We start from the raw sequence: 144,179 nt of genomic DNA on the forward strand, positions 1-144,179 counted from the left end.
TGCTGCCTTAGCTGCATATATGTTTTAGAGCTTACTGTGATCTTTGTCTGTCCCCTCCCCTTCCCTAATTATTTGAGTCCTTCTACACGGTGGATTGAAAAAAGAGATAGTCGTGGTCATTCCAAGTTCCCTGTACTAAAACCAGTGACTGAATCAACCATTTCCTTGCTATTTAAATTTTTTAGTTGAAAATGAATGAATGAATTCACCGATTCTATAGATTTTCCCCCCATTGCTCTGTGTGTTCATTTTATTTATCCTAAAGTGTCTGAATGACATATAAAATACTGGTGGTAAAGGGAAGTGGCAAAAATCAAGATCTCCAGGAAGCCATACTTTCTGCAGGAGCATCTGTAAAGAGATGTCCTCTGATGGATGGCACCAGACAGGCACAGGTGATACCATACGAACAATAAAGTGTCTGTGGCAGGAAGTGTCTGGGACGTTATGGGTGGAGAAACTGGGCCCATGGAGCAGCTCGTTCATGACTGTGTGTGCAATGCCATAGGGTCACGGCAGGGCCAAAAGATGGGGCCACAGATGGACTCAAGGGAGCTTTTGGCAACTTTGCTCCCTCTTGTTCCCCTAGAACATTTAGAAGAATCCTCTGGAGTTCGGAAGACCTCAGAAGGACTTGCCCGAGGCCATTAGTCCAGAGGGAAGCTCAACTCTTCTGGATTCTAATGAGGACCCTGTGATGAGGACACTGTGCTCAGAAGGACTCCAGGCCCCTGGGAGGACAGTGCCAGGCAGTGGGCAGTGCTGCACAACCTCTAGTCTCCTTGATCTTCCTTCCTAAGCTAAAATATGCCCTCCAAGATGTTCCTCCAGGTTTTCCATGCACGCAACCTATGTCAAAAGTTCCTCAACTGTGCTTTCTTGAGGATCTCCCTCAGGAATATACATAAGTTTGCTAAAGATGGCTGGGCTGTGTGTGTAAGCTCCCAGAGCATTAGACCCCAGAGACCCCATACTCCCTTCTTCCTTCCCTCCCTCTCTCTGACTGTTTTGCAACCAGTACTTGTGTGTGTGTTCAAAAAAATGTAGCCATGAGCCACCTCCCTACCCTGGTCAGATGCCACCGCCAACGGATGCATGAAGGAGGGGACATAGGCCAGGCTTATTGGTAATCAGTCGCTGTTTATTCCAATCTCAGTCTCGCCATTTATTCCATTCTTCCCACACGCCTATTTCAGTCTCACTGTTTGCCCCATTCCAATTTCTCCCTGCCCCTCATTTCCTGTCTCCTCCTTCCCTCCATGCCCACTCCCAGTGCTTTAGTTATAAGAGAACAATCACCAAGCGTTGGGGCTAGCAATTACACATAGGTGAGAAAGCACAATCAACATATGAAAGTCCTTCCTTTGTTGGGGAGGGGAAAGCTCTCCTAGTACAGAATCTCACCCTGCAAGATATTTGCTAGCCAAAGGTCAGAATTCCATCTAAGGGCATGTTTCTCTTTTTCTTAGTCCATAACCACTTAAGCAGTCATCTTAAATCTACTTCCTAATAATCTTTCTAGTGATTTTGTATGGATACAGTCAGAGACATATTAAGCCTATAGGTTGGCTCTCCTGGAGACATCTCGCTATTGATCCCAGACTACAGTCAGCAGGCCAGGTTAGTCATTTCTAACCCCAGCAGGGTCCTTGTTCAGTCATTTCTCTTTGGGCCATGACAGAATTTGTCCATGACCGTATTCTTAACTTACAAGCTTTATGGTGCTTGGCCAGTCTTGTTTTGATGCATGGTAGTTCAGAGCTTGCCCTGAGATCATCCAAGTTCCTTCACCAGGACTCTCCTTTGGAGTTGCTAGGAACTTAGGGAAACTGAGGCTTAAGTCAAGTAAATATGATAGATACCCAGGAGTAAATTTTATTCAGAGTCAATTAACTCCCAAGCAACAAAAGCATAGCATTAACTGTCTACCTGTGTCTATACAAAAAGGACATTTCTCTAAAGTAAACTATTCAAAGGACATAAGGGAAAGAGAAAAGCAATATTTCACTTGCATATACAAAATCCAGAGTCCTAGAAGAACCTGACACAGGGTCTAATTTGGGAATATAAATCATTAACAGATAGGGAAAGCAGAGCACAAAGGTTAAAGATAAACACAGAGGAATGGAAGAGCATCGGGAGCACTATGATGGGTGTAATTCAATAAACCTAAGCTCCCTGCAGCAAGGGAGAAAGGACAGAGGAGAAAGGATGAGTCAATTTTATCCTACACTGGTGGACTCCTTCCCAATTGAACTTCCACTGCCAGTAAAACCCTCTATCCTATTATTTTAAAAAAGATTTATATGGAGGTGTTACGATTCATAGTAACATTGTTTTATTGTAAATTGGTGGTTTCCCATGCATGTAATTCCAATACCACAGCCACCACCAGGGTACCCTCCTCCCTCCCCGAAGAAGCCCACTGTCTCATTGCTCCACCCCGTCAAAGCCTTTAACAATTTAGTTCTTTCTCTTCCGTCTTCCTCCTACCCTCTCCCCAAAATTTAGGTGCCCCAGAGTTGTAAACACTAAAACAGACAAGCCCAAGGCTGGTAGTTTGAAGGGCATCACAGCCTCTGGGAGAAGCTCCCCACTACGGCCTCGGTTGGCCTCTCTGTGGCCACAGCAGAAACTGAAGAACAGTTATGAGCACCAAACGACACCAGGCCCCTGGCTGGACAGTACCAGCCAGTGGATATTGCACAGTAGAACCTATTTGGACATTTTGCTCCCTGGTTCTTCATCACCACACACTAAAATGTAGATATTGCCAGTGATGTAGATTTTCTATATCTGTGATGAATATTCTTTATATGTTCCTCATTTGTTCATAAATATATGTTTGAATTTCTTGAAAAATGACAAGACCATGTCTAAGCTCTTGTGTTCCTCTAGCTGCCAGCCATATAACCCAGACCTGCCAGTGTCCTGTGAGATTCTCAGCTGCACTGGTGACTTCCTTCCCAACTGATCTCGATTCGTTGTCAATAAGAGCTTCTTTGATGGTCCATTGATTCTGTGTATTTCTGAGGACTCCTGTACTTCCATTTGAAGACACATTAAAAGGATTGATTGGCCCCAAATCAAGACTGCACCATTGTATGACAAGAGCCAATAAGGGTTCTTCAATAAATAAATCCCCATGAATATCATCTTCCTGCATCTTTCAGACATCCTTGATGACCTACAGGTTGCCATTATTGGCAAAAGAGAGCCATTTAAAATTATTTGTTGGGACTGTTGAGATATGAGGAGTAAAACATGGATTATGTGACATGTGATTTATTCCGAGTGGGTGTGATGTGGAGGTGAGGATTCAGGGAACCCCTGTGGCTACCTGGGACAGTGAAAGGAGGATCTGGGAAGATGGAGGAAGAAACATATGCCTTTCTGGCATCTGGATTAGTTTGAGCTGGTGATTTGGGGAAAGGCCAGCGCAGAGAAGCTTTGAAAGCTGAACTGGCCCTTTCAAAGAGAAATACCAGTAAAGTCCACATGGAGAGGACAGCCAAATCCCAAGGAATGCTTAAAGAACAGCCAAAGAGTCTTCTACACTTTTGGAAGAGTCCTGTGGTGTGAGGAGTGGGAAATAGGGAGTGCTTGGGACACATCTGGGATGATTCGTGATTCTGTGTTCATTAGTAAGCCCTGGGAGGCAAAAGGTGCCAGGATCAAATCAGGTGAGCAGACTATGAGGCAAAGGCCTTACCTTCTGCACTATCCCTCTGATTAGAGATCGTTTCTGGTGTGTTGGCCTCTGTTTATATATAAAGTGGCCTTTGGGTTCACTAGAATGTCAACCTGAGTTTTAGGGAATGAAGGAAATCCCACAACTTCAGATGAATAAAGTGCTTTCTTCGTCCCTAGAAATGAATCAAGGAACATTGTCCTTGTTCCAGGTCTAGAAGTGGGCCATTTTGAAAGAGAAATAGAAGAGAAGAAAATGAAGTTAGAAGGTCCACTTAGTGATGAAAGGTCACTTAATAATGAAATAGGAAGCCTCAGTTTACCCATACCACCTGCTGGGAGTCCCATCTTTTTTTGGCTGGCCCATTCTACAATTTTATGTCAATAAAGAAACAGGAAATTAGTCAATGATGCAGAAAAGAATGGAAGCAATGTTAGGACAGATGCAGACTAAATGTCTCGGGTCAGAGACTAAATTCATTTGCTGATATCCATATGCGGTCTTCTTTGGAAACAGGGCCTTTAGAATAACCGAGGAGATGACTGCAGTAAGATCCTGGTCAGCACCAGGTTCATTTGATCTCACAGGAAGGAATTCAGGCAAGAGCCAGAGAAATAAAGACCAGAAAAGGGTTTGTTGAAGAACATACTCTTAAGAGCTAGAGTGCTGTCTCCTTGAAGAGGGAGTAACACTACAGCTATAGTGGTGGATCAATAGGGTAAATCACTGAGGGGTGCAATACTTATGATTTTCAGTGAAGAAGGAGGTCTCTGGGCTGGGAGTTTCCTGTAGTCACCAAACACCCAGATTCTATGCACAGTCGTGTCTGAGAGTTGCCATGACCATGGAAAACTCGTGGAGCAAGTGAGCGTCATTATTATGATGATGAGAACATGATGATGCTGGGAATCATTCATCAGTCACTTGGGTCCCTATCTAGGATTTTCTTAGCTCCAGCTGGTCTTAGATGCCAAAGAGCTTCAATCTTCCTTGTCTTGACTTCTGAGTTAACATCTATGACATATTAACTCTCTGAACAAAAAAATAACAATGGTCCTTTTGTGCAAGCACAGAAGAGGTATAATTTTAAAAGAGTGCTGGTTTCTTATACTGAGAAAGAGACTGCCTCTCGCCTTCTAACTTGGGTTCTTTGACATCCTTCCAAGTGCAATTGCCCTTGCTCAAGGACATACCAGGTCCCCTACTGCAGTGCTTCCCAACATTTCTCTGTGACCCCTTTCCAATCTTGATTACTTCCTGTATTCCCCCTGTCCTATTAGTTGGCCATAGGCTCATGCTGTGTGCTCTCCCACTATTTATGTGATTTTTCACCTCCAGGATTTGTATCTCCCTCCCCCTTCTCCTGGAGTAAACTTCTTGAAACAAGGCAGACCATAAACTTCTAGCAAATCATCAGTATTAGGGTAGGATGAAGCAGATTCTCTTGACAGACCCTCGTGAGGTCCAATTCTACTAATATCTACATGTTGAACTTGCAGATCACAGAACCAGGGGACAATGCATTTCCATGTTTTTTTTGTTCCCAAAATGCCATTGGTGATGCTTGATTGTAGCAATTCTTACGAATAAAAACCCAGAGAAAAGTACAAATAAAAAAAAAATTTTGAAGCATGCAATCTAAATTCAAATCATTTAGCTTTTTGGGGGGTGGGATGGGCAGGGGTACAAAATGATGTTTTTTGGGGATTGTGCCAACAATTAAATATGTTATTTGGGGGTTGAAAATAAGAATACTGATAAAAATGGTCGATTTGGGTCCCCAAAAGAAGATATAAAGACAAGACATGAGAGGAACTAGCCGACAAATTCTCAGCTTTCACTGTTTTTTTTTTTCTGAAATAGAAAATAAATGAGCAAAAGCAAAATTAAATGTTGGCTTATTCACAAGTAGATCCAATCTGTGAAAGGGTAAAACTGTCAGGGCCCCTAAATATACCTCCAAAAAAGAGACTTTCCCTGGAGCTGGAGAAAACTGCGTGGCAGAGGAAACACACTTGGTGCCCATGGCTGAAGCAGGATGGGCAGTGGGCACAGGAAGGTTGTGACTTAGGAGCAGAGAGGAACCCCTGCAGCCTAGGACCCCAGGAAATACAATGCCACTCCAGTGCCCCAGGCCCAGACAGGAGCAAATCAGACAGTAATTAGTGCAAGGTACTGGTCCAGCTCCGAGCAAATGGCCACAGGGCATCTCTAAGGTTGAGTGAAGGTTCACGAGGGAGCGGGCAGGCAATAAGTTGGAAAATTGAGTTGGGGCCGGAGATGTGGGCAGAAGGAGATCTGGGAAGACCAGATGGAAATGGTTTGGGGCACTCGGGGAGGTGCTTCACAGGTGGGGAGTGGTGAAAACGGGGGCTGCTTCCCTCTCGCTCCCCCCATGTGGTCTCCTCTTGCTGAAATCCGTTACTCACATTGTCCTTAGCTAACCCCAGGCCAAGAGCCAGAACGGGAAAGTTCCTTTCTATTGGGATTGTCACTGTGCCCCAGAACTCATTCCAAGGGATGATGAGGGCTTGTGGAGGCTGAAGATTATGGTCCCCATGGAACGAGGCATTACTTAGTGCTCACATCAAGCCCATCCCTGGCTAAACTCCAAACGTAACCTACTTTTGGGGACTGAGACCCCAAATTAATTAGAAGATCTGACATACCTGAATCACTTTGTTTGTTTTTAGGTCCATGCCTGGCAGTGCTTAGGGCTTACTCCTGGGTCTGTGCTCAGGGCTCACTCCCAGTGGTGCTCAGGGAACCCTATGTGGTGTTGGGACTGAACCTGGGTCTGAGGAACTCCAGGCAAACATTTTATCTGCTATCTTTCCATCCCCATATCTGAATGAATTTTTACATTTCTCCCAAAATTTCCAATTGCAACCTGGTACATGTTGGTACAATCTGTCAGAGGTCACAGCTCCTGTGATTTGGAGAACAGTGGTCCAAGGACCAGTGCCAATCTGATAGTGCTGGTGCAGAGAGCATGCATGCCTGGAAAGGAAGACATATCCAGGAAGCAAAAAGACTGCAGATGTTTCTTCTTGAACCCGCCTGGTTGGCATTGGAGCTGCTCATGTCAGCAAGGAGAGGGGAGGGAGGCAGTGCTGTCTCAGCACACCATGTCCAGGGTGCCAGGGAAGATGTATAACAGGAACTATTCCATAAGCTCAGTTGTTTGCATCATTTCTGCATTCACTAGTGTTCTGTAAATAAAGAATAGAGTATTCCCTGCAGTGTTTGGGGGAAACCAGGGAAGAACCAGCTCCTTATGGAAGAACAGAACCTACATTTGACCTGCCCGCGGCTCTCAGGATCAGAGACCAGAAAGGTGACTTTATTAATATTTTTCTGCTATGCTTTTTCACAACTCCTTGAGTAAAAACAGTTCCCAGGACTTGTCCAGTAGTCATGTTCTCAACACATCACCTAGCATGCACTGTTTTAAGGAGAATCATGGCATCCATCTCATTCTTAGGCATCACATGATTTAGGATCAATCCCTGAAACCACAAAATTTAAAAAAAAAATCCAACACCTAACAAGCCCAGGGACTGTTACAGAACAAAAATGTTTATTATTGTGTTTTCCATTTATGGTTAGTACTTTTGATTTAAGTCTGAGAATTCTGCTTAGTTCTAGATCCCTAATGTTTTAATGGTTTCTCTTATTTTTATTTCTGAGTTTTATTGCTTTCTCTATTTCAAAGAATGAAACATAAATTTTTGTAATTTTTGCATTGCTTTTGGCTGTGCTCAGGGGATACTGCAGAGCTGGGGATGGACCCTGGGCTCTATCTCTTTGAGCCATCTCCCTTCTCCTGACTTTTGAAATTTCAAAGGTCTTCTTCTTCCTGGTCTCTTTTCCAATGAATCTCCAAAAAGTTCATCTTTCCCCCCCGATACCCTTCACCTATTTCCACCCCCAGTAGCACTTAATGCATGACTTCCGTGAGTCCAAATTTCCGTGGCAAGATTCCGTGGTTCCATGGTAAGTTAAGACTCAAATTCAGAGGAACTCTGCTGAGACTACTAAAGTATGAATTTCAGAAATGAAAGAACTTCTTTTTTTCCAATTATATATTGGTTCTGATGTCATAGGGCAAAGATTGCTGAATAAGCTAAACAGGATCTATTCAAATTATGTAAAGGCAGAGATAATTAATGACCTTTCCTGTTATCTTCCAGCTTACATGGAAAGCTATTTTAATACTCACTAGCAACCCCAATGTGAAAATTTGAATAAATATTACTTGTATAGAGAAATAGGAGATAAAAGATGAGAACACAGGAGTCTTAAAGGAACTATATTTTTTCCATTAATAATATTGAGAAAAGTGGGCCAAACTGAGAAGTCTAACCAAAAAACTTGCATTAAGTGTATTTGTAGAAAATGGTCACAGAGCAGTGTGGGTTGGAAACATATTTTGACAGGAAATATTTTGTAATACAGTGAGAATGATCAGGGCATGAAACAGAATATGTAGAATATTTAGTTTTAAGATATGTAATCTGAGAGAAACATATATAAGTATCTAGATTATATTTGTATACTTATTTATTTTGATATTCGGGTCATATCCAATGGTGCTCAGGGGTTACTCCTGGCTCTATTCCCAGGGATCACTCCTAGCGGGGCTCAGCAGACCACATGGATGTCAGAGACCAACCAAGGTCAGGTATGTGCAAGGCAAGAGCCCTACCCACTGTACTATCTCTCCAGCCTTTGGGTTAGACTTAAAAACAGAGGTCGAATAAAAACATAAGCTTATGTTTGGTGTTTTGATTATTGCTTTGTTTTTAATTTCCAACCCAATTAAAATGCATTGCCAGCGTCAGAAACAAAGATGGCAGGAGAGACCACATTAGTATCCCATTCACACATCAAAGTTTAAAAAACAAATAAACAAGCCACCTAAAAATGGTAATAATATAGAACTATACAGACCAGAAAGGAAAAGACAGAAAACCCACACAATATGCCTATGTTTAGTAAAATTAGAAGGCAGGGAACTAAATGCTTCAAAGGGGGTGTAAACAAACAAGCAATTCAGCAAATTGGCAGCTCTTCCACTGCAAAAATCCCCAGCAAGCAAGAGACATCAAATCCAGTCAATAAAAGAAGAAAGAGAGACTGAGTGAGCAAAAGCACCCGAGAATGAGAAATTCGCATTAATCAGACAGCTGATTTCAGAGACAAGATGGACTCACAGAAGCCATGTCTTAAGTGCTACTGGGGGGTGGAAAGTAGGTGAAGGATATGGGGAAGAGGCGGGGGGAAGGTGAATTCTTTGGAGATTCATTGGAGAAGAGACCAAGAAAGAAAAGACCTTTGAAATTTCAAAAGCCAGGAGGTGGGAGATGGTTCAAAGGGATGGAACCCAGATGCCATTCCCAACTCTGCACTGTCGCCTGAGCACAACCAGAAGCCACGCAAAAACTGAGCTGCTCAAAACCACACACACACACACACACACACACACACACACACACACACACTTTCTGAAAGACAAATAAAAGGTAAAAGGTAAATTTCAAAGAACTCAAAGCCTCCCCTCTCTCTGCAGACCAAGATGAACTCAGCTTACCCAGGTTGTTCAAATTTTGCCTGTTTCTAGTCAAGGTCAGGTAATGGAGATCTCAGCCTGGAATTTTCTGCCTGATAGATGTGTCTGATAAATCTGAAACTTTCCAATGTCCTTGTGTGGCTGGACAGTGCTAATAAATACACTTCATGGACTGTGCTTATTTTTTCCCCAAAGAGGTTGGATTCTATGAGACTGTACTCCTATCATGTCACTGCTCCAGATCATATGTGTGAGCCCAGAGGATGATGGTGATGACAACTGCATACAATCCTTTCAACACAGACACGAATAGCAGATTTACAAGGAGCACTGACCAGGTCCCTGTAGGTGGGACATGGAAAAATGCCACAGTAAAGGCAGATGGAGGTAAAAAATGTCGATCTGTAAATACTCTCGACTTCTAACATCAGCACAATGGCTGGCTCCGTGACAAAGAGTAGCCATTGTCTAAAGACTGCAAGAAGAACATGAATGTGCGGGAGGGTGAGTGGTGGGTGTGGGGGAGAGGTTTGGTTTCCAGTGGCTGGTTGTCTTTGCAGAATAATAATCACACAGAAGATAATGGTGAAGGAGTAAGGGTAAGAGCAAACAGCAGGAAGGACAGAAGAAAGGTAAGCACTGAGCATGAGCGGAATCCTTCACTTGGCAGACCTCAGATGCAGCTTGTTTGAGAATCCACATGGCAGGTATGTTTGTGTAGAGTCTGGTAGATCTCGAAGAAGATGAATCCTATCCAGGATTTTACCATAGATTTGCCTTTTGGGGGGTTATGTAGGATTTTGAGACATACTTGGGAAGCACAGGTTTAAGGTCTCAGGGGTTTCATGCCTTTCTCTAATATTACTGGCTGAATGACCTTGGGCAATAAATTGGATGTTCCTGGAGAAATAACAGTGTACTTGTCTCCAAAAGTCATTAATGAGGATTAATGGGGTAACACCTATAAAGTTTTATAGCAGTGCCTGTATGTATCGTACACCCAATAAACCTTAACTACTTATCACCATCATCACCATCATCATCTCCATTATTTTTACAACAGAAGCGATCCTAGCAGAAAGCATCATGCATCCTGCCATCCAATTCGGGACCCTCTCTATGGATCTTCATTGGGAACAAATTCTTAATAAGTGTAATTTTTCTCTGCTCATATCTTGTCGATAGCCCCGTTCTTATAACCTGCTCTTTTGACTAAGTTATCTTGCCGCCATGAGGCAGAACTCCTCACAAAGAGGTGCTCCTGCCATTTTTGATGTTCATGGTGCTTTTTAATATTTAATATTTTTAATATTGTTGCTTTTTGTTCAGGGAGTAAGAGGTAAGAGCAAACAGCAGGAAGGACAGAAAAAATCCAGACGCATTTTTTTGTTTTTGTTTTTAATTTTTTTATTTTATTGAATCACCGTGAGATATAGTTACAAGCTTTTATGTTTGAGTTACAATCATACAATGATCAAACACCCCTCCCTCCACCAGTGCACATTCCCCACCACCAATCTCCCCAGTATACACCCCATTTCCTACCCTCATTGGCAGGCCTCCATGACAGACAATTTCCCCCATATTCTCTCTTTACTTTTGGGCATTATGGTTTGCAATACAGATACTAAAAGGTTATCATGTTTGGTCCTTTATCTACTTTCAGCACACATCTCCCATCCTGACCTATCCCTCCAACCATCATTTTCTTAGTGATCCATTTTCTATTCCAGCTGCCTTCTCCCCCCTGCTCATGAGGCAGGCTTCCAACTTTGGAGCAATCCTCCTGGCCCTTGTGTCTACATCCTTGTGTGTCAATCTCATGTTATGTTATTTTATACTCCACAAATTAGTGCAGTCCTTCTATGTTTGTCCCTCTCTTTTTGACTCAGTTCACTTAGCATGATACTCTCCATATCGATCCACTTATAAGCAAATTTCATGGCTTCATCTCTCCTAACAGCTGCACAGTATTCCATTGTGTAGTTGTACCAAAGTTTCTTTAACTAGTTGTCTGTTCTTGGGCACTCGGGTTATTTCCAGATTTGGGCTATTGTGAACAGTGCTGCAATAAACATATAGGTGCAGATATCATCTCTACTGTACTTTGTTTGCACCCTCTGGATATATTTCCAGAAGTGGTATTGCAGAGTCAAAAAGAAGCTCAATTTATAGTTTTTGAAGGAATGTCCATATTGTTTTCCCAAAAGGCTGGACCAGTCGACATTCTCACCAACTGTCAAAGAGCGTCACTTTTTCCCAACATCCACATCAGCACTGGTTGCTTTTGTTCTTTTGAATGTGCCAGTCTCTGTGGTGTGAGATCGTTTCTCATTGCTGTTTTGATTTGCATCTCCCTGATGATTAGCAATGTGAAGCATTTTTATATCTTTTTCATGTGCATTGTTGATCTCCATCACCCACTGAGTGGACTGGGACAGTTTGGAGAATGAAAAGGAAGAGACAGAAATTCTGAGAGACCCTTCTAGGGCTGGACTGACATTAATGTGCCATAAATCATAACGTATGATTTAAGCACAGAACAGAAGGACCCAGCCCAACCTGTTACCTGGATAAGAGGGGTCCAGAAACAATCACAACTGAGCAGATAGATGTCTACACAGAGAATGTGCTAAACTCAGAGGATCCCAGAATCTGGGAGTTGCTCAAACCATTGGGTTCCCGGCCCATAGGATGTCGCACTGCACTGTAGCACTGTCCTCCCATTGTTCATTGATTTGCTCGAGTGGACCCAGTGACGTCTCCATTATAAGACTTGTTGTTACTGTTTTTGGCATATCAAATACGTCATGGGTAGCTTGCCAGGCTTTGCCATGCAGGAAGATACTCTTGGTAGCTTGCCGGGCTCTCTGAGAGGGGCGGAGAAATTGAACCTGGGTCACCTGCATGCAAGGCAAATGCCCTACCCGCTGTGCTGTCACCCACAGGATGAATGGTGGGAAAGCACCCAGTCAGGAAACTCCATCCTTATGTCTTTCATCTCTTATTCTCACCACATTCTGTGACTGCCAGAAATACTCCTGTAGAAAGTGCTCTGTGGCCCTGCTCTGAGCTGCAGTTTCAGTTGATTGCCTAGCTTCAGTCTATCTACTTGTAAATAACTAAAGCTTGCTTTTTCACCTAAAGATGGTTTTGGTGTGATTGATTCAGCAAGCTCTGTTCTAACACTTCCATGAGATATCCTCACCACCATCTGTTACCATAATTGACTACCATGGTTTATTGGCATTGTCAAATGTTTTCTTTCTTATTATGGGATTGATCTGGAAGCCCGGCATTCCAAGTGTGGTGGCCACACTAAACTGTGTGAAGATTCCATGATTTGTCTGTACACTGTTTGGTGGATGTTCCTTTTATAAAACATGGCTGTTAGGGATGGGGTTCTCTCCAAGGCCTCCAGGACTGAGCATGATCCAGGATGGATCTAAAGCATGTTCAGGTGAGAATGTCAAAAATGACATATATACTCTGAGTATTAACTTGAGTGAAAACTTTTACAGTGGGTTTGGGGTAGAGCGCTTGTCTCTTAATTCATATCTAAGTCTTTTGAATGATTAATCTCTCTTCTGAGGTTGATTCAGGGGTTCCTCCTAGATCTACACTCAAGAATCACTCGTGGTGGTGGTTGAGAAAACGTCATAAGGGGTGCTCTGGAGTGCAGGGATTAAACCTAGGTCAGCTGAGTGCAAGGCAAATGCCCTATTCGCTGTACTATCTCTACACCCTCTGAGGTAGATCTTAATCTAAGATCTTAAGAAATAATCTTGGTAGGGGGTATGGTGCCACCAGCAGGTCAATCTGTACCTGTGAGGTGAGTACATCAGCAGCCTCATGGTGACTTCAGACTTCCAGATACCCCAAAATTGCTTCTGTGCCTTTGGTCAGACCCCAAAAACGTGGGCAAAGTTTACCAAGAAAGTACATGGCCAAAAGTTAGGTATGTGGAAGACACACCCACAAGCCACCTCCAGCTCAGCTATATAATTGGAGGCATGGCCTCTCTGGTTCCTGATCGAATGCTTAATGGCCATGATCCCAAAGACTAAGAAACAAATTTAGAAATCCAATGGCTTTTGGCAGAAATGCATCTGGACCACACAGTAGGTTACTGGTGCTGGACCACCCCAAGTAGGAATAGGTTTTGTGCCTTGGCCTGTTCCCCCTGCAGTCCAGTGGCCATCATCCTCCAGAGGCCACTGGACAGACAGGTTTGGGCCTGCAGTGACGAGACACGTGGGGCCTCACGAAATGGGGGTGGAGCCGGCCCTTTCCTCCCCATCCCAACCAGAGTCCGAGTTGCCACCCATGAACGCCTCTCTGGCTCCTGATCACGCCGCTTAATGGCCGTGATCCCAGAGACTCAGAAACAAATCTCAGAACCCAGCGGCTTTTGGCAGAAATGCGTCAGGTCCCTGCAGTAGGTTACTGGCAAAGGGCCACCTCAGGTGGGAATAGGTTTTGTGCCTTGGTCTGTTTCCCCTGGAGGCTTGGTGGCTCCAGAGGCCACTGGACAGTCAGATTTGGGCCCTCAGTGATGAGACATGCTGGGCCTCATGGGATGGGGGTGGAACCAGCCCTTTCCTTCCCATCCCAACGGGACCCTGAGTTGCCGCACACAATGGCCTCTCTGGCTCCTGATCAAGCTGCTTAACGGCCATGGTCCCAGAGTCTCAGAAACAAATCTCGGAACCCAGCAGGTTTTGGCAAGAAATACCTCCAGATTTAATTGTTAAAATTTCAGAATTTCAAAATTGCGCAGCCACTACTGCAGCCACGTGACATCATACGTTATTCAAAACCAGCAATAGAAAACAAATTGTCTACTGTTGCCTTTTCGGCAGATCTCAGTGTTGGGGTAAAATCATAAATAATAATGGTGGGTCTGGTGTCAAAATATTGAATGTAATCAAAGTAGAGAGAGAGTAATTTGGAAATCATCTGCCCCACAGGTATGGGGAGGGTGTGGGATTAGGGTATATTGGGGTTTTGGGAGGTGGAGAATGGGCACTGGTGAAGGTGTGGGTGTTTCATTGTATGACTGAGACTTAAACCTGAAAGCTTTGTAACTGTTCTCACTGTTCAATAAATAAAATTATAAAAAAAAAAAAAGAAAGAAAGAAAGAAAAAGAAATCATCTTGGTAGTCTCTAGATTAACCCTTCCTGGTACTGCACTATGGATGGAGACTAAAGCTTAGTGCATTGAGGTATTAGAGCTACTGATGGAGACCAGAGGTTGGTGGGTTCAGATTGTCTCTACATTTGACGTGTACAGTTATTTTTTCCTTTTCTTAGGTATATGAGGCAAATCAATATTCTCAGAGTATCTTTTGACAAGGCTGCAATTCGAAGTGCCTGTCTGGTGATCTGGGTGGAAGTGTGTGTTGTGAGAGCTATCAATCTCCTTACCTGACAGCTTCCCCTTGCAGAGACAGGGTTTTCATTGAGAGTCTCGTCAACTCCGTTCATTGCTGTATTCCCACAATTTCAGTGGTTCTGGCCAAAGGCAGTTCCAGAGAATTTTGAATTGTGAAGGAAAAAATAAGATCTATACATGGAAGTCATAAAAGCAAGAATAATAACTACAAATTCCCAGAAATACACTTTCAGAAACCTTAGCATTAACATATACACACATATACATAGAATATTAAGGGATTCCAATAGAATAACTGAAAAATCCTGATATAAGCAGAACATGGTTCTAAATCCAACTTGATTTATAGTTGTTAATAGAAACCAATAAATGTGCCAGGGAAAGAATGTGCTGAGAAAGCAGTTCAGGCCTCCCCTACCCCCTCAAGGTATCTCATTTGATTGTGCTATTTTCAGAAGGGAATTCTGCTTACAGCAGGACTCATATGAACCCCGACAGAAAGCATCTCGGATATGTGTAGAACCTCATCTCCTTTCCATCACCTTCCAGCTATTGACAACCTTATCTTCCCCATGAAGGTTATTATCTATCAGAGAATTCCTCACTCTGTCTCCTGCCATGACCTAGGGGAGGAGATCTGGAGCAATTTTCCCATGAAAAAGTGTTCAAGGGCTTTTGGGTGCTCAGACTTAATCTCATTGTCATTGACTAGATGCCAAGAGAACTGTCCACTGGGAGCACATTAGCAGCAACTGATCACTTGGGGAACATTTAGAAAACATTCATAGTTTCTGCTCCCCACCTGGGAGAGAAATTGTGTTTGCGTGCTCACGGATTGAGTTAAGGTCCATGCATCAACAGCTGAAAGAAAATAAATGCAGGTTGGAGGGACAGGACAGGAAGTGAAGTATTGTCCTTATGAGCAGCCAGCCCTAGTTCAATCCTCCATCTCACTTATAGGCACCCCTTGGGGTCACTCCTGAGCACAGGCCAGAAATAATAGTCTTTTTGTACCACTGTGTGTGGCCCAATAATGTTCCCCAATAATAAAAAAACTCCAATAATAGATAATAATAATAATAATAAAACAGGTAGGAATTTTACTCTCATATCAAGACAGGGAATTCTGGAAGTGGGGAAGAAAGACATAGAAAAAAAGTTTTCACTTGTACCTTTCTAATTCCTAGCCTTTGGAACAATCTAGCTCATAACCCTGATCATTTATTGAGGATTTAAAAATAATTAAGGATAGATCCCTTGAAATTACTACTTCACAGAACTGCAGTCAGTAAGATGAGTTATACCGCAATATCCTGAAAGAATTGTGTGGTACAGAAATCCCAGCCATGCTAAGCAAACACTAAGAATTTTCGTGTTTATTTAGTGTAAGAATTTGGGACAGGTGACTCTCTGTTAATGCCCTTTTGAGATCAGGGAAGTTATTTTTACTACTTGTCTGAAAACAGATGTCTTCAGACAATATTCTGACATTCTCTTGCTCTTATGTCTCAAATATGGCTCAAAGGGCTAACACACATGCTCTGCATGTGAGAACCCCAGGTTTAATTCCAAAATTAGAAGAGTTAAATCTATCTCCCATTTAAAAAAAATAGGTGATATGCAGAGGACAGAGTTAATGAACCAGCTGTTCATGACCACATGGGGGAAGTTATGGAAAATGACAAGGGATGAGGAGACCAACCCTAGCGTGAACCCCAAAGCCCTGTTATACACAGAATCTGCTGGAAAGTGGGCCAGCTGAGCCCTGGAAAACAGGAACACACTATAAGAGAGACTACCTGCCAGAAATATGCTCCCTGAAGAGAATCATGGCCACAGACACCCGGGGAACTGGTGGAGAAAATGGTACATTTCCAACAGGTCCCCAAGAATCTCAGGGACAAGAGTATCCATGGAAACACTACCTAAAAATCAGACAGGTACAGACACATGGACGGGAGCTATGGGAGAACAAAGGCAGCTCCAATAGCTCACCCCTTTTCTTGTCTTTGAAAAACAATGACTATGATCAATTTACAAGGCTACTGGACTTAATAGATAGTAGTTAATACTTCTTACATTGACAACAGTTTTACTTTTTGGTTGGGGGCCTGGAGCAGTGATGCTTAGGAGCAACTTTGAAGATGGGGCTCAGCGATTGTTCCTGGTGGTGCTCTGGAGATCACCAGACAGTTCTGAGGCTTGAATCCAGGACTCCAGCATGCAAAGCATCGTTCTCCAGTCTCTGGCCCCTGATAACTACTGACATGCATCATATTATAGCGGAGCGATAGCACAACGGGTAGGGCATCTGCCTTGCATGCAGCCAATATGGCCGACCCAAGTTCGATTCCTCTGCCCCTCTCGGAGAGCCCGGCAAACTACCGAGAGTATCTCGCCCGCATGGCAGAGCCTGGCAAGCTCCCCGTGATGTATTCGATATGCCAGACACAGTAACAACAAAGTCTCCAATGGAGACGTTACTGGGCCCGCTCGAGCAAATCGATGATTTATAACCATATTTAAAGCAAATACAGATGAGGTGATGTAAGAGTAAACATGTAAACCCAGACCATTAGGTGCTTAGCATGAAGGAGATGGTAGAAAAATATATGTAATACTATTGAGATATATTGAGACCACCGTCTCCTTCGTGCAAAATTCTACTTCACAGAGCGGGGAGAAAGGGCTGCAAAGTTCAAAAAGAGAACTCCCAGAATGACCACCAACTGGGAACTCTTTGGTACTATTGCGGCAATATGGGACGATGCCATTGTTGACAACATTGACGAGGAATACGATCGACTGGCTCAGGACCTCCATGAATGTGCGAGGAACACCAAGAGAGAGATAGCCACAAAAAATCGCCTATCTTCGAAAACTCTTGAGCTAATTCACCAGCGTGGTTTGGCGCATGCCTCAGGCAACCGTAAGCTAATGTCCGAGCTCGCAAAGCAGTGCAGAGATGCGATCAAGGAAGACCTCAAAGAGAGAAGAGCAGAAGTACTGGTAGATGCGGCAGAAGCCGGGAAAAGTATTCATAACGCCCGCCTGTCCTTCGCCAACTATAAGACCAAGATGACTGCCCTCCGACGTCCTGATGGATCCATCACATCCTCCAGAACAGCAATGGAGAAGATTATCCATGACTTCTACTCAAATCTCTTCGATAGCCATGTCCACTTGCCGACATACCAAATTCCACAGGATGGATATGTCGTTCCCAACGTTCTCCCTTCCGAAATCCGACATGCCATTTCATCGGTAAAGAAACAAACAGCACCCGGCCCAGACAAGGTCAGACCTGAACACCTGAAGAACCTGCCGTCAGTACTCATCAATACACTGGCTCGCTCTTCACTCACCACCTGTCTGAATGCAAGGTTCCGTCCCAATGGAAAACCAGCAGGACCGTACTACTGTTCAAGAAGGGAGACATCCATGACATTGGCAACTATCGCCCGATCTGCCTATTGTCTGTCATCTACAAGTTGTTCACTCGAGTCATCCTATATAGGATTGGCAGAACACTAGATGAAGGACAACCATGCGAGCAAGCAGGGTTCCGCAAAGGATTCAGCACCATCGACCATATCCACACGATAACCAAGCTCATTGAGGTTTCTCGGGAGTTCAAGATGCCGCTCTATTTAACGTTCATTGATTTAAAGAAGGCCTTTGATTCTGTTGAGACGGAAGCGGTCATTGAAGCCCTAGCCAATCAGGGCATTCAAGCCCAATACATCAGGATCCTCCGTGAGCTGTATTGCGGATTCACTACCAGGATCTCACCATTCTACAAAGAAGTGATCGTTGATGTCAAGAGAGGGGTGTGGCAGGGTGATACCATTTCACCGAAACTCTTCAGTGCCACCCTCGAGAATATCATGCGACGACTGGAATGGGAAGGAATGGGAGTGAAGATAGATGGTCGGCAACTACACCACCTTCGCTTTGCTGATGACATTGTTTTAATAACACCAAACATCAGCCAAGCGGCACAAATGCTGGCCCACTTTGACCGTGAGTGTGGAAAGGTAGGACTACAGCTGAATCTTACGAAGACAATGTTTTTGAGAAACAGCCTTGTTCCTGATGCCCCATTCGCTCTGAACGGAACGACCATCTCCGAATGCAACAACTATGTGTACCTAGGTCGAGAGGTCAACATGACAAATGACCTGGCACTCGAGCTGCGCAGGAGGAAGAGAGCGGCTTGGAACGCCTTCAAGAACGTCGAAGAAATAGCTAAGAGGACGAAGAATCTCCGGCTCCTGGCACATCTCTTTGATTCCACTGTTCTTCCTGCATTAACATATGCCTCAGAGACCTGGGCCCTACGCAAACAAGATGAGAACACTATTCAGGTCTCCCAAAGAAGAATAGAAAGAGCTATGCTTGGAATATCACGTTTCACTCAAATGAGAGAAAAAATCCGGAGTTCCGACATCCGTCGACGATCAAGAATCAGGGACACTGTCTCATTTGCCAAGGTGTCGAAAATCAGATGGGCTGGTCACGTAATGAGATTTAAAGACGACCGCTGGACTAGAGCTGTTACCGGATTCCACGGGATGTCAAAAGACCGCATGGCCGTCCACCTACCAGATGGTCAGACTTCTTTGTCAAGATCATGAACGATCGGTTTGAGGCCCTTCATGTTCCCGGAGCGAACAGATGCCATTGGGCTACACTAGCACGCGACAGGGACAAATGGAGATGTTACTGGCGCCCGCTCGAGCAAATCGACGACTAATGGGAAGTTAAGTGATTAAGTGAAGTGACTATTGAGATATATAATGGTTTTATATTAGACACTAATATTGTGGTGGTTACTGAAACCTATATCACTGATCGTAATATTGGATGCTAACTTTAACGTAACTGTAGCTGAACATAAAATCTGTTATTCCCCTATGATGCATTTATTCAAGAATATTAATTCATGCCAAGCATAGTTTATATTTTTATGAAATTTCCAGGGAAATCATTCACAGTACAAACATATCTGTAAATTTAGTACAAAAATGCTTCTCCTCATGGAGCTACTGGTGTGTTTGTTTTTAGATGTTTTAATAAATGAAATGTATGTTGCAAGAAATCTAATGGAGCTTTCTATCACCACTGTCTTGAGCAGCAAACACCCAGCTCTTCTGAATCTGTGTGAAATAGTTCCTTTAGAGTAGCATTCTGAACTCCATCTGTGGCCTGGTTAGCACAGGTTCCAGCACCTTCACCTAAACCGGAAGCACAGTGGGTAGGACATGAACTTCCTGTACTGCACAAGGTTCCAGTGGCAAGTGGGACTCCATGGTGAGCAGTGCCAGTGTCCCCAGACATAAGGATCCCTGCCCCATCCCCATCACTGGAACCTCCAAAATGTCCCAGCCCAGGAAAGCACGCATGAGAGCCACAGTGCCTGCTGGGTTCTACCTGGACACCACAGGTGCCTTTCCTGGTGGTTTACAGACAAGTTAAAAATATACTTTGTATTCTCAGAGAAACCCAAAATAACTGGCCTACTTCTAATCCTTAAAATAAATAAAAGCAAGAGACGTGACAATGACTGGCTGTCGAATGAAAATCCAGCCTACTGTCTAATAACTTGCTGAAGTCAGCTGTGCCTTTGTGGATATAATAATGATGTGAGAAAGTGACCCTTCTTCTAGCCAAATGGACTAAGTAGCAACTCATCAACCTTGACCATTTTCTTGCTGTATTTCCCATTTAATTGCCCACTAAGGTTTTGTTGAGTCTCCAGAAGTCTGACTCTGGCTCTCCCAGAAAACTTTTGATTTTACTTTTCGAAATGTTTTGTAGTTTGTTCTTCCCTTTCCATCCCCCAGGCACCTCAGTGATGTGCATGGTCCTTGAACTTTTGCAGAGCTTCACCAGCCTCAGCTCTGCCTGGATCTTATAAAAGCTACGTTCTATATTCTACTTTCAAGATCCAGTTAGCGCAATGACATAATTAGAGCAGGCCAGGGCAATGTTCTATGGATCATTAACATAATCAAGGTCTTGCCGAATAATCTATTGAAAGAGAACAAGAGAGCAGCTAATGCCCAGGGTTAAGACCAAAAGGTGTAATGCTATCCTTGTCCCCCAAAGCAAGCTGAATAAGACAATTATCTCTGCTGATAAGATTTAGAAAGAAAATATCAGGTCAATAGCTATGTAGCAGGTGCCAGAGCAAAGTTAATTTGTTCTGGTTAAAAAATTTCCTGAGCACCTCATTTCTAAGGCACTCAGAGGAGGGTGGGTGAGCCCAGCACCAGCTCTAGTAGAGCCCTGGCAACTGAAAACCTCCAGAATTCAATTGCTGCCATGCTTACAGCCAATCTCCACTGGCTCTAGATGAGCCCCTCATGCATGAGAATGATTCTGCTGTGACCAAAATCTCCAGCGTACCTTGGAGTTGGGGATGAGCGACGTCCCCCCATTTCCTGTCCTTCTAGGGGCCTGGCAGTCATGCCCAGGAACTTCCTTCAGTGCCTTATAAGCTCATTAACAGTCATGATCCAGAGATTCACACATAAATCTCAGAAGAGAGCCACAAGCTGCAGAGATGCTTCCAAACCCCAAAATCATCTCAAGTCTTATAACCCAATTTACAATTTTAGAATCCCTGGAGCATGTGGCCACATTTGCGGCAGCTCAGGATTTTATACTCTACTCCCCTTACACAGAGGCTTAATGGCTCCAGGGTGAGATACAACAATCTTCACACATTTTCCTTAGGAAACTTTTTTTTTGGATCATTGGATCATTTTTAATGCATTATTCATAACTAGCAATACAAAATAAATTATCTAGGACCTGCTTTGGGGACAGGCTTGAGTAGTGGTGGGACAATTTGAAATAATGGTGGTGGGAAGGTGTAATGGTGATGGAATTAGTGTTGTAATATTGAATGTAATAAATTATTGTGGGGCTAGAGCAATAGCACAGCGGGTAGGACGTTTGCCTTGCACAAGGCCGACCTGGGTTTGATTCCCAGCATCCCATATGGTGCCCTGAGTATTACCAGGGGTGATTCCTGAGTGCAGAGCCAGGAGTAACCCCTGAGCATTAGCCGGGTGTGATCCAAAAAGCAAAATAAATAAATAAATAGTTTAAAAATAAATAAATAATTGTGAACAACTTTATAAAAATAAAATAAAACTGGGGAAAAATTAAAAGGTGTCCTATTGAATTGGAAAAAAATTTTTTTTAAAGTTTACTGAGAAATACCACTATCTGATTAAGTGTTTGCATTAACATACGCCTCAGAGACCTGGGCCTTACGAAAAGAGGATGAGAATGTTATTTGGGTCTCCCAAAGAGGAATCGAAAGAGCTATGCTTGGAGTATCACGTTTCATTCAAATGAGAGAAAGAATCTAGAGTTCCGACCTACATCGATGGTCAAGAATCAGGGACGCTGTCTCGTTTGCCAAGGTGTCAAAAATCAGATGGGCTGAGCACGTAATGGGATTTGGAGACGACCGCTGAATTAGAGCCATTACCTACTGGATTCTATGGGACGTCAAAAGACCGCATGGCCACCCACCTATGAGGTGGTCAGACTTCTTCATCAAGGCCATGAACGATCGGTTTGAAGCTCTTCACGTTCTCTGAACGAGCAGACTCCATTGGGCTATACTAGCATGCGACAGGGATGAATGGAGACATTACTGGTGCCCGCTCGAGCAAATTGATGAGTAACGGGTTGTCAAGTGTTGTCAAGTGTCAATAGTTAATTTGTTCTGGTTAAAAAATTTCCTGAGCCCGCTCGGATTAACTGTTTTTGACCATTCTCTAAGATCTTTCCCATATGGAGCTGGGAGTGTTTTTAATTTATTTAATTAGTTTTGGCATGGGCTAGAGCGATAGCCCAGTGGCTAGGACATTTGCCTTGCATGCCACTGACCTGACCGACCCAGGTTCGATTTCTCCGCCCCTCTCAGAGAGCACAACAAGCTACCGAGAGTATCTCTCCCGCACAGCAAAGCCTGGAAAGCTACCCGTGATGTATTCGACATGCCAAACACAGTAACAAGTGTCACAATGGAGATGTTACTGGGCCCACTAGAGCAAATCAATGAAAAATGGGAGGACAGTGACAGTGACAGTTTTGGCATGGGAGTCACACCCTGTGGTGCTCAGGGCTTATTCTTGGCTCTGTGCTCAGGGATCACTCCTTATGAAATTTGGAGGATCAAACAGGAATTGAGTGCAAGCCAAGCTTCTTGCCCTCCATTCTATCTCTGCAGCTTCTTTACATTTGTTTTGAACATCATGTTTTGTAGAACTAATACTGGTGTGGTTTCAGACATAAAATTTGCAACACCACCCCCTCTACTTGAGAATATACTTTCTCTACCATTGTCCCAATTCACATCTCCCCTGGAAACCAGTTCCCAGTGTCTGCTTCCTCTGTGCATCTCTCATTCCATACCATCCTTCTTTCTATCCTATACATGAAAGAAGCATTCGGGGAGTGTCTGCCCCTCTCCTTCTAGTTTTGCACCACACCCTCCTATACCCAAGGCCCACTCCCGATGGTGCTCAGGGGACCACATGTGGTGCTGAGGATTTGAATCAAGGGTCAGGATAGGCTTCTGCTCAGCTTTTGGTGGGTTATAGGGAGGGGCCTACATGCCATCAAACAGGGCGACAAATATTTAGTAAACATGTGGGTAGAAACAGGGAAGTTTCCATGAATCACTAGGAGAGAATGTGTGTTCTCCTTTGCCAGGGAGAGAAGGTAACCATACTGGAACAGAGACCCCTGTTCATTGCTAAAAACCAAACACACACGCTCAGCTGCTCTGCTGGGAGGAAACAGCCCATGCCAGAGCTGGCCTTAGAGCAGGGCTGCAGTTTGATGAAAAGGTGAAATTTCTGGCGCAGGTTTGTATTTGTGGAAAGAATATAGATTCATCTTCAGAGGTTGTGCAGATCCTGGATACTGTCACTCCATACTATTCCCTGAGCCTTTTCGGTGTGTGTGTGTGTGTGTGTGTGTGTGTGTGTGTGTGTGTGTGTGTAGGGGGGAGAGGGGGGTCGGTGGGGGGAGCTAGGGCTATTCCAGTCACTGGGGTTCCAGAAAAGTGGTTATCTGTGTTCATTATTCTGGCACCTTCTATTTTAAGATTTTTAAAAACTAAGCATGGGATGCTTTCTATTCTCAATGAACTCTGGTTGAACCTGACAGATGTTTGAGGTTTTCATTTTCTCCTGAAGCAATGCTTAATGGAGATTTTGTTACCAGGGTAATCACCACCCCATCCACTCTCTATTAATCTAGGCTCTCTAAATGTTGACTGTGGATACATAAATGTGGCTTAAGTATTCATTTTTCCATGTACCTACCAGCCTGGGTTTCCATCCCACCGTTTCTTAATAGCAACCCCCTCATTAAAAAGAAAAAAGAAAAATCTTCAATTACCCTTGCAGTTAATAGAATACCAGGGAAAAAAGAAGTGCTACTTGTTCTTTGGACAGCACCAGCAGGAAGGCATTACTCTTGCTAAATACTTCAGGATGCCCGGCTGCAGTCATATAGACCTGCCTTGGTCTACTTCCTGTTGAGGAAAATTCACAGACCATTGTGAATCTGTTTCTTCTCAGTGTAGACGAATGATATTATCTCATACCTGCTTGGAGCGATAGCACAGTGGCTAGGACTTTTGCCTTGCATGCCACTGACCTGGCTGACCCAGGTTCAATTCGACCGCCCTTCTCGGAGAGCCCAGCAAGCTACCAAGAGTATCTTGCCCACACCGCAAAGCTTGGCAAGCTACTCGTGACGTATTTGATATGCCAAACACAGTAATAAGCGTCATAATGGAGGTGTTACTGGGCCCGGTCGAGCAAATTGATGAACAACGGGAAGAGAGTGACAGTGACAGTGACCTGCTCATCAGGAGGATTAGTGAATGATGGGTCTTGACTTCTGTCTTGAATATCAGCTAGATTCCTAACTGCTAGTTTCTAAGCTCCTGACCTTCTGTAGGGTAGGGGACATGGCAGATAATGACTTGCTCCTCAAGTGAGCACAGGCAAGAGGGGCTCTAGGTGGGAAGGGGCCCTTCTTAGACAGCCCCCACCCACCCCCCTGCATGACCTTCAGTCTAGGTGGAACCCAAGAAAACAATCATGGTTTTCATCAACCCCTGGATCTCAGCCTCAAGGCTCTGGGACGTGAGGTAAGAAGCCATCAATTTCTAATTTCCCATTCAAAGCGAGGCCTCTGTGTCTCATCTGAAAACCAAGTCCAACTGAGAGTTCTTTCAGGGCCTGTGAGGCTGTAGCCTGACCTAGACTCAGAGGAATGATTCTATTCAGTACCGCCACCCGCAGGCAAGTCTTCGTGAGCTTGCTGAAGCCTCTGGTTGGAAGTTCCTGGAAAAACAATTGTTTTTCCAGATCCCAGGACCCTCCTGTACTAGTTCTCCCACATACAAAAATATATTTGGAGTTATGCCACAAGTCACCATGTTAGAGATATACCAAGAAACCTAGGTAGGAGGTTTCAGTGGACCCAGCTTAACTGTCTCCGTCATGTTAGGTGACAGCATCTGGAACAGAGGTGGCCAACAGTGACCTAACTTCTGAAGAGCAGAAAGAAAAATTGAGCCAGATGTGAGCAGGATATCACCATTGTCATGGTACTTTGGAAGTTCTATACCAGACGGACATAAATGCACTGATGCTGAAACTGCACGACATCCCGGAGCTCAGCTCACTTGTTCCAGCTTCTCTGCTTCTGATCTGTCCCTCTCTGTGGCAGTGATGTGATTCTGCTCGTGTTTCCCTTCAGCTGAGGAGTTATGCTGGCCTCTCTGGAGTTTGTGCAGGTTAGGGGTGGGATTTCAGCACCCCAGAGTACCTGAGCACATTACCAGAAATTCTTTTCTCATGGCCAGACACCTCATTGGGTGATCTGTGATCTACATAGGATGCTCCAGGTCCAGTATCTGCTCTCGGTTCTCCTTACATAATGGTTAGTAAATGACTCAATCTCTCCACGTTCGTGTTAACAAACAAATCACAGGGGCTGAAGAGAAAGTGCAAAGGTTAAGGTGCTTGCCAGTATAGTGTGCATTTGCAGCTGTGATCCTAGTTTGAAACCCAGCCCAAATGGGCACTGGTGGAGGGATAGGTATTTGATCATGGTATGACCGAAATCCAAGCACAAAAATTTGTAAATCTACAACTGTACCTCATGGTGTTTCACTAATAAAAAATAAAAAAAAATAAATAAATAGAAAAAGAAACCCAGCCCAATGTATAATGTGTCCTAAGCACTGCCAGGCCATAAAATCTGACCTTAGAGCCAGGCATGACCCTTGAACAACACTGGGGATGCAACCCCTCCTCCCCCAGAAAAAAATACCAGCAAGAGCGTATATTTCTCAGACTTGATGTGAAGGGCTTGGGGCAGAGTCTGGAAGATTTGTTTAGAAAACAACAGCTACTCCATTAAGAGTGACCTCCATGGGCCACACCTGGCAGTGCTCTGGGACTATTAATAGCTCAGAGATCATCCCCTGTGGAACTCAGAGAACCATATGTGTGCTAGGATCAAACCTGGTTTAGCCACATGCAAGACAAGTGCCTTAAACCTTGGACAATCTCTCCAGTCCTATTTAAATATGTTTGTTTTGTTGGTGCACAGGGGCTGATCCAGACTCCTGGCACTGTTGGGGAACTATTATGTGGTACCTGGGGTTTAACCAGAGTTGGAAATGTGCAAGGCCAACCCCTGGCCCTGGGGATGGTCCCTGGGCTCCAGTGATAGCTCTTTTGTGTTACAAGCTTCCTCCATTAGGACTGAGAATTCAGGCAGCAAGATCCCCTATGAAACCTTAACATTCTCCAAAGGGAGGACAGAGTCAGAAAGCCTTCTGTGATGATGTGCCAGGCTCATGCGTGCCCTCTGCTCCCGGGAAGACACTTCATACTGACACAGCTCGCCCTTGAGAACAACACCTGATGGTACTTGCCACTGATTCTTCCCAGGTGTTAGAGCACAACAGTCACGTGTGGAGTCCTGGGTCAGAGGGAAAGAGGGGAAATCCAGTTGTGTGACCTCATGGAGGCTGCCTCTCTCATCTGAGACAGCTCTGAGCCAAAAGCTGAAAGTGCTCTCTTTCAAGAACAGGTAAGATTTTTCTTCTTTTTCCTATTTCTACCAGGAATTTCTCCAGAGAGATGAAAAGGGAGCTTACAAGAAGCGTTTCTTTCCATTTTCTATTTTTATTCTATGTTTTGAGAGTTCAGCCATGGATCTTCTTCCCCCTCATCCTGAGCACCCTCTTCTGAAGGAACATTCTTATCACTTCTGTGTTTGGAGCTGGTCCTTGGGAGGTGAGGATTCTCACAGCCCCACTTCTAATCTGGGCTCCACTTCCTCGCCTTTTGACTGTCTACCTCTGCCTTAACTTCCCACCATCTTCTTGGGACAGTTGGCTCTTTCTTCAGATCAATAAATTACATTGAATTATAGCTGTTTTTCCTTTGCAGAAAAATGAGCACTTGTAACACAGATTCCCCACAGACTCTCTCCTGAGCACACAATTTTCTTCGTGTTTTTCATTTTGTTTTTGTTTGTTTTTGTGTCACACCTGACTCTGCAGGGTTGACTCCTGGCTCTGTGCTTTGGGATCACTCCTGGTGGGCTAGGGAGACAATATGGGGTTCCAGGACTGAACAAGATCTGCAGTGTGCAAGGCAAGCCCTGTAGTCACTGCACTCTCTCTCTCCAGCCCCTATTGTTTCTATTTCAACTGCATTTTATTGGGGGTGGGGCATCTTCCATGTGGTACTTCAGGAGGCTTGGGGTCCCAGTGACCTTTCCTGTCTGAATCAGTTGCTGAATGTGAGGGATGAAAGGTGTGGTATTTCTCAGGCCCTTAGATGGTAGGGATCACTTGAGCCACAGCTACTGATGTTCAGTCACTGGGAATCACTGGGTGCTCAGGAGATGGTGCAGTGCAGAAAATCAGGGTCTACCACATGCAAGAGGTGTTTGATCTTGAGGCACCATCTGCTAGGAAAACAGGTTAACTGGTTTTTAAGAATTTATGGGTTGGGATTCTTGAAGGTAGTGTGGGGTCAAGTCTTCTTGTCAGCCTCTTGGGTCACATCTATGCCTGATTTCAAAAGCACCATTAACCATTAACCATTGATAGAATATCTTTATGGATGGGGCAGGGACCTTTTCAAATAATCCCAACTGGATTGGACTCACAAGGGACACGATATTGGTTTGCTGGTGGCATGTTTTGTTATTGCTATGACTGTAGAGACTAAATACGTCCACTAACATCTGTGAGGGGAGTAGGAACAAAGATCTCTTTACTTGTTTAATAAGCCAGAGAAGAGGATCTGACTTATTCCTCTGATTCTGCACCTTCAGCATATGAATATCAAGAGCAATCAGCATTAGCATTTTCTTACATGGACATGAAAAACTCTTGCATGCAAGTTGCAAAGAACAAAGGCAAGAGTCCATACATGTTCGTTGTTATTTTATTCTGCAAATAGTAAGAATTGTGGTTTTGTGCCCTATGTGCTGAAGTGCCTTGGAAAGAGATCCTATGGAATCCTTGAAATATAAATTCCAGGGGGCTGGAGAGATAGCACAGCAGGTAGGGTGTTTGCCTTGCACGCGGCCAACCTGAGTTCGATTCCCAGCATCCCATATGGTCCCCTGAGCACTGCCAGGAGTAACTCCTGAGTGCAGAGCCAGGAGTAACACCTGTGCATCGCCAGGTGTGACCCAAAAAGCAAAAAATAAATAAATAAATAAATATAAATTCCATCCCAAGAGGTATTGAATAAAACATTTCAGAGGGTTCGGAACTTGTATTTTTTTTTTTACTGTATGTGTTGTGAGGAGAATTGTGATTGAATGATTTTTTTCTCCTTCTAATTTTGAAATACTAGAAGCATAATACATTCTGAGAACATTTACTTCTCTTTATGTTCATAATCAAAGCCTCCTCAAAGAAATGTCAGAGGAACAAGAGGGTTTTATTAAGCTTATCTATGGGAAAGAAAGTGTCATTGCATCCCCATTGGATGGCACGATGACTGAAAACATAGCTTACAGCTCTTATCCTCCCTACTCTCCCCAATATAAGCACAAAGTGAGAAACATTTCATTAAAATGAAAAAATGATCCAGTCCTAAACACTCTTCCTTTTTAATTAGAAATACCAGAACATACCAATTATATATAAAATACTTTCAAATGGATGATTCTTAAGTAATGACATTCAATTTTGTATCTATTACCATAGATGATATTACCATAATCCAAGCTAAACTTGTATTCAACAGTACAAGACTACTAGCCACATCTCACTATTTTAAAGCTATTAGGGACTAACATTTAAAATTCAGTTCCCCCAGAGGTGCAATATATATTTGAAGAACTCAGTAGCCCAGTGGAATAGAAAATATAGACCATCCCAAGCACCATGAAAGATTCTTTTCGCTAGGAATTAAATGATTGCTTTAGGCAAAATATTTTTCACCACTCATCTGACAGAGGGTAAATGTCCAAGATGTAAAAAGCACTTGCAAAAGTTAACAAGATACAAGCCCATCCAAAAGTGGGGAGAAGAGATGAACAGAAATTTTTTTTTCTTTTTTTTTTCTTTTTTTCTTTTTAATTTATTTTTATTTATTTATTTTTTTACAGTTGTAGATTTACAATTTTTTTGTGCTTGGGTTTCAATTATACAATGATCAGATACCCATCCCTCCACCAGTGCCTGTTTTTCACCACCATGGATAATATCCCTCCCACCCCCATCCCCCCATCCCCCCCTGCCTCTATGGCAGGGCAATCCCCTGTGTTCTCTCTCTCCGTTTGGGTGTTGTGGTCTGCAAAAGAGGCATTGAGTGGCAAACATGTTCAGTCCATAGTCTACTTTCGACATGCATCTCCCCTCCTGGGAGGATCCTCCAAACATCCTTTATTTGGTGCTCCCTTCTCTATCTGAACTGCCCTTTCCTCTAGGATACCCGGCTGGCCTCTAAGTTATGGGGTAATCCTCCTGGTGCTGATCTCAGCTATTCTTGGGTATTAATCTCATACTTTGTTACTTTATATCCCCCAGATGAATGCAATCTTTCTATGTCTATCCCTCTCTTTCTGACTCATTTCGCTTAGCATGATACTTTCCATATTGTACCACTTTTATGTAAATTTCATGACTTCATCTTTTCTAACAGCTACATAGTACTCCATTGTGTAGATGTACCAAAGTTTCTTTAACCAGTCATCTGTTCTTGGGCATTCAGGTTTCTTCCAGTTTCTGGCTATTGTAAAGAGTGCTGCAATGAACAAACAAGTGCAGATGTCACTTCGACTATACATTTTTGCCTCTCTGGGATATATTCCCAGGAGTGGTATTGCTGGGTCAAATGGGAGCTCAATTTCTAATTTTTTGAGAATCGTCCATACTGTTTTCCAGAAGGGCTGAACCAGTGGACATTCCCACCAACAGTGAAGGAGTGTCCCTTTCTCGCCACATCCACGCCAGCATCGGTTGCTTTTGTTCTTTTGGATGTGGGCCAGTCTCTGAGGTGTGAGATGGTATCTCATTGTGGTTTTGATCTGCATCTCTCTGATGATTAATGATGTAGAGCATTTTCTCATGTGCTTTTTTGCCATTCGGATTTCTTCTTTGAGAAAGTTTCTGTTCATTTCATTGCCCCATTTTTGGCTGGGGTTGGATGTTTTCTTCTTGTGGTGAACAGAAATTTTCTTGAAGAACATATAGAGATGGCCGACAGGTATAAGGAAAATTTGCTCTGTCACCCTTCTCATCAGGGAAGCACAAATCAAAACAACAATGATAATATTGTTCCATGCCAGTGAGACTGATACTTATTAAAAAGAACAAAGTGAACAAGTGTTGGTCCAAATATGAGGAAAAAGAAGTCCTCATTCCCTGCTTGAGGGAGTGTCCACCAGTTCAAATGTTTTGAAAAGCAGTATGAACACTTCTCAAAAAATAAAACTAAGACTTGAGCTTCTGTGTGATCCAGTAATTTCACTTCTTGCATCTACCTGTAAGGGCTCAAAAACTCTATTAAATGATGACATTTCTGTTCCTATGCTCTTTGCAGCACTATTTACAACTGCCAAAATATGGAAACAATATAGAGTTCTACAGACAGACGGCTAGATAAAGAAACCACCCAAGGTAGTGTCACTCAGATCAAAGATGAAATCACACAATTGCTGCTCCGTGGCTGAACCTGGGGAGTATATTGCTGAGTAAAGTTAGTCCCAGAAGGAGGAGACACAGAAACACACATGGTCATAGGCAACAGAACATGAGCATTGACCTGCAGAACTCAGCTCACTGTGGTAAGAGGTGGTAAGAGGGGGGACAAGAGAGGATGTAGCAATTGAGTGCTGAGGACACATCGGTGGAGAGGGTGGGATTAGAACATTGTGTTCTTTAATTCCTGTCAACAATATTGCAAATCCTGGCACCTAAAACTTATTTTTAAAAGTGGATTTTATCATTGTACTTCTTGGGAAATGGCTCTACAGTGCTTAGTACTTTTCTCTGTTGCACATCCCTTCTTTGCAAACGCTGAGAGCATCTTGTGGGGTTTAAGCCTGACTCCTGATCTACATAAAGCCGGTAATTACCCACTACTCACAGTGTTTTGCATACAACCATGTGGATGTTTAAATATGAAGATTTGCATGTGTGGTGCTGGGGGATCAAACCAGGTTCGGCCCCCTTGGTCCCTGTCATATGTACCTGACCCTCACAATAAAAAATTAGAAAAAGAAAGCAAAAAAAGAGCTGATGCCCAGTGCTGAACATGTGAGTATGTGCACCTGTATCCATGAATGGTGAAATGAAAATAAATCAAAGTCCTGTGGGGGTCCAGAACAAGCTTCTCCCCAGAAAGTCGTTGCCTCTGCATCTGGCTTCCCTTTGTGTAGATCTCACAGCTGTCCAGGCAAGGGTTCTGTGCTAGTATAGGTGGGGAGGTAGTGCTCCAAGGGTCTATGATTTATACAGGGGTTCTCCTGGACTAAGTGAGACCATAGAGAGACCCCAAAATCAAAATTCCTACTGACACTGGACATGAGGCCAGTTCAGATAAGTCTCCAGAGTCCAAACTTGGGAGCTCATGCTTTGTGCTGGTCAACCATGGAAATGTTCTCTTTCTCACTCTCTCATCTATCCATCTATCTCTATCTCTCTCTCCCCCCTCTCTCCCTTTCTCCCCCTTTCTATATCTATCTATCTGTCTGTCTGTCTGTCTGTCTGTCTCTCTCCTCTCTCTGTCTCTTTCTCCTCTCTTTCCCCTCTGCCTCTCTTCTCTCAGTCTCTCTCTGCCCCTTTCTCTCTGTATCTATCTATTCTATCCCCCCATCTCTCCTTCTCTCTGTGTCCCTCTCTCCTTTCTCTCCACTGTCTCTCTCTCCTCTCTCTCCTCCCTCTGTCTCTCTGTCTCTGTCTCTGTTTCTGTCTCTCTCTTTTCTCTCTCTGTTGTAAAGATGGGAATGATAGATGCATGACTACAAAACATGCCCATACAGTGGCACCAGCCATGATGAATGCCTATTGTCCCTGGTCTACAACCAGGACCATTTCATGCAGTCACAGAGATTTGAACAACCCATGTTGCTTTGTGAGGATTCGAAACTAGGTTCCTTGGTCCTGGCTTGCAGATGTGGGTTGGATTTCTATGCTAAGGGCCACTGGACTTCTTTCTTTGAGGACTCTCTTGCAATTGGGGTTTCTCCCCAGCTTCCAGTATAATAACTCTGCCTCTGTGTTCCCTGAAGGACACGTCAGACTTTCAAGTCCCTCTATAGGGAACTAGTGACCTGCTCTCCACCCAGAGACAGAGCATCACTTGCACCCAGATTCATGGCCTCTGAGGTGAATATTCTGCCCGCCTCTGACTACTCTGTATTATTTTGGATGAACAAAGTATTTTTTATGGAAAAAAACACTACCTAAAAGGAAAAGTACCTGCTTCATCCCAATGAAGGGATGTATTGCCCCCAGTGAATGAGATTTTTCTCACCGTGCTTTTGCTTTGCCCAGAACTTGGCCACCTGGAATAGAAAGAGTACAGGATCCTGAGTGCGCTGCACTGGGACCCAAGTCTCTGGCAGTCTCAGCACTTCCCCAGACTCCTCTGTCTGCTGGTGGAGCTTCTGTTTCGGCTGACAGGCTCCCTCCGTGGAGCAAAACAACTTTTTGAACTGTGCCCATGTGGGAGCAAACATTCTCCAGCCATCATCAAAGAAGAAGAGTGGCCAGGGAGGAAGGACAATGGCAGCTAGGGCGTCACCTGCTGAGACCAGCATTTCCCAACCAACCCAGTGCCCCTGGCCTCTCCCTCCAGGAGGACTTGTTCCCCTTTCCTTGATTTCCACCAGTTTCCTGGGACTAGGCCTTCAGTTTCTCTGGCTTTATCCTGAGAACCCTCTACTGACTTTGTCCATGTCCCTAAAGCACATGGAGATATGTGGATTTAAGGAGCTCTTTTCCACATATCACCATCTCCCTGAAGACCTTGACCGAAACTCCCCCAAATAGCTGGGTGGATGTGGCATGGAGTGAGGATGCTCAGGCTCTACAACAGGGGTTCCTCCAGATAACCCAATTAAGGGGAATGCAGTTTGAATGGAGGCAAAGTCTAAGGCAACCTCTTTTCTGGCTTTATGTTCAGTTCACAGTATCCCTGCGGACAGGCCAAATAACCATCCTACAGGGGGATTAATGTCTGTTACTAGGTCACCTTACACAGAAAAGAGACATTGCAGTGTCCCTTGGATCTTGGCATGGGCTGTCCTGGGTGGTCTGGCCAAAGGACAGCCCCGTGTTCGAAAATGTTATGAATTATAGAGGTAGGTGGGAGTGTCTGGTTCTAAGGAGAGAGGATGAAGGGAGAAAGACAGGCAGCTCAGAGTGAGACCGATCCAATTTTAAAAGCTGTATGCTAGGGGCTAGGGAGATAGACCCCGGCTGGTCATGGGGAGGTGGGGGGTGAGGGGGAGGGGCAGACAGTGGCTGGTCTTGCAAGCAGAGCCTGGAGTGAGCTCTGAACACTGCTGGGTGTGGTGGCCCAAATCAACAAACAAAAACCTGAAATCTAGATTCTCTCTCACTCCAGAGGACCCCTGCTCACACCTTCTTTTTTGGGATTTGAACCTCCCAAACTCTAAGCTAATATATTTACATTGTTTAAGCCACTTACTTATAATTTGTCCAAATAGTGACAGTAAGAGATAAGAAATGTTTTAATGTTTTCTCCAGCTATCTGGCTACCTATCAATAGCATGAATAGAAATAACTTATATTGAATGTTTGCTCTTCATTTATTGCAGAGTGGAATGATCATATATTCTGTCTTGATTTGGGTGAATTTTGTTTTGGATTGTCTTGTTAGGCAGGAGATAAGGTTTCCCTCTTCCAACCCTTTTTTGGACAAGGATCCTATTTATTTAGTGACCTGGGATCCCTTGAGAATCTCCTAATCACATCAGCACCCACATCATCATCTCTGAAAGTCCCTCCTTGTTTCTCAGAACCAGTTCTGAGAGCTCCCATTAACCCAGTGATGAAGGGTGGGTAAGTCCAAAAGAGTGTTTTTTTTTCTCCTTTTGTTGGGATAGGGACTCTTCCTGGAAAACTGTTTTGCTATTTTACTTCTCAGTAAAAATATTGTAAAACTTTCATAGATGTACATACCCTGCTTGATCCTTCTTCTAGGTGTGATTCCTTTTCAAATGTGTCAGTTAGAGTAAAATCTTTCCAAGCTTGCCTCAAGGGCTGGGGAAGAGGACAGTTGGGATAGAGAAAAGACCATTATGACAATGATGGCTGATGCCCAAAAGGAGGGGGAGAGGTAGGGGAGATAGACATAGAAAGTGTGTGTGGGGGGGGGGGAGAGAAAAGAAAAGTGCTGGGGTGGGGGGTGGCAGGAGAGAAACTGGGAATATTGGTGGTGGGAAATGTATACACTGGTGGAGGGATAGATGTTGGAACACTGTATGACTGAAACTCAATCATGAAAGCTATGTAACTGTATCTCAGTGATTCAATTAAATATATTTTTTTCCAGAGGGGCTGGGAGAGAGTGTTAGGGTGCATTACAGCCCTGTCTCCTGCCAAAGTGTGGCGTCTAGTGCCATGTGAACTCCAAACATCAGCAGATTCAGCCCTGAGGACTCCTGGCACCACCAGTTATGGCCCAAGATGTCTCCAAATACCCCCGGGGTCAGTTGTAGAGTAGCAGGAGCTTCTGAGGGACTCTGGGAAGCTTGCCTTGTGGGTTCTCACATTGAACCACAAGCCCAGTTGACCACAGGGGTGAGGCTTTAAGCTCTCCTGAGCACCCCTTGGGAGGCCCCCAAATCAGACAAAGTAAAATAAAACCTGCTCAGAATAGAAAATGTAAATTAAAATGCACGTCTGGAAAAGCAGAACTTGAGTGCCATCGGCCCCAGAAATTTCCCAGCTCTCATTCCAACCTTGCCCCGAGTCCCCAGTCTGCCCCCAAAGACTCAGAGTTATTCTCCACCTCTTCATTAGCTCATCTTCAACACACACAAGTAGAGATGACTCCGTGGCATGACAATGATGTGTTCTTTCCTTTGTTTTGTTTTGTTTGTTTTGTTGATGGTGGTGGTTCTCAGGACTGGCTCCTGGTGAGGCTCTGGGGACCATATGGGGTACTGGAGATTGAACCTGGGTTACTTGCTCTACTGTTTCTTGCTTGCTCTACTGTTTCTCCAGTCCGATAATGATGAATTTTAGGAGAAAAAAATGTAGGAACCACACATTGAATTTAACAAATTAACATGACCCATTGTTGTGTTTCCCAAGATATCTCAGGGCTACTGTCCTATTTCTTAAAGTTGTCCTGAGGGAACTGAGAGTTGAAAGTAGGTAAAGGGATATACCTGATAACCTTTCAGTATCTGTATTGGAAAACATAAGGCCCCAAAAGTGTGTGTGTGTGTGTGTGTGTGTGTGTGTGTGTGTGAGAGAGAGAGAGAGAGAGAGAGAGAGAGAGAGAGAGAGAGAGAGAGAGAGAGAATAAAAGTACCCACCATAGAGCAGAGGGATGCTGGGGCATGGGAGGGAAACTGGGGATATTGGTGGTGGAGAATGTGCACTGCTGAAGGGTCAGGTGTTGGAACATTAAGTAAAGTAAAGTAAAGGCCGTCCTGTTGACCATCGATTTGCTCGAGCGGGCCCAGTAACGTCTCCGTTGGAGACTTTGTTGTTACTGTGTTTGGTATATCAAATATGTCACGGGGAGCTTGCCAGGCCCTGTCGTGCGGGTGAGATACTCTCGGTAGCTTGCCGGGCTCTCCGAGAGGGGTGGAGGAATCGAACTCGGGTCGGCCATGTTGGCTGCGTGCAAGGCAAACGCCCTACCGCTGTGCTATCGCTCCAGCCTGCACTGAAACCCAATCATGAACAAGTTAGTAACTCTGTAAGTCACCACGATTTAATAGACAAATTAAATTAATTAATTAAATTTGTCTTCAGAAGCTGAGAAGACATAAAGCGGTTTTAGTGATGATGTGTCCAAGGTCTGACACATGAGAGCCCACTGTTAGGAGACAGTGGCACTACCGCAGCTTCCATTTGCTTCCAAGGAAGCAAAACCATAATTCGCAGAAGATTTTGCTCTCCTTAGTGAAAAATCACAGAGAAATGATCTTGGCATGGGCAACCATTTCAAGATACTCGACTACATTCTTCCTGGAAAACCAACATCGTGGCTTGAAAATGCTACAAGTTGGCCTAGTGGTCTGCTTCTGCGCCATTTGTGGCCCCTGAATTCTTTCCAGGAGGAGAAATGGTCCTTATGTTGGAAAGAGGCTTCCAAACACCTTGAAAGTCATCCACAACCCACTCTACTTGCTTTGGTACAAGAACAGGGATGGGAATGTTTTCTTCCCACCCTAGAGAAATGTAAACGGAGCAAGGAGAACATGGGGGAGTGGTAGGCTGAGCTTACCATGTTGGCTTCTAGGACCTGTTGATGTTGCTTTGATACATTTCAAAATAACATGGAAGAGTGTCCTTGAAACATTATTCATCCCAAATGAATATTTAGTGGTTTAAATCTGGTGCAAACAGGTTGGTTATGGTTGAAGCGTCCCCTTCTGTTAAAACAGAGATGATTCTAGCATAAAACACAAAATTCCTAACATGGAAATTTAATAGGCAAAGTTATTTATGGACTTGAAATTACAGGAGAAAACAATATGAATCCTGGTAGTATAAAGAAAAAAGATACTTATATTCAAATCCAGGATAGGGAGAGGGGGGAAGCCTTATTTTTTGATATCCCTTATCTCTGTTTCTTGTTCATGTTGGTGTTTAATTTAGTCTCTGAACAAGGAGAGAATAATCCTATGGCATATTATTAAAATACAGAGCTAATGTATTTATTTATTCACCAAATTATAATTGGAGAAGATATTAAGATAGTCTCCATTATTTTTGCTGACACCAAAATAGGTGCATTGGGGCTGGAGCAATAGCACAGCGGGTAGGGCGTTTGCCTTGCACGCGGCCATCTCGGTTCGATTCCCAGCATCCCATATGGTCTTCTGAGCACCGCCAGGGTTAATTCCTGAGTGCAGAGCCAGGAGTAACCCCTCGGCATCGCCGGGGGTGACCAAAAAAGAAAAAAAATAGGTGAATTATTGAACCAATAAATAGATTGTTGTTTTCTATAAGCACAATTTATACTCAAACCTATAGCTCATTCTGCTTCATATGCCCATCCATATAACTGGCCACAGTTAATGGAGACTGTGATGAACATATTTACAAGTAGGGAATGGCATCATGAACATAGAAAATAGGCATATAATGAAGATATTTCTGGGAAGCTATCCAGTAGAAAGAGTTGAAAATTAAGAAATTCATTTCACTCAGCTGAAATTCAATATATATAAGTTGTTCTCTCTTATCCTATCATCTGGTTAAGTTGATGGCATTTCGCAAAAATTATTTCATCTAAGTCTTGGTTAATTTTTCTTCTAAGAACAGTAACATCTCACTAGACCTCTTACTAAAAGAAATTGGCTTTGTGGGGGCGGGAGAGATAGTATAGCAGGTAAGTCACCTAGAACTCAAACCCCTCAGGTTTGATTCTCCAGCACCCCATTTGGTCCATGGAACCCGACCAGGAGTAATCCCAGAGCACAGAGCCAGGAGTAAGTCCTGAGAACCTCCAAGTATGGCCCCAAAAAAATAAGAACAAATTAACTGTGGTTATCCCCAAAAAGACAATGATGAGAAACAGCATGTCACAAAAACCAAGGTCCTGGCAGTAAGAACAGGGGTCTCTCTCAACTTGTTTGGGCTGTGATAATAGAACGTCCAAGGATGTAGCTGATAAGCCACAGAAATCAATGCCTCGCAGTCCGGAGGAATTCCAGAAGAACCTTGGATTCTAGGCTCTCCATGGGAAATCAAAGATCAAAAGGACCCGAAAGACATGATAGCTAAAACGTTCTTATTTCTCAGCTCATACCCGTCTGGGTCCCCCCAAGGAAGTGGAGCCAGGGAGCTCTCTGGATCTCCTTGATAAAGACACTCATTCAGATGCATGAACTTCAAGATCTCAGCTCCTTCCAAGACCTTTCTTCCCAGAGCAGCCATGATGGGGATGAGATTTTAGCAAATATGTCAGGAGGGGGGGATGCTGGGTGAGAGCTGAGTCCTCCCTAGGTGGTGCTATTGTCTGGGGTCTGGGCATCCTCTCAAGGAGCTTGATAGATTTGTGAGCGGTAAAGACTTCACAGAAGAATCATCTGGGAAGCCCCACTGCAGGGAGGAAGCAGACAGATGGGCCCTGGAGCTAGGTGGAAATTTCAAGGCAGAAAGAAAGCAAGACTCAAAGGTGACGCCATCTCCTACTTGGGCCTCCAACTCCAATTGCAGCCATGAAGGAGACTCTTTTCCTTGTGTTGGATGCTTGCAGAGTTCTTCCCCGGCTGTTGAATGTTGGGCTCCAGCCATTCGAGGTCCATAGTCATATGCTAGGGTCCCCATGCATTGATGTAAAATCAGGATTCAAAGACTCAGAGATTGGCTTTTGATTCTGAAAATGGGGAAAGAAATGAGAATAAGAGCTGCTGTCAGCACAGTCTTCCGTTTCTAGCCCAGTGATATTTCTTTTATCACAGGGTGTGAGCACATCAGACTCTTACTGCTTGTCAACCCACTTAAGGTTGGCCTCTGGTTAGTGGATTGAGGGCCATGAAGCATTTTGACTCTAAAAGCACTGGGGACGAAATGCAATCCACACATCTAGAAACACTTTGCTCTTCTGCCCTAAATAATACCTAATCTCTCTGAGCTGTTTGTGAAATGTCTCTGGGTATATGTTTAGAAAGTAAATATAATTTCCAGGTCTTAGAAATCATTTCAGAAGAGTCAGGTTTTGGTCCTACAGATTATAACAGGGGCTAAGTGAAAGCTCTTGGTTCAGATTACTTACACTCTGAACCAAGAATTTGGTCTGCCAAATTTCATCAGGCACCAGGTAATCTGCGTTTAGTCGTTACTTAAATCTCTCTGTAGAAAAAAAAAGTTCTCTGCTAAAAAGGAGCTAATGTCAATTATAAGTGAAAGTTCATAGATATTTAATACATTGGAATTGAGATGATATAGTTTATATATGTCTTGTTATTTGTACTTTATTAATATTTGTTAGCCTTTTCTACACAAAAGGGGTACTTATCAATGTCTTCTAAGAGAATAAATGAGCAATGCACCGATAAAATGGTAATATTACCATAATTTAAAGAAAATCTGGAGCTGGAGAGAGAGTTCAGCAGTCAAGAGCACATGCCTTACTTGCACAGGGATCTGAGTTTGACTCCAGCACTGAATGCCCCCTTAAGTTTACCCTAGAAGCAGTGTGGGAGAACTCTAAGCAGGCTTCATTGCCAGACAGAGCTCTGAACTGCCCAGTTAAGTTCTACGCCAGGTCACTGTTTGGGAACCCCCTTCCCCAACAGAAATTTAAGGGATATGTTTCATGCCAGCTGATAACCCAAGGAAATGAATGTTCATCCAATGAAGAGCGTAGCATGACTCAATCATGGAAAAATAAAGACAAGTGCCCCAGGGGAAGGGAAGGTGGGTGATGGGGGAGGTGGACATGACGTCAGGGCATCAGCAAGTGTGAGCACCTGTTTAGCAGTTCACTCCTGCAAATATGTGTGAGAGAGACTGTGAGGTCAGGGCACACACAGTACAGAAATAGTGCTGAAAACACAACTGTGAGTCTCCAAGTACTAGCGTCTGAGTCATCTTCTTTCCACACCTTTGAAAAATATGATTTTTCCCCTTTCTACTTAGTACAAATAATAAGTACCAGAGTATAAAAAGAGTTAAAACAAAATGAAACAGATGGGGCCTTTATCAGTGAGAAGAGGGGAGAAGAGGGCTGAGGTATTACTTAAATTGGATAAGTACCTCTAAAAACTCTGCAAAGAGATAATTTCATAGTAAATGGGAATGATGCCTTTCTTTTTTTCCCTTCAGATAAAGGTCTTTAATCCACTTTTTGTATTTCTACACCTGAGGCGAGGCTTTGGAGAAACAAGAATATTTATATTTCAATTCAAGCTCTATTATTTCTTGCAAGATTACTTTACTCTTTTAAAAATAAATCTCTCTGGGCCTCACAAAAAAAAAAAAACTATAATAAAGAGTTATTTACCACAATCAAGAGAATTGTTTGAGGATAAACAGAAGAACCCAGAAATACACCAGCCCTTTCTAGAATGAAAATAAAAAGTAGATTACATTTTAAGTATTATCCAAAATCATAAAATGATAAAGACCCAGTAATACAACAGTGTAGTGAGTATAAAGGGTGGCACAATGAGTGGGACAATGAGTTCAATGAAGAGTAAGATGAGTGTAGTGAAAATAATGAGTATAGTGAGTACAATGAAAATAGTGAGTTAGATGAATGGTGCAATGAGTATAGTGAGTACAGTGAATATAGTGAAAACAATGAATATAATGAGTACATTGAGTGGTGCAATGAGTATAGTGAGTTCAATAGTAGTACAATGAGTATAGTGATAACTATGAGTGGTGCAATGAGTATAGTGAGTATGATGAGTACAGTGAGTACACTGAGTGGTACAATGAGTATAGTGAGTACAAGAATGGCATAATAAGTGGTACAAAGAGTGTGATCAGTGATGCAGTGAGGAGTACAATGAGTATACTAAAGGTTTCAATGATTGTACAATGAGTGCACAAAGAGGCATGGAATGAGGGAGACAATGAGTGCAACCAGTGATACAATGAAAAGTATAATGGTGGTACGATGAGTATAATGAGAGGTAGAGTGAGCACTGAGCACAAAGCAATAAGGGGATCTGAGTCTCCTTGCTTTGGTGAGGTGCTGCATTTGATGCCCAGCACCAATCGACAAAGGAAAAACGTGAAGCTTTTCTAAACTTTTGCAATGACCTCAGAATTGCTCACTGTAACCTGAAGACATTAGGCACTTTTCTTTTTTTTTAAATTCATGGTATTAAGTTTTCTTGCTCTTTCTGGAATGAAATTTTATATTTTAAATAGCACAGTGGGTAGGGTGTTTGCCTTGCACCTGGCTGACCCGAGGTTCGATTCCTCCTCCCCTCTCGGAGAGCACAGCAAAGCCTGGCAAGCTACCCATGACGTATGCGATATGCCAAAAACAATAACAACAAGTCTTGAAATTTGTTGTGAGACGTTACTGGTGCCCGCTCGAGCAAATGGATGAACAACGGGAGGCTTGTGCTACAGTGCTACACAAAAGGGTGGAGATAGTGAGGAATGCAACAGTGCAATGAGTACAATGAGGGGTAAAGTACAAGTAAAATTATCGTAGCAAATTAAGAAAAACTGTAACTATGCACGTGTCTTTACATAACTAGAAATAAAGGTAAGATATACACCAAACTGGCAGAAAAGGTTTTTATTTTAAAAAGCAGAAGTTACATTGCAATGAAATCATCACAGTAAAGTTAGTTAATTCCCATCACTTCACAGCTCCACAATTTTTTCTTGTAGTGAGAAATTCAAAGATCTACCCTAAGCAAAGTTAGTACGCTATACCAACAGTAATGTGAGCACATTATATTTCCAGAATTTAATGATTTTATAAGAGCAAACGTATATACCCTTTTACACCTTTCTGCCCACTCCCAAGTCCGGGTCTTGGAAATCATCAGCTTGTTCTTATTTTTAAGAGCTCTTTTTGAGACTTCACATTTAAGTATGATCATATGCTATTTGTTCTTTACTCTGACTTAGCATAATCCCCTCCAGCTCCACTCATTACCTTTAAAAGGCAATTAATATTAATTTGTTAAGTTAATATTGATTTCTAAATATTAACTTTTACCTCTAGAAAAAAGCCCAAACTCCATCTCTAGGTATCAAACATCACCTTTCTGAATCTGGGCTACCTTCACACCTGTAACCCCAGGCTTTATTATATAGGGACCGGAGCAGCAGTACAGCAGGTAAGGTGCTTGTCTTGCCCGCAGCTGACATGGGGTTCTATCCCTGGCATCCCATATGGTCTCTGAGCCCACCAGAAGTGATTCTTGAGTATAGATACAGGAGTAAGGTCTGAGCACCACCAGATGTGGCCCAAAGCAAAACAAATGAACAAAAATATGGACTTTATTTCATTCACTTTATTTCTGACCTAGTCTCCATTGGGATTTATGGGGGGAAGGGGAATAATGGAAAAAATAAAGGAGAGATAATTAGACGAACCTTCCCTGTTCTTGCTTTCTTTTGCTCCTTGTCAAGCTGGCAGGCCTCAGTGGCTTTCTGCTAATATAAAGTCCGAAACAGGACCTTCTGAGAGGGTCCCTTGACTTCCCACTCCTCCCCAAGACCACTGTGAAGCCACTTTCTGGTAGGTCAGAGTTCCTATACTGAGTTTCTTCCATTGCCTCTGCATTTCACTTCCCACATACATCAGACTGAGAGCTCTTCAAAGGCAGGGCTCAACTGTGCATTTGGCATCTCCACAGACTCAATATGCTTTGCACAGTTGCACATATGCTTCAGAAGCAGCGAATTATTAGAGTTTGTAGTTAAAGCATAGTCTGTGACAAATGAAGGACTGAAGGGCAGTTGCAGGAAGCTGAAAGTTCAGCGCAAAGGGTTCCTGGGATACTCACCCATTTACTCTAGGTGGGCCCACATGGGAGGGAGGCCAAAGAACAAGATATAGATACAACAAATTCGCACCATCTAGGCACCTATATGACCCGTCCAAAGAACGTTGTTTACTGTAGCACTTAGTTCCATCATCAGAATACGGGAACAACCCAAATGTCCAACAATGGGTGAATGAATAAAGTACCTTTCTCTATGGACACACAGAATACGAAGCAACTGTGAGAAAAGATGAATATTATAGTTCGCTGTAACTTGGATGGAACTGGAGGGTATCATGTTAAGTGAAGTAAGTGAGAGGGAAGTACAGAATAATCTCACTGACCCATAGTATATAGAGAAACAAAAAAGGGGACTAGACAGTAGTAAATGATAACAAAATTATCATTGGATATTGCCTGGATCACAATACCAAGCAAGGGGCAGGGTTGGGAATGTGGGGATCAGATGAGAATGAAGAGGAATACCGGAGGAACAGAAAGGCATTGGCAGAGGGTCTCAGGCATTTGGGTGGTAGTAAGGAGTGGTAACCATGTACATCAAAACCGAATATTAAAGCTATTGTAAATATTTAATATATTATAAATTTATATGACCTAAACTATAATAAAATAAAAAACAAAACTTGTGGTAAGTTTGAGGTTTTAAAAATTCAGAGTATATCTTTAATAAAGTCTTTTAGGGAACCAGACATTTGACATTGTGTAATTCTGAAACTAATTTGATTTAGAAGGTACACTTGGTAATGGTATCTATCAGTCCTGAGAGATTATAGAATTAATAAAATAATGTGTACTTCAACAGAGCTAATAGATAGAACACCTTCAATGCCCAGTATAACCACTGATTTTATTTTATCTTTTCGTTATCAAAGGGAATTCTCAGGTTTGCCAGGTAAACAAATTCAACACTTCCTCAGCAGTTTCATGGGCAAGTTGGTATGAACCAATACACAGAGCAAAGCATGCTAAAACTGTGGTTGTTTTTAATTATTTTTGTCTAACATTTCTGGCATGACTGTGACTCTTTCCCCAGTGATTCCTATAGGAAAAACAATTTATAGTGCAATAAAATGAAGTACTAGTAAGGGAAATTTTCAATGTGCCATTATTTCAGCTGCCAAATGGTGCAGAACAAAACTCAACTTTGCCATCTTTTAAAGATAATCAGCGACATCTTCAAACAGTCTGAACATTTTGTGCTGAAAAGGTGCCAGTCATGTTCCACAAATAACTGATCCTTGCTTCAGCTGTGGCCCAATGGCCATTTTTAACCTGGTAAATATTTCTGATGGTGTTCGCCTTTCCTAACCTTTGTTCTGTGCTAGTTGAATTTTGCCCATTTTTACCACCTAATTACTTTCCAATCAGTGCTATCATAGTAACTTGGAAGAAATAAATAGGCATTAAATAAATGTCAACTTTGATCAGGAACTGCAATTAACTTGACAGATCATGAAGAATAGGTTTGTGAGACTATGGATTGGCATGTGTTAACATAAAAATACATGGCATCTCTATATTTCCTTCCTTATCACTGGTCTTAGTAACTTTACCACTACAGTAGACATCAGGGAATCATGAAAATATTTGATGAAGCCATCACACTTCTTCTGGCTTCAAATGAGTTCATTGCAGAGGCAAGTCTCTTGTTTGGTCTGTATTCGCCTCTTAATCAGTGTTTTATCTGACTTTATGTCAATGCTTATTGAGAGCTGAATCAAATAAATTTCTCCTCTTTTGGTGATCCAAGAAAACATTGTTTAGAATGAAATTAAAAAATAACTGAAACTAGAGTCCGTTGAAGGAAAACAATACCTGTTATTTGTCAAATGATTTAAATTTAGATATTGATATCTGAAAATATGAAAATGTTATCCATTCCAAAAGGGTAAATGTTTCTTTCTTTTCTTTTTTTTTTTTTTTTTTGCTTTTTGAGTCACACCCAGTGATGCACAGGGGTTACTCCCAGCTTTGCACTCAGGAATTACTCCTGGCAGTGCTCAGGGGACCATATGGGATGCTGGGAATCGAACCAGGGTCGCTGCATGCAAGGCAAACATCCTACCCGCTGTGCTATCACTTCAGCCCCAGAGTAAATGTTTCTTGAGTACCAGCTGTAAGTCAAACATTGTGTGGTATGATAGAAATGGATAATATTGACATGATCCCCATCCTTGCAGTTAGATTGAATTTACAAACCCAATTCACCAATGATTCTATGAAAGGGAAGATAAGGAGTGTATGAGGATATTTAAATCCAAGTTAGGGAACACTGGCCAAGATAGGTTCCCCAAGAAAGTAAGAGTGGTTAATGCCAACTCTTTAATTTAGGTTTCCTCAATAAAGAGACTACACTGACAAAGGTAATACGCTCAAGTGTGAGTCCTTTTAGGAAGTGATAGAATTCAGACTCATGAAGGGGAGGGTACAGGTATTGAAAGACAAGAGATGCAGCCAGCTATGCAGGCAGTCATTTTGAAGCAATGCCAAAGAGTTAAGACTTTATCCTCAGGACAATTTTAAAATATACGTGGGGATTTTATGGAAGAAAATTGGATGACATACTCATGTTTTATACGATATCTCCTTAAATATGTGGGATGCAAACTGTAAAGGAATAAAACTGGTCACAATGCTGTTAATAGAAATGAAGTTCTGGTCTTGGGTAATGTTTGTAGAGCTACCAACAATGTAGAATGTTAAAGAGGTCCTTTGGGTAAGTCCTGGTGATCGAGTTTGAGAAAGGAAAATGAGTTTAGAAATAATATAGAAATCATGTCCATTTAGACATAGAATTAGGTATGGAGTATATCTAAGTATTGATATAGGCATAGTTATATGTAGATATAGGCATAAACATAGTATACATAGAGATAAGATCAGATATAGATACAGATATATATAGGTTAGGTTATAGCTATATATCTAAGTATTTATACAGGCATAGATATATGTAGGTATAGATACGACATAGCACAAGTATAGACATAGATATATACCTATGGTCATAAATATAAGGCTGGAGCTATAGCACAGCAGGTAGGGCGTTCGCCTTACAAGCGGCCAACATGGCCGACCCGAGTTCGATCCCTCCGCCCCTCTCGGAGAGCCTGGCAAGCTACCGAGAGTATTCGATATGCCAGACACAGTAACAACAAAGTCTCCAATGGAGACGTTACTGGGCCCGCTCGAACAAATCGACGATCAACGGGAGGGCCTTTACTTTACCTTTACCATAAATAGAATACAGATAAATAGAATTGGGTACAGACATATATATATATAAGTATTGATACAGGCAGAGATATATGTATATATAGATACAAACATAGGCATACATATAGACATAGATAGTTATGGTCATGTGTATATAGACATTTAAAGATGCAGAGAGATAGACATGAATGTAGATATAAATAGAAATATTGACGTAGATCTGAATATAGATGATAAATAGAGATACAGATTAACTGATAGACATTAGTACAGATATATAGAACTCAGGTAGTGGAGCAATCAATACAAGTGGGTAATTACTTAGAAATCATATAATTGGTAGGATATAAATATGGTGCAATGCAGTAGCAATCTAAAGCAATGGTTTTCAAACTTTTCACTCTGCAGACTGCTATGAACTAGCTGTTGACACACAACTCACAAGAATAATGTTGGCTGAAAATAAAGATTTGGGGGTCTGTGGGATAACAATTGATTTGTCCTTTCTTGTCACAAGGAGTTTAGGTTTATCAGGTTACACCCATCACAGTGCTCCTAAGGCACTTCCATTCCATTGTGTTTATCTGTAAACTCTTCTCTATGCTCTCTTCCCCAACCAGTAAATCAGCTTTTCCCCCTAATAAGACTCTGTTAATTTGTAAGGTCAGATCCATCTGGACACTGAACTTGTATTCTAAGCTAATATTGCCTTTCTCTTCTCCTTACGTCTTTTGAATAGTTTACTTTAAGGAAATGTCCTTCTTGTGTAGATACAGGAAGATATTTAATATTATTCTTTTGTTACTTGGGATTTAATTGGCTTCAATATTATTCACTCCCAGGCATCTGCTTTCTCAAGTTAAGCCTCAGTTGCCCTTAATTCCTAGCACCCCAAAAGCAGGGTCCTGACAAGGGACTGAATGGACCCAGGTCAAGCTGTGAGCTACCCTGGCATCGAAATGGGCCAGGCCAACACGCCACGATTCTTAACTATAAGTTAAGAGCTTGATCATGGACAAATTCTGTCATGATCCAAAAGTAACGATGAGACTAGGATCCTGCTAGGGATAGGAAAGACTAATCTGGCCTGAGCATTGTAGTCTGAGATAGAGATGACCCCAGAAAGGCAGTTCTATAAGCTTAATGTATTTCTTACTGTGTATCTCTTACGAAATGATTAATATTATGAATTCTTATATGTTTGTTGGACAAGGAGAGGAGAAAAACACCCATGGGACTCCACTCTTGGGTGGGTCGTCCAGCTGAGAGGGTATCTATCCTAGAAGAAGTACCCCCTGAGGGAAAGAACTTTACCCCTGTTGATTGTGACCACACCTATGTATATTCCCCAACCCCTCATTGTTTTGGGATTTAACTAGACTGTAAGATTGGGCTGGAGGATCAAGATCCAGATTACAGAGCCAGGAGGAGGAGAATGAAGTAGCATGGGGAAGGAAGAAGCAGGAGGCGAATCAGAGAAGAATGGAGAGGAAAGTGGAATAAACTGCAACTGACACCAGCCAACTTGGCCCTTGTTTTTTGCTTCATCTGCCCATCACCATCAACCTCCCTGGGGTGGGGGAAGCGGCCCAAGACTACCGAACATGGGCAGCGGGGAGAGATAAACTGCCGCTGTCTTTTTGTGTTTTCACAGGGGTCAGTAAGTACAGTGATGTCAATGGCTGAAGTCATTGAGATTGAAGTAAGCAAAACATGTGTAGTGTCAGAAAGGGGGTTGCTCAGAACTCTGCCTAACACCATGTACAAAAGTAAGATCAAAATGGATTAAAGATCTCAACATCAGACCAGAAACCATAAGGTACATTGAAGATAAAGTTGGCAAAACCCTCCATGACATTGAAGCTAATGGTATCTTCAAAGATGCCACGCCACTGGCCGAGCAAGTGAAAACAGAGATAGATAAATGGGACTATCTTAAACTAAGAAGCTTCTGCACCTCCAAAGAAACAGTGACCAAAGTACAAAGACAGTCTACAGAATGGGAAAGGATATTCACCGAATACACATCTGACAAGGGGTTGATATCCAGGATATACAAAATACTGGTTAAACTCCACAAGAAGAAAACATCCAACCCCATCCAAAAATGGGGCAATGAAATGAACAGAAACTTTCTCAAAGAAGAAATCCGAATGGCAAAAAAGCACATGAGAAAATGCTCTACATCATTAATCATCAGGGAGATGCAGATCAAAACCACAATGAGATACCATCTCACACCTCAGAGACTAGCCCACATTCAAAAGAACAAAAGCAACCAATGCTGGCGTGGATGTGGCGAGAAAGGGACACTCCTTCACTGTTGGTGGGAATGTCCACTGGTTCAGCCCTTCTGGAAAACAGTATGGACGATTCTCAAAAAATTAGAAATTGAGCTCCCATTTGACCCAGCAATACCACTCCTGGAAATATATCCCAGAGAGGCAAAAATGTATAGTCGAAGTGACATCTGCACTTGTTTGTTCATTGCAGCACTCTTTACAATAGCCAGAAACTGGAAGAAACCTGAATGCCCAAGAACAGATGACTGGTTAAAGAAACTTTGGTACATCTACACAATGGAGTACTATGTAGCTCTTAGAAAAGATGAAGTCATGAACTTTACATACAAGTGGTACAATATGGAAAGTATCATGCTAAGCGAAATGAGTCAGAAAGAGAGGGATAGACATAGAAAGATTGCATTCATCTGGGGGATATAAAGTAACAAGGTATGAGATTAATACCCAAGAATAGCTGAGATCAGCACCAGGAGGATTACTCCATAACTTAGAGGCCAGCCAGGTATCCTAGAGGAAAGGGCAGTTCAGATAGAGAAGGGAGCACCAAATAAAGTATGTTTGGAGGATCCTCCCAGGAGGGGAGATGCATGTCGAAAGTAGACTATGGACTGAACATGTTTGCCACTCAATGCCTCTTTTGCAGACCACAACACCCAAAAGGAGAGAGAGAACACAGGGGATTGCCCTGCCACAGAGACAGGGGGGATGGGGGGATGGGGGTGGGAGGGATATTATCCATGGTGGTGGAAAATGGGCACTGGTGGAGGGATGGGTATCTGATCATTGTATAATTGAAACCAAAGCACAAAAAAATTGTAAATCTACAACTTTAAAAAAATAAAATAAAATAAAGGGAAAAAAAAAAAAAGAAAAGATGAAGTCATGAAATTCACATACAAGTGGTACAATATGGAAAGTATCATGCTAAGCGAAATGAGTCAGAAAGAGAGGGATAGACATAGAAAGATTGCATTCATCTGGGGGATATAAAGTAACAAAGTATGAGATTAATACCCAAGAATAGCTGAGATCAGCACCAGGAGGATTACTCCATAACTTAGAGGCCAGCCGGGTATCCTAGAGGAAAGGGCAGTTCAGATAGAGAAGGGAGCACCAAATAAAGGATGTTTGGAGGATCCTCCCAGGAGGGGAGATGCATGTCGAAAGTAGACTATGGACTGAACATGTTTGCCACTCAATGCCTCTTTTGCAGACCACAACACCCAAAAGGAGAGAGAGAACACAGGGGATTGCCCTGCCACAGAGACAGGGGGGATGGGGGGATGGGGGTGGGAGGGATATTATCCATGGTGGTGGAAAATGGGCACTGGTGGAGGGATGGGTATCTGATCATTGTATAATTGAAACCAAAGCACAAAAAATTGTAACTTTAAAAAAAAATAAAATACAATAAAGGGAAAAAAAAAAAAGAAAGGGGGTTGCATGAGAGTTTGGCAGGGACACTGAAATATAGGAAATGCAGATCTGTACGGCCAATAGGTCAAAGGGCAATAGAGAATATGGTGGAAATCAAAGAGATGAAGCTAAAGTTGCTTTCCAAGAGAAAGAAGTCAATAGTGTCAAACACAGAAATGTCGAGAAAATGAGTGGAGATATGTGCTGAGTTAAACAGAGATGTAAGGAGGCAATTTTTTATCCTACCACATCCAACATTTCATCCTTTTCCTAGTCCCTCCCCTGGCAGCAAACTCATCTACTCCCTCAAAACATTGTTGTTTCAATCTTGTCTCAGATGTCCAGCAATGTTCTCGACCACAGGACGGTTCCACTTACAGCAGGCATGTTTGCCAGGAATACCATACCCCGAGTTCAGTCTCTCATTTTTGCAATTTCAGAAGACCCATCTTCTTATCTGGATAGAGAACAAAATGAGCTGAGAGTTACAGAAATCATACTTCATCTGGTTTTAAAATGGCTTGCCAGTCCAAATGATTTTTGGAATCATTTCACCTAAATAATTTCTGAGGGAGTCCATCAGACTCTGTGCTACTGGGAAGATCGCCCCAAATGGAGAAATTGTTAAAAACAGCATATTTTATTATTTTGCTGAAATCCTAATTTTAACACAAGGATACATTTTTGAGCTTATTCTCTGATAGGTCATCGTTTTGAAATGCTGTCTAAAATCTGCATATGTGATCCCAAGTTGTCTTAGCAATGGTTTAAACATATGAGCAACATCAATCTTTCTGTGTTATGTAAAATCCCACAAGTAGCTTGAGAACAAAAATAAAGATGAGAACATTTCAATAGTTTTACCTTGGCTCTCATGAATAATGATGAGTAGTCTTTGGCAAAGACATGAGTTATGTAAAAACCTTTGCATGTTAGTAAGAATCCCAGACTACAAAACTGATTCCATTTAGTAATACAGAATTCAAAATATAAGGCAAGTCCATCAGTATGCAAATACATTAGAAACAAACTTAAAATTTTAGAACAGTTCTCACTCATGGAACAAAATGTTCTCATAAATTTTTCTGATTAGTGTGTCTAGATTATTTACAAATCCAGATCCATGCCAGACATTTATAATTTGATGAGATACACCTAACACATATTGTAGAAAAATTCTTTATCTGACTGCAAAAAAAAATCACTTGCCAAATATTAGGATTAATTTTCATAGTGAACATCATTTAGATAAAACAACAAAATATCTGTGATTACAGCTACAGAAAATAACTAAGAACATAAATAACATCCCTTTTATTTTTTGGAGGCATTTCTCTTTGGGAGTAAACCTTAGCTAGTTTCTTACTTTTATCCAAATCTGAAAAGAATTCAGAATGAAGACATAGAAAATAAAGGGGAGATTAAAGTTTGACTTTTGAAACACAATCCCCATCCCTCGCACTGTTTTCTTGGGTATTGGGGTGAATCTTTGGCTAAGACCTCCTATTTATGAGAGAAAGAATGACAAAAGTGCTGGTAGAACTATCATCTCCCTAGAAGTTCTCATTCCTCTGAACATATCTACATTGTCCATGCGATCAAATATAGCCATTTCAGCTAGAATCTGATGACTCATTTAATTAGCCTCGTATGGTAGATCCAATAAACTTCTTGGTACTACTTGGTCCCTTTCCAGTCTCTTCCTTCCTGCCTTGCTTATATACAGTGTTTGTTCCAGAAGGGAAAGTTTTCGTAAGTGCAGGAATACACAAGAGAGAGAGATGTTGATGTAGGTAAGTAGACAGGGGAGGGCTCCTATTAATGTCAGCGAGCCCCACCGGTGACTTATGTGAAACAGGGAGGAGAAAGACGGTCACTTTCTCCCCAACTGTCTCTGCCACCCGAGACCCAAGGTTACTGGGTTTTTGTCTTGCCTTGCAGAAAGGAATTTCAGGAGTAGACAAGCAGTGAAACAAATAGGAGGGTTTTATTTGGAGGGTTTTTAAGGTGTGGAAGGGAAGAGAATGAGAGAGAGAAAGTAATGTACTCCAAGGGCAGAGAGAGCCTCTACACACATCCCATCATTAGACACGAAAGTACACATCTCAAGAGGAGAGATGAGGGCGACACATGTGCTTGGCCTCATGGGCACAAGCACACATGGCAGCATATGCACTCCCCCTCCTTTGTTCAAAGTTTATAAACTTCTACCTAGGTCAAAGTCCGTTGCTAAGGAGGCTACCAGGGGGAGTTGGGAGTGCAATGGTCTTCTTTGAAATTCCTTTCCTGGACTTTTGTTCCTGCAGGAGCTTCTTTGGGTCTGTTGCTGGAGACAGGTGAGTGTCTTATCAGACCTTAGTTTCTGTTTTCTGCAGGGCTGGCTTTTGCTATTGTCTTGGGAGGGGGCTTCCCTGTCTACCTGCCTACATCACTATAGCAATGGAATTCCTAGGATGGAATAAAACCAATAAGGCCAAGGCTGCAAACACAAGAATCAAGACCCGATAAGACCCTCACCTGGCCGAAAACTGTCCCAGAGAAGCCTGGACCCTACGGACTCTCCTTCAGGAGAAGCTCCAGCAGAAACAAAAGGGCAGGAAAGGCTACCCACCACTCCCAATTCTACTCCCTTGGCAACCTCCCTAGCCAGGGACTCTTCCCTAGCTAGAAGACTATGTGGGTGCAGGCTGGGAAAACTCTATAAAAGTTACCTTGAACAAGGGAAGAGTGTGCATGTGCTGCCTGATGTCATGTGCTGCTAGTGCCCACGTGGCCGAGTGCATGTGTCACCCAAGCACATGTGTCGCCTGTATCTCCCCTCTTGAGATGTGTACTTTCATACTTTTCTATCTAATGCTGGGATGTGTGTGTGGATTCTCTCTGCCTTTGGAGAAGACTGAATTCTCTCTTGAGCACGTTGCTCTCTCTCACTTTCTCTCCCTCCTTCCCCTTCCTAAACACTTCCTAACAAAATTTGTTTTTACTTTATTCCTGAAATTCTTTTCTATGAGGTGAGTCAAGAACCCTGAAAGTCCGGCTAAGGCCTAGGACTGACTTTCCTTTCCTGCAAAGAGCAAATCCTCGCTCCAACCTGAGTCATTGTCTCCCCAGGAAATCAGGTGGTAGGGTTCAATGCCCGTGCAGAGAAGAGCAAGTGGATGGATGTCAGGTATTGCTTAATGGCCACCTGATGGGGCTGAAAGGGCTTGGCCCAAGCGGTCCCCAGATGGCCTCAGAGTGGCAGGGGTGGATCAGGAGAAAGTGACTGTCTTTCTTCCCCTCTCCTCACATAAGCTTCCATGGGGGACCAAGGACTTCAATGTGAGTGACAGCAATGTGTAATAAACCTTAATAACCAAAGACATTGTGTGCACTGAAAAATGATAAAACCTTAATATGTATTGAACATGTTTAATATTTTCCACCGACTTTTTATTCAGAGATGTCACAAATGCACCAAGACCATCTTTTTTTTTGAGGGGGGAAGGCCAGGATGAGATGCAGAGGTGTGGGCGTGTCACACCTTATAGTTCTCAGGGCTTATTTCTGGCTTTATGCTCAGAATCACTCCTCTGGGCTTAAGAGCAATCCCTAGGGATCAAAACAGGGAGGTCTCCATGGAAGGCGAGCATGCTATCCACTATTATCACTCTGGCTCACCAAGACCATTTATTTATTTATTTATTTATTTATTTATTTATTTTTAGTGAAACACCATGAGGTACAGTTGTAGACTTACAAGTTGTTGTAGTTGTTGTGCTTCGGCTTCAGTTATACAATGATCAAGCACCCATCCCACCACCAGTGCCCATTCTCCACCCCCACCAATCCCAGTATCCCTCCCACCCCCCACCCCCCATCCCCCATCCCACCCTGCCTCTGTGGCAGGGCGCTCCCTTTTGTTCTATCTCTCCTTTTGGGTGCTGTGGTCTGCAGAAGAGACATTGGGTGGCAATCATGTTCGGTCCATAGACTACTTTCAGCAGGCATCTCCCATCCTGGGCAGATCTTCCCAGCACCCTTTATTTGGTGCTCCCTTCTCTATCTGAGCTGCCTTTGTTCCTACAGTGTGCGGCTGGCTTCTAAGCCATGGAGTGAACAACCTGGTATTTATCACAGCTGCTCTTGGGTGTTAGTCTCTTATTTTGTTACTTTATGTTACCCAGATGAATGCAATCTTTCTCTGTCTGTCCCTTTCTTTCTGACTCATTTCACTTAGCATAATATTTTCCATGTACCACTTGTATGTAAATTTCATGACTTCATTTTTTCTAACTGCTACATAGTACTCCATTGTGTAGATGTACCAAAGTTTCTTTAACCAGTCATCTGTTCTTGGGCACTCAGGTTTTTTCCATGTTCTAGCTATTGTAAACAGTGCTGCAATGAACAAACAAGTGCAGATGTCACTTCGACTATACTTTTTAGCCTCTCTGGCGTATATTCCCAGGAGTGGTATTGCTGGGTCAAATGGGAGCTCAATTTCTAATTTTTTGAGAGTCGTCCATACTGCTTTCCAAAAGGGTTGAACCAGCCAGCATTCCCACCAGCAGTGAAGGAGGGTCCCTCTCTCGCCGCATTCGCGCCATCACAGGTTGCTTTTGTTCTTTTGAATGTGGGCCAGTCTCTGTGGTGTGAAATGATATCTCATTGTTGTTTTGATCTGCATCTCCCTGATAATTAATGATGTAGAGCATTTTCTCATGTGCCTTTTAGCCATTCGGATTTTTTCCTTGAGAAAGTCTCTGTTCATTTCGTTGCCCCACTTTTTGATGGGGTTGGATGATTTCTTCTTGTGGAGTTCAACCAGTACTTTGTATATCCTTGATATCAACCCCTTATCAGTTGTGTATTTGGAGAATATCCTTTCCCATTCTGAAGATTGTCTTTGTATTTTGGTCACTGTTTCTTTTGAGGTGCAGAAGCTTCTTAGTTTAAGATAGTCCCATTTGTCTATCTCTGTTTTCACTTGACCAAGACCATTTTTAATATAATTTCTTTTCAGAAAATCTCATTAGAAATATTTTTAATCAAGGCATATTGAGATTCCTTCCTCCCTCCCTCCCTTCCTTCCTTCCTTCCTTCCTTCCTTCCTTCCTCCCCTTCCTTCCTCCCCTTCTTTCCTCCCCTTCCTTCCTCCTCTTCTTTCCTCCTCTTCCTTCCTCCCCTCCCTTCCTTCCTCCCTTCCTTCCTTCCTTCCTTCCTTCCTTCCTTCCTTCCTTCCTCCCCTCCCTTCCTCCCCTCCCTTCCTCCCCTTCCTTCCTCCCCTCCCTTCCTTCCTTCCCCTTCCTTCCTTCCTTCCTTCCTTCCTTCCTTCCTTCCTTCCTTCCTTCCTTCCCTTCCTTCCTCCCCTTCTTTCCTCCCCTTCCTTCCTCCCCTCCCTTCCTCCCCTCCCTTCCTTCCTTCCCCTTCCTTCCTTCCTTCCTTCCTTCCTTCCTTCCTTCCTTCCTTCCTTCCTTCCCCTTCCTTCCTTCCTTCCTTCCTTCCCCTTCCTTCCTTCCTTCCTTCCTTCCTTCCTTCCTTCCTTCCTTCCTTCCTTCGTGTCCCATTCTTTGATAATAGTATTGATTTTTAAATGCAGGTATGCATTTTAAACCATGGAAGTAGTATAGGTTAATACAAGAGTATGGATTTTAAAAGCATAGACGTAGTATTGGTTAGCTTACAGTGAGTGTTTTGATTTACTTAATATTCAATTATTCATCGTAGGATCACTTGAGAAAAAGGAGTGGGGTGATGTTGCTTGTTACCCATATGCTAAGTACCCTGCCTTTGGGCCGTTGTCATGGGGACGGCTTCCAGCGCTCACACAGACCTTGACTCTCTGGTGTTTACAGAGAATTGATAGACCAGGAGGAAATGTTATACCACAGCATTTGTGCTTGCTGAAAGCCAGGCTGGCAGGCAGGACAGAAGAACTTCCTGTCCCCTTCTGGGTGTGCTGATAAGATTAGAAAAAAAGCCTCTATCTGTCTTTTACTTCTCATTGCCTTTGGGGATAGGGTAGCGGAGGGAATCTAGATGTCTTGGAGTTGGGTGGTCATAGCTGGATTAGGGAAGGAAGGAAATATCATCGATGAAATCTCAACTATACTAGCTGTAATAAGTGTCTGTACGTTATAACCTCATTGAGTTCAAAGATCAAGATTTCTTTCTATCAATTTTCCAAATAACCCGGTACTTAGTACAAACTGCACCCATTATGACCCAATTTCATTTGCTTCGTTAATTTTGTAACTTTTTATTGGGGGGGTGCTCTTCCATTATTTCAACTATAAACAAATGTCCACTATTCCAAGAGTGGTCAGCAGGGCGCTAACCAACCAACCACCAAGGCAGACTTGGAGGCAGACAGAGTCTGAGCTGGCTCTGAAGTCTGCAGTGGTATTGGTAATGTAGGCAGGTAGACAGGGAAGACACCTTCAAGGCAATGGGAAAAGCCAGCCCTGCAGAAAATAGGACAAACAGGAACTAAGGCCTGATAAGACCCTCACCTATCTACAGCTACAGACCCAGAGAAGCTCCTGCAGGAACAAAAGACCAGGAAAGGAATTTTAAAGAAGACCATCACCATTCCCAAGCCCCCTGGTAACCTCCTTAGCAATGGACTTTTATCTAGGTAGGAGCCCACATGGAGACAGGTTGGAGAAACCCTATAAAGGCCACCTTGAACAAAGGAAGGGTACGCATATGCTGCCAGAGCCCATGTGCTGCTTGTGCCCATGTGATGACTGAGCACATATGTCACCCGCATTTCCCCTCTTGAGATGTGCACTTTCATGCTTTCGTGTCTAATCCTTGGATGTGTGTAGGGGCTCTCTCTGCTCTTGGAGAAGTCCGTGCTCTCTCTTGAGTGCATTACTCTCTCTCTCACTCTCTTCCCCTCCACACCTTAAAAATCCTCTATTTATTTCACTGTTTGTATACTCCTGAAATTCCTTTCTGCAAGGTGAGACAAGAACCTAGTAACCCTGGGTCCTGAATGGTGGAGGTGGATGGGGAAAAAGTGACCATCTTTCTTCTCCACGCTTTACATAAGTCACGTGTGGGGCCCACCGACATCTTTGGGATGGAGAACCCTTAAATCTGACAGGCGAGGGGTGCAACCAAAGAACCTCCAACAAGGCTTTAGAGCACCAGTTTTTCACCAGCTGCTCTGCTTAGAATATTCTTGCAGGGGTCGCGTGGACTTGACCTGATGGGGGAACTGAATAGTAACCCTGAGTGCATGTGTGGGGACCTCCCCATGCTACATTCTTGACTTCAGGAATGGATGTTTCCAACAATAATGTTGGGGGAGGTTCTAGCAAGTTTATACATGGTCTCTTGGAGAATGGCCAATACATGGCACAAGAAGCATTAGGGAATACAGCGCTGGGAATACAGTGCTGGGTACTGATTACCCTGGAAGAGAGGCCTATGCCCGGATCTGGAGGGCAGAGATGAGTTTGTAAGGTTGTTCTACAGAGAAGAGGGGGTTAGGGACCAATGGGGGAGTTGAGTGTTTGCTGCAGACAGTATGTGTGAAGTCTCTCAATGAAAGAGGAAGCCTCAATTTCCTCTTGCTCCTGCTGTGAGGCAGTCACATTTTGGGGGGCTAGCTTAGCCTACACTTTTTACTTCCTACAAATTTATGGGCATTTTCTGATAAACACAGAATTAACCATTGTCCATCATAAAATTCTGACCCAGAGTTTAGCTCACAGAGAGGCTAAGATAATGGGAACAAGGATCTGTGAGATCCTTACATCCTCTGTAACATTTGCCAAGACCCCAATTTCCATTTAACAGGATCGACAGGAAAACCCTTATTTTTAACTTCCCTGCATTCCCTGTAACACAAAGATTCAGTTTTCCTCAAAGTCAGGTGGGAAGTGGGGGGTGTCTTCAATTCTCACTTCCTCCAGAAAATTATTGTAGGAGACAGTTCTAGCACACAAACTATCAGACAAAAGAATATATCTATATTTTTCTCAGTAGACATATATATGTGTGTGTATATATATATATGTGTGTGTGTATATATATATATATGTGTGTGTGTGTGTGTGTGTGTGTGTGTCTTCAGGGAGCTGGCAATCAAGAATATTTTGGAATTCCCTACCAAATGGACTTCTCTTTCATCTCATATCTTAGCTTCATTTATCAAGGACATCTCCATGATACAGGCTAAATTGTGTCCATCTATATCACTCCATGAGAGTAGTGGAGGCAGGGACTCGATAGCAGTGTTGATGATTTAGGTAAAATGAGAGCTGAGTGGGTTCAGGAGTCCAACTCACCCAAAGGTCAGGATGCACACGCACGCAGAGCAACAAACAGACACACAGAAAAGATATGCATACTTACAGGGGGATAATAGAGAGAGACTCAAGCAAAATAATGCTGCCAACACCCCATCTCTGTTTTCACTTGCCTTTTCCTATAAGTGACGTTGAAGACTTTTTCACATGCCTACTGGCCGTGCATGTGTTTTCTTCAATCATGTGTGCATGCATTCTCCTCATTTCCCCATATATACATATAGTATTTATATGGAATATATATATATATATATATATATTCTTTTGCCTAATAGATTGTGTGCAAATATTTTCTCCTGTTTGTTGATTTTAAAGGCACAGATACACAGTGTTTAGAACTCAGTAGACATAGAAGGTTCAAAGGGTGACAGTTGGGGAAATTCAGGTGAAGGCACTTTGCCTCTTGGTGAGTTTGTGAAAATTGTTTCACGTGAAGCAAATATGGCTGCAGGTAATGAAACACTATTTATATGACTACACTTTGAGGAAAAGCCAAGTTTGGCTGGAAAGGAAGTGAGGTGCCACACTGATGCTAGTCCTTCCAGAAATCCAATGCTGAGAGATTTCAAATGGATTTTGAAGGGAGAGTTCTGCAGTGAAATGGCCCTTTTCACTGATTAGGGAACCTGTTAAAGCTCTCCACTGAGATGGAAGGAACGTCAATCCAAATATTTTTAATGTTCTCTGGAGCAGCAAGTCGAACTCGAAATAATAACAGCAGATGCTAAAAAGAACCTGCCTATTAAAGGTAGGAAATGGATTGATTTATGCGACCTTTCAAATTGCTTTTAAAGGGACTGATTTAGTTCATATTTCTGACGTCACTAGAAGGGGAAAAGAGAAATCAGAAAGCAAAGAAGCAGAATATTGGGAAAGCAAAAGCAGATGAAAACTAACATGTTCTTTCTGATTTTTAGAAATAGTAAATCTTGGAATCATTTTTCATATGTGTATATGCATATAGAATACGTAGAATATGTGTGTATATTCTTTTGTCCAATGCATTGTGTGTAAATAGTTTTCCCCCCCAAATATGTGAACCTCTGAATGTTCAGAACATGTAATATCCTATGTACTTTTTCAGTTTGGATAGATGCTGTTTCTTGTATTTTGTTTATTTATTTAGTTTAAATAGCCCTTGTGTTTTATTTATTTGTTTGTTATAGCTGAATTTTTGGACCACTTCCAATGGTGCTCAGAAAGTGCTTCGTCTGTACTCAGAGTAGCTGTTGGGCAGTGCTTGGGTGACCATGAGGTGCCGCATATAGACATGCAATATCTCTTTATTCCGTATTACCCCTATTATCGTGCCTTAAAAAATTGTAACAACAGAATTCACGATCACATTCCTCCTGTTCAAAAGACAGGGGGAATTTAGACGAACAGGAAGTAAAGATATCAAACTGGTAAGGAAATCAATTCCATTTAGAAGTTTCCTTCTCTGGCAATGGCGTATTTTCATTCATGTGGAAATGAGAATGAGAAGCTTGAGTGTTTCCTTTAGTGATTGGGCTGCCCGGGGGGCTCAGAACCAAACTGACAATTCAGTTATAATAGCTATCATCTATTCCTTTCTGATTGCTAGCGCATAGTTATACACCTTAAATATGGACCCTGGGGCAGAGTTCTCATTTTTGAGAGTGCTAACTTTCATTTGGACTGGGGTGGGTGTCACTTGGACTTCATCTTTGATGCTTTTTTTGGATCTGTACTCAACAGTGGCCCCTGGCTGTACTCAGGGGATCATTTTTGGTGTTGGGGTTTAAGCGGGGACCCTGGGGGGGGGAGCTGCAGAGATAGTACAGCAGATAGGATGCTTGCCTTGAATGCAGCTGAGCCAGGTTCAACTCCCAGCACCCCATATAGTCCCCTACTTTCACCAGGAGTGATCCTGAGTACAGAGCCCAGAGTAACCTCTGAATATCAGCAGGTATGCTTCCATCCCAACCCCCAATAAGTAAACTGGGGTCGGACACATGCAAGGCAAATGCATGTACTGCCTCTTTAGTTGTGTAGTGCTAACTTTCTATATGACACATAAAGAAATCATTATTGTAAATACAGTAGGAATAAAAAAGAAACATTCAACTTTAAGAATGATTATATCCCAACATCGAGATAGCATTCCAAAATCTTTTGCAGAGATGTTTCTGTAGCTCTGTATAAGCGTGTGAATAAAAAGATATATGAGAAATATATTGTTGATTCTTTGTTTCTCTTATCACAAGCATTAATTTATATTGACAAACCATCACCTGGCCTATTCTCTTGACTCAGCATTCTGTTCTCTGAGAACGGAATAGAACATATTTGATTGGTTGTATTTATCAAGTTGTCTCCATATAAACAATGCTAAAATATATTCTATTTCTCAGTCTTCATCTTTTTAAGAAAATTTATCATCATTTTTTCAGGATTCAATGACTGAGCACACAGCTTCTCTAGATTGTTGAAAACAACTGCCAACTTTGTTGTTCATTGAAGGGGCAGCTGTTGTTACCCTCCTGCTGTCCAAAAAAATTGTGATTTTTTGGTTTCAAGCTAATAACTGAAAATACTATTATTCAGATAAATTGCTCTAGATCATGATGGCAGCTGAGAGAAGTATCTCTGGTGTGGGTGTGTGGGTCAGTGGTGAAGTACCTACCTTGGTGTAGGAGACCTCAGCTACTCCCCAACACCTCTGGAGAGAACACAAAGTTGTGGTTACCTCTTTGTCTCTTCACTCCACCCTGGGTCTCCTGGCAATGTGCTGTATTTAGGCACTGCATACTGACTCCAACGATCTTGAATGTGCTATGCCCCCTTTGAAGGCATTGAGTTTTCATTTTGTGAAAATTATTCAACAACTCACTTTCCATCTCTTTTCTGAAGCCCCCTAAATTGGATACCTACACATTTGTTTAAATACAGCAATTCAGGTTCCCCTCCAGGATAATAACATATTCATGCTTCATAGTCTGCCAGGCTTTAAAGCAACCTAAACACTCCGATGTGATAAATGTGGCTTGGAATTCTCTGCAGAGAAAAAACTCAACAACAATGGATGTCTGCTTTTTTTTCCTTTTGGAATGATGAAAAGCTCTCCCAACTTGAAATTGAAATCGTTATTTTTTTAATTAGCTATACAAAAAGTTAATAAAAAGATAGACTTTTTTTTAAAAAAAAGTTTTTTTTTTTTAAAAAAAGTACTACATTCATTTGAAATTTATCTTGGTAATCTCCATTTGGATTATCCACTTGCCTCAAAACACTTAAAAATAGCTGCTTTTTATTGAGATATATCTTATGTGCAGCAAAATGTTCAGACTAAATGTTCTCTTTTGTCTCTTTATGAAATATTTCCATTATACCAGAATTTGTCCTGGACTCTTTCTCAGTCATTTCTCCTACCTTCACATATCAGAGATAACTATTTTCTGATTTTAATCTTCACGGATATTATTCTAGAATCTAATAGAACTGGAGTTACATAGTGCTCTTGTGATGGTGTGCAGTCACACATAATGTGGATTCAAACATAGGCCAAGTGGAGTTCATGCACAATTCAATGAGCCTAATCAGTGACTGAATAAATAGCAGTACTCCTACATAAAAAAAAACATAGACCAAGACATGGATGTGGGTATAAATGATTTATATCAGTGATATAAATAGATATAGATATAGTATAGTATAGTCATAATAGAGATAATGATATAGTGTGGGCACAGTAGAGATATATGTGTTTAGATACAATATAGCACAGATATTAAAAAGTTGAATGTAGTAAATATCATTACTTAGCAAAGTCTAAATGCATTGCCTTTAAACCATGTAGAGAAGCTTCCATGCAGTTACAATCAAATTTGTCAGATACATTATCGCACAGAAGATTTAAAGATAACGCAATGTTATTATGTCTTTAATATTTCTTTTGGATTAATACCCACATGGGATCGTATGATCATATGATAGTATTTTCTTAGTATTTTGAGAAAAAGTATACTATTTTCCATCACCAGGGCACTATTTTATATTTCTATAGCAGAGTGCATGAACTGTCATTTTTGTCACATTTTTGTTCAGGTTTCCAATCCTGGGTGGGGACAGATCTCAGTGTGGTCTGTCCCTCTCTCCTGGCAGAGGCCCCTGGGATACATGTTTCCTCAGTCCTGGTCTGTATCAGCTCTAAGATAGTTCATGGGTTCCCCTGCTCCTCCAGGCAGTGATGGAGGAGATTTCCCAAAGGAAAGAGCCTCCAAGATGTTTACATGCAGCCCTACCTCCAGGATCCCCAGACCCACATGCAGACTTCATGTGTCAGTTAACAATGTTTTATCTTCTGGTCTGGTATCAGTGCTGCCTTGAGTATCTGTCCTAAGTGAGCCAACACTGGTTTCCTCTCCTCTGATCCCATCTTCTTTGGAAGTGGATTGTTATTTGATTGCTGTCTTATTTCACCTTTCAAAATGGATAAAAAAAAGTCATCCTGTTGATGTTTTCTTGTCCTTCCCTTGTTCCATGGGTGGAAGCAATACTCTACAGTTCTCTCCATCTCCCAAGCCAAATGACCCAACTCTCGATCTTCTTAGCACCAGATCTACAGTTAAAATCAAATAGCAGACAGCTGACGAAGTTTCACATTTAGTTCTGAATATTATTGGCACTAGTAGATAAAATTTTACCCTGTGAAGATCATCTTCATGCCCCCTCCATTCATTACTGGCCAGTGATTGCATTTTTAAAAATATATCTACTTTATTGCTGGAAAATAGTCAATTCAGTATACTCAGCAATGTTACTAGTTGTGACCAAAGCAGAATTCATTTACAGTTTCTAAATACATTTCATCATTACTTAGCAAAGTCTAAATGCACTGCCTTTAAGCCATGTATCAAATACAAACATCTAAGCAGTCTTTTTCCTCCCTAGTCCTGTGGTATATGTTGAGTTAACAGAAAAGCAAGCTACGTGACTGTTTGAGAATTATGTTTTTAATTAGGAAGAAGGAAAGTGCAAAGGGTTTGTAAGTCGAGCTTGTAAGCTTATCAAATTTAATCAAAAACTTCCTAACTGCCCTTGGTCTTATTACAGAATTAGAATGAAATTCTCCAGAGAAAATATTTTTTCTTGCAAGTTTACAAACATCATTTTTGTTTCATTTCCTCCTCAGGCCAATCCAAAAATAGTAAGTATTAGTAGTAGCTAATAATCTGTTTTGCAAAGTTTTATAAATCCACTTCTCAGTGTTGGTCTCATTTACTTACCCTAAGTATATAGGGTCAATGTCTGTTAGATCTAACACACACACACACACACACACACACACACACACACACACTTGGAGATGCACACTCTGCTTACAACCCATTAAAATAAAGGCCAGGGATTCCAGGGCACGTGTGAGCAATCCTTAAATCTAGATACTTGTTTCATACTTATTTTTTGGTTTTTGGGCCATACCCAGCAATACTCAGGGCTCACTTCTGGAAAGCTCACACCTTGAGCTTTAGGGTTCAAACTCACTCCTGGAAATCTCAAACCTTGAATCATATAGGGTTCCAGAAACTTAACCTGGGTCAGCTGCGTGCAAGGCAAATGTCCTATGCACTATCTCTCCATCCCCAAAGGCAGTTATTTCTGATGTCAACTCTCATCTTTTTCGAAGCCCAAATTTTGAATTTTTCTGTTTAACCCAAGTCCCCTTACCCCAAGTTTGACAAAGGGCAAAGGATACCCTTGCCAGCCTTCTGGGAGCACTATATTGGATCTCTGTTCAATCTATAGGCCTCCTTCTCTGCCATCACTTCCATAAGTTTTTATTGCTTTTATTGAAGTGTCAGTGACACATGCTATGCAGTTTATTATGGAACAACACAGGGTTTAAGGAACCAGCATCTGTGTAGTAAAACAGTAGTTTAGACCTCTTGAGTTCCCCTAGACTTAACTAGCACAGCCTGCTGTTAGTCAGAAGCTTTCCAGATAAAATAAGCAACCAAGGAACATAGATTTTGTCTATATTTTGTATATATTTCATATAACAGTTTTTAATTAAAACTTTAACCTTTTACTTTTTTATTGCTGCACCACAATTTGCAAGGTTATTGATAGTTGAGTTTCAGGCATACAATGTTCCAGTACAATCCCATTACCAAGATCAACTTTGCTCCACCAGTGTGCGCAATTTTTCTCCCACCCCACAGGCTGCCTCCTTGACAGGCACATTTTTAAGTTTGATGGGACACACTGCTCCAGGGAACTGAATGCACCACACAGGGGCTCCAGGGAGGCTGAATGCACCACACAGGGGGTTCCATGAAGCTGAATGCACCACACGGGGGGGGGGGGGGGTCCATGAAGCTGAATGCACCACACGGGGGGGGGGGGGGTCCATGAAGCTGAATGCACCACACAGGGGCCCCAGGGAGCTGAATGCACCACACACAGACTCCAGGGAGCTGAATGCACCACACACAGACTCCAGGGAGCTGAACGCACCACACAGGGGCCCCAGGGAGCTGAATGCACTACACACAGACTCCAGGGAGCTGAATGCACCACACAGGGGTCCCAGGGAGCTGAATGCACCACACAGGGGTCCCAGGGAGCTGAATGCACCACACAGGGGCCCCAGGGAGCTGAATGCACCACACACAGACTCCAGGGAGCTGAAGGCACCACACAGGGGTCCCAGGGAGCTGAATGTATCACACAGGGGTCCCAGGGAGCTGAATGCACCACACAGGGGCCCCAGGGAGCTGAATGCACCACACACAGACTCCAGGTAGCTGAAGGCACCACACAGGGGTCCCAGGGAGCTGAATGCACCACACAGGGGCCCCAGGGAGCTGAATGCACCACACAGGGGTCCCAGGGAGCTGAATGCACCACACAGGGGCTCCAGGGACCTCCAATGCAACACACAGAGGTTCCAAGGAGCTGAATGCACCACACAGGAACCCCAGAGAACTCCAATGCACCACACTAGAACAAAAATCACCAATTACCTTGTCCCTTTGCCTGATGGATATTTGTACATGTTCTACAGGAGAGGGCTGGACAGAGGAGGTAGGAGTAGGGGTTTGTCTCTCTGTCTCTCCATCTCTGTCTTTGTCTGTCTCTCTCTCTGTCTCTCTGTCTCTGTCTCTCTCTCTCTCTCTCTCTTTCTGTGTATGGTCTGGAGCTATTTGTACACTCCCAGAGCCAGCCTGCAGGTGAGCGGTCATGGTATGGACGTTGGCTGAGGGTCCCACATCCTCCCTTGCCTTTCCATCTGACTCTTTTCTCGGTGTGGCTACCTGGAGCCTCCTTGGAATTTCTAGTTCAATTTGGATTCCTTAGAAAAAATGAGAATACTCTCTCTTGACCTTGGGGGGAGGGGTGGGGAACTACCAAGCACTGTTTAGGGATCCTGGAGCTATTTCCGGTAACAGCCAACTGGGCCTGTGGTTCCATAGCTGGAACCAAAGAATACAGTGTTGCCTGGCCCTATGGTGCGGGGAACCCTCAGGCCACCTGGCTCTAGGGATCCCAAAGCCAAACCTGCCGTGCTCTGGAGACCATGTGGTGCCAAGGCTCAAATCCAGGCAAGGTCTTACAGCCATGGGCCTTAACCCCTGTGCCACATTCCAGACCCAGGAATAAATCTTCCCTTTATCTATCTCCCGACCTGAGTGGCCTTCCTTTCTGGTGAATGTGTGTCCTTTGGTGTCAGTGGAGCATCCTCTGACTCCACAGTAAACCTCTCACGGAGCTGTGGAGAGAGCTCAAGGGCAAGGGAGCCCCCAGGCATGTGCTGGGATTCAGTTCAAATCCAGCACCACAGGGCTCGCCAAGGCCCCTAGGGATCCCTGAGCAGTACAGAGACCAAGCAGCGCCATGCCTAGGCATTGAACCACCCTGCCCAGATGGCTGATTATCACCACAAGTGGCCTCCAGATGGCCTGAGTACTGCTGCAGAATCCCCCCAAGACCAGAAGAGGCAAGCAGGAGGCTCTCGCCTTTGTGTTGTGACTGCACCTCCCTTCATTTCATCCCTTCACTCCTCCCAGGCTGCAGTCACTGTCTGTAAGAGCTCTGGCTTTAGGACAGAAAACACAATTCTCTTTCACATCTGTTTTGAGGGGCTCCCAAGTGGTACTAAAAGGACACTAAGGACCCCTTGCAGTGGTTCTCCACTGTCTGTGCCCATAGTGCTATGTGAGTGCCTAAGAATGGGGTTCTCCTTGGACCCATCATGTACTAAGCACCACTGGGGCCACCCCAGGCAATGCTGGGGGCGGGTAGTGCCAGGGACACACTCAAACCCTTGTTTGAGCTCACTGGCCCCTCTTGAATGATGACCAGTTCAGTCTCTGGAATGGAGAAAGGAAAGTGGGCAGGGTGGGTCAGCATGGATGGGTCCATCCTTCCACCTTATGAGTCTAGGAGCCATGGCAAGTTCTTCCCAGAACCTGCATGGCCAAGGTTTGTTCGTCCCCGAAAGCAAATGATGAAGCTGCCTTGTTGGCCTAGTGGCCTTCTCTCAGATCATCCAAACAGGATCTTGGTCTCCCAAGTAAGCAGAATAAACTGTCCTCAACTACACAACATCATTGAGACGCTCCTTTTAGGGTTGTAGAGAGAATGTTTTTCTTTTTGCTCTTTTGAAATGGGACTAATATCAGTAAAGTCATTGACCTCCTACATTCCATCAACCAGTTCCAACGATCCCCAGGCACTGGCATCCACAGAAGAAGGCAGAATCCTCTTCTCTATCAAGATCCTACTGTGTCCTGAGTGTTTCTCCTCCTAGCACGATGTTCCGGAGGGAGGTTTTAATCAAGCACTCCTGTGCTTTTCAACACTTCCTATTTCTAACTTCAGAGAATTTTCCTTCAAACTATTTATCTTCGGTAGGAAGCCAGCCCTCCCAGGACACATTTCTGATCTGCATTGCATAATATCATTTGTTTCCAGTTAGCTACTTGAACACAGCTTCATTGCAGGTGTAGGACCACACAGGAAATGACCCCGCCCCTGTGGGTTCTTCAGAAGCTGGACAAATAAAGAAAACTACGTCTGGAGTCTGGTTGATGACAAGAGAAAATACCAGCAAAACTAAGCTATATCTGAATAGCTTCACACACAATCTGAAGTAGTTTATTTAAGCCATTGGGAGGGAGAAAGGGAGTTTATTTGAGAAGTTACTTTTTCTTTGGTGGGAGGAGGGGAGTGTGTTCACTCCTGGCAGGCCTCAGTAGACCATATACAGTCCAGGGACTGAACTAGGGTTGGCTCCAACTGAGCCCAGCGCTGCATCCCCAGCCTCGGAGGGTCATTTAAGGAAGGTTGCCAGGGAATACAGAGGGAGAGACAAAGGCCCAATTGAAAAGAAACAGAAATCAGCTCTTCCTAATAGAGAAGGCCTCGTGGACTCTGGCCAGAGAAATAGGACAGCATTAAGGCACTTACCTTGAACCCAGAAGACCAACTTAGTCTTCCTGGCACTGAGAATGGCACCCCAAGCACCACCAGAGGTCATTCTTGAGCACAGGTCCAGGACTAGCCCCTGAGCACTGCTTGGTGAAGTCTGAACTGCCTTGCTTTCCACCACAAATTAGAGAATGTGGCCCCATGTCTCTTCCATGAGATTAGCCTTTGTATAAGTATATGTGTGTGTGTGTGTGTGTGTGTGTGTGTGTGTGTGTGTGTGTGTGTGTGTGTGTGGGGAGAGTGGTCTCAGCATGGTGGTGGCTGGTCCTGGAGGTCTTTGGCTGCTGGAGCCCTGGTCGGGGCGGGGAGGAAAGCTCAACCCGCTCCCATCCAAGGGGCCCCGGCGAGGAAAGCCAGGCGCGGGGGCAGGAGACTGCACTGTTCTCTTTCGGGAGCTGGTTTTTATAGTCTCTGAGTCTTGGTCGTTGATGGGATTACACGGCGCCAGGGGGCCAGTTGGTGGGTGTGACCCCCGCCTACTGGAATTTGGAGGATCTGGGTGGAGGATGCTCGGCCCAAATCCGAGTGAGTAGGCTTGGAGATCTCGGCCCCGGAACCCGCGTGACTTTGTCCCTCTGCCCCCGTGCCTGGCTGTCCTCGCCGGGGCCCCTTGGAGGGGAGCGGGTTGAGCTTTCCTCCCCACCCCGACCAGGGCTCCAGCAGCCAAAGACCTCCAGGACCAGCCACCACCATGCTGAGACCACTCTCCGCACACATGAAGGTACTGGCAGAGGGACAAAGTCACACGGGTTCTGGGGCCGAGATCTCCAAGCCTACTCGGATTTGGGCATTCGCGGCCACGTGACATCTTATTGTGACATCTTATTATCTCATTCCTACTTTGGACAAACTGGCAGGCTACCGAATGTAGCCTGCCCACAGGGCAGAGTCTGGCAAACTCCCCGTGGCGTACCCAATATGCCAAATACCAGTAACAATGATGGGTCTCATTCTCCTAAAGAGCCTTGAATATAATCTCAGGGCTAGGATGAAGGAGACATTACTGGGGCCTCCTCGAGGCAATCGACGAATAACAGGATATATATATATGTATATATATATATGTGTGTGTATATATATATATATATATATATATATTGGGAGGAGGGGAAGATTTTTTTCTCCCTTCCCTAGGCAGCATTGAACACACAATTTACTCTGTGCAAATGTGCTCTTACAGCCTGAAGAGATGCTTTGAATGTCCCTCTGATATACTTGCTCTTACTGAATGAACAGAAGCAGAGAACAAGAACAGCCGTTCTTTCCTCCTCTGCGTCTGGAAGGGGCTAGGTACCTCTCAGGATTAGATTTTCCTCTTTCTTTTCCCCAAACCTATCCATTTCTGTCTTTTTTTCTTTGTCCCCTTTCATCCTAATGATGTTGGTGGGCCCGAGAGGTGGCTTCTGTGAGGCAAGGAGAAGAGAAAAATAGTCATTTTCTCCTGATCCACCTCTGCCACCCCAGGACCCAGAGTTACTGGGTTCTTGTCTTGCTTTGCAGAAAAGAATTTTAGAAGTAGACGAGTAGTGAAGAAAAAAAAAGGTTTTATTTGGAGGTTTTAGAAAGGGGAAGGAGGGAGAGAAGTGAGAGAGAGCATTGTGCTCAAGAGAGAACCCAGGCTTTTCTAAAAGTGGAGAGAGCCCCTACACACATCCCAGCATTAAATATGAAAGTATGGAAATGCACATCTCAAGAGGGAAGATGCGGGTGACACATGTGAGTGGGTGACACATGTGCTCGTCATGTGGGTACAAGCAGCACATTGGTCTGGTCAACATATGCACGCCCTTCCTTTGTTCAAGGTGGCCATCATAGGGTTTTTCCAGCCTGCCCCCCACGTGGGCTTCTAGCTAGGGAAGAGTCTGTTGCTAGGGAGGTTGCCAAGGGGGTAGAGTTGGGAGTGGTGTATGACCTTCTTTGAAATTCCTTTCCTGGCCTTTTGTTCTTGATGGAACTTCTCTCAAAGGAGGGTCCAGCCTTCTCTGGGACTGTTGCTGGTCCCACGTGAAAGTCTTATCAGGCCTCAGTTACTGTTTTCTGCAAAGTTGGCTTTTTACAATTTCAGAGATATTGATATTATTATTTCCCAGGAAAGTCATTGCCTTTGCTTTTGGGGTGGGGGGTGGGGGCAGCCTTAAGGTGTGTCTTCCCTACCTGCTTGCCTGCATTGTTAAGATATCGCAGCAGATCTCATTTGTGTGATGGTTTAACTCTCACTCCAATGCAAGTCTCTCTAATCTGGGAATTTGGATCTTTATAGTGTCACCCTAGAAAAGCACTAGAACAACTGAGGAGAGAGGAGTTTTCTGAGTAAAGAAACAACTTTCGTCGCTTCTTCAACTCAAACTGGAGAAGAGCTTCAAAGGGAGGGTGCTCTGGGTTCCTGCCCAGGAGAGAGAGAGAGAGAGAGAAAGAGAGAAAGAGAGAGAGAGAGAGAGAGAGAGAGAGAGAGAGAGAGAGAGAGAGAGAGAGATGACAGTTTACACAGAATCTAGGAGTTTTCCAGAAAGCTCATACATATTCATGAAGGAGAACATATTCGATTGAGGAATATAAGTGAACACACGCCATGTGTACAGAAAGTGTCAGCGCACAGTCCATAGGAAGTGCCCTGATGAAGATGCAGGAGACAGAGGAGGAAGAGTTCTGCTCTGCAGTCTTCACTGGCTGCTGGTGGTTCTGTCCAGAGGTGTGAGATCCTTATCAGTGCAAACATACTCTTAAGGTTCTTTGGCCGAATCAAAGCCAACAGAACCCAAGGCGTGGCTTTTCCTAGGGAGAGGTGCTCAGCCCCCAGACTGCAGGCACAGGCCTGCCTGTTCCAGCCTCTCCAATTCCCAAAGAGGCCTTATAAATTTGGGGCGGGGGGCAGTGGAAGAAGGGATGACATTGCAAAGAGGCTTTGGCAGTGGCTCTTCTCCAACCTGGAGTGCCAGCAGGGCCACTCAAGAGTCTTCTGATGCCAGGAATCACTTAAGGGGCAGCTGAGCCTGGGAGTTCTATTAATCAATCCATGTGGTCCTCTCCTGCCCTGGACTTCGTGGTCAGCATGCCTGGAATTGGACAGACTTTGTTGGAGGGGCATAGGTATGGTGTCAAGCATTCTCAGCTTCCTGCCTTCTGCACCCTTGCTCAGGATGGCATTTCCCTGACTCCTAAGGCTTGAGAGCTCCTTAGGGGAGTGAACTCACCACTTGGGGCCTGGGAATTTTGTGTACACACAGTGTGGAGAATGTTCCAGGTGTGACATTCTGTCAACAGATGTCATCTGGGTGGCTTCCCAAGAAACAATTGTTTCATCGGCTTGTTATTACATGTGCTGTTGTTTGGGGGGCCACATCTGGTGGTGTTCAGGGCTTACTCCTGGTTCTGTGCTCAGAGATCACTCCTAGGGCCCAAAGGACCCTAAAGGGTGGCAGGGATTGAACTCAGGTAGTCCACATGCCCAGCAAGCAAACTACCCATTGTACTCTCTCACCAGCCCCTGTTTTGTTGTTTTAAGCAATGAAATTTAAAGGGCACTGATGATCTCAACACACCGCAGCTTTCATCTCTAAATGGTCTGCAATTGAGAGGCAGAGACATTTTACACATGGCCATTTTGATGTAGGCAGTTAGATAGAGAAGGACCCTTATGGCAATGTGATTCCTAGGATGGAATAAAACCAACAGGGACAAAGTAGCAAACACAGGAACCAAGGCCTGATAAGATCTTCATGTGGCCAGCAAAAGACCCAGAGAAGTCTGGACCTTCCTGACCCTCCTCCAGGAGAAACTCCAGCAGAAACAAAAGGCCAGAAAAGGAATTTCGAAGAGAGCTATTCACCACTCCCAACCTCCCTAGCAATGGACTACCCCCTTAGCAACCTCCCTAGCAACGGACTCTTCCCTAGCTAGAAGCCCACGTGGGGGCAGGCTGGGTATAAAAGCCACCTTGAACAAAGTAAGGGTATGCATATGTTGACCAGACCCATGTGCTGCTTGTACCCACATGGCGAGCACATGTGTCACCCACATCTCCCCCCTTGAGATGTGTACTTTCATGCTTTTATTTCTAATGCTGTGATGTGTGTAGGGGCTCTCTCTGCTCTTGGAGAAGCCCACATTCTCCCTTGAGAGCTTTACTCTCTCTCTCTCTCTCTCTCTCTCACACACACACACACACACACACACACACAACCTTTTCTCCTTCATTCCCCTTCCTTTTACTGCTCATCTACCCCTGAAATTTTTTTATGTGAGATAAATTAATAACCACGAGAGCCTGGGTAAGGCCTAAGGCTGAATTTTTTTTGCTTTGAAGAGCAAATCCTCGCTCCAACCTGAGTCAGTGGCTCCCAGAGAAATCAGATGGAGGGGGACCAACTCCCGTGTCAGGCGTGGCTTGACGGCCACCTGGTGGGACTGGCAGGATTCTGACCCAAGCGGTGCAGGGACTTATGACAGAATAGAGGAACTGTTTGCTAGCTGATCCTGGGGCGGCAGAGGCATATCAGAAGAAAGTGGCCGTCTTTCCTCCCTCCCCCACCTCCGCACATAAGCCACCCCTGGGAGCCCACCAACATCAATTTCACCTAGTAAAAGAACTAGCTTCTTGAAATTAAGATGTATTAAAAACACCACATATATAAGTGTGTGTGTTGGGGGGGGGGTAGGTGTATATCTTGTGTTTATAGGGAGGTGAAAATTGTTTCTTTCCGAACTGGTAAAACAAAGCCCAAGAGACAGAGAAGCCGGTGTTTTGGAGCAGTGTTGAAACTGTAACAACAACAACAGAAATACAATATTGGGTATATTTTTTGAAAATTAAAAGTAAATTGTGCTGATTTGACATAAAAGGGAGTTTTCTTTTTCCTGACACAGCTATTTCTCTGGACAACACGAAAACATTTGCCTAACTATATTGTGATATTATTTGGCTTTAAAGGGGGAGATATCATTCATTTAAAACTTTCTAAAAACTCAGCATTGAATTAGTGAAGTCGTATCTGGAGACCAATAACATATGGGAAGTGATCAGAAGTTCTGTCTTGACCACATCAGCACTTCTCAAGATGAGTTGATGTTTGAACTATGCCACTTTCTCTGCCAAAGCAATAGGAAAGTTCCCACCTGTCTCCAATGGAGCCAGGGAAATTTTAAATTCAGGGCAGGACAGAGCCTGGCCTGGGTGTAGTTTGGGGGAGAGCAAAGAGGTGATTCTATGCAGGAGCACTGCTGGGAGGGAGGTCTCACTAGCAGGCTCAGTGAGATTTTTGTTAGAGCAAGAGGCACTCAGTGTTCATTAGGATGCCTGCCTATTCTTTGGATTTCCTGTGTAGAAATCAATTCCTTGGGAACTCCGTGTCAAGAGAGAGGAAGTAATACAGAGCCACATAGTAAGAATCTGGAATAAAAGAGAAATCACATCTCCATTTTACTCCTGTGCTTCCTTTTGCCTCCAGCGAATCCACCAGAATCTACCCCCAGACAGCTTTGGAAGAAAAGAAAGTTTCTTGATCTGCCAGAGCGTGGAAGGGAAGGTCCTTATTTTTAATATTACAATATACCTTCAGAAAAGCAGAACCAATTTTTCCTTTGTATTTTTTTGGCTGGGGGGTGATGGAGGGTGCATACCCCGTTGTGCTCAGAGCTTACTCCTGGCCGAGCTCCCGAGAACTTATGTGCTGCCAGTGATTGAAAACCCCCGTGGGCCCTGAAAGGCAAGTGCTCTCCCCGCTGTACTATTGCTCAGGTCCCAACAGCAGAAGCTATTTGAAAAAGAACTGGCAGGCATGCTGAAAGTAATTTCCATTTAGGGCAAAATGCTTTGTCTTGGAAGTGGACCACCTCTGCCTTTATGTCTAACAGTGGTGGTGGCAATGCAGTAATTTCATCCACTGAAAACATTACTATTGTGATCATATTACCTCAAATATAATAGAAAGTACAAAAAATTAAAGACTAAGCCATGATTAGAAGCTTGGAGCTTCCATCCATGCTCTGGGAAGCAGGGACAGTTGGAGAAAGACAGGGTCCATTATGAATGATATCCTCGTGGTCACACTAAAAGTTCCTAATCGACCAGGCTGGGGCAGCTTCTTGGTCTGTCCACATGACCATGGTGTGGGAGAGCTCTTCAGGGAGAGAAGAAACTGGATTGGGACCATTAGCCCTTACCCTATATTCCCCTCAAGTGACCATTCAGTTGTGTCCTCTGGAATTTCCCCTTGTACGGTGTCAGAACCCCACTGGCACTGCCCCCGAGCCATCTGGGTCACACTGCCCTGTTGATTATATATCCAGGAGTGTTCTCCTTGAGGAAAGGAGCATTGGAGATATTACCACAGAATCAAAGAACAGTGCTGGGAGGGACGCTGTCTCCCCATAGTTTGTAATCATGCTCCTCTATTACAAGCCAAGCCAGTTGGCCTGGCTGTGTCTGTTCCTATCCTTTGCTAGGAGGCTATGTTAATTGAGTCACCTGCCACCCTCTGTCTCACCCATTGCAGTGTTTCTGTGGCACGTAGACTCCCTAGGGACATTCCTGTGTGACAAATCCCTTGCATTTTTTCACGGTCTATCACTGTCCCCCAACTCTCTCACAGATCCTCTCCCCTACATTAAGTCTGTTGAATAGGGAATAAAGGCTGTTGATTATTGCCTGGTGATCTGTCTGCAACCCACTCCTGGTCTATCAGCCGGCAACCATCTATCATCCCGCAATGCTGGACAGTGACTCAGACCGTACAGAATAAACTGAACAATGTAAGGAAAAGCTTGATAAGTTGTTATTAGAGAGGGGGAAGGGGCTCCCCTACCTGACCATTAAACCTTGGCAGGAAGTTGGGCAAAACCCAATTTAGAGGTGATGGGACAGGAACAGGTGAGGTCCAGAGATGGACAGCTGTTTTTTGGAGATGCTGAGCCTCTGTGGGGCAACTCCCGGGGGGTCTGGACTAAAGATAGATCCTCAGTGATGTGCCAAGGGTCGTGGTCCAGAAGAGCTCTGAGGAGAGGAAATGAGTTCTTCTAGCATTCTCACACAGGAAGTGAAGGTGCTTTAAAGTGGAGTGCTAATGTGACATTACACAACACAACAACTGGTTTCCCTGGGACTTGAGAATTAGCAGTGACCGTTTTCCAGAAATAGCATTCTCCGGGAAGGAGCAGCGCAGCTCCCTGGAGTGGCGCAGGCATTAACTGTGATTCAATTCCCAGTGCCTTCTTCACAGTTGTTCTCAACTTTGGAAATCGATGACTGTGTTGTACTAGCTGCTCAGACTTCCCTCCTGATTTACTGCCCTCTAGTCACACCCCAGATGGCGAGGGGGAGGGGACCCCCTGCCTGATCAGTAGTTGTCTTTATCAGTCCTTTTGAAAAAATTCTGGGACTTCCAGAGATTTCAAATTTGCAGATTTTCTCTCAGATGCAGCATATTCATATCCAGATGAAATGACAACATCTGTGAGGGTTGGTTTGAATTTTCATCCCTCCCAGGGGGAAAACAGCATGCCAAATTAAAATCTTAGCAGGAAATACTAAGTATTTTACTGCTACTGAATTGCAAGAGAAAGTTTATGACATTGATGCACCTGGATGCTCACTCTTCATTTTCAGATCTTGTACAGCAGAAGAAAGAGGTCACCTCAGTCTTGTAATTATAATTACTGCCAGGCTAAAATAAGCCCACCATAAGTGGTTTTCTGATATATTTTGCCACTATCAGTAGCAAATTGACACAATATCGTGCATAAAACATAGATGCTTGTTTTGTGGGTTTACATGGACTTATGCACTACAGTTCAAAGTAGTATTTACAGACCCAGCCTGGAAAATGACCCCTCAAGGCTCCAACCTTGGACTATCTTTGTCCATTTAGAAGAAGGAGGAGGTCGCGGCCCTTCTTCTTTGCCAGGTTCTGAACAGAGGGGAAGCTGGTTTGTCATCCACTTGCTGTCCTATGTTCCTAATTACTAGATTGCTTCCTCCCACCATCCTTTTGCTCAGCTTCATGCAATTGCCTCTTCATTTTTCTGGCAGATCTGAAGGAATGAAGATGCTGCTCTGGGCTGGCTGCATGTGCCCAGTCCATCTCCCGTGCCAGATTTCTGTCTCTGCCCAGGTCACTGCTACCATTTACTCCTCTTATCACAGAGTTACTAGAAAAATTTCCAACTAATGAGTAATTCCTGGGGTGAGAAAAAAAAGAGAGAGAGAGAGAGAGAGAGAGAGAGAGAGAGAGAGAGAGAGAGAGAGAGAGAGGCTCAAGGCTCATGGGGCTAGCATGTCTGATTCTCTGAGTTTGGTCCCTGGAACCATTTGGCTCCTTGAGCATCCTAAAGTAGACCTGGTGTACCCTAAGCACAGATGGGTATAGTTCTGGTGTCCCCCAGCATTGCCTGGATAACCTGGACACCTCTGAGTATCAGTGAGCTGAGCACTGCAATCGACACCAGCCAAACTGGCTCCATGCTCCCTCCCTGTGCTGTCACTGTTCTCTGACCTCCCCCAGCTCCACCAGGGTCAGCTTTGTTGGGCTGCTCCCCACTGGATAAAGTTTCCACCACCACCACAAAATCCAGTCATCACATGTGCCCTATCTCAAGGAACCCTTGGGCACAGCTCCAGGGCGTCTCATTCTTGAACTCTTGAGCTTCTATAGTCCATGTGGACGTTGGTAAAAACCAACAAGAGCTCTCCATACTCACAGGCTTACATAGGAATGAGCAACAACAGAGTCTTACGTGCTAAAAGAGCTTAGCATGGGTTACAAAGTTTTATATAATGTGTACTCAAAGGTAATTTTTAAGGAAATAGGAGTTTAACATTGGACTACCAACTTTCTAAATGGCCAAGAGGTTTAAAGAAATAAAAAGTATGAGAGTTACAATATTTCATTTGCTGCCATTATAATATTCACCTTCGTATGCATGCACATATGTGCACACACACATATGCATGTGTGCACACACACACGCACACACACACACAGGGCAAGGATACTAATTTTTTCTCAGAAGCACTCTGCGGACTCTTCCATTTTCTTGGCCACTGTGGACCTTGTGAAAACACGTACGTGCCATTTATACTGTTTCCAGAAAAAATTACTGCAAACACAGACGCTTCAACAACACAAATGTACTGTCATCGAGAAGTTCAACATGATCTCAGCCATAATAAAGGTCTCTGTTAAAGTGAAGATAATAAAATGGCTTTCCTATCATGCTAAGCGAAATGAGTCAGAAAGAGAGGGATAGACATAGAAAGATTGCATTCATCTGGGGGATATAAAGTAACAAAGTATGAGATTAATACCCAAGAATAGCTGAGATCAGCACCAGGAGGATTACTCCATAACTTAGAGGCCAGCCGGGTATCCTAGAGGAAAGGGCAGCTCAGATAGAGAAGGGAGCACCAAATAAAGGGTGTTTGGAGGATCCTCCGAGGAGGGGAGATGCATGTCGAAAGTAGACTATGGACTGAACATGTTTGCCACTCAATGCCTCTTTTGCAGACCACAACACCCAAAAGGAGAGAGAGAACACAGGGGATTGCCCTGCCACAGAGACAGGGGGGATGGGGGGATGGGGGTGGGAGGGATATTATCCATGGTGGTGGAAAATGGGCACTGGTGGAGGGATGGGTATCTGATCATTGTATAATTGAAACTAAAGCACAAAAAATTGTAAATCTACAACTGTAAAAAAAAATAAAATAAAATAAAGGGAAAAAATAAAATAAAATAAAATGGCTTTCCTTCCTTCCCTGCTTTCTGAGGACATCTCCACTGCTTCGCCAGAGATCCTTACCCGTCACTAACAAACCCAGATACCCATGGAATATTCCAGGCTCTTCTCTGATCCTGCAGGAAAATAACTCCACATCTATGGACCCAGGTGACTGGATTGGTTTCTAGAATCATCTCTCCATTTCAAGGCCTTAACCTAATGATAAAATTCAAGTCACTTTTTCATCTGCAATTGTTTGTTCATTGCAGCACTCTTTACAATAGCCAGAATCTGGAAAAAACCTGAGTGCCTGAGAACAGACGATTGGTTAAAGAAACTTTGGTACATTTACACAATGGAGTACTATGTAGCTGTTAGAAAAGAGGAAGTCATGAAATTTACATACAAGTAGTACTACATGGAAAGTATCATGTTAAGTGAAATGACTCAGAAAGAAAGGGATAGACATAGAAAGATTGCATTCATCTGGGGAACATAAAGTAACAGAATAGGAGACTAACACCCAAGAATGGCAGAGATTAGTACCAGGAATTTTACTCCATGGCTTGGAGGCCAACCACACATGCTAGGGGAAAAGGGAGCTCAGATAGAGAAGGGAACACCAAATAAAGGTGTTGGGAGGATCCACCCAGGATCGGAGAAGTATGCTGGAAGTAGACTATAGACCAAACATGATTGTCACCCATTGCCTCTTTTGCAAATCAAAACACCCAATAAGAGAGAGAGAACAAAAGGGAATGCCCTGCCACAGAAGCAGGGTGGGATGGTGGGGGGGGGGGGGATGGGGAGTGGGAGGGATACTGGGATCTGTGGTGGTGGGAAATGGGCACTGGTGGAGGGATGGGTATTTGATCATTGTATAATTGAAACCCAAGCACAAAAATTTGTAAGTCTGCAACTGTACCTTATGACGTCTCACTAATAAAAAAAAAAGTCAAGTCAACTGGTTAGGGACTAGGCCACGGGCATCTCTGATGTGGGGAATTACTGTAGTGGCCACAACTTCCTTAGTCTAAGGCCTTGCTGTTGGGAATCCTGTATTAGATTCCCCAGAAGAGACAATTTGCAGGTGCAGTCAGCAAAGGGAGGAAGGGAATGTTGAACCAAAAAAATGGACACTTCCTAGGGCCCTTTTCCTCTGAAAATAGGAGCTAGTTAGTCCTGGGGATCTTGTAACATTTGTTTTGTGGCTGGCTGATGGCCAATGACCAATGACTGGAGAATAGGATTTATCATGAGCCCAGATCATTTTCTATCAGCACAAGTGCCGGATTGACACAGTATCTGTAACCAAAGCAGTAACATGTTAGGACAATTAGTTTCTGGGTGGAGTCTGTTACTCACAATGATTTACAGCTAGGGACTGATGGAGCGGGCATGCTGACAGAACTTTGCCCATCTTGAGCACACACACAGCTTCCCTAGGCACATCAGCTTTGAAGACCTTGTAGCTGGAGAAAACTTACATATGTGTTTTAAGCTTCATGGTAAGTTGCTAGCTACAATTCTTTTCTTCTTTTTGGGTATATCTTCTTCCCTTCAACGGTGATTAGCCAATGAACAGAGGAAAGTTATTTCATTTCCTTAATTATAAAAGAATGCCTTCAGGCAGTTGGGATAGAGAAGGGATGATTATGACAAGGATTGCTGGAAATGATCACTCTGGATAAGAAGTGCATGCTGAAAATAGGTAAAGGAACAAACACGATAACCTCTCAATACCTGTATTGCAAACTATACTGCCCAAAAAGAAGATAGAGGGAGGGGGGGCCGGGAGTGTGTGCCTGCCACAGAGAAAGACAGACTGGGGGCAGGGTGACCGGAGGAAAACTGGGGACATTGGAGGTGGGAAATGTACATTGGTGGATGGAGGGGTGTTGGAACACTATATGACTGAAATCCGACCGTGAACAGCTTTGTAATTCTGTATTTCATGCTGATTCAATTTTAAAAAATCTTATAAATTACAGCAAATTTAACCATAAGAAAAAGAATATACTTTCCAGATCTTATTTATTTTGGTGGGCTCTTTAGACAACATAACTCCAAAGGACACATGACTGATTCTCAAATATACTTTTCCCAAATAAAATCTCTAGACAAATAGGGTCAGTCTATGCTCATTTATGCCCCACTGCTAGTTTTCAAAACTCATTGAGTAAAAAGTAAATAATAAAGAGATAAAATATTGTGATTTGCTAGGTAAATTTTAATAGAGAAATTTCTTCTTCTTCTGAAATGCCGTTGCTGCTGCATTTGATGCTTGTCCAGCCCAATGTGCTGAACTCAGAATCTACCGCAGCTCTCCCACAAATGTCCTTTTCCTTTCTTTCTTGGGAATTCTTGCATGGTAGAAATCAGCCAGATTGTCAGCAATGTTGCCAAACTGGAAGTAATAACTTTTAAAAACCAAAGACATATCAAGTAAAAATATGTGTCGCTGATATGTTTATTGCACTGGAATGTAATTCTGTACACTTTGAAAATGCAGCCTTCTATATAAATCATAACATACTACATTGCAATAGTTGTATTATTTTTCTCTTTCATTTTATTATTCCATTTATAAAATGAAAAGGTACTGAATGTACTATGTGAGACTTGGAAGGTTTTCTTTTTTTCTCTCCTCTTTTTTTTCTTGAATTGCAGCTTTGCAAAGATTTAGATGCATATTCATAACCACTGGTGACATGTGCCAAGTGCTGAAACAATTATTCAGAGGACTCTGCGCATGACACTTCAGGGAAAACGATCAAAGTGCTGAAGCTGGGTTCTATTTTAAGATCTTTGGCTGATGATTGTTAGAACTGCGTAAAGGAAGATTGCACAGCTAGAGAAAGGTTTAATAAAAGGAGAGAGAAAAGCAAATATGATAAGTTAGGAGGAAAATTTAATGTAGAGCGAACCAACACAGGATTCAATAAATATTAACCAAATACTCACCACAATTCCAGTTTGAACAATTCTACAACTTACCCTTATATTTAAATATTTAAATACATTTTGTATTTCTTTTTATTAATGTGGTGATTTATATTAATCAAGTTATGGTGCCTATTCCTGTTTATAGTTTTGAGCTTTTTTTGTTTTGTTTGCAAGATACACCTGGCAGTGCTCTAGACTTATACCTGGCTCTGTGGTCAGTGGTTACTGGCCGTGCTTGGGGGACCATATGTGGTACCAAGGTTCAAACTGAGGTTCACCCCATGTGCTGACTCTTGTACTGACTCTGTGATCCTGTACTTCTTACTAACTAGTTAGCACTTAATTCCAAGAGAACTTTCAAGTGTTTTAAGAAAGAACAATTGATCATTGTATAATTGAAACTCAAGCGCAGAGATTCGTAGGTCTACAACTGTACCTCATGATGTTTCACTAATAAAAACTTTTTTAAAAAAAGAAAGAACAAAAAGTCCATCCAGTTGAAATGTTCCAATAGATCAAAAGTGATGAGCAGAACAATAATGATTAACTCCCCTAAGAGGAAAGAAACTGAGGCAAAGGAGTTTCACTGCCTAAATTCTCAACTAGTAGTGCTAACTCAAAATTGACTCTTTTCTTTTTTTCCCTTTAATTTTCCCAGTAATGCTGAAGCTTGCAGAACCATGCCCTTAAAAAAAAAAACACTAATACCGACTACAATACCAGTTCACTTATCACAGTGAAAAGTAGTGATAAATTCAGTACCCACTCGTTTAACCCATTTCTCCCTTTTGTATATCTGTTCAAACAACAGCTAAGTGAACAGTAGAAGTCACTTGATTTGGACAATACTTTTCTTTTTGTGTAAAAAAAAAAAGATGAACTTAACCTTTGAGGTAGTGCCAATATCTTTGAACAAGCTGAGAACAAAAGACTTTGGAAGCTTGCTTTCAACAGAATTGCAGGATTCCTTTTTCCAGAAGGGGACTCTAACAAAGGAAAATTCAGCTCATAGTGGCTTTAGAAAAAGTTAACAATTTTATGGCCATGTCCATGGCATACAATAAGTTTCACACATTTACGGGATATGATTTTTTAAGGTTTTTTTTTTTTGGAAGGGGAGGTGTTTTATCTAAGCCACACCTGGTGATACTCACAGCTTACTCCTGGCTTTGCCCTGAGAAATTATTCCTGTCAGGGTTCAGGGAACCATATGGGATGTCAGGGACTAAACCTGGAGCACCTGCCTGCAAGGCAAGTGCCCTACCCACTGTACTCTCACTCCAGCCCCGTAATTTTAGAAGTTTTAATGTACATAGCTACCCACAAAATCCTCCTCTTGATTGATTCCATATGCCAAGTCATTGAGTTCACCTTTTATAAACCTCTTTACAAACCATTAATCTAGCTCTTTCCATCTCAGTCTCCCCCTGTCCTCCACCTATTTCCACCTGTCACTATAAATAACTTCTCCTTTTTCTTATTTCATGGAAACAGAATACTAATCTTTGTCACCTTTTTTTGCATCAGGCTTTTTTTTTCATCAAGAAGTTAGGAGGCCAGAATGACGGAAGAGCAGGTAGGGCATTTGCCTACCAGGTTAGATCCCCAGCATCCCATATGGTCCCCAATGCACCACCAGAAGTAATTCCTGAGTTCAGAGTGCAGAGCCAGGAGTAACCCCTGAGCTTTGCCAGGTGTGACCCAAAATGAAAAAGAAGAAAAGGAAGAGGGCTTTGTATTTGATTAAAATTTTGTGTGAAGACTCCTACCGAATTAACTGTGGTTGGAAATGATTCCATTTATGAGGATGGCATCCCTGTAGCAAACAGTCAAGCCATTCTGATAAACTGCCTATTGGCATCTCATGCCAGGCTCTGAAAGCTTATTGGAGTCGGCATTGACTAGGCACCTCTGAATCAGACAGAGAACTTTTCTCTAGGGATAATATTGATCCACAACTCAAGTTGAGATTGAGGATTGACCGGAAAGTCCAAGTCCCCAATCAACAAACAAATTGAACTAATTCTGATATAGTCTATTTGGGGTGGGTGAAGTGTGTGGGCGGGTATATCATAATCAATTTTGGTCAAACAGGAAAGAAGCTGATTTCTCTTTCATGTGACTGTGAGTATTGGCTATGTGGGAGTCATGGTATGTCCAGAGATCACTCTTCCCATTCTGACTTCTGGCCTCCAGAATTGTGGGAGACTCTATTTCTGTGGTCTTAAGCCACCAGCTCTGTGATCATTTCTAATAGCAACCATAGAAAACCAATATCTGGATAGAGCAAGGATAGGAGTACATTTCAGGGGGGTGTTTCTCTAATTCTCATGCAGGTGATGGCAAATCATTAACAGAAAAGGTCACATAGTCACTATTTTGAGGTTTGCATGCCACACACTCACTGTCATGGCTACTTGCTGCTGACACACTGGGCCACTGCAAATGAATGGGTGTAACAAATGGTGGGACAGCTCTGGGCTCCAGGCAAACCTAACTGCACACTCTTTGTAGAGAATTTGTACTTCTGGTTTGGTTTGGTTTTAACGTAAGGTGGTGGGGCCAGCTGGGAGACAGGACAGCAGGCAGGGTATATATTTAGCTTGTGCCAATTGGAATTCAATTCCCAGTACCATAAGGTCTCTGAGCAGCAGTAAGGAGGTCCTCTTGTCTTCCAGGGTGACCAGGGCATCGCAGTCATGTAGGGCCCTGGCAGTACCACATCCTTAAGCCCTTGCATTGACCTATGGGCGTGGTTAGCTGAAAATTGCTGAGGAGACCTCTGGGCACCTCCTCTTTGGGGGCACCTTCCCAAAAGCAAGATGGAGAAAAGAAGGCATGACACAAATAATTTAAAAATTAATAAATACAAATTTTTTTAACTGAGAAAGGAACAAAAGAGAAGAAATAACTGCTCTTTTAAGGAGTTGCAAGTTAGTGAAGGAAGAGTAAGTCTAGAAATTAAGCTCCTTATAATGCACCTTGTTTCACAGACTTTGTTATCACAAAATAATTTTACATAAACATAAACCAAAGTTAAAATTAAACAGTTGTGTGTGCAGGGCAGGAGTGGTAGTATAGAACGTAGAGCATTTGTCTTACATGCAGTTGACACAAGTTTGATCCCTGGCACCACTTATGGTCCCCTAAGCACCTCTAAAAGATTCCTGCATGTAGAGCCAGGAGTAACCACTGAGTACCGCCAATTGTGGGCCAAAACTAGACTAAACTAGTAATAATAAAAGCAGTGTCTGCATACATAAGACAAAAAAACATGAGTATCCTAGCATCCCAGGTCTGATAGAGTTCTACAGAAATGCTGAGTGGCATCTCCTGACATCCCACTCATACAGGGAATATTCACAAAGAAAGATATAACAGAAAACCAAAAAATCCTTAAAATATTTTTAATATTTATCCTTAAAATCTTTTCAATAATTATGTTGCTGCTGACGGTGCTTATGCACCAGGTAAGACTCATGGGTGAGGACTGTGAGTTCAAAGAAATGGGTCATTATATTATATTTAATGAGCACATGGCTTTTGAGTCTGCAAAAAGATGGTGTGTAAAAGAAATAATAAGTAGCCCAAGATGGAATTGGAAAAGAGAATGCACAAAGAATTTGTGAAAACAACATGTATATTCTTCCTACTCTGTCCACTGACAAGTCTGAAAGCAAAGCCTCGCCCAGTGCTCACAGTCCCCCTAGACTCCAAAGAGTGAATTCTAGGTCTCCCCTTTGAGGGTGGCTGTGCTCCCAGAGAAGCTGTGGCTTTGAGCCAGAGACAAGAATCATGCAGAAGGATTCTGAAACTTTCAAGTCTATTAGTGGGCATCTTACAGAGTCTCTTAATGGCCTCAGTTGGGACGATCTGGGTCTCAGTGAAGATAATCCAGAAATTGAAAGGCATCCTCGATGTACAAACTTGGGAGTGCGTGCTGAGAACATTACAGTGGGCCCCGCAACGCCGCGGGGTGCCACAGAAGCAGCACACAACTTTTCAAGCTGGTAGTCCAATGCCATTCACAATGACCAAAAAGAAAAATCAAATCTGAACTGATCTCTCTAGAGATAGAGCCACCTATTTTCATGGATCTAGGGGAATAGAAAAACACATTTAGATCCAAATCTGGACTGATTTAAAAATACTATACACATATTTTCAGTAAATGAATGGCAAAGAAAAACAAAGGGAAAAAATCCCCAGGATGAAAAGATATTTAGGCCAGAGTCAAAATGTATACTCTCTGCCACCCTCAGCCAGAGAATGTGTAAAAAACGATTAAGAGATTATTGGGTGCGCCAACATTGATTGAATATTTGAAGATCTTGAACACCATTCATAATCCATAGGGGTAATGTCATTTGCTTGAAAATAATCTGGGTTATTTTAGAAGAGGGAAGAAATAAGGAAATAAAATTGGGTATGAGTTTATAATGATTAATGCCTCTTGAGAACTAGATGAGATTCAGTATAACATTCATTTTACTTTTTTTCAAAATATTTTTGTTGGGAATTTTTCATAATAATTCGTTTTGAATTATTTGAAATAAAGCAAATGAAAGCAAGCTTAAACCAGCCAGGGTCTATTTACAGAAAAGGTAGGCCACTTCTTGTTTAAAAAAAATCATTTCACATCAACTTTTATTATTAGTCACTATGTGTCATTTGTTTCAACCAAAAGGCAATACTTGCAGCAGAATTATAATGCATTCCATGTAAATGGTTACATCCATTTTATTCCTCACTCATCTCTAAGACTTACCATTTAATTAAAAAAAATTTTTACATCTCTAAACATGTCTGCAATAATTAGAACTTTATTAGTTGCCGCATTTGGAAACAGCCTTTTAATATTTTTACAGTAAAGAAGATGTTATGGGGTTTAATGAAAATGTAACTTACAATATTCTAAAAGAAAAGGGACAGTGAACAGGGACAGAGCGAGCGTTGACCATGGGGAGAGCTGCTCTTGCCCAGAAAAGCCCAAATAGAGACAAGCAAGAGACACAAAGCATAGCAACAGATTACAAAGACGGAACAGAAACCTCCAAGGTGCCATCTCAAAACCCAAATCAGCCTTGGGGAAGGAAGAGCACGAAGCTGACTCATTTTCCTCTGAATGCTCCACATCCAGGTCTTCTTACACGAACCCACTCACTGATATTGTTCCAAGAAAGCTGGGCTGGAGGGGAGACACAGCAGGTAGGACACTCATTTCACCTGCAGCTGACTCAGATCGATCCCTGACACCCCTGAGAGTCCCCTGAGCCCCACCAGGAGTGATCCCTGACCACAGGAGTAAGCCCTGAGCACCGCCAGGTGTAGTCCCCGAACAAAACAAAAGGCAGATTCAATGACCCCAGACTAAAATGACTTCTGAGTCTGCCCTCCAAGTTGGCTGCTGTCCAGGGGTCTACATTCTGGGGCTGACATACGGGTGCTGCAGAGGCAGGAGGGCTCAGAGCAGAGGCTCTAGGGACTGGGTTGGGGGAGACATTGGGTACCATGGTCAGGGCAGAAGAGGGGCTGCTTCTTAGAAGCAGGGAATGTGCCCACTCGTCTGCTGGTCCTGCTTTTCACTCACCTATTTCCTTTGGAAATAAATGGTCTTGGGAGCTTGGCCCCGATTTCAAGTTGTTCTGAGAGTTTCCTTCTCATTTTCTCAGGTGTGTCAAGTGACCCCTGCACTTCTCTAGGAGGGTCAAGCCCACTGCAGGCATTGGGATGCTAGACAGGATCCTGAGACAGGATATCTGGGATGAACCCTCTTACGAGCAGTCCTCCAGGGATGGAGGAGCCCACGCTACAAATTCTCTGTATGTGCTAATGATCTTTGGACAAGTTCTGCTGAATTCACACCTTTGCTCAAGTGACTTTAGTATATTTTCAGTGCTCTTGCCCAGAAAAGCCCAAATAGAGACAAATAGAGACTCCCCTGGTAGAGGTTCCCAGTCTCACAGCAGCTGACAGGCCATGACACAGCTGCCTCAGAAGCCCAGTCATACTGGCCCTGCATTTACAGACAACAGGCTTTGGGGTCAGGGGGTGCTGATTTGCTTTCCGTAGGCTCTGTCTCTTTATGGAGAGATAGAAAAGTCAGCTGAGGCACCACCTACGCCTGCTGGGTGAGTGAGCCATCAGTAACCCAGGAAAGTTCTTTTCAAACCCAGGGTTCCAACCCAGCCCACAGCTGTGGCTCGCTGGAGTCTGGACTGATGTTCCATGGGGCCGTGGGGTCAGCTCTGCTGGTGAGCATGCCTGCAGAGAGCAGAGCTAGAGGAAAACCGGGAAGGAAGCAGATGGTATCTGAAGACACCCCACAGGGCACGCTGACCTGCTCATTCTTTCCCGCCCTCCCCTCCTGCTGAAGCCATCAGAGGGGGCAAGGGTGGTCTCCCAAGGTGCTGCAGTTCCTGTTCACTTCTCTCTCAACTCTGCTCACTGCCAGCCTGGTGGGAGAGGATCCTGCTGTGTTTCAGGCATCAGGATGGACACTTCTGCAGGGGATGCTGGTCTCAGACCCTTCTGCTCCCCATGCTTGCCCATTTGGGTATGGAGGCAGAGATTCCTGCATGTACACAAGGATGCCTGCATGCACACACATTTCCCTGCACACACATATATAGATTCCTACACCCATGCATGGATTCATGCATGCACATGTGTTCCCCAGCATGGGAAGGAAGGAAAGGAAAAGGAAGGAAGGAAGGAAGGAAGGAAGGAAGGAAGGAAGGAAGGAAGGAAGGAACTTTTAAAATGCAAATCTCGGGGGTATGGCGCCACCAGCGGGTCAACCTGTAGCTGCAGGGCAAATGCATCAGCAGCCTGATGGTAACTTCAGACTTCCTGATACCCCAAAATTGCCACTGTGCCTTTGGCTGGACCCTAACAACTTGGGGCCAAGTTTACTAAGAAATTAAATGGACAAAAATTAGCTACATGAGAGCCACACCCACAAACCACCTCTGGCTCAGTTATATAAGCTCATTTATTGGCCTTATTTCAGAGACCCATAAATCTCGATCAAAAGCTGCAGTTAAGAAATGCGTGTGCCCCAGAAGCACAAGGACTTAATGCAGAACCCAGCAGCTTGGAGCAGAAAAGTGAACGGACTATGCGTAGATCCAGACCATCAAGTTTGTCGGAGGGGAAAGGGTGTTGCCCCATTCGCCCTCTCCTCTCTGGAAAGAAAGATGGCGGCCACATGGGAGCCTTGTGGACAGCAGGTATGAGCCGGGAGTGTGGGGGTGACTAAAACCTCATGGGAAGGGGGGCGTTTCGCTCCGCCCTTCACGCCCTACTGAGGCCACCGGTTGCCCCCCGCGAGCGGCTCTCCAGCACGGCCACGACTCCAGAACACAGAAACCAATTTCTTAACTATCTGACTTTCAGTAGAAATACTTCCAGGGTCAATAGGTAAAATAGCAGAAATCCAAAACCAACATTTAATTCTTGAACCCAGCTGTAGAAAGCAAATCACTTCACAACGCTTTTTCAGCATGTCTGATTTGGGGGGGGGGGGGTAAACTCTAAATAATAGTGGTGAATCTTATTGAAACAATGAATCTAATCAAAGCAGATAGAGTGTTAACTAGAATTCATCTGCCTCACAGGGACGGGGAGGGGTGGGGGGTGGGGTTTTATTGGGGTTCTTCAGGGATGGAGCGATAGCACAGTGGGTAGGGCGTTCGCCTTACAAGCAGCCAACATGGCCAACCCGAGTTCGATTCCTCCGCCCCTCTCGGAGAGCCCCGCAAGCTACCGAGAGTAATCAATATGCCAGACACAGTAACAACAAAGTCTCCAATGGAGACGTTACTGGGCCCGCTCGAGCAAATCGACGATCAACGGGAGGGCCTTTACCTTTTTTTACCTTCAGGGTAAAAAATAAGTATTGGTAAAGGGAAATGTGTTTGATATTTGCATGACTGAGACATAAACCTGAAAGCTTTGTAACCTTTCACACAGTGATTCAATAAATAAATAAATAAATAAATAAAAAGAAATGCGTGTGGGCCACGCAATAGGTTACCGGCTCTGGGCCACCCTAGGTGGGAATAGGTTTTGTGCCTTGGCCTGCTCTCCCTTGGCAGGTGAGTGGCTGCCATCCGCCAGAGATCATTGGACAGTCAGATTTGGGCCTGCAATGAGGAGACACGCGGGGCCTCATGGGATGGGGGTGGAGCCGGCCCTTTCCTCCCCACCCCAAGGAGACTGTGAGTCGCTGCCCACAAATGACCTCTCTGGTTCCTGATCAAGCTGCTTAATGGCCATGATCCCAGAGACTCAGGAACAAATCTCGGAACCTATCAGGTTTTGGCAGAAAATCTCTCCAGATTTAATTGTTAAAATTTCAGAATTTCAAAATTGCGCAGCCACTACTGCAACCATGCAACATCATATATTATTCATGACCAGCAATAGAAAACAAATTGTCTATTGCTTTTCGGCAGATCTGAGTGTTGGGGTAAAATCACAAATAATAATGGTGGGTGTGGTGTCAAAATGTTGAATGTGATCAAAGTATAGAGAGAGTGATTTGGAAATCATCTGCCCCACAGATAGGGGGAGAGTTTGGGTGGGGGTATACTGGGGTTTTTGGTGGTGAGGAATGGGCACTGGTGAAGGTACGGGTGTTTCATTGTATGAGCAACCAAAACCCAAAAGCTTTGTAACTGCTCTCATGGTGATTCAATAAATAAAATTATAAAAAAATGGGTGTGGGGTGGGGAAGTAAGGTGGAGTTCATGCAAAATTCAATCAACCTAATTAATGGCTGAATAAATAGCAGTACTCCTACATAAAAAAAAAAAGCTGCAGTTAGGGCTGGCAGTGCAGCTTGCTGAGGGCGTGCCTTACAGGGCATATGCCAAAGTTTATTTGTCTGGAAAAGATGGATACAAGGGCCATGATCCAGAGACACACAAAAGAATCTCCAAAACAAGCAGCTCATTACATAGATTTCTCCAGACCCTAATTATCTAAAATTTTAGAATTCCAGGAGCACGTGGTTGCTCTTGCATATACATAACAAGCAATACAAAGAGAGGATGAGGGAGATTGTCAGCCTAGAGTCAGAGAGAGGGGCGGGATGAGGGGGTGGGATACTGGGGACCTTGGTGGTGGAGGATGTGCACTGGTGGAGGGTTGGGTGATCGATCATTGTATGACAGAAACTCAAACAGGAAAGCTTCGTAACTACATCTCACGGTGATTAAAAATAATAATAATAATTTTAAAATAATAAAATAAAATTTACATACTGAATTTAAAAAAGTAATGTGGAGTTCATGCCCTATTCAAATCATCTTAATCAATGACTGAATAAATAGCAATAATCCTACATAAAAAATAATAATACAATAAAAATAAAATGCAAATCACAGATTTATCAATAGAGAATCCAAACAGTTTAAATAACTCTATGCAAGTAACAGAAATCTCCACATATAAAGAACAAGGCAATCAGCTTCTTCTTGAAACATGAAGTTCCTTCTTGAAACACGTTTCTTCTTGAAAATGAAAACACTTTGGGAACTAGAAAAGTATCTTAAAGAACATTAACAAATTTTTTAAAATTTGTTTTTAGGCAGCCTAATACTGAGAGAGGTGCTTGCCCTGCACTTGGCAAAGCCAGATTGAACTCCCTCCCCTCCACACAACACACACACACACACACACACACACACACACACATGTGCCAGGAATTATTCCTGAGCACAGAGCAGGGAGCAAACCCTGAGCTCCCCCACAAAGGGAAGATTTTAGCAATCAACACAATAATCTCTCTATAGTTCAACTGAGACAAAAAGGAGAATGAAAATACTTTAAATCCAACTAGAGGAAGTTATACATTAAAACAGAGCATTTGAAAACTATATGAGACTCTGACTCAAAACGAAGCAATTAAAATGAAGTACTGATTGAAAAGAATGATTCCTAGAATATTGATAATTTGACACAATTAACCCCAAGAAAAAATTTAATAAACTAATTTCTATAGATATAGAGAACATTTCCAGAGCTCTACCTGCTCCCAAAGATAAAGGATACCAAGTACAGATGATTGATCAGGAAAGTTCTTTTATTTCTGGAAGGTAGACCCCACTCAGCAGTGCTCAGAACTGGTCCCTAGCTCTGTGCTCAGGGATCACTTTTTGGGGGGGGGGGGATTAGGGACTACATAGGGTTGATACAATGCAGGTCAGCCACATGCAAAGTAAGCACCTTTCTTCCTGTGCTATGGATCAGTCATGATTAGAAATATCCTTTGCATGAGTTACAAACTTGGACAAGTAAGAAGTTCCTACTGCTCTAACTGAAAGTTAAAAAGAAGAAACCTCATCTTGATCTACTGCATGGTAGAGTGTACCAAAAAGATCTCACTTCCATCCCATAATGACACAAATGCCCAAACAAGGGAGGAACCCCCCCCCCCCACCGCCCATAGCACGCTAAGGTAAACATACCTTGTGGAGTGAGAACTCCACCAATCCTGAAGCCAAACACGGTCTGCAATCTTCTATCAAACTCTCCCACATTGGGTTTTGTAAGAAAAAAAAAGGCTTTATTGCAGTACAGAGTCCATGGACACACAGCCCTGGTTGGATCCACCTCCCTGTCCCAGAAATATTCAGGGAATGGGATACAGTGCAGGATCAGGTTGAAACTTATATTTCTTAAAACACGGGTGGTTCCAAGTGAAGGGTTCTTGAAGAGCCCACTCAGGATGGGAGAGGTGTGCTGAAAGTAGACTATAGACTGAACATGATGGCCACTCAATACCCCTATTGCAAGCCACAACAACCAAAAGGAAAGAGAGAGAGAGAGAGAGAAAGAGAGAGAGAGAGAGAGAGAGAGAGAGAGAGAGAGAGAGAGAGAGAGAGAAACAGGTAATGCCCTGCCACATAGGCAAGGTGGAGTTGAGGGAATGGGGTGGGGGTGGTGGGAGGGATGGGTACGCGATCATTTTATGACTGAAATGTAAGACGAAAGTTTGTAAGTCTGTAACAGTATACTCACGGTGATTCATTTAAAAATAATAATAATAGGGGCTAGAGAGATAGAACAGAGGGTGGGGCGTTTGCCTTGCACCAGCCGACCCGGGTTCAATTCCCAGCATCCCATATGGTCCCCTGAGCACTGCCAGGAGTAACTCCTGAGTGCAGAGCCAGGAGTAACCCCTGTGCATCGCCAGGTGTGAACCCAAAAAGCAAAATAAATAAATAAATAATAATAATAAAATAATAATAATAATTTTAAAACATGGGTGTTTACTTTGGTGACAGGATGAGGCAAGCAGGATTAAGTGCTGGGGGAAAAGATAGTTGGAATAGAGAAGAGACCACTGTGATAAGGATAGTTGAAAATAATCATTCTGCATAAGAACTGTGTGCAGAAAGCAGGTAAAAAAACAAACATGATAACCTCTCAGTATCTGTATTTCAAATTATAATGCCCAAAAGGAGAGAGAGAGAGAGAGAGAGAGAGAGAGAGAGAGAGAGAGAGAGAGAGAGAGAGAGATCAGGAAAGTACATTGGGGATGGGGGTGGCAAAAGGAAAACTGGGGACATTGGTGGTGGAAATGTCACTGATGGAGGGCTGGGTGTTGGAACATTGTATGATTGGAATCCAATAATGAACAGTTTTATCATTGTGCATCTGATGGTGGTTCAATTAAAAAAATTTTAAATAAGAGACAAGCAGGAAAGGCCAGAGAGATAGGACAGTGGGTAGAGCACTTGACATGCAGGTGACCGACCTGGGTTTGATCCCAGCATCACATATGATTCCCCCAAGCCCTGCCAGAAGTGATCCTTGAGCCCAGAGTCAGAAGTAAGCCTTGGTAAAAACCAAAACCAAAAGGCAGGCAGGAACAAAGAATTTGGTATCTGAGTTCCTTTGCCCTTCTTGGTTTTTCCTGAGAAACACACGAGGAAGAGAGAGACGCTGTTTCCTCCAATCTGACTCATCACTGTCAGGTCACTGTGTTCCTCTCAGGCTATAATCTCAACTTAGGGTCCTCAGGGTTTCAGTTCAAGTCATTCCAGGAACTAAAAGGTGGTTCAAGATGGAAAAATAATTGATTTCAACACATGAATAAGTTTAAGAAGAAAACTGATCATCAAGTTGTAAGATTATTCTAAAACATTTGATATGCATTTTTAATTTTTCTCTAGCCATTTTAAGAAATTATATTCAGTTGCTTTGTTGTACAGTATACAAATTTTTATAAAATTTTTGTATTTATCTGTTTTAAAAAAATCAGAGTCCCACTCAAAATTGGATAAGTCATATGTGATTCTGGAAAAAAACTCTAGAACACATGAAAATAATCATATATGCTTGTCCAAATGACTAAATATTATCCATTTACCAGTTTCTCAAGTGAATATAAAAATTTAATATGACCCAGTAAAAATAAAGATGATTTTTATGGCCAGATCAATTCCAAAATTTTATGGAAAATAGACTCCCCAGAATAGCCAAGATGGTCATGCAAAGCAGAACAATGAATGTGGCTGGTAGTGAGGCAGAGCACAAAGAACTTTGATTTAATAGCATCATCAATGATTGAAACAACAAATTAATAGGATGACTGTGAAGACCAGAAGACTCCAAAAGTCATTTTGAAATTTTCTCTAATTAAATGTGCTTATTATTTATTGATTGCTGTGTAACAAGATGCAATAAACTTAGCAACTAAATACACCACTCATTTATGATCTCACAGTTTCAGAAGTTCCAGCTGAGCAGGACTTGGCAAACAAGCGGTTTGCTCAGAAAGCTGACTTGGGGGTAACTGGGATTCCCAGTTCATTGTTGGCTAAAGTCAGTCTCAGTCTCTGCAGGTCTGAAAACTCCTGTTTACTGAAAGAGATGCTCCACTACTGAAAGTCCTGTGGTTCTTTGTTGCATAAGTTTCCAAGCATGGCCACTTACTACAAGGCAACCCAGTTCTATGAAATGGAAAAACAGGACAGTATTTGACCAGAACCTGTGCCACAGCTGTCCTTGTGAATCTTGGGTGGCATAATGAAATCACGGGAGTATGTGCTATCATTTTGTTGTTGGGGCAATATCCTTCTCATTCTTAAATGGAAGGATCATTTTAGGATGTTGAAGCTGGTACCTGAGGCTTATCTATATCTCAGAATCTCTGGAAGAATGATTATTTAATGTAAGGTGTTCTTAAGGCTGAATAGACATTTGTGAAAGAATAGCTGCATTTTTTTATCAGTCTAACATTATGAACCAAATTAAAATCCATATCTTCATAATCAGAATCTAAAAGTGAAACCACCCAGTACTGGAAGACAACATGGAGTCATAGCTCAACAATTTGGGAACAGGAGAAGTTTTTTACACAAAAGTCCAACTTGAGAAGATTGGTAATTTCACTTCATAAAAATTGTTGGCAAAAAAAAATCATAGGCAGACAGAGGCCCAGCTCTGGGCAACAAAGCTGAACGGCTCCAATCCCAACAGGTACAGCCCGCCCCCAAGGGCCTGGGTCCCTTTCTGGGCACGCGCAGCTAGAAACAGCCCCTAGACAGCCGGTTTTCAACCCCTGATCTGCGTGGGACGGGCACAGAGGCCCAGCTCTGGGCAACAAAGCTGAACGGCTCCAATCCCAACAGGTACAGCCCGCCCCCAAGGGCCTGGGTCCCTTTCTGGGCACGCGCAGCTAGAAACAGCCCCTAGACAGCCGGTTTTCAACCCCTGATCTGCGTGGGACGGGCACAGAGGCCCAGCTCTGGGCAACAAAGCTGAACGGCTCCAATTCCAAACAGGAGACCTTCCCAACTCCTCGCCCAGTGCCAGGGACTGTTTCCGGAGCCGCGGCCGCATTAGCGGCCGCGAAACGTTTTCCCACTACATATGCCATAGGAACCATAAGCTAACTTCTTAGATGGAAACTTCTGTATTTTAGCTCAGCCACTAGAAACACAGTAGCCAATAACTCATAAGCCTATCTTAACTCACACTGCATATCAAGCAGAATAGTAACATTGAACGTGAAAGACTAAACCACACCTTTCACAATGGTAAAGCAACACAAAAGCCCATCAAACTTTCATATTGAAGAGTCTAGCCCAGATGACACCAACAGTACTGTACTGTTAGACAACCTCTCTGACAAGGAATTCAGAAGGGAGCTACTTAGGATGCTTAGGGAATTAAAAGAAACAATGGAAAACAATGCCAATTGAAGACAAGAGGATCTGAAGGCAGAAATGAGGAAAATGCAATCAGAAATGTCAGACCTGAAAAATCTCGTAGGCGAATTGAAAAGCTCTGTGGAAGGCCTCAGCAGCAGAGTAAGAGCGGCTGAGAACAGAATCAGTGAGCTCGAAGATGAAGTTCAGAGACTATCCAGAAAAGAGCAGAAAATGGAAAAGAGACTCACAATTCGGGAACAGATGGCAAGAGAAGATCGTGATGAAGCCAGGAGGGGTAACATAAAAATTATTGGAGTCCCAGACTGACAGGAAGAAAAGCTTGATGAAGAAGAAACTGTCAAAGAAATCATTGCTACAACATTTCCAGAGCTGAAGAAAACTTGTGACCACATTCAGGAGGCCCGAAGGGTACCAGCTAGAAGAAATCCGAATAAAAATACCCCAAGACACATTCTGATCAAAATGACCAAAACCTTAGACAGAGACAAAATTCTGAAAGCAGCAAGATCGAAGAAAGAAATCTCTTACAAAGGAGCATCCTTAAAATTCACAGCTGATTTTTCTGATGAAACCCTCATGGCCCGAAAACAGTGGTGGGACATAGTAAAAAAACTCAATGAAATAAATGCCTCCCCAAAAATACTTTTCCCAGCAAGACTCTCATTCATAATAGAAGGAACAACACACAGTTTCACAGACAAACAACAGCTCAGGAACTTCATAGACTCAAAACCATGGTTACAAGAACAACTAAATGGGCTACTTTAAGGCAAGAAAGGCCCCTCAAATACACCAAACTTTAACAGAACAATGGGACAAAATCCCATAACAATAATCTCTCTCAATGTCAATGGGCTAAATGCACCAATTAAAAGACATAGAGTGGCAGGATGGATTAGAAAATTGAGCCCAACATTCTGCTGCCTGCAAGAAACGCATCTCAATAGTCAAAGCAAACACAGACTCAGAGTCAAAGGCTGGAAAACAATCCTACAGGCAAACAGCTCCCATAAAAAAGCTGGGGTAGCCATCCTTATATCAGACCACATCGATTTCAGAGTGAGGAAGGTCATAAGAGACAGTGAAGGCCATTTCTTATTGATCAGAGGATCTATACAACAGGAAGAACTTACAATAATAAATGTATATGCACCTAATGAGAGACCAGCAAAGTACTTAAAACAACTACTCATAGATTTGGAAAAAGACATCAATAGCAACACAATACTAGTGGGAGACTTCAACACTGCTTTGTCACCTCTTGATAGATCAACCAGACTCAAGCTTAGCAAGGACATACTTCATTTGAGGGAAACAATGGAAGAAAGGGACTTAGTAGATATATACAGGACACTTCATCCACAAAAAGCTGAATACACATTCTTCTCAAGCGTACATGGAACATTCTCCAAGATAGACCACATGCTGAGCCACAAAACATGCCTCCATAAAATTAAGAAGGTAGAGATTGTATCAACAATCTTCTCAGACCATAATGCGCTGAAATTAGAAGTAAATCACACACACAAACAGAAAACTAAATCAAGCACCTGGAAATTAAACAGTGCACAATTGAACAACGAGTGGATTAGACAGGAAATCAAAGAGGAAATCAAAAGATTCCTAGAAACGAATGAAAATGAGAACACGAGTTACCAAAACTTATGGGACACAGCAAAGGCTGTGTTAAGAGGAAAGTTTATAGCTCTACAAGCATTCCTCAGGAAGGAGGAGCGAGCACACATAAGTAACCTAACCTCACAGTTTAAGAGCTTGGAGAAGAACCAAAAAAAGGAGCACAACCCGAACAGGAGAAAGGAAATAATAAAACTCAGAGCAGAGATTAACGAGATGGAAACCCAAAAAACAATCCGAAAGATCAATGAAACCAAAAGCTGGTTCTTCAAGAAAATTAACAAGATCGATAAGCCTCTAGCAAAACTCACAAAGAAAGGGAGAGAGAAAACCCTAATAAACCGAATCAGAAATGAAAAGGGGGTCATTACAACAGAAACCACAGAAATTCAGAGGATCCTCAGGGAGTACTTTGAGAAGCTTTATGCCACGGAACATCAAAACCTCGAGGAAATGGATAAATTCCTAGACTCCTACAGACTCCCAAGGCTGAACCAAGAAGACCTGGAATACCTGAACAGACCTATCACCATCAAGGAAATTGAAATGGTAATAAAAAGTCTCCCCAAGCACAAAAGTCCTGGCCCGGATGGATTCACTAGTGAATTCTTCCAAATCTTTAAAGAGGACTTACTCCCGATGCTCTTTAAGCTTTTCCACGAAATTGAAATATCAAAAACACTTCCGAACAGTTTCTACGAAGCAAATATCACACTGATACCAAAAGCAGACAGAGATACCACAAAGAAAGAGAATTACAGGCCGATATCCCTGATGAACACAGATGCAAAGATCCTCAACAAACTACTAGCAAATAGAATCCAACTACTCATCAAAAAGATCATACACCATGACCAAGTAGGATTCATCCCAGGGATGCAAGGATGGTTTAACATTCGGAAATCAATAAACATAATCCACCATATCAACAAAAGAAAAGATAAAAAGCATATGATCATATCAATAGATGCAGAGAAAGCATTTGATAAGATCCAGCACCCCTTTATGATGAAAACCCTAGCCAAAATGGGTATAGAGGGGACCTTCCTCAACATAATTAAAGCCATCTACCACAAGCCTACAGCAAGCATCATCCTCAATGGGGAAAAACTGAGAGCCTTCCCTCTAAGATCAGGGACGAGACAGGGATGCCCACTCTCTCCACTGCTGTTCAATATAGTACTGGAAGTACTTGCAATAGCGATTAGGCAGGAAAAAGATATTAAGGGCATTCAGGTAGGAAAGGAAGAAATCAAGCTCTCACTATTCGCAGATGATATGATACTATACTTAGAGAACCCAATAACTTCCACCAAAAAACTCCTAGAAACAATAGACTCGTATAGTAAAGTTGCAGGTTATAAAATCAATACCCAAAAGTCCATGGCTTTCCTATACGCAAACAGTGAGAGAGAAGAAAGCAACATGAAAAAAACAATCCCATTCACAATTGTGCCCCAGAAAATCAAGTACCTAGGAATCAGCTTAACTAAGGAAGTAAAGGACCTGTACAAAGAAAACTACAAAACGCTACTTCAGGAAATAAAAGAGGACATGAGGAAATGGAAAGATATCCCCTGCTCATGGGTCGGGAGACTTAACACTGTCAAAATGGCAATACTACCGAAAGCATTGTATAAATTCAATGCAATCCCTATAAGGATACCCATGACATTCTTCAAAGAAATGGAGCAAACACTCTTGAAATTTATATGGAACAATAAGCCCCCACGAATAGCTAAAGCAATTCTTGGGAAAAAGAAAATGGGAGGAATCAACCTCCCGAACTTCAAACTGTATTACAAAGCAGTAATAATTAAAACAGCATGGTACTGGAACAAAGGCAGAACTGCAGACCAATGGAACAGGGTTGAATACACTGACATCTCTCCTCAATCATATGCTCATCTAATCTTTGATAAAGGTGCAAGTAATGTGAAGTGGAGTAAGGAAAGCCTCTTTAATAAATTGTGTTGGCATCACTGGACGGCTACATGCAAAAAAATAGGCTCAGAACTCTGCCTAACACCATGTACAAAAGTAAGATCAAAATGGATTAAAGACCTCAACATCAGACCAGAAACCATAAGGTACATTGAAGATAAAGTTGGCAAAACCCTCCATGACATTGAAGCTAATGGTATCTTCAAAGATGCCACGCCACTGGCCGAGCAAGTGAAAACAGAGATAGATAAATGGGACTATCTTAAACTAAGAAGCTTCTGCACCTCCAAAGAAACAGTGACCAAAATACAAAGACAGTCTACAGAATGGGAAAGGATATTCACTGAATACACATCTGACAAGGGGTTGATATCCAGGATATACAGAATACTGGTTAAACTCCACAAGAAGAAAACATCCAACCCCATCCAAAAATGGGGCAATGAAATGAACAGAAACTTTCTCAAAGAAGAAATCCGAATGGCAAAAAAGCACATGAGAAAATGCTCTACATCATTAATCATCAGGGAGATGCAGATCAAAACCACAATGAGATACCATCTCACACCTCAGAGACTGGCCCACATTCAAAAGAGCAAAAGCAACCGATGCTGGCGTGGATGTGGCGAGAAAGGGACACTCCTTCACTGTTGGTGGGAATGTCCACTGGTTCAGCCCTTCTGGAAAACAGTATGGACGATTCTCAAAAAATTAGAAATTGAGCTCCCATTTGACCCAGCAATACCACTCCTGGGAATATATCCCAGAGAGGCAAAAATGTATAGTCGAAGTGACATCTGCACTTGTTTGTTCATTGCAGCACTCTTTACAATAGCCAGAAACTGGAAGAAACCTGAATGCCCAAGAACAGATGACTGGTTAAAGAAACTTTGGTACATCTACACAATGGAGTACTATGTAGCTCTTAGAAAAGATGAAGTCATGAAATTTACATACAAGTGGTACAATATGGAAAGTATCATGCTAAGCGAAATGAGTCAGAAAGAGAGGGATAGACATAGAAAGATTGCATTCATCTGGGGGATATAAAGTAACAAAATATGAGATTAATACCCAAGAATAGCTGAGATCAGCACCAGGAGGATTACTCCATAACTTAGAGGCCAGCCAGGTATCCTAGAGGAAAGGGCAGTTCAGATAGAGAAGGGAGCACCAAATAAAGGATGTTTGGAGGATCCTCCCAGGAGGGGAGATGCATGTTGAAAGTAGACTATGGACTGAACATGTTTGCCACTCAATGCCTCTTTTGCAGACCACAACACCCAAAAGGAAAGAGAGAACACAGGGGATTGCCCTGCCACAGAGACAGGGGGGATGGGGGGATGGGGGTGGGAGGGATATTATCCATGGTGGTGGAAAATGGGCACTGGTGGAGGGATGGGTATCTGATCATTGTATAATTGAAACCAAAGCACAAAAAATTGTAAATCTACAACTTAAAAAAAAATAAAATAAAATAAAGGGGAAAAAAAAGAATGGAGATAAAAGACATGAGTGATGGATTTGCCCTTTTGGAAAATTTTGTCTAATTTTTTAAGTGTAATGGAAAGATCCTGAATCCTATATTTAATCAAAAATCCCACAGTCTTATTTCAGAATTTACCAGCTTTATAAAATTTATAATTTTTGGTGACACCTTCCACTGGAAAATACTGTTATCATATCATCCATTTTTTGTATTTCCTGATTTTTCTCAATCTTCATTTTTTTATTGAAGAACTGAAGCATGGTTATTTTGGAAAAACAGCTTTGGATTTTGCAGGTTATAGGCACAAAGTTAACCTGTTTATTGGACTTGGTAATAAAGAAAATACTTTTACCCAACAAAAAAAAAATCATAGGCAAAGTCAAAAGAGAATCTTAGAGAAACTATTTGCAATTCGTATCAGAGAGGCACACACAGGACTCTTATAAGCTAAGAAAAGTATACAATACACAAAGATGCCCAACCCAACCCTTGTTGTTTTTGTTTTAAATCACATTATAACTGTACTGATATCCAATCCCACCAGAGTGGAACACATCCAGAAATTCACCACGCATTCTGTTGTTCTCCAGGTTATGCTGAATCGTGTACTAAAAGGAAGAGAATTTGACCAAGTCTGATAAATTTTCATATGCATTTACCTCTCTATTCAGCTACTGCACTTTGAGGCATCTCACTTAAGATTCACATCAATAAACACAAAACAACTTATTTCCAAGGTTATTCACTACAACACTAAGATAAAAATAACCCAAGTCCAATAATATGGTTGAATAAACTATGATAACGAGCTGACTAAACTATCTATGAAGCAAAAGAAATACATTTGAAATGATCTTCAGAATATATTAAGTACAAAAAACAAGATATGGATGTGAATCACGTGTTTCCTCCTGTGTGCAGAAAATGACCTTCGCCTACCAATTTTGCAGAGCTCACCCATTGTATAATATCTTTCTTTACATCAGATTGAGTCGCTTTCAAGCAGATATTGTCCAATTTTTGTTTGTGTGCTTGTCTGGTTTTCCCCAAGTTCCTGAGACACAGTAAAATCTGCAACACATAAACAAGTGACATCCTCTCTCCCTCTCCTTCTTACTCTCCTTCATAGACTCTATGGGGCCAGTGTCTGATTAGCTTTAATAATAGAACCATGTTCCACATTGCATGTTTCCCATTCTAAGTATCTTAACTGAGTTATTGTGGAGTCTACTGGTTGAAGGACTTTGCCTCATCTTGGTTGCTTAGTAACACAGTTAGTAACTTGCTTTATCGCTCCCCTGTGAATTACCTATCACTGGTGTAATTTATGTCAGAAACAAGCATTCCATGAAATCTAGAGGAATATTATTTTTTCCCACCTACCCCCATGGAAGAACGTTTCTATCTTCCCCTGATGATGTATAACTATGACTGTAGGATAACATTGCTTTGTCCTTTCTCCCTTGCTACAGGGTGCTTAGGTTTATCGGTCACACCCATCCCAGTGCTCCCGAGTCACTCCCATTCTTTTGTTTATCTGTAACCACTTCTCTATGCTCTCTTCCCCAAATCAGGTTATTCTCCTAACCTCTTTCCGTTAATTTGTAAGGTCAGATCTTTCTAGGACACTGAACTTGTAAGTTAATATTGCCTTTGTCCTCTCCTTATATCTTTTGAATAGTTTACTTTAAAGCAATGTCCTTTTGTATAGACACTAGAAGACAATTAATGTTATGTGTTTGTAACATGAGATTTAACTGGCTTCAAATATTATTCATTCCCGGGCATCTGCTTTCTCAACTTAAGCTTCAGTTGCCCTTACTTCCTAGCGCTCCCAAATGCAGGGTCCCAACAAGGGACTGGATGGAACCAGGGCAAGCGGTAAGCTATGTGCTACCCTGGCATCGAGATGGGCCTGGCTAAAGCGCCACAATTCTTAACTATAAGAGCTTGATCGTGACAAATGCTCCAAAAGTAACAACTAGACTAGGTCCCTGCTAGGGATAGGGATAGGCCTTAGCACTGTAGTTTGAGATTGGGATGACCGCAGGAGAGCAATTCTATAAGCTTAATGCATCTCTTACTGTGTCCATAGAAAATGATTAATATTATGAATGCTTATATGTTTGTTGGACAAAGAGAAGAGAAACACCCATGGGATTCCACCCTTGGGTGGGTCATCCTGCTGAAAGAGAATCTGTCCTAGAGGCAGCATCCCCTGAGAGAAAGAACTTTACCCCTATTGATTGTGACCGCACCTATATGTAAACCCAACCCCTCATGGTTTGGGGATTTAACTAGACTGTAAGAGTGGGCTGTGGGGGGAGAAGATCAGATAGAGATCCAGAGTTGGAGCCAAAAGGAGAAAGGGCTTCCAGATCAGGGGGCCAGGAGAGAAGGAGAGAGAGACAGGAGTGAAGGGGGATGAGAATGGAATAACCGGCATCTGATCAATCAACTGGCTTGGCCCTCGTCTTCTCTGCCATCTGCCCCATTCCTTGCCAGTATACAGCAAGAGATGCTTTGGGACTGGAAGACGGTACAACAGGTAGGGCATTTGCCTTCATGCAGCCAACCTGGGTACTATCCTCGATCCATGACACCCCATATAGTCCCTCAAGTCCTCAAGGATTGACACCCAAGTTCAGAGGCAGGAGTAATCCCCAAGCACCACCGGGAGTACTCCCACTCCAACACACACACACACACATACACACACACACTCACACACACACACACAGAGAGAGAGAGAGAGAGAAGAGAGGGAGGGAGAGAGAGAAATCTTCATCTTATCTCCATTTTCCCTGTTTTTACCAAAAAAAATGAGATAAAATTCAAAATTAATGCCACAGAAAGCTGATATCCCACTCTATCCAAGACACGGGTTCATTATCAGGTTGGCACCTTTCATGGAAACTGTTGCAATGTGAAAATGCATTAGACTCCCTGGTCTTTTTCTATTGAACAAGTTTTCCCTGCCTTTTCACACATTAGTGTACTGGAGAGGTGTGTGTGTGTATGTGTGTGTGTGTGTGTGTGTTTCAATTCTGCATATTTTCAAGCACATATTTGCATCATCTGTGATATTCTATTTCTTTCTAAAAGTTCCCAGGAAGCAAATAAAGCCTTAGAAGCATGTTCAAAGATTCAGTGATCATAGTCAGGCACAGGGAAGGAAAAACAAGACCGTAAATAACAATGACAAGGAAAACAGAGAAGGGTTGAGAAATATCACAAAACTCTTTGCTTCTAGGTGCAAAAAAAATTATTACTAAACTAAATGAGAGATAGCACAGCGGTAGGGCATTTGCCTTGCACGCAGCCAACATGGCCGACCCGAGTTCGATTTCTCCGCCCCTCTCGGAGAGCCCGGCAAGCTACCGAGAGTATCTCGCCTGCACAGCAGAGCCTGGCAAGCTCCCCGTGACGTATTCGATATGCCAAACACAGTAACAACAAAATCTCCAATGGAGATGTTACTGGGCCCGCTGGAGCAAATCGATGAACAACGGGAGGGCCTTTACCTTTACCTAAATGACAAACCAAAATATTTTAACTCATAACTGATCAAAATGAGGATTAAATATAGAAGCAAGTCCTTTAGACTTGTCTTAGATTTAAATTTAGTCATCTTGAAATGTCTTCTTTTTAAATGGTTAAGAAAAATGCTGAGATGGGAGAAATAAGATATGATTGGCCATTGACAGATACTCAGTACCTATAAGAAATGGAACATGGATGGACAATAAGTAAAAAGGAAGGAGAGTGTATCTATAAATTCAATTGGCAAGATTCATGCAGAATGAGGTGGTCTCTGTCATGAGAAAACAACAGAACAGCAAACAAAAGAGAATCTGTCTGAATCTCCAGGGCCATAATTTGTAAAGCCACAATCACTTATTGAGAGGGACTCTAAGCCCTGTGGGGGAATAAGGTACTCATTATATACCCCCTTGGAGAAAGAGACAGCTAAAAATAACAGGAAGAATGACACTCACAATAGAACTACTTCCAAGCCACTGACATCCCCACGCCTATATTGGTCATAAAAACTAGTATAGGGATAAAAAGCCCAAATTCCTAAGGGTAAAAGGAAGCCTTTCAAAAGAGTGGGCAGGGAGCCTGGGCGTGAAGAATACGTGTGGACCAGTAAGGAGGAATGAGGCTAGGACATGGTGCAGAGCACAGAATGTGGTGATCTCATGGAAAGGGTAGAGAGGTAGGACAAGAATCAGGTCCAGCCATAGAGACAGTGCAGTGGGGAAGGTGCTGGCCTAGCATGCTGTCAAATGGGCTAAATCCAAGCCCTACCTGGAGCATCTCCAGAAATTATTGCTGGATGCAAAACCAGGAATTAGCCATTGGCCTATGGTTGGAAGCTTGCCATAAGTGGTGGGGGAGGGAGGGCAGATAGGATAGAGAAGAGGCCACTGTGACAATGGTAGTTGGAAATAATCACTCTGGACAAGAACTGCGTGCTCATGTCACTGTAGCACTGTCCTCCCATTGTTTATGGATTTGCTCAAGCGGGCCCAGTAATATCTCTACTGTAAAACTTGTTACTGTTTTTTGGCATATCGAATATTTCACGAGTAGTTTGCCAGACTTTGTTGTGTGGGTGAGATACTCTCAGTAGCTTGCCGGGCTCTCCGAGAGGGACAGAAGAATCAAACGCGGGTCGTCTGTGTGAAAGGCAAATGCCCTACCAAACAACCACAAATTATCCCTGAGCATAAAGTAGGTGTGGTCCCAAAACAAACAAAGAAGACTGTAAATGTTCTGTTAATGCCCCCTCCAAATACATAAATGGTGACTAAGCAGAAATAGCACAGTCAAATGTATCTTCTGAGAGTGTTGGATGGGAGCAGGAAGCCCTTAGGAGCCTGTCCATGCAGTGTTGGACCATGTACCATTCATCCTCAGTGCTGTGGAGGAGGCTCAGGTCCACCCCTGCCGACAGCGGGCTAGTCCAGCAGTGCACCAGATCCCCAGCCTGAGGCACTCTCCACATAGGGTTTGGGAGTTTCTGGTTTAAATTACTAGAAAGATGGCAAGTAGGATTCCTGAAAATAGGAAGGAAAGGGAGATGATCTATGGGTAAGAACCACAGAATGGAAAGCAGCAGTGACGATGTGTGAGTGTGTATTTGTGTGTCTGTGTGTATGACTGTATGTGTGTCTGTGTGTCAATGTTCATGTGTCTGTGTGTATGACTGTATAAGTGTATGTTTGTGTGTATGACTGTGTGAGTGTGTGTCTGTGTGCCTGTTCCTCTGTGTGTGTCTATGTGTGTATGACTGTATGAGTGTGTGTCTGTGTGTATGACTGTATAAGTGTGTATTTGTGTGTATGGCTATGTGAGTGTGTGTCTGTGTATCTGTTTCTCTGTATGTGTATGATTGTGTATGTCTGTGTGTATGTGACTGTGTGTCTGTGTGTCTATTTATGACTGTGTGTGTCTGTTTCTTTGTGTGTATATGGCTGTGTGTGTCTCTGTGTCTATAACTGTGTGTGTCTGTGTATGACTATATGTGTATCTATGTGTATGCCTGAGTGTCTGTGTGTGAGAGCGCGTGTGACTGAGTGTGGTTTGTGTGTCGGTGTCTCTGTGTGTGTATATGACTGTGTGAGTATGTGTCTGTGTCATTGTGTATTTATCTGTATCTGGGTGTGCTTCTATGAGTGTATGACTGTATGAGTATGTGTGTGTGTCAATGTGTATGCATCTGTGAGTGTATGACCGTGAGATTGTGTCTATATGTATGTGAGTGCATGCATGTGTGTGAGTGGTTATCATCCAAGCACCCACCTGGATGATACCCAAGCATCCTGGGTGAGGCTCAGAAGTCCAGCTCCCCAACTGACCAGAGCATGTACCCAAGAGAGGTGGCCACACAGAAGTATTCCAAAATAGATTCCCGGAGTGAATCTTCCTTCATGTGACAGTTCCGTGAATTCATCTCGTGGAACAGAGCCCATTTGGAGGCAGGCTGGGTCATCTTAGATTTATTTTTACTGCTAAATTTATAATGGCTGAAGATTAATGAAATCCACTGTTTCAGTTGAACTTGCAAGAGCCATTCTGGGTAATAATGGAGCCACAGTTTCAGACATGAACTTCGTTCAGCTTATGGCAGAACTCGAGGTGCCCAAGGTCTCTGAAAACTGATCAGATGTAAAATATCGATGTGTTAATATAACTTGTACATTTCCTCAAGCACTTTCTCCCAGAATTTCGTTTCATCCTCTGAAAAAAGTAATATATCTGGACAGTAGGATGCCTTGCTGCTCTTTGAAGTCCAACGTCCTTTACAACTTTCAAATTTGAAAGGAAATTTTGCATCACATATATTTTGTCTCTCCATTCACATTTGAATTTCTTGGAGCAAATTTGTTATGTAAATGAATAATAAAATAGAGCAATCTTGACATTTTTGTTTCAAAAGCTATTCATGATTTAAGAAAGTTTATACTATTTCGATGTTATATTTTAGATCATACCCTTATAAAAAGACATTTAGGGGCTGGAATGATAGTACAGCAGGTAGGGCACTTGTCTTGCACGCAGTCGACCTTGGTTTTGTTTCTGGCATCCTTTTTGGTCCTCTGAGCACTGCCAGGAGTTATCTCTGAGTGCTGAGCGAGGAGTTATCCCTGAGCACCACTGGGTGTGACCTAAAAACAAACCAAAAAAGAGTGAGACAGTTTTAGGCAATTTAACAAAAGAGAATAAATCACAAATTTATTTTTTAAAAGAGAAAGATATTTCTATTTTTAACCTACCTACATGTATTTATCAACATCCTCCTTATATTGCACATATGCATACACAGGCATTACAGATGTTTCTCACTGACAGAGAATGAACTCGGGAAATATATTGGGATTGTTTGCCTAGAACTAAGGTACTAATGCACATGTGTGCAGCTTTCTCTACTCTGTTCTCTAACTCGCCCACTAGAATAGCCATTCATTCGTTAGCACATCCGGCTTAGCATAACTCCAGCCCTGTTCTCTGTCTGGCCCTCTCACAGAGGCCAGAAATGGGGAAAGTAGTCAGTGATTGTCTACACAGGGCTCCAACACTGTCACCATTTACGAATGGTGACCAACACTGGAAGAGTCTCATTTTGCTAATACATTAGGGCACAGAGCTCAGGGCCAGGTGGATCAAACCTCACATGACCCAGCACAGAGGGAACTGGAGCCAGTATGAACAGAGTGACTCAGAACTCCAGCTGAGGCTGCAGGTTTGTGGGCACCTGGATCTCCATGCTGAGGACTCTGGAATGGGTGACAGAGACACCTGAAAACATACAGTAGATACTGACTGGGCTCTGCCCTTCCTCAGAAGCAGCAGCTGTTGGTTGGGTGCATGGGAAGACAAGAGGTGAGCGATCTGTTTCAGAGCCAAATGTGACACATTTGCTTGTCATTTTTCAGTGGTCATGTTCACACAGTTACTAGGTACACCTTGAATCCATTTTTGAGAATTCGTGTCCCTTTTGGGGACAAGAACGCTCAGGAATTTAAAGTATATAAATATAATAGAGAGCTTTGTTATGATAGTGGTGATGCGGTGCAACGTTGTCCCCTTAGCACTGGTTCACGCCAAGACTGTCACATTCACTTCAGGACCAGCACATGCTTATTTATGTCCAGCTGGTCACTCTCTTAGCAGCAAGATTACAGCCATGAGGCTCTGGGCAGCAACACTGACCCGGTGAACAGGCAATAACCTTCAGAACGGCCAATGAGGTCAGTTTCCTGATTTTTTTTAGAGTTGAAGATTTGTTTTAATTGTTCTTGTCCCGCGGAATATTACTCAAGGACTGCCCTCTCTCAGTAGGGGGGAAATTAAGCAAAGAACTCCGCCCCGGTGCTGTTCTTCTTGCGGCCTCTAGGGGGATCCCAAGGCTCTTCACTGCCCCTTCTCTGCATCCTAGAGATTGGAACCAAGGAGAGTCATGTGTGTTCCAGAAGAGAAGACCTCCTTCTGCCTCTTTTGTTAAGGCTGCCCCTTTAAGAAAAATAAATAAAAGCATTAGTCCCCGCCAGAGCCCTTTTATTTATTTATTTATTTATTTGGTGGGAGGGAGCACATCTGTGGTGCTCAGGACTTTCTCCTGGCTCAGTGCTCAAGGATTACTTCTGGTGAAGTCTAGGGTGCCAGGGATCAAACCCACGTCAGTCGTGTGCAAAGCAAACACCCTACCCTCTGTATTATCACTCAGTCAGTGACATTTGCGTTTATTGTTTAATTATTTGTATTTGAAAATCTTTTGAACTGTGCTCAGGAGGCCCCTGGGGAGCCCCTCCCAAGAATTCTCAGGCAAGCCGACTGGATGGTCCATGCACAGAGCTGAGGGCATGATGCTGCAACTACTCAGGGGTTCCCAGAGCTTCAGCCTGTGTGCTCAGGGGACTGCATGCTGCTGGGGACTGAACTGGGATCAGCTGCCTATAGACTTTCTCCTAAGTACCCTCAGGGGCCAGAAAAATTGCACTATTTGCAGTGAAAGTAAAGATAAATTGTTTTAACATAAAGCGTGGCCCAGTGCTCCACAGGGCAGGCAATCGTCCGGTAGTCAGAGCAGAGCTGAGCGTCACCCAACAACCTACTTCCTTGCAGGGTTGGGCTGTGTTCCTTGCCTTCTAGAACTAGTACATTCCTGGGCTTGATGCCTAGTGAATATCCTTGATTAAACTTCACTTCCTCCAGCACTCTCTGAGCTCACCTTACAATTGGGTTTTTCCAATCTCCAGTGGATGGAGAGAGCAAGTCAGGGACCCACCAATTGGTTAGGGTACAACATAGACCTAAGACCATAATCATCTCCTTAGTATCTGCTCAAGGAGGATTGAGGCTTAAGGTGATTTTTCCAAGCTGCATGAAATACACCCGCTTTCACATAACCACTTACATAGGTTCAAATTCCTCAATCCTGAATAAAAATTCCCTGCCTAACTTCTCTCTTCTATGACTAGAAACATGACATTCTATGAGTGGCATTCCGAGTTCTATCTTTGAATGCCAGGCTAATCACTTTCTTCCCTCCAAGGCTGTCGTGTCTGGCATGAAATTGGAGAATTTAAAATACCACCTCAGCAGGCTCACACCCAGCAGAGATGGCACATTTGAATGCGCAGTTAATGATCACACGGAGGCTGTATTTCACTATGAAAGTAGGGAATGTGGTACTGAGGGGAGAAATAATAATAAAGCACCAGATAAAGGAAAAATAAATGCTTCAGATAGCATGTCACTGGTGTTCGAGGTGACAGCTTGCTTGCTGATGAGGTAGCTAGACCAATTTAGAGCAGATACCCCAAATCAGCTGAAGAGTCTCAACTCTGAGGGGTCACGGGACTAGCCCTTGAGTAAGAAGGCCATTACTGGCTGTGCTCTGCATCACTGTCAGTAAATGTGATACAGAGCACAGGCTCTTGGTAAGGCTCGGTTGAGTTCACCTTTGCACTTAAAGTTGCAGAGTGCAGTGCTATGACTCATTTCACTTCACAGCATTAACTACAAACTGATCAATAGGCAAAGTTGGCATTTTTGGTTTCTGTGTCTTTAATTAACCCCCTGCATGCTGGCTAAAATTATATCTTATGCTTCAAGAAGAGACATAGGCCAGAAATATACTTATACTTAGAGAAATATACTTACTTAGAGAAAATGTTGCTGCCTTTAATACTTTTCTGAATCATTATGAGCTCAAACATAAGGGTGTGGGGCTGAAAAAACAGTACAGTAAGGAGGGTGCTTTCCTTGCATGCAACTCACCCATATTTGATCCCTGGCTTCCTATATGGTCTCCCAAGCACCACCAGAAGTCATTCCTGAACCACGAGTAACCCTGAGCATCACCTGATATGGCCCAAAAACCAAAAAGATGAAAAAAAAAAGAATCAGGATGCACCTGCATTTTCATGGCATTTCCACCCTCACCATAGCAAAAAATGTTCAAATAGAAAGCGATTTTCTAATTTAGAAAGAGCAAAGACTCATATTTAGCGGGTCTATTTCTGACACTGCACACATAGCATCACTTCAGGTATAGCCAGTGATTAAATACAATCTTGGAAGTAATTTAGTCTAGCAATGTTGCAGGAAAGTGACAGCTGAAAAATAATGTGAGCACGAGCTAAATAACACGTCTAGAAAAAGAAAAAGGAGCCAAAGCTATTTCCATACAATTCTGAGCTTGGCACCTTCAGAGATGGTCCAGGAAATGGACCACAGGTTGACTCTGGACCATTTCTTGTAGACATTACTTAACTGGACTGCCACTGGTATCAGAAAGGTCAGCCAAATGTTCTAAATGACCAAAGAGAACTGGAAACAATCCAGAAACCATTGCCATCCCCATGAGCCAAATCATCACGCATGCATCTTACACCCCATGTGTACAATTGCCTCAAGTTCTAGTTGCTAGACAACAAGAAAGTCAGTACTAGAATCAGCTCAAAGAAAGTCAACTGAAATATTCACCGTGAAGAAGACACTTGGTAAAGAGAGAAACTTATTATTTTGGATGACAAAATAATAAGAGATAAAGCTAAAACTTATTCAAGGCAAATCAGACTTCAGCTCTGCTTGGCAACTGCATGCATGTGCTTCCGGATGAGTTGTAGCGTTAGTTTAAAAGTAGAGAAAAAATGAAAGAAGAGAACAACGTAGTGTATTGAAGGAGTAGGAATGGTGGAAAATCTAAATAGGCTCTAAAAGACCTCCGGCAAATCTGCCGTTTAAAGTTTGAATTTATGAAACAGCGCCTTCAGATCATGGGAGTGGAGATGAACAGACGTTTCCTCAAAGAAGACATAAAGATGGCAACAGATACCAAAAAAAAGAATGTCCATCATCATCCCTAATCAGGGAAATGCAAATCACAAGAGCACCTCACACTAGTGAGAATGGATTGCATAAAAAATACCGATAAAAGGAACTTCAGTGGTAATGCAGTGCAGAGAACACTTGCCTTGCACACAGATGAACCTGATTCGATTGCTGGTATCCCATAGGGCTCCCAGAGGAATGATCACCAGGACTGATCCCTCAACACAGAGCCAAAGAGGCCCTGAGCACAGTCAGAACTTTAAACAGTTAAAATAAAAATACCAGAAATAGTATGTGCTGGTGGGGAATGTGCTGGAACTTTGCTGATGGAACTCTAGTAGGGGTGAGTCCCTTGAGAAAATGGTTTCAAGACTCCTCAATATGTTATGAATGTGACCCTGTGATTTCACTCCTGAAAGTTTCCCCAAGAACACAAAACATTAATCTGAGAAGGCAGCTCTCCACCTATGTTCAGTTCTCCACTCTATTCAACAGTCAAGATCTGAAACTAACCAAAGCATCCAAACACAAGTGAGTTGGCAAAGATGTCATGGCACATGTATGCAGTGGTTGCTATTCAGGATGGGGGACTTCTACAATTTGCTGCAAGTTGAATACCCAGAGAAGTGAGTCAGAAAGAGAAGGAAAAATTCAAGTGATGTCACTCAAATGTGAAACATAAATAAATGAAGAAAGGGATTAGACAATCCCAAAGCAAAACAACCACGGAATATGATCAGTAGAACTGGGAGCTCCAGGATCACGGTGGGAAGGGGACCACAGGGAAACGGTAGAGGCAGTTTGACACACTGTTGGAGGGATTGATGCAATATTCTGCAAACATGAGACAGTAGTGCCATTATTATTGCAAACTATAATGCATTGATATTAAAAAATTAAAACTAAAAGCACATATAATAAAGTTTGAGTTATGGAGTACAACTGTGCTGGCCAGAATATTCTTTTGTTTGTTAGCTTGCTTGCTTTGTTTCAGGGCCATATCCAGCAGTACATGGGGCTTACTCCTGGCTCTGCTTTCAGGGATCACTTCAGGGGACCATATGAGGTGCCAAGAATCAAACCGGGTGGCCATGTGCAGAGTAAGTGCCCTACCTGCTGTGCTATATTGCTCCTGCCCCAAGAATATTCTTATTTTGAAATGAAGAAGCTTTCTGGGAATTTGTTATCCCAGGAGCACAAAGCATACCCAGTGACCAGAAATTGGTTTCTCTTATTACTTTCCTATTATAGAAATCAGAGACTTCTTGAAAAAGTGATTTTTCTGATGGTGGGGAAGAGAATAACTAAGATGAATGAAACATCTTATAGTTCTAAAAATAGCAAATGGGGAAGATTGTCAGAGGGAGTTAAGGGTTTACTGAGAAAGTGTCAAGGGTCCACAGTGGAATAATTGAAGCAGCAAAATCAATGACCTTATCCCAAATTATAATGCAGAGTATAGAATAAATATTCAACAGTCCATACTGGTATAAATAAATGATTATATATATATGTACATATATATGGGAGAATAAGCCCTATCCATGCAAGAGAATTCCTCAATAGAGTACTGACTCAGAGACAAAGAGGAAATCTTGCCTTTTTCCAAAACATGGCTGAAACTTGAGATAATTATGCTAAATGACATCCATCAAAACAGAGACTGACATATCCCGGCTGCTTTCACTCATATGTGCAATCCACAGAGGCAAAGCAAATGAACGCATGAAACATAGGATTCAAAAGGACTTGGGAAGAGGAGGAGGGAAAGAGAGAGGGACACTAGTGAAAGAGTGCAGAGCAACAGGTGGTGGCCAGCGAGAACTCTAGGCACATACCAATGTGTGAAGCTCTACTTAAGTCTGGTCTTTCTTGAAACCAACGGAAAAGAAAAGAATTCCAAATGCTTGGCATAGATACTCTGCCGCCAGAAGGGTGAAACCAATCTCCCAGGCCTTTACAGGTAGGCTTTCTGCCAAAGAGACCTCCTTGTTCAAGTGGAAGAAAGGATTTTATTGGGATAAGTGGCCCAATGGGTAGAGCTCTTGTCTTGCACAGTCAACCTAGGTTCAAGCCCCAGTTCTACATATGGTCTCTCAGCACTGCCAGGACTGATCCCTGAGTGCAGAGACAGGAGTAAGCCATGAAGACAGCCAGGTGTGCCCCAAATCCACTCCTGGAAAATAAATTCCCCAGGGGATGGTGCTTAAGGAGTATGTGGGAAGTGGTTGGGATGATGGAGTAATTGAAGGTTGAAAGACAGCCATCAGCTACAGTGAAACAGAAGACCTGAGCAGATGATACTACTAGAGCATGAAGGAGAGGACATGGGAAAGCAGGGCCTTTATGCTGAGGCCACAAAGGGCAGGACAGGAGCCACCTTGCAGAGAGCAGACACTACTGAGCAAGATGGCAGGGTTCCTGAACCATGGAGAAGCAGGAAGGAAGGAGTACTCCCAGGGAGGAGCTTTCAAGGATGAGGATTGAAAATGATGGAGGGACTGGAAAGAGGATGAGGAGGGCAGGGACATTTGAAAGATGTTGAAGGACAATGAGCTTGAGGAGATGGAGGGAGAGCGACAACAGAGGAGGATGAGGGAGAAGGAAAGAGGAAAGAATGAAAGTGAAAATGCCTTCTTTTATGGGAGAAACCATCTTAATGCAGGACTGGCATCTAAGGTAGATTTGGTCATAGGAAGTTGTTCTTCTTCAGCTCAAGGGCCTCTTTCCTCTCTCCTTGAGAATCCAGCTCCCATTTCCATTCCTCAGCTCTGAATTGATACAGCGTATCACATTGATTGATTTATGAATGTTAAACCATCCTTGTATGCCTGGAATGAATCCCACTGGATCTTCTTGATATGTTGTTTGACTCAGTTTCTTAAAAATTTTGCTGAGGATTTTTGGTGTTAATGCCCATCAAGGAAATTGTTATGAATTTTTTTAGTAGAATCTCTTTACTTTGGATAATGGTGTAAAGTTTGGCTCCATGGAGCTTTTAGTAATGATTTCTGTTTCCTTGTTATTTTGAAGAAGTTTGAGGAGTAAAGGTCACAAAATCCACTGTCACCAATATGGTTTTCAGCATTTAGAATTTGGTGGCTATGATTGTTACTATATCTTTATCTTGTTCTTTATCTCTTTGAATTCCATTTCAAGGAATTATTTAATATTTTGTATCAGTTTTTCTTGGAATTAAATGAATTTCTCTCCCCTAGCTTCCTATATTTCCTCTACCATTGTAAAGTATGTTACTCTGAGGTCCTCTTTGAATAGTGTCCATATTCTTTACAAACTTTGGGACTTCCCTGGACTTCTGTCCCCTTTTTCTTTAGAAAAAAATATTTCCTTCAATGGTTTTCATTGTTCTCAATGTTTTGTGGGTGATAACAATGGAACTAGTGATGTAGAAAGATGTCTATGGTGGCCCAACAAGCTAGTCAACATATTAAACTGATATATCTCTCATTTTGCGTTGTGTTCATTTGGGGTAGCTGTTGGCTGCAGCTAAAATGTATTAAGTGAAAAGTAAAGTTGTCAGGATGGGCTAGGTCAGCACTGGAGGAAGCAATGAAGTGGGAAGTGCTGGGAGGGCTTGTCAGTACCGACAGGAGTGTGGGCGAGAGGGTGAGAGCCAGCAGAAACTTGCTGCCCTCTTCGGGGGAGAATTCCAGACGGTAAGTTCACTGAATACAGTGAACCCCAGAAACCATCCATCTCAGAAGCATCCCTGCAGAGACTAGAAGGGGCCAGCAGGGAAAGTGAGGCCAGAAAGAACATGCCGATGTTAGAAAAAATGAAGTCATGAGATTTTCTTATAAAAGGATGGACATGAAGAGTATCATCTTGAATGAAATTAGTCAGAAGGAGAGGGACAGATGTAGAATGACTGCATTCATTTGTGGGATATTAAAAAAAGTATGAGACTAATATCCAGGACTAGAGAAACCAGAGGCTAGGAGGACTGGTCAGTGGTCGAAAGCTTGCTTCAAGTGTGTGGGGGCCAGAGGGCAGTGAGGATAGAGAAGGGACTAGTATGACAATGATGTTAGAAATGATGATCACTCTAGACAAAAACTGAATTTTGAAAGTAGGTAAAAGGAGAGAGAGAGAGAGAGAGAGAGAGAGAGAGAGAGAGAGAGAGAGAGAGAGAAGAAAAGTGCCTACCATAGAAGGGGGAAGAAAAACTGGGGATGTTGGTGGTAGAAACGTACACTGGTAAAGGGTCAGGTGTTGGAACATTATATGACTGAAATTCAATCATGAACAACTTTGTAACTATGTATCTCACTGTGATTCAATTAAAAAATATAAATTAAAAAAGAAAGAAAGAACATGGGGAAATGCAGAGTAGGAGAAGGAGTGGTCGGTTCCTGCAAGGGCAGGAACAGCTGCCCCCCCTCCCCAACTCCCCGTTATTTCCCTTCCACTCAGAATTAATTTTCTATCTGGGAGTTGATGTTGATTGTTGAAGTAATTGAGTTTGACCGCTGCTGAGCTCCTTGCAAATCATACACAGAGGGTCTGCCTGTTTTCCTTTCAATGGTAGAGACCCTGGTGCAGAAAGCCAGGTTGGGGGTCTGTCTCAGAGGTAGATTTTCAACATGAAAGGCAGAAAAATACCATCACAACCAAGCTCCAATCAGCAGGAAGGAAAACACAGATTAGCAGTGAGCTCACCACGGGGGGGGGGGGGGGGGGGGAGCAGCCTGCAGAGTTCTGACATACTGGGGGCAAAGAGGAAGGGAATGTTGGGGAGAGGGAGGGAAAGGATAGAGAGGAGAATGGAGGAGGGGGCAGAAAGGGGGATAAAGGGAGGATGGAGGAGGATGAGGAAGGGATGAAGGGGGGACTGGACTGGGGGATGGAGGGTGGGGGTGGAATGTGGGGGTTGATGGTGGGGATGGAGGGTGGGGACCAGAGAGAGAAGAAACAATCAACCCCCTCCTCCTTGCAGTGTCCCATCATTGCTGCTGAGTAACTCATTACAGTATTATTTTACTATTGAGCCATTGCCACCACAGAACTTCCAGGTCCTGATTTTTTTTTTTTCCAGCATTATGGCACAATTTTATTTTTCATCTGTGGTATGTTGAAGAATAAAACAAGGGGAAAGAAAGTATCAATAAATGGCAAACCCTCGATCTTTGACTACAAAACTGAGATCCCTGAGCCACTGGAGTAGGATGAGGGCAGGAAGAAGAGGCATATGAGAAGAAATATGAGAACTGACCATGGCGAAGAGTCTTGGGAACTTTGGTGGTATTGAAATTCAGTAACACTGTAATATAATTATAGTACTACATCATAACATTATTACATTATTACATTATATTTAATTGTAGAATATAAACATATTATACTAATATATAGTATTGTATATAATTTATATAATACTAATAATATATCATATATCATATTATATAACTATAATATAATTCAATACATTTTAGCCATAAATGGGAACATTATTGCAACCATGTTATATAAACTACAATTAAAAATAGTTTTGATAAGCAGTGAAGTTTAATAGATTTTATTTGGAAGTTCTGAGAAAGGAGAGGCGAGAGGGTGAGTAACGCACTCAGGAGAGAACAAGGGCTTCTCTGAAAGGTGGAGAGAGGGGCTGGAGCAAGAGCACAGCGGGTAGGGCGTTTGCCTTGCACACGGCCAACCCGGATTTGATTCTGAGCATCCCATATGGTCCCCTGACAACCACCAGGGGTGATTTCTGAGTGCAGAGCCAGGAGTAACCCCTGTGCATCGCTGGGTGTGACCCAAAAAGAAAAAAAAGAGGTGGAGAGAGTCCCAGTGCATGGCCCAGTGCTGGATACGAAAGTCCGTGTCTCAAGAGGGAAGATGTGGGTGACACTGGTGCTCAGCAGCACCGCATGAGCTTGGACAGCCCATGTGCCGAAAAATTTAAATTTATAAGGCAATTTTTTCATTAAAATATATTCAGCTTTACATAATGCCCCCACCTTTTGCAAAAAAAAAATTAGCATAAAACTTTTGAATGATTATGTAAGAAAACATGGTAACGTAAGTAGAAATTTAAAACAGCAACCATGCCCTACCTCAGAATTCCGAAGTGCAAAAGCTAAGTAAGATCTCTGTGTCGTCTATGGCGGGAACCAAATCCAAATCAAGGTCTGAATGCAGCTCTCATTGGAAGATCAAGGAGAATCCACTTCTTGGCTCCTCCAAGCTTGTGACAAAACTCAGCTTTTTGAATCTTCCCAAAGTTTTAACAAAGGACTTCAAACAGCCCAATTATAAAAGCAGCCAAAAGACTCAAAGAGATGTTTCTCCCAAGAGGATACACAAATGGGTGTGGAAATAAAATGAAATAAAGCTCATCATCCTGGAATCCAACTTCAAGTTAAGAGTATAACAAGTGCAGTCTCACACCTGTGAAAACTACTGACATCAGATGCACCAGGAGCTCCAAATATGGGGGACAGTATGGAGAATAGGAAATTCAAGTGCATTTCTGGTCAAACTTGGGCCACTATATTGGAAATAACTACAGAGTTTCCTTCTGTGGTAAGCTCTATATTTCTAGGTGTCTATCGAAAAACCATGAAAATAGCAACGAAGGAAGTTTGATACACTCCTATAGTATTTGATACACCCCTATTTACTATAGTACTATTTAAAATGTAATACCATTTAAAAGGCCCTCCCGTTGATCGTCGATTTGCTCAAGCGGGCCCAGTAATGTCTCCACTGGAGACTTTGTTGTTACTGTGTCTGGCATATCCAATACTCTCGGTAGCTTGCCGGGCTCTCCGAGAGGGGCGGAGGAATCGAACTCGGGTCGGCCATGTTGGCCGCTTGTAAGGCGAACGCCCTACCCGCTGTGCCATTGCTCAGGAGTGTCAGCTGATAAGTGATTGATGAAGATGGTATGGTACTTTTGACGTACAAAATATGATTCTGCTATAAAACGATGACATTTTGCCATTCACAATGAAATGGAAGGCATTCCAGGGAACTATGCAAAGCAAACTGAGTCAGAAGGAAAAAGAGAAGTATTTCATGGTTTCACCCATTTATCTGAAGATATAATAGTGGTGGATGATCAAAAATTAGGAAAAAGACAAACTAGGGAACATTGATCATAGAACTAAAATTCCCTGAGAAGTGAATGAGAGGGGAAAAATGCATGATAAAATAACCATAAAGATTATTGCTTTGTTTTGGGGCACTTCTTGCAGTGCTAATCATAGCTGACTTTTGGTTCTGTTCTCAGGGATCACTTCTAGAGGTCTTGGAGGGCCATCAGTGGTGCTGGGGGTGGAGCTTGGGTCAGGTGTGTGCAAAGCATAAGCCTTACCCTTTGTGGTATCTCTCCAGCCAAGGATAAAAATCTTAAGCTACAGTAAGTACATTAAGGTACATTGAGTGATCAGGGAAATAGTTCAAAGGGCTAAAGTATATATCTCACATGCACAAGGGCCTAGATTTGAGCCCTGGCACCATGTGGTCCACCAAATACTGTAGGGCTAGTGGTGCTTATGCATTTCTGAGGAGGGCTGAAAGGAAAAAGTACACTAAGCTACAGATGAAAGAAAAATACCATATTGTCTGCAAAATTCATAAAGAAATAGTTGTACACATCCACTTATTATATGAGCTCCACTATGCAAAGAACTAGATCAGAAGATGAGATAGTATAAGGAACAGGAGTGGGGGTGGGGGAGTAAGAAGAGATGGTGCGGAAGTAACAGGGGCTGGGGCCAGGGGTCTCGAACATGGTGATGTAGAGATGTGGTATATTTCTATGAGCCAACAGCGCTAAGTGCATGAGATCCAAATGATAAGAGCCAACTTTAAAATATGCCTGTCCATCCCGAGTACCACAGAAGGTCCCTCAGGGGTGACCCTGACCATAAAGACAGGAGTAAGTCCTGAGCATTACCAAGTGGGCTCTCACTCTGCCAAAAATATGTGCCTGTCAAGAAGACAAGCTGGAGCCAGGGAGGAGGGAGGGAACTGGGGTCACTGGTGGAGGGAAGTTGACACTGGCGGTAAGATTGGAACGTTGTACCCTGAAACCCAACTATGATTAACTATATGAATCATGGTGGCACTGTAGCACTGTAGCACTGTTGTCCCGTTGTTCATTGATTTGTTCAAGCGAGACCAGTAACTTCTCCATTGTGAGACTTGTTGTTACTGTGTTTGGCAGATTGAATACTTTACAGGTAGCTTGCCAGGCTTTGCCTTGCAGGCGAGATAGTCTCGATAGCTTGCTGGCTCTCTGAGAGGGGCAGAGGAATCGAACTCAGGCGTGCAAGGCAAATGCCCTACCTGCTATGCTATTGCTCCAGCCCATGTCTTAATATATTTTTAAAAAATTTAATGTTCTCTCTCTATAAATGTGTGTTTGTATGTATACATATATATACATATATATATGCACATTCTCCAATTACTGTGCTATCTCTCCAGTTCCCTAATTCTTAATAATTTCTAATTAATAATTCCTAATTATTGTGAGGATGCATTTCATGCTTCAGTCATTAAATGCAGTGGGTGGGGAGAAGCCTCAAAGTGCTTTGCTTGCAGTGGACTCAACCTCTGGCTCCACATGGTCCTCCAAGCATCCCCAGGAGAGACTGCCAAAGGCCGAACATCAAGCCTGGAGTGGTCTCTGAGCTTTGTCTGACGCGGCTCAGAAAAACTGCAGCCACAGTGAAGCTCCTAAAATAATGATAGGCGCCTGGGGCTGTGGGGTGGGACTGAGGCCTGCAGAGTGGGGGCTGGAGAGGTGGGCCGGTGTCCAGTTAGAGACCCCCTTTATTTTGGGGGAGTCAGCCCTGGAATTGACATGGGGGTGGGGTGGGATCATTTGCATGGGGGAGGGGTTCTTGCCAGCAAATCTGTGGTGGGAAAATGGTAACACTGGACTTGGTGCTAGGGAGACCCGTTTGGCTGTGGGTGGAGGAGGATTGGCTGGAAACCAGGCCCAGTGAGGGGCTCTTGCAGAAGGAGGTGTGTAATGAAGACATCAGAAGCGAGAGCAGGACCAGAGGGAAATTCCAGAGCCTAAAAATATTCCAGCGCTGAAGTGCAGGTGTGGGCACCGAGCGCCAGCGTGAGGAGGCAGCCAGCTTGTAATTAGTGGGGACTGGGGGGTGGGGGGGCTGCTGCTAATGAGAGCTTCCTGGAGGACAAAGCAGCTGGTATTTTCCTTTCTAATTCCAGGAATGACGTCCTATTTTAACATAATAAAAGGATCCGCTGGCGGAGGAGGGGGGCTGGAGTGCTGAAAGGCAGGAGTGACCAGAGCCCTTCCAGATGAGAGCTGTAGAGCTTGTAGGGTGTTGCTACTTCAGGCAGGGCAGCCTTGGGCGTCAGGCTCCCGCTGCAGGTGCCTGGTGAGGCACTGAAGACCCTGGAAACCGCTATGGCTGGGAATTCTTGTTGCTATTTATTTTGGGGGTGTCCCAAGGGGTTCTCAGGAGAACAGGGGACCCTACTGGTGATTCTCATCCAAACCTACTGCTCAGGCGCTGCCGTGCTGGGGAGCCCCAGGCCACTAGGATACTGCGGTATTGTAACACTCTGTCATACTCTGCAGTACTCTGGGAATAGAGCCCGATAGATTAAAGAACCCTGCCCATTGCAGACAGAGGGACAGAGTGAAGGAAGTAGGAAAATATAGAATTTCCTTCACAAATAAAGTGAAGGAAGTAAGAGAAGTTTACTGGGGGGCGCTCTCTGATGGAACTCTACAAACCTCTGGTGAGGCTGGGGTAGAGCCAGGCCTTGGGAGAGACTGACTGGGGATTTTAAGTTGTCTGGAGATGGGGGGAGGAGAAGAGAAGGAAACAAAGAACCATTGGAACCCATGTTCTTGATCTGGGCTGTTATCTGTAGGGGCTTGGATGTGAGAAATCATGGAATTTGGCCTGGGAGCTCCCTGTCACCAGGTGGGCCAGAAGTCCTGTTTTCTGTGCTGGGAGCAGAGTGATCTTTGACTTTGGAAGTGTCAATATTTCATCCACCACTGCCATTCAGTCTTGAGCAAACCTCACAGGCGTGGTACCTGGAATAGAACCCGCTCACTAACAGCAAGTAGTGTGGGGTGGGATAGGGAAGTCGTTTAAGGGACCAGGCAGTGCCAGGGATAGGACCTAATCTTTGTTCATGGGAAAAGGAGAGATCTGGATGTCTGGGGAGGGATCTAAAACCATCTACCTTTTCTTTCTTTTTAAAAAGTTTTTATTGAATATACATGAGACAGACCATTACAAAGCGGTTGATGTTGGGTTTTAGTCGTACCAGTACACATGCCAATATACATCTCCCACCACTAGTGTCCCCTGTTTCCCTCCCACCATGTCCCAATCCCCGACCCCCGACCCACCACTTTTCTTCTTTTTCACTGTCCTCTTGTGTATTATTGTTTGCAATACAGGTACTAAGAGTTCATCATTTTTGTTTAGGGCATTCAGTATTTTTATCGGGAAAGTAGGGCTGAAGTAGCTTTTTAAATAGGCAGCAGCTTTGGAGTGCTGTGACTGGGCCGTGGGGGGAGGTAGCACATCCTGACCCCGAGAAAGCCTGGAGATTTCAGTCACAAAACCCGCATACCAAAAATTTCAGCAGATCATATCTCGTGAGGTCCTTTCTGGGACAGTGCAGTCTGGTGGGGAAGGGGGGGGCAAGGCAGCAATTTTGGGTTATGGGAGCAAGCAGCTGCTGGGGACTCTGCTTGAGTGGGCACCAGGCCTACCTGCCACTTTCTGATTTACCCCAGTCTGTTTAGCCTTGCACAGGTCTGAGGTTAGCTATGGCTTTTGACTTCTTTAGAGATTTATTTATGGGTCTCTGAAGCAAGACCAATAAAAGAACTGACATGGTGGAACTGGAGTTCGTGAGGGTGACTGCCGGTGCTTCCAGGAGGACAGGGAAGTGGGAGGAGGTAGCCCATCTAAACTCTGAGAATGCCTGGGAAATTTCGGTCACAAAATCTGCATTTCTGAATTTTCAACAGGTTGTTATCTCAGTGAGGTCCATCCTGAGACGAGGGGGTCCAGCCAGGGATGTGGCGGTGATTTCAAATTGTGGGAGCTCCCTGCTAGAGAAATGGTTCCTAATGATGGGGGTACATCCAGCTTTCAGGTTTCTAAGTGGGGGAGTTCTAATGGGCCTGCTCCAGAGATGTGCCCTGCACGAGGAGGTAGCTCTTGAGCTCTCCCAGGTGGTGATCGCTTGGAATCAAGTCTGAACCACGTGAGGAGAAACAGGAGCAGAGACTTCCTGCTCAGACTCATGGGGTTACAAATTACTGGAAAAGGGTGTTTTCCCCAAGAGAAAGTACTGTTGGGAAGATAGTTTTCAGATTATGGTGTCGTCTGGGGAATGTGTCTTGAGCACCCAAGCTCAGCTTTGTTCTATGCATGGCTGCACCCTACACCCTTAAAGGCACAGACTCAGATCCCAGAGACAGGGAAACCCAGGCTCTGAGTACTTTGGGCACAGGGAGCTCCCAGAAACTGCAGTGCCCACTAGCTTAGCTTTGTCCCGGGAGGGCAACCCTTAGGTCTGCTCAGGACTGCAGCATTCAGGACAGATGGGGCATCCCAGCTTTGGGTTCAGAGCTCCCAGGTGGAAAGGGAGTTGGCTGAAGTGAACTTTACCATCATCAAGTCAGGTTTCCATGGTTACCCAGAGGTTTTTTTTTTCCCTGTGGGTGAAGATAAAGGCATTTTTGATCTTTGATTCCGTCTCTCATAGAGAGCTCTTGAGGCTCACAGACAAGTGGTTGAATTCAGGGGACCAGGAGATATTTCATGTATGGGATATGAGGAACAGCTCTGTACTTATTGGACATCAGTTCTTGAGCCAGAACAAAAGAAGTGAGAAACTTGGGGATCAAAGAGTTGTGTCGATTGACAAGTTTGCATTGTCAAAGCAAGCAGAACCTTGTGTAAAGGAGCTCAGCTACCCTGAGAGTCTTCAGTCAGATCAAAGGTGGGGAGTTCCCAAGATCATATGCCAGCAACTCAATCTGGACAACAGACTCTCAGACTTTTACTAGGAACCTACGGTGATGTCCAATTCCAAGGAAGGTTATTCAAAAGCTTAGGCTGGTACAGTTTTGTTTTGGGGAAAGTGAACTTCCACTTGTAATTTATGAAATGCCCCCTCTGGAAAAACGATTTCAGGGCCAAGGGTTCATGGCTGTTCTCCCACTTGGCAATTTTTTTTTGACTCAGGAGGCACACCTACTCAATGAGTGCTCACCCACTCAACCATTACAGATGCTGAGTCTAGTGAGGGGCAGAAGGTGCTGTCACCAGGATACTTCTGCTTGTGTGTGTATGGTTATAAGGCAGGTTACTCCTGATATCAGGAAAGAACTTCGATTGCAGGCTGTGAGTCCCAGGTCTAGCCCAGATGAAACCAGAGAGCACTGGAAAATGAGCAAAGGGACTTCAGATCATACAAGAGGATATCTTTTAGACTGACTCAAGAAACTCAGGAATGCTACATCTTCAGACTCTTGCTCCCATTATGTAACTCACTGGATGGTGGCACACTGGCCACCAAAATGTTTCTTCTGCTTGTATGTTCTCAGATGGGGAACCACCAAATATTTATATGACACACCTTTGGAATGTCTAGTGAAAAACTGGGAAAAATTTAATTCACAGTTTCTCAGTGAGAATGGACTCATTCACCTCTGTACTAAGATTTGGCCACAATACAAATTGGGAAGTCAGGAGGTATGACCAGCACTGTCTGGGAGATGGATTGTTTTTGTAGAAATATGGGTAAGCACATAGATATACCTTATGTTCAACTGTTTTGTGCTTTCCGAGAAAAGCCTGAACTTTGCCACCGATGTAAAGTGGACCCCAGTTTAGTCACAAAGGCCCTGAGACCAGAACCATGGGCAACCTCTTAAAGTTCTCTTCCTGAGGTGCCCCCTGCCCCACTGCTGTCTCGTCCTTATCCATGCACACAAACGGATCCGTTGACTATCAGAAAAACTGAAGATTTAGGATTTAGGGTGTTGTGCCCACTTCAGGATGCACCCCAGGGAATGCAGGGAATATCCAGATCCGTGTCTCTTTCTCCTTGAAAGATCAAGGCCAGATAAAGTCAGATCTGGGGAGATTCTCAGATGACACTGATAAGTACATTATGTAGTACCAGAGCTTCATGCAGATGTATAAAATGGCATGGCAAGATAAAATGCTCATCTTAAATCAAACTTTAATGATAAATGAAAAGAATACTGTCCTGGAAAATGCAGAATTCTTTAGAGATTAGTTATATTTGACAAATGAAATTTATCCCACAGGGTCTGTGGCAGTTCCTTGCGTAGTCTCAGGATGGGGTTATGAACAACCAAGGGTGCTTTGGCTTTTAAAATATTTTTGAGTTACATAGTGGAGAACTAACAAGAAGCAGAGAGAAACCCCTTAATTATGCTAGGTTAATAAATATTGAGTAGGAACCACACAAAACACCCACAATCCTTTTAGAAAGACTCAGGGAGGCAATTAGAAAGCATGCTACCTAAATCCTGATATTATTCAGGGTGAATTAATTCTTAAGGAAAAATTGATTACCCAGGCTGCCCCAGATATACGGAGAAAGTTTCTGAGGAATGGGTCTAGAGGTTAGCCTTGGAGAACTCTTGAAACTGTTTTCAACAGTCCATTGTAACAGAGAACAAGAGGACACCAGAAGGAATAGAGCCTGTGATGGTTTTGCATTTGAGGACTCTAACACCAACTCAAAAGGAAGATGTCATTACTGCCACCAGGATGGACACTTGGAAAAGTGAATGTCCAAAGAGACAGAAGTACCTCAGCAGAGACCCTTCCCAAGATAATAACAAAAACTGGTTATAGGACTGCCTACTAAATCCTAGGTCACAAAATAGGTTTTTTAATATATATATATATATATATATATATATATATCTTTTACTTTTTGAGTCGCACCCAACGATGCACAGGGGTTACTCCTGGCTCTGCACTCAGGAATTACTCCTAGCAGTGTTCAGGGGACCATATGGGATGCAAACCCAGGTTGGTTGTATGCAAGGCAAACGCCCTACTCGCCATGCTATCGCTCCAGCCCTCTCTCAAAAATAGTTTTGTTGGCTCCGGATGCCAACAAAAACCACAAGGACAAGAAGTATGAAGTACAGCATCTAGAGGATCTGAAATATTTTTTCAGGGCCAATAGTTAAGTGTGTTCTTGGGTGTGAGGGATATCTTTATACTTTCTATTTCTTCATACAGAAATACTTTCTCCAGTGTCCCATGGTCTTAGTGAAATGGTTTTTAGTTGTCACATGTCTAACCATGTCTGTCTCTCCAGAGTTCTGGAACCCCAATGAGCATTGACTAGCCATCATAGAAACTGGTTCCTCCATCTTCACTCCAGTTGGGGAACAGGAGTTGGTACCATAGGAGCCTAAGGGAGACCAGCATCCACATGCCGGCAGGAAGTAGTTTCAGAAGACAGATCTTCACCCCCAGTCCCTAAAAGAATTTAGAGTAACCAGTCCTGAGGGGAGAATGATACAAACGGGCTGAGATCACTTTAAATATCGGCCAGTGCTGCAAGTAGCCAATCAGAACCTAGAATGGGATGGCTGGGGGTGGGATTTGGCAGGGAATAAAAGGAAGCCCCCTCTGGGGGCTCTCTCTCTCTGAGCACATGCACTTTCTCCTCTCCCCATATCGGGCTGGGGAGCACACCCAGACCCGGGGCCCAGTACCACTTGTATACCCAGACAGGGGCAGCTACAGGCAGGGCTCAGACACCCAGGGAGTGATAAGGTAATGAGCACAGGACTCTCAACCACAAACACGTGGCCGTGGCAGGAAAGTAGGAAAAACCAGGACTAGGTATAGAAACTGGTGGGGTACAGCTGGGAGGCCCACAATTGGAGAACATAAGGATCTTGCCCGCATTGGCCACTGTGGCCAGAGACAGAGAAAGGTGTACACAGGATAGGGTGTATAACTAACAAAAAGATAATAAAAATAGGGGGACATGCCATTCAATAGGCCACCATGGGGTTTGCATTCAGGAGACCCAGTTCAATTCTCTGCATAATGGTCCCCAAGCACTGCCATATCCCAGGTAGCCAGGCAACCAGGTGTGCTACCCCATCCCCCCCCCCCCCCCATAATTCAAAAGTAGGCTGGAACAATAGTTTGCCTTGCAGGTTCAATTCTCAGCATCCTGTATGTATCCCTGAGCCCAGTCAGGAGAGATCCCTGAGCACCATCAGTGTGGTTCAAAAACAAACATACAAAAAAAAAACCAGAATGCAGGGCACTATATAATAATTTTTCCAATATCATGTGGAAATTGAAATAAACAGGTAAAATTTATCTTGGAAATATGTTTTTTAATATCATATATTTTAAATGTGTGCATTTAAACGTATTTGATATAAAATAGTGATCTGCTCTACTTCCATTCTTTGTTGTTGCATATTTCCTTTTTTTTTTGCAGTCTGATATTCAGTTGAGTCTGGAGTCCAAGGTCACAGAGTTCTGCTTACCTGGTTATGTGGGGCTTCATTCGTGCGTGAGTCTCAGCTCAAATATCCAGAAAGTGTGCTGGAGCTTGGCAGAAGCTGGGTAGTGGAAGTACCTAAGCGTTGGACATGGGAGTGTCCTGGTGGACGAGTTCCACAATAAAATTGATTATATTCAATTCACGGTTTTGCCTGACCGATGTTGCTGTTGTCCCAGAATTCCAAATGGGATTGGACCACTGTCCCCTTCAAGGAAAATTCTACTTCATGGAGTGGGGAGAAAGGGCTGCAAAGTTTAAGAAGAGAACTCCCAGAATGACCACCAACTGAGAGCTCTTTGGCACTATTGTGGCAACATGGGAAGATGCCATTGTTGACAACATTGACAAGGAATATGATCGATTGACTGGTTCAGCACCTCCATGATTGTGTGAGGAACGCAGAGAGAGAGATAGCCACAAAAAGATGCCTGTCTTCGAAAACTCTTGAGCTCATTTGCCAACGTGGCTTGGCTCAAGCCTCAGGCAACCACAAGCAAACGTCCAAGCTCACAAAGCAGTGCAGAAAAACAATAAAGGAAGATCTCAAATAGAGAAGAGCAGCAGTGCTGGCAGATGCGGCAGAAGCTGGAAAAAGCATTCACAACGCCTTCCTGTCCTTCACCAACTACAAGACCAAGATGACTGCCCTCCGACATCCTGATGGATCTATCACATCTTCCAGAAGGGCAATGGAGAAGATTATCCATGACTTCTACTTGGGTTTCTTCAATAGCCACGTCCACCTGCCCAAATACCAAATTCCGCAGGATGGATATGGCTTTCCAAAGGTTCTCCCTTCCGAAATCCGACACAGCATTTCATCGGTAAAGAAGCAAACAGCACCAGGCCCAGACAAGGTCAGACCCGAACACCTGAAGAACCTGCCGTCAGTGCTCATTAATACACTGGCTCAGCTCTTCACACACTACCTGTCTGAATACAAGGTTCGTCACAATGGAAAACCAGCAGGACTGTTCTACTATACAAGAAGGGAGACATCTACGACATTGGCAACTATCGCCTGATCTGCCTATTGTCTGCCATTTACAAGCTGTTCACTTGAGTCATTCTGAATAGGATTGGCAGAACACTAGATGAAGGACAACCATACGAGCAAGCAGGGTTCTGAAAAGAATTCAGCTCTATTGACCATATCCGCACGATAACCAAGCTCATTGAGGTTTCTTGGGAGTTCAAGATGCTGCTCTGTCTAACGTTCATTGATTTAAAGAAGGCCTTTGATTCTGTTGAGACTGAAGCGGACATTGAAGCCCTAGCTAAACAGGGCGTTCAAACTCAATGCATCAGGATCCTCCGTGAGCTGTATTATGGATTCACTACCAGAATCTCACCATTCTACAAGGATGTGATCATCCATGTCAAGAGAGGGGTTCAGCAGGGTGATACCATTTTACCAAAACTCTTCAGTGCCACCCTCAAGAACATCATGCAACAACTGGAATGGGAAGGAATGGGAGTGAAGAGAGACGGTCAGCAATCACACCACCTCCACTTTGCTGATGACATCATTCTAATGACACCAAACATTTTCCAAGCAGCATAAATGCTGGCCGACTTTGACCATGAGTGTGGAAAAGTTGGACTACAGTTGAATCTCACGAAGACAATATTTATGACAAACGGTCTCGTTCCTGACATTCCATTCGCTCTCAAAGGAGCGAACATCTTTGAATGCAACAGTTATGTGTATCTAGGTCGAGAAGTCAACCTGAGTTTCACAGGAGGAAGAGAGCAGCTTGGAATGCCTTCAAGAGCATCGAAGAAATAGCTAAGAGGATGAAGAACCTCTAGCTCTGGGCACATCTCTTCTATTCCACTGTTCTTCCTGCATTAACATACGCCTTAGAGACCTAGACCCTACAAAAACAGGATGAGAATGCTATTCGGGCTTCCCAAAGAGGAATCGAAAGAGCTATGCTTGGAGTGTCATGCTTCACTCAAATGATAGAAAGATTCCAGAGTTATGACCTCTGTCAACAATCAAGAATCAGGGATGTTGTCTCGTTTGCAAAGGTGTCGAAAATCAGATGGGCTGGACACGTAACGAGATTTGGAAATGACCGCTGGACTAGAGTCATTACTGACTGAATTCCATGAGACGTCTAAAGAACGCATGGCCGCCCACCTACGAGATGGTCAGACTTCTTCGTCAAGACCCTGAAGGATAAGTTTGAGGCTCTTTGTGTTCCTAGAACGAGCAGACGCCAGCGGGCTACTCTAGCATGTGACAGGGTCAAATGAAGACATTACTGGTGCCCGCTCGAGCAAGTTAATGAGTAACGGGATGTCAAGTGATCAAGTGATATGCTGTTTCTCTTAGCTGAGAGGTCTCAGTTTGGACTTTGGAGTATTCTGTAGTGTCTCTAGACTAAAGGCTTCTGATTTCTATGCTGGAGGTTGCTTTGCACAGATGGAAATCCTTCTGCTGACATTAGGGAGACCATCGTGGAGGTTAATGGTGGGGAGTGGAAGTCAAGCAAGACAGGAGTCCCACAGGTGAGCAGGAAACAGTTTATCTCCCATAAGGAAAACAGCAGTGATGGGAGCAAAGTAGAATAGAGAAGGTTAGACAAAAAGTAGATGATGAATGTCATACATTGCATTCATATACTTAGAATAAAAACTTTGATGAGATTTAACAAACATGTTAGTAATCTCTTTAAAAGAAGAACTTAGGCTCCAGGATGAAATACAACAATCTTCCCACATCTTCCTCTAAGGAAACTTTATTGGATAATTTTTAGCAGATTATTCATAGCAAGCAATACAAAATTAATTGTTGTGGTTCTGCTTTGGGATTTGGGGAAGAATCATTTAAAATACTGTGGTGGGAAGGTGCAATGGTGGTGGGATTGTTGTTTACATTTATTAAATGTAGTGAATTATTGTGAACAACTTTAAAAAATAAAATAAAATTTAACAAAAAAGAGTTAGTGACACATTCTCTGTTGGTGAAAGGATAATATTATCTGAAATAATCACCCAGTTTCTTGTCTATTGGATGTATACTTTGTGTATAAGTATCAGAAGTGAGTAAAAGAGAAAAAAATTGAAAGAGAAAGGGTATATCCTTTGATATCTGTGTGTCTCAAAACTCATGCCTACTCTGATTCATAAGAACACAAATAACAAGAGCACTTAGCAAAGAGGAACAAAAGACGCGTATCCCCAAGACCCATTGTCTGTTACAAATTGCCCTTTTCTGAGAAATGATTAGGCTGTGATTGAGTTGGAGGTGAGCTGCAAATGTGGACACGATGTTCTGTTGCCCACTGACAGATGGGAGTTCAAGGAATGAAGCATCTAAAAGTCGTTTCACTTCTGTCACTGCTTCCTCACTATCTTTGTACCTCATTTTAGGCTTGAGCTATCTAGTATTGATCTCCAACATTATAGGTAAATTCTTTCCTGGAACCTCCCAGTTGGAGGATGAAAACGCTTGCCTGGAGTCTCATGATCCCTATCAATGTCATTTTAGAGCTGGGCCCCTGCAATCTCCTCATCTTGTCCCTGGCCTCTTCATCTTTTTCCACTCACAACCTCTGCACCCAAGAAACACAGCATGGATGTATGCTGCCCCAAACAGCTCAGATTCAGGAAGTTTTAGATTTCTAATTAACCTTTGGTCAATGTGTATTCAGAAACCTTTGCTCTTGTCCACTTTTTCATGCTCCCCTTCCCCCTTGTGAGTGACGAGACTCAGTAACTCATGGGGTGGCAACCAACAATTTAAGAATCTTCAGAAACTGAGCTCATGGGACCAGAGTGATGAGGCTTTACATGCAGCAGACCTGGGTTCCATCCCTGGCATCCCATATGGTCTCCTGAACACTACCAAGAGTGATTCCTGAACACAGAGCCAGGAGTAACCCCTGAGCATAACTAGATGTAGTACAAAACCAACCAAACAAAAAAACCCAAAATAAAAAGGAAAACTGAGCTCAGTTTTCAAACCTTGTCTGAAGGCTCCTGGTTCAGAGAATCATCAGTGTCAGTTACATCAAAGCTCAGAGGCTGGATTTCCTCATACCTTCAGAGGCCTTATTTCCAATGGCTACATTGCTGCAAGTGGCCTCCTCCACCAAGCACTGTTGTTTTTCAGGGGCTCCTAGATCAGATTAGTCTTATTCAGGCCAATATCAGCAAAAGGTAACTGCACAACCATACCCTGATGGTTTCATCTTAAACAGAGTAGAAGCTCTCCAACTACTGAGTAATTATGAGGATGAAAGGTTATTATTTCTCTCCCCACGACAACCCATCGTCCTTATATCTCCCAGCAATGCCTATTTTCTGGGTTATTCTCAGGTGATTGCTGCTTATACAACAGGGAAGAGGAAAAATATTGATATTCTCACCATAATAAGGCTTCTTGACTGAAAACTGTAATTGTAGGCTGTAGAAACAGCCAGGATTTTCTTGGGGAGCTTTGAAATACAGCGGGTGCCTGTGAGCTAGAGGATTCTTTCTGGAAACTGGTAAAGGAATTGGAAAGGTTGTTTGTCATTGTAGATAAGTACAGAAAAAGAAGACCTCGGGCTTTTGAAAACACTTCAGAATTCTCCTGTATTTCCCTTGTTAGAGAATTTTACCAAGGCTAGAACTGTGACCTATAAAGCATGTATATTATGGATCAAATTTTTCATGAAGAAAAAATCATATTATATGATCTAACCAAGACTAGGTCATGTGAACCTCAAGAGAACTGACATCTCAGCCTATATCCAGAGAGAAAACCACTCAGGCCTAAGAATTTGGATTCTTCTGGGGACTCAAGGGTTGCTTGAAAAATTCCACTGTGAGATGCTCATAAAGCAATTTCTGTAGGAAATGTTGCATCTTCTAAGACCTTGTTTGAAGGAAAAATTGAGAAGACACTGTGAACAACTCAGGAACCTGGGTTATGCATTTGCCAGGAGATAATTGTCTTCTATGGGTACTTTCAAGATGTAAAAGTGACTTTTTGGAAAAAACTATAGCCTGAAGTAAGTAGTTTTGCTCTTCTCTCTAGTCTTGCAGAGGCATTTTATTTATTTATTTATTTAAAATCTCTGGCTGCTTAGGTCTGTCCATGAGTGAAGAGATTCCTCCTTCCAGAAGAAATCAAGCTCTCACTATTCGCAGATGATATGATACTCTACTTAGAGAACCCAATAACTTCCACCAAAAAACTCCGAGAAACAATAGACTCATATAGTAAAGTTGCAGGTTATAAAATCAATACCCAAAAGTCCATGGCTTTCCTATACGCAAACAGTGAGAGAGAAGAAAGCAACATGAAAAAAACAATCCCGTTCACAATTGTGCCCCAGAAAATCAAGTACCTAGGAATCAGCTTAACTAAGGAAGTAAAGGAATTGTACAAAGAAAACTACAAAACGCTATTTCAGGAAATAAAAGAGGACATGAGGAAATGGAAAGATATCCCCTGCTCATGGGTCGGGAGACTTAACATTGTCAAAATGGCAATACTACCGAAAGCATTGTATAAATTCAATGCAATCCCTATAAGGATACCCATGACATTCTTCAAAGAAATGGAGCAAACACTCCTGAAATTTATATGGAACAATAAGCCCCCACGAATAGCTAAAGCAATTCTTGGGAAAAAGAAAATGGGAGGAATCAACCTCCCGAACTTCAAACTGTACTACAAAGCAGAAATAATTAAAACAGCATGGTACTGGAACAAAGGCAGAACTGCAGACCAATGGAACAGGGTTGAATACACTGACATCTCCCCTCAATCATATGCTCATCTAATCTTTGATAAAGGTGCAAGTAATGTGAAGTGGAGTAAGGAAAGCCTCTTTAATAAATTGTGCTGGCATCACTGGACGGCTACATGCAAAAAAATAGGCTCAGAACTCTGCCTAACACCATGTACAAAAGTAAGATCAAAATGGATTAAAGACCTCAACATCAGACCAGAAACCATAAGGTACATTGAAGATAAAGTTGGCAAAACCCTCCATGACATTGAAGCTAATGGTATCTTCAAAGATGCCACGCCACTGGCCGAGCAAGTGAAAACAGAGATAGATAAATGGGACTATCTTAAACTAAGAAGCTTCTGCACCTCCAAAGAAACAGTGACCAAAATACAAAGACAGTCTACAGAATGGGAAAGGATATTCACTGAATACACATCTGACAAGGGGTTGATATCCAGGATATACAAAATACTGGTTAAACTCCACAAGAAGAAAACATCCAACCCCATCCAAAAATGGGGCAATGAAATGAACAGAAACTTTCTCAAAGAAGAAATCCGAATGGCTAAAAGACACACGAGAAAACGCTCTACATCATTAATCATCAGGGAGATGCAGATCAAAACCACAATGAGATACCATCTCACACCTCAGAGACTGGCCCACATTCAAAAGAACAAAAGCAACCGATGCTGGCGTGGATGTGGCGAGAAAGGGACACTCCTTCACTGTTGGTGGGAATGTCCACTGGTTCAGCCCTTCTGGAAAACAGTATGGACGATTCTCAAAAAATTAGAAATTGAGCTCTCATTTGACCCAGCAATACCACTCCTGGGAATATATCCCAGAGAGGCAAAAATGTATAGTCGAAGTGACATCTGCACTTGTTTGTTCATTGCAGCACTCTTTACAATAGCCAGAAACTGGAAGAAACCTGAATGCCCAAGAACAGAAGACTGGTTAAAGAAACTTTGGTACATCTACACAATGGAGTACTATGTAGCTCTTAGAAAAGATGAAGTCATGAAATTTACATACAAGTGGTACAATATGGAAAGTATCATGCTAAGCGAAATGAGTCAGAAAGAGAGGGATAGACATAGAAAGATTGCATGCATCTGGGAGATATAAAGTAACAAAGTATGAGATTAATACCCAAGAATAGCTGAGATCAGCACCAGGAGGATTACTCCATAACTTAGAGGCCAGCCGGGTATCCTAGAGGAAAGGGCAGTTCAGATAGAGAAGGGAGCACCAAATAAAGGATGTTTGGAGGATCCTCCCAGGAGGGGAGATGCATGTTGAAAGTAGACTATGGACTGAACATGTTTGCCACTCAATGCCTCTTTTGCAGACCACAACACCCAAAAGGAGAGAGAGAACACAGGGGATTGCCCTGCCACAGAGACAGGGGGGATGGGGGGATGGGGGTGGGAGGGATATTATCCATGGTGGTGGAAAATGGGCACTGGTGGAGGGATGGGTACCTGATCATTGTATAATTGAAACCAAAGCACAAAAAATTGTAAATCTACAACTGTAAAAAAAATAAAATAAAATAAAGGGAAAAAAAAAGAGATTCCTCCTTCCAGCTATTCAAAAGAATCTTGGGGGGGGGGGGGAGGATGGGGGGTGGGAGGGATGCTAGGACCCGTGGTGGGGGAGGATGGGCACTGGTGGAGGGATGGGTACTTGATCATTGTATAACTGAAACCCAAGCACAAAAATTTATAAGTCTATAAGTGTACTTCATGGTGTTTCACTAATAAAAAAATGATTAAAAAAAACAATAGTGTGATAGATGTAAAAGTATTTTACGAAAAAGTTTTCAAGGCTCTTAGAGTGAGGGGAGTTAGCTGCTCATCAATTGTGAAATTTGTCACTAAAGATCCCTCCTGTAACACATCTCACTGCAAGGAAGAAGAAAATTTTAAGTTTGACCTGGAAAGCCATCACCAGAGGGCAAAACTCATCTTTAATTATTATCATTGTCATAATCATGATTCACATCAAGATTGTAAGACTTAGAGAGAACACAATAGAATTTTTCAGACTTAAAAAAGTTATTTTTAAATTTGCATATCAAAGAAATAATTGATAAATCTTTACACTGAAAATCTTTGTACTGAGCTTTTCCCAAATTTGTTCATGGGAATAGAAATATTTTACCTTTGACTATATGATTTTTTTTGCAAAAGGGGGTCTAAATACAAGTTGACTAGGATCACACTTGCCGTATTATTATTTACACTTTCAGCTGGCACTATGACCCCCAAGATATAAATTTTTAATTTATATTAATATTTGTTTATAAACTTGCCAGTGCATTTGCAGAATTTGAACAATAAAACTATTACTGTGAACTATTCCATAATGGTATTTGAATTTGTATCTTGGGTTATTTGTTAGCTTTTCTATTTTTAAGTATCTTGTTCCTTTTAAATCTTTAGTTCTGAATTTTATCTGGTTATATTCCTAATCTAAATGCCAAGTACCTAATACCATGTCTTCCCGATCTATATGCTTGGTAGCAGTGGTTAATCATCATTGGAATTTTTCCTAATAAAGCTATTTTTTTAATATTAAAAAAAAAGAATCTTGGAAAATTCTATTTATAAAAAATTTCCCAGGAATTATTTTAGGGAGGCATAACTTCATGTGGGGACTTAAAGCACCCAGTTCTTTGGGTAATTCTTTGAGGAGTTCTTTGGGAAGAAAAGGTAGGACTAGATGTTGGCAAAGGAGCTTTGGTTGGGAGCTGTGACAGTCGTTGACTGCCCTTTAACCTCTTGTTACCAACTATGCTAATTGCTCAGGAAAGGTAAGAAGTTTTCTATCAAATGGTTTCTTAAGAGGAGCTGAGAGGGTTTGCCGTAGAATGATGCTAAAAGGAGAACCAGGTTGCACAGTGTTACCAGAGAACTTGAGGAAGAAGCAGGATTGATTGGTTAGCAACCAAGGATCTTGACAAATCACGGGTCTCCAATTCATCACTTATCCTTTGGAATGTATTTAGTTAGGGCCACTACAGAAAATGGTGGTAGGTTAGTCTCTCCACACTGTTTTTTTTTTTTATAAAGTAGGCTACCATAGGTTTATTCAATACACTTCTAGGTAATTATCTGGAGGAAAGGAAATCACTGACTTAAAAGATCTGTGCACACTTAAGGCAGCATTGTTACAGGAGCTAAGATATGGAGACAGCTCATGTGTCCACTGGTGGATAAGTAGGATGGACTTAGCCAGTCATGAAATCCTGCCGCTTGTTACAATAAGCATGGATCCCAACGAAATTGCATTGAATGAGATCATTTGGAGAAGGATAAATACTGTTTGATCTTATGTGTGGACTCTACAAACAAACAAAAGCGAAACAAGAACAACAGTCAAGAACAGAATGGTAGCTACAGAGAGGAGAGTGCCCTATCTGTGGTCTTTCACATTTAGGGCTGGAGTCGTAGGACAGTGGGCAAGGTCCTTGCCTTTCATGCAACTGAACCCAAATTCAATTCAGGACACCCCCTCGGGTCCCCTGGACCTGCCAAAAAGACAAAAAAATCCAAACAAACAAAAATTTTCCTATACATATACAGAGAGAGAGAGAGAGAGAGAGAGAGAGAGAGAGAGAGAGAGAGGGAGGGAGGGAGGGAGAGAGAGATATGGATAAACACAGAGGTGATAACTAGGCAGATCGATAATAAATTCTCTTTCTTTACAGAGAAACTTCCCAGCAGATAAGTCCAACTGTGAATAGAATAATCAATGAAAAAAGCCCACATTGTTAGTCCTGGGAGGAGACAGCTCAGCACTGGGCCATGTGTACAGAACTGCACTAGATCCAAGCTTACAATTCTAAGGAGAGAAAGTTCAGCTACGTCCAGTTCTCACCTTGGAATTGATTAAGTTTATTCCCAGCTGTATATGGAGCAGTTATATTTGCCCTGGGATGAGAAATATAAATAATTCAGTACATACTAATGTCAGCAGCCTCTGTGTAGCATTTCAACAGCTTTCTACAGGGTCAAACTATGATTCCCCCATATAGATGTCAACTAGTTGTACGTGTTTCAGTTATTTTGTTATGAATTGGAATTGAACTGTTGTGTGTTATGTGATTCTGAAACTGTGGTCACAGCACAACTAGCACCTATTATTATTATTTTTTTTTACCAGAGATGAAGGCTTTAGTCATGGTGAAGGATTGGTGAGAGCAATTATCATGGTAAACACTTCTCTGTAACATCGTCTTTAAATGTCTCACCCAGGTCTCCCTTTTTATACACCTTACAGGTAGGAGATGTTCACTGAAGTGAAAGAGTCAGGGGTCTTTTGGATATTTCTCTCTATCCTACTTGCTCTTTTCTCCAGGGATTGGACTGATGTTGATTGAACCAAATCAGAATATTGGAGGCAAATGTTTGCCTTCACAAGCTTCATGTTTGAAACTACTAAGAATCCTCTCAGGTATGGAAAACTCCCCACTCCCCCCCACCCCCGTTAGGCAGTATATGGCAGTCTTGCCCTTTCTTTGGTCTGCCCCCCAGATAAGACTCTAGGGGTGATTCTGACCAAATGATCAACTGTTAAAGTCAGGGGAGTTCACTCAGCCGAAAGGGTGATTGGTGAAGTCATTGAGCATGGCAGAGCATTTGTAAAATGAGAACTCTATATGGCTTTTCACTGTTTTTAAAGTATTGTAATTTTTAATCCTGTCACCATCTTGTCTTGTGTTGCATAATATTTCATTTGTATATATGGCAGATTATTTTTTATCTACTCATATGGCATGACAGGGTGTGCCAGTTTCATGTGTCAATCTGTCGTTCGGCACTTGAGTTGTCATATTTGGAGGCAAGATACAAAATTCTAAAAGTTGTTCAATTTCTGTCTGTAGCACTGTCCTCCCATTGTTCATTGATTTGCTCAAGCAGGCCCAGTAATGTCTCCATTGTGAGACTTGTTGTTATTGTGTTTGGCATATCGAATACATCACAGGTAGCTTGCCAGGCTTTGCCGTGCAGGAGAGATATTTCAAAGGCCAAAAGTTGATAAGAAACAGGTGTAAGGAACTGGTTTCCCACCAGAATGGCAGCATTGAGAACATGCAGGAGGGCCTTGTATCCAAATCCTTTATTGCCCATTCACGGTGCTCTTGGATACCTGACTCTCTCTTAGCTGTGTATCCTATGATGCTGTAAGACCAGACTCTTGAGAATGGGTTGTCAGGTAGATGCAGAGAAGAAATTCAGTTCTGGAGCACAGATATAGTATAGCAGGTTAGGCACTTGCCTTGACACAGTCAAGCTGGGTTCAATTCTGGGCACTAAACCTAGTTCCCTGAACCCCTCCAGGACTGATGCTTGAGCACAGCACCAGGAATGAGATGTGAGAGACCCTCCAGGTGTGACCCCAAAGCAATCAAACCTAAAAAATCAACTCTTGTCCTGAAGCAATAGAGTGGGTAGTAGAAACCTCCCTTGCAGTTCTGTGCTAGAGACACTCTACCCAGAAACCCCCCTGTGGTTTATATGCAGAAGTAAAGAAATCCAGACATATCTGCCCACATACCCACCCCACTGTGGTCCCAGTCTTCCCGTTCTTTTTGTTTTGTTTATTTTTGTTCACACCCAATGATGTTCAGGGGTTACTCCTGGCTCTGTATGCAGGAATCACTCCTGGCAGTGCTCGGGAAATTGTATGTGATACTGGGAATCAAACCCAGATAGGCTGCATGCAAGGCAAAGGCCTTCCCTACTGGACTATTGCTCCAGCCCCCGTCTTCCTATTCTTAACATCTTAAGATCTTATTTCTTCAAGTTTATCCCAACACTTTCTTCTTGAGCCTGGAAAGAAAATTTAAGCATTTCAATAACAGCCAAGTGGAGGGCTTGTGGTGTGAACCCACCTGGACTCATTTCTACAGAAAGGCAGAGCACGCAACCTTAGGCTTTACATGGTTGCACTGCTTGTCTGAGAAAGGGCATTAAATTAATATTTTACCATGGGAAAGAGAAGAAGAAGAAGAAGAAGAAGAAGAAGAAGAAGAAGAAGAAGAAGAAGAAGAAGAAGAAGAAGAAGAAGAAGAAGAGGAGGAGGAGGAGGAGGAGGAGGAGGAGGAGGAGGAGGAGGAGGAGGAGGAGGAGGAGGAGGAAGAGGAGGAGGAGGAGGAGGAGGAGGAGAAGGAAGTGGAGGAGAAGGAGGAAAGCAAACTCTTAAAAGTAATTATATGATCACAGAAAAAATATTTGCTGCTTATTCAATGGATAAAACTATTTTTTTTATTTATTGAATAGCTGTGGGAGAAGTTACAAAGCTTTCAGGTTTAGGTCTCGGTCATGCAAATATCAATCACATTTCCCTTTACCAATACTTATTTTTCACCACGAAGAACCCCAATAAACCCCCCACCCCCCCAATGTCTGTGGGGTAGATGAATTCTAGTTAACACTCTGTCTACTTTGACGAGCTTCATTGTTTTGATAAAAGTTGCACCATTATTATTTAGACTTTACCCCCCCCCCCCAATTCAGCCATGCTGAAAAAGCATTGTGAAATGATTTGCTTTCTACAGCTAGGTTTAAGAATTAAATGACGTCGCACGGCCACAATAGCGGCCGCGCAGTTTTAGATTTCTGCTATTTTATTTATTAACCCTGCAAGTATTTCTACTGAGAGTCAGATAATTAAGAGATTGGTTTCTGTGCTTCTGGGGCTGTGGCCGTGCCGTAGAGCTGCTCATGAGGGGGGGGCAACTGGTGACCTCGGTAGGGCGGGAAGGATGGGCCAGAACACCCCCATCCCATGAGGTATCCATCACACCCCCACCCCCAGCTCAGACCTGCTCTCCACAAGGCTCCCATGCGGCCACCATCTTTCTTTCCAGAGAGGAGAGGGCGAATGGGGCAACACCCTTTCCCCTCCGGGCAGGCAAGATGGCGCGGATTAATGCATAGTCCATTCGCTTTTCTGCTCCAAGCTGCTGGTTTTCTGTATTAAGTCCTTGTGCTTCTGGGGCCGTGGCCGTGCCGGAGAGCTGCTCGTGGGGGGCAACCGGTGACCTTGGTAGGACATGAAGGACGGTAAAACTATTCTCTATTTGATTTATTTATTTCCCTTTTATCTATATTATTATTATTATTACTATTTTCATGCCATACCCAGCAATACTCAAGCGTTACTCCTGGCTCAGCACTGAGAAATCATTCCTGGCAAGACTAGGGTGGCTACATGGAGTGTGGGGGATGGAACCTGTTCTGCTGTGTGGAAGGCAAGCACCCTCTCCAGCCCCCTATTCTTATTACTAACTCAGCTGCCCACACCAATTCACCAGGCCTTCTTCAATTCTGAATGTCAGGAGTTTGGGGAACCGTTCTTGTAGCTAGGCACACTGGGTATCTAGTACATTTCACAGCCTCTGTGCCAATTGTCTAAACAAGCCAGAGGACCATAGGGCCAGGCTGTCTTCTCAAAATAAGACCTCAGAGTCATGAAGCTGGTTCATCCTGTCCTTCTTCCCTTCAGCAGGTCCCCAGAATCATATGTTCCTTGCCCCTGACATTACTCGTTCTTTCCATCATTGTCTCCCACCCTCAACTGCTAATCCTTTACCTTCCCAAACATCTTTCTGATTCATGTGCTGGTAAACCTGGATGCTGTGTGTGGATGTGCAAAGTCGAAAACAGTGATCTGGTTGTCATTGGACCCCACGGGAAAGAATCTCCTAGAATTTTTATCTCTTCTCCCTTTGTCTGCATTTTCAATCTTTAGCAAAGGAAGGCCCAGAGGTTGGAACAGGAACAAAAGATGTGACAGTGAGAGACATTTTGCTCAGATTCAGACCTGTGAAGCACTGCTGATGGCCCTGGGAAATTGTCCCCCTCACAAAAACACCAAGGCCCAGATAGTCCCTAGATAAATCAAGCTCAGTTTAGACAGGAGGGCTGTCAATGTGTGCCCAAATAAGACCAGAACAGGAAACTGACCTGGCTTCAAAGGTGCATGCTAATTGTGTCCTACCTATGGCCGCAGCTATGGCACTGTGGCAGCCTTACCTGCTAATGGTTCTGAATGTACCTACCTGTTAGTATAAAGAATGGCTCCTGTGTCTAGAGCCAGGGTGAGGGTGCAGAAATCATATTGACTAAATAGTTTAAGCCTTTATTTGGGGATGTTGAGACTAGTTTGCATCATGGACTACCTTGTCTGTCTCATTCTTTGTGGCTGAACCAGTGGGAGAGATGTCAAAGGTGCCAATCCCATTGGCTTTATTGCGGCAAATCACCAAGGATGGATACTGCCTCTGCCTACCCAGGGGTCACGAACCACAGACACCAATGCTCCACAAGGCGCTAGAGTTTGCATTAGTTTTAGCAGTGCTGTGAGGATGACCAGCTCTGCTTTTAGATCTCCCCAGTAATCCTTCTACTAGAGGTTTTTAATTTTAAAAAATGAGCAAGCAGATCTATGCTCTCTGTAATCTCAGTGTATGCAAAATTTTCCATGAAGAAACTGGCTAAGGCTTAAATACAAGAGTGCCTTAGCAAATGAACTCGCCGTTATGTGGATCAGATATAGTCAGAGTGGTTGATGAAACTCCTCAGTGCTTTTAATTTACTCCAGTATTGGAATTCTTTGGATGGTGCAATTTACCTTCATTTCCAGGTCTAATCATATTATTCAGTGTTGAGACTGACTCCTAATTGTTTTCCAAAGAGACACCCATTCAACAAAGCCAGTAGAATAAGATAGTGCCCTTTAAGATTGCAGTCATGATTGAGGCTTTGTTGGCTAACTAAACAAGTAGAGAAAGTATTTGCCCTACGGTAAGTGAATAGAAGTAGCAGGGCACAAAGGAAAGAAAACGTCATCCAGTCTGGAAATTCAGGATGATGCTTGTAAGATCAGAGTGACCTTATATCTGTGCCCTGAAAAAAAAAGAATATATTTTTACAAGGTCAAATTCATTTTCAGAGTCAAGAATATTGCTCAGCTTCAAGTCATCAGCTGACTCTGAGTAGTGAAATTTAGTTAGAGACAGGGAAAAAGGAAAGTTAGAGAATGACTAAGCTGGTTCTGTCTTGTGCCTGAAACTCCATTTGAAAGAACTATTAATGCCCAACACACACACTCACACACTCACTTATTTACTGAATGTCAAAAACAGGATGTTGCGGCACACAGACTTCCCTGAGAACTTTGCAAAGAAAATTTTCTTTTCTTTTTCTTCTCTCCATAGTAACCAAGGCCAGCTTGACCTAAAAGCCAGCAGGCTGTAAGAAATATTATCTCTAACTAAGCCTCATTCTTCATACATGTTTGTACAATCTTACTCTTATTTTCTATGTTTTTCTTCTTAAGAAAAAATTTTTAAAAAACCTTAATTGAAGGCCCTAATAGGATGTAATTTGCACTAATACTTTTGAACTCCCGAACTTGCAAATCTAAGTCACTATATAAACACCATTTCTGAAAACAGAAATTATATTACCACCACAATTTTTGCAGTTGCTGCTGTTATTTTTTATGAAAAAAAGAGACAACTTAATAAAAAATCTCACTGCAAAATGCTTACAATATTTTAGAGTTGCTTTATTATTTCATTTAAAGCATTTACAAATTATTATTTTATTATTAGTATTATTTAGTTTTGGGGACACACCCACAGTGCTCAGGGGTGGTACTCGAGCTCCATTTCATTATTTAATTTTTTTGTAGTTAAGGTACATGTTTACAGTAATGTTTTTTTTCTAGGATTTAGATTTATTTTTTTCCTTTTTATATTTATTTATTGAATCACTGTGGGAAAAGTCACTAAGCTTTCAGGTTTAAGTCTCGGTCATACAATGATCAAACACCTTTCCCTTCACCAGTACTCATTTTCCACCACCAAGAAGAACCCCATTATACCCCCCCACCCCTCAAATGCCTCTGAGGCAGATGATTTCCACTTAACTCTTCTCTACATTGATTACATTCATTATTTTGACAAAAGATGCACCATTATTGTTTAAAATTTCCCCCCAAACAATCAGAATTGCTGAAAAGGCATTGTGAAATATTTTGTTTTCTATAGCTGGTTATGAGAATCATATAATGTCACATGGCCACAATTTTGGATTTCTGCAAAGAGCCAGATAATTACGAGATTGGTTTCTGTGTGTCTGGTGTTATGGCCCTGCCGGAGAGCCGCTCATGGGGGGTAACTCATGATCTTGGTAGGGCATGAAGGATGTGCCAGTACTGCCCCACTTCCCATGAGACTGCATTGCCCTTTCACCTCCGGCTCATACCTGGCTTTCCGATAAGCTCTGAGGTGGCAGCCACCTTGCTGCCAGGGGGGAAAAAGGCGGAAGGGAGCAACACCCTTTCCCTCCTGGAGAGGCATGGTGCCGTAGTTTAATGCATGGTCCATTCACTTTTCTGCCACAAGCTGCCGGGTTCTAGATTAAGTCCTTTTGCCTCTGGAGCCATGGCTGTGCCAGAGAGCCGCTTGTGGGGGGCAACTCTTGACCTCGGTAGGGCGTGAAGGACGAGCCCGTATCGCCCCCCTTCCCACGAGACTGCAGTTGCCCCATCACCACCGGTTCATACCTGGCTTTCCAATAAGCTCTGAGCCAGTGGCCACCCTGTATGCAGTCCAGATGCATTTCTGCCAAAAGCCACTGGATTTCAAGATTTGTTTCTGAGTCTCTGGTATCATGGCTATTAATCAGCTTGATCAGGAGTCAGAGAGGCCGTTTGTAGGCTGCGACTCAGGGTCTCGTTGGTATGGGAAGTCAGCTCCACCCCCATGTGGTGAGGCCCCATGTGTCTCGTCACTGCAGGCCCAAACCTGACTGTCCAGTGGCCTCTGGGGGATGGTGGTCACCAGGTCACCAGGGGGAACAGGCCAAGGCACATAATCTATTCCCACTGGTGTGGCCCAGCGCCAGTAACCTACTGCAGGAACAGGACGCATTTCTGCCAAAAGCTTTTGGGTTCTGAGATTCGTTTCTGAGACTCTGGGATCATGGCCATTAAGCAGTTTGATCAGGAACCAGAGAGGCCATGCTTCCAATTATATAGCTGAGCCAAAGGTGGTTTATGGGTGTGTCTCCTACATACCTAACTTTTGGCCGTTTACTTTCTTGGTAAACTTGGCCCCAAGTTTTTGGGGTCTGGCCAAAGGCACAGCAGCAATTTTGGGATATCTGAAAGTCTGACACTGCCATCAGGCTGCTGATGCACTCACCTCACAGGTACAGATTTACCTGCTGGCGGCACCATACCCCCACAATAATGTTTTAACAATGGACAATTACCTTACTTTATGCATGGAGGTTTACTAACTGGATGTCCATATCCACTCACTCAGTCCTCTGAACAACCCTGAACAATTCGTATCACCATCACTGAATCCATTTTACCCATCAGTACCCATTTTAGAAGAACTCTGCATCTCCTCTTGGGCCATCTCTGTCTCTGGCTTCAGGTGGTCTCTTTGCCCTTCCTTGACAGACCCCTCCAGCCCAGGGTCACTGTGGTTTCCCATACCAGTTCATACTTTTTTCAACTTATCCAACGTTTTTTTGTTTGTTTGTTTTGTTTTGGGGGCCACACCTGGAGGTGCTCAGGGGTTACTCTTGGCTCTGCACTCAGGAATTATTCCTGGCAGGGCTCAGGGATCAAACCTGCAAAGCAAATATACTCCCCACTGAATTATCTGTGTGGCCCCTACTTGGCCAAGGGCTTGCCCTCACTTTGGATTATGAGTAGCAGATGTTGAAGGAGAAGGAGGAAAAATGTCTCATTCCAACTGCTCTTGGGGGAAGATATTCTCGCTTCTTCCCCCAATAAACACTGATTGCCTCTTTCTTTATTCTTCATCGTATTTCTTGCCCATTTAAAATCATCGCTTCCATGTTGATTGTTTTTCCAACATATGCAGGAACAACTGAATCTTGTGAAACATGAAGTAGCAGTGACCTATACCCTTGCCTGCAGATTGTTCTTGGGGGAAAGATGTTTCTTTCCTATTTCCAGGATTAGAGAATTCTAAAACCTCAGTCTTCATGTCTCTAAAAGTGGTAAATATTTATGTGACTTGGATTTCAGTGGGTGGATCATTTTGTAGACTTTTCTTTGGATGTTTCAATATTTCATTGGGGAAACTGTATTTGATCACATGCTACACTCAGATGCTGCTGAAGTGTCATATATGTGGTAATAAGTATCACATTTTTAGTTTCAAAATGTTCTAATTCCCAAGAATATTTAGCTATAATAGTTGTGTGGGGGGGACTATTGATTTATTGTAAGTGGTAATATTTTGTGTTACCTGCAGCATAATATTTACATTATGTTACCTGTAAGGATGTATTTCATGGTCATCTACATTCTACCAAAACAGAGTACTTCATATAATGGATGAGTCCGTAAAAAATGTTGACATGATTGGAAGCTGCTTTCAGATATGAGCACTACTCAAATATACCTTTTTATTTTCAAACACAGTTGTGTCTAAATAGCTTTAGTATGCAGTATGAAAAAT

Source organism: Sorex fumeus, unplaced genomic scaffold, assembly GCF_029834395.1.
Source record: "Sorex fumeus unplaced genomic scaffold, SorFum_2.1 ptg000051l, whole genome shotgun sequence".
Lineage (NCBI taxonomy): Eukaryota > Metazoa > Chordata > Mammalia > Eulipotyphla > Soricidae > Sorex > Sorex fumeus.